Raw genomic sequence first — 144,179 nt, forward strand, 5'->3', positions numbered from 1 at the left:
ACTGCAATTTAATTTCTCTCGGGGACGTTTCTGCTCTTTCCTTGCTAAATTTCCCCCCTTCCTCCTTTCCCACCTCTCACCTGGCCCCAACTTCCCCTCTATTGTCCAGCCCCAGCCTTCTGCTGACACAGCCCTGACCAAAAGCGGGGTGTGAGGGGGTGCCCACAGCGGCCCCCAAGCGTCCCCAGGGAGCGTGAATCCTGACAAGGGCTACAACTTGCCAGGTTCCCAATGTGCACAAAGCACGTTTGTACATTGCAGACTCTGCATCCCTGTGGCAGGGACTGTCACCACCCCTTGGACCCAGGAGCCCCCAGGAGGAAGCGCTGGTGCGGGGTGTCAATGTGGCTACCCAGCACCCGCTGCTTCTGAAGTTGACCTCAAATGAGTCGCCCACATCCATGGCTTCTGGGCTCTTCACAGCAACCGTGGAGGAAGGTGGGCTAGGTGACTGCTACCCATTTTCCCTGGAATCCCATTTCTCAGGTGAGAGAGAGAAGCTCAGAGAGGCCAAGGGCTCGGGGCAGCCATGGTGTCGCCTCTGGCCATTTGGTCTGAACTGCCCCGTGGGCTGCACACAGGTCCCATGTCCTGTGTCCTGTCCCCTGCCGACCGACTGCCTCCTGAATCCCTTGCTGTTTGTGATGACGCAGAGCCCTTCTGTGTCCTAAGTCACAGGCAGCCTGTCATCACGGCTAACTGGAATGATGCTTGCTCGCCAGGGGTTCACACTTCTGAGTGTGTGCTGCTGTCCGATTTTGTTGTTTTCTCCTGGCTTTGGAGAGGGCTTGGCTCTCAGCAAAGGAGACGCGGAGTGAACCACTCCCATCTTTGTCCCAGCGTTTTGATGCCTGGGGATGCCCAGGGTGTCCCTGGGAGTGTCTGTGCTGTTCAGGATACCTGCTGAGGCCTGCATCAGCTTTCCTGAGGCAGAATCTTACAACTTTTGGGGGTTGCTGGCTCCTTCGACAACCTGAGAAAAATTGTGGTCCCTTTCCCAGAAATCTGCAAAGACACACAAGAATAATACATGCCCTTGAGGGATTTAAATACCCTCTGACATCTATTTCAGGATTTTCCAGGCGTTCCTAGAGCCTGGATTGAGACCTATATTATGGGGTGCTGTCTACCTGTTCTGCAATTTCCAGAGCTCCAAAATCTGGATGCTTACATTATGGTTGGATAGCTGGGTGTAGCCATGCCTGAAGGAGGCTTCTTTTTTGAGACTGATTCCATAAAAGGATTAGGTTGAGATTGTCTGAGCCCCACTGAGTGAAAATAATGTCCTGTTTATCCACCAATCAACTTCTGCACAAATATATGCGGCAAGCAATGAGTACATACAGTGTGGGTCTGCATATTACGCTACAATAACCTTCACTGAGAGCCAGGCACTCCGTTATGGGCTGAGCAGGCATTATCCTGTTAGTCCTCATAATCCCCCAGTTGACCCTGTGGGGGATTAGAGTGGTGGGAAAAACTATAGGGAAAGGATGCAAACCTTCTGAAAGGTCAGAAGGTTTTGTAGAGCCCCGGGGAAGAGTAGCTGAAGGCAGCTGTTCTATAACCCTGAGGCAAAGGGCAAGGAGTAGGTACAAGGAAGTGTGGGGAAATTTATCTTAAAAGGCTTGTTTACTTATGTTGACCAGGAACTGACCTTTGATCATGCACATGTGAGGTTCTCTGAAAGGGGAACAATAATTTTTTTTTTTTGAGATAGAGTCTCACTCTATCACCCAGGCTAAAGTGCAGTGTCACTATCTCAGCTCACTGCAACCTCTGCCACCCTGGGATTCAAGCAATTCTCCTGCCTCATCCTCACGAGTAGCTGGGATTACAGGGGCCTGCCACCACTCCTGGCTAATTTTTGTATTTTTGGTAGAGACAGGGTTTCACCATCTTGGCCAGGCTGGTCTTGAACTCCTGACCTCGTGATCCACCTGCCTCGGCCTCCCAAAGTGCTGGGATTACAGGCGTGAGCCACCACACCTGGCCACAATAATTGTTAATTACCTGCAGGTCGTGTTGGCTCCAGGTTTTCGGTATTGTGCCTTCACTGAATAAAAGCAAGCAGCTCCAGCTTCTTGGGGCTGCTCTCTGGCCACTAGAGCCAGGCAGTCACCTAGCTGCTCTTACACTGCATACCTGTGTCTGAGTACTCATTTCATCCATTTCCCAGGGTCTATGGGACAGATCTGGCACGACCTCACAGTATAGTTCTGTTATGAGCTCCCTGAGGCACAGAGAAGTTAAATAACTTGCTCAAGGGCTCAAGGTCACACAGCAGGTGGTGAAAGTGGCCTTTGACCCCAAGCAATCTGACTCTGGGGCCATTCGATAGTCTAAGAAATTGGAGGCCCAGCATGGTGGCTCATGCTTGTAATCCCAGCACTTTGGGATGCTGAGGCAGGCAGATCACCTGAGGTGAGGAGTTCAAGACCAGCCTGGCCAACATGGTGAAACTCTGTTGCTGCTAAAAATACAAAAATTATTTTGTATTTTTGGTATTTGGGCATGGTGGCTGGCACCTGTGGTCCCGGCTACTTGGGAGGCTGAGGTACGAGAATCGCTTGAACCCAGGAGGCAGAGGTTACAGTGAGCCAAGATCGTGCCATTGCACTCCAGCCTGGGTGACAGAGCGAGACCCTGTCTCAAAAAAAAAAAAAAGAATAGAAAAGAATAGAAAAAATAGAATAGGCCGGGCGCGGTGGCTCAAGCCTGTAATCCCAGCACTTTGGGAGGCCGAGACGGGCGGATCACGAGGTCAGGAGATCGAGACCATCCTGGCTAACACGGTGAAACCCCGTCTCTACTAAAAAATACAAAAAACTAGCCGGGCGAGGTGGCGGGCGCCTGTAGTCCCAGCTACTCCAGAGGCTGAGGCAGGAGAATGGCGTAAACCCGGGAGGCGGAGCTTGCAGTGAGCTGAGATCTGGCCACTGCACTCCAGCCCGGGCTAGAGCGAGACTCCGTCTCAAAAAACAAACAAACAAACAAACAAACAAAAAAATAGAATAGAATAGAACAGAATAGAATAAAAAAAAGAATAGAAAAGAAATTGGTTTACTGTCCCCCATCCTGTTCTGGGACTTGAGTCTATTTCCCGCTCAGGCCGTTGGATCCTGCTGGGGCCCAGGCAAGAAGAGCGGGCTCTGAGCAAACCCTGCAATTGAATTTTTCTAGAAAGCCTTCGTCACATGTTGGAGCCTAAGGTCCCTATCTAGGACTTCTCAACAGACCGTATCTTGAAGTGGCATTTGCTTGGCCCAGCAGGGAGACAGGACTCTGTTCTTGGACAGATTTGGGTGGTAACGTGACCTCATTTGACTCCCAGGCTGGCAGGGCCTGGGAAATATCAGTTTACGCTTGTTTCCAGAGTTTTAAAGGAGGTTTCCTTTGCCTCTCGTATACTGCAAAATGCCTGCTGGGAGTGGTGCTTTTGCTTCTTGCTTCCTGGTTGCTGAGTCTCCCTTTAAGTTCCGAGTCTCTCTCTAAGAGGCCCTTCGGTGTTGGAAGGGGCTTAGAACCCTGGCTTTGTCATGAGTCCCTTTCCTGAACATGGCTCCCGTGCAAGGCTGTTCCACTTCCACATTCTCAAACGCCCTCCCGCCCATGGATCCCCAGCCCACCCCAACAGGCCTGTCCAACTTGAGGATGGAGGTGACAGTCATCACGGAGTCTAATGCCCTTACTTTTTTTTTTTTTTTTGAGACAGGGTCTCACTCTGTTGCCCAGGCTGACGTGTAGTGGTATGGTCATGGCTCACGGCTCACAGCAGTCTCAACTTCCCGGGCTCAAGAGATCCTCCTGCCTCAGCTTCCTGAATAGCTGTGACTACAGGAGCACACCACCAGCCGGGCTAATTTTTTAATTTTTTTGTAGAGACGGGGGTCTTGCTATGTTGCCCAGGCTGGTGTCGGACTCCTAGGCTCAGGTGATCCTCCCACCTTGGCCTCCCAAAGTGCTGGGATTACAGGTGTAAGCCACTGCGCCCTACTCCGTCACTCTTGCAGATGGGAAACCAAGGATGAAGGAGAGGAGAATGCCTTGCCCAAGACCTCAGAGCTAAAATTCCCAGCAGCTGTGGTTTGTACTCACCTGGGGCTGGCAGCGTCGGGACCACCAGGAGGCCAGGTGGAAATGCTCACCCTTGGGGTGCACCCCAGACTTGCTGCATTGGAAGCCGTGCCACAACCAGCCCTCCAGGTGACCGAGGCTAACACAAGTTTGAGAACTACTGCCCTGGCCCTTGCTTTCTCAGCTGGGACTGGAGTTCTGCACAGGTAGGACCCACTGACAAATTTTTACCTCCCAACTGCTCCATGCACCTTGGTCCCCATAAAAGCCTTCCTCACACACAGGTAAACTCTGGAAGCACAGGATAGGAAAGAGAGCTAGAAGCAGACACTGTGGTTACGAAAATCTTCACATGATAAACAATGCAGCCCAAAGTGAGGAAACTGGCTTGCTCTTTCAGCACAAATAAGACGCCAACCGGCCAAAAACATTAGTACACAAGCAAAAGAAAACCTAGGCCAGGCACCATGGCTCATGCCTGTAATCCCAGCACTTTGGGAGGCTGAGGTGGGTGGATCACCTGAGGTCAGGAGTTCAAGACCAGCCTGTCCAACATGGTGAAAACCCATCTCTACTAAAAATACAAAAAATTAGCTGGGCATGGTGGCGGGCACCTGTAATCCCAGCTACTTGGGAGGCGGAGACAGGAGAATTGCTTGAACCCAGGAGGCGGAGGTTGCAGTGAGCCGAGATCGCGCCATCGCACTCCAGCCTGGGTAACAGAGCAAGACTCTGTCTCAAACAATAACAACAACAACAATAAAAATAAAAAACAGAAGAGAAAAGAAAACGTAGGCCGGGCACAGTGACTCATGTCTGCAATCCCAGCACTTTGGGAGGCCGAGGCAGGCAGATCACCTGAGGTCAGGAGATTGAGACCATCCTGGCTAACACAGTGAAACCCCGTCTCTACTAAAAAAAAAAAAAAAAATACAAAAAACAAAATTAGCCAGGCGTGGTAGCGGGCGTCTGTAGTCCCGGCTACTCTGGAGACTGAGGCAGAAGAATGGCGTGAACAGAAGGCAGAGCTTGAAGTGAGCCGAGATCGCGCCACTGCGCTCCAGCCTGGGCGACAGAACGAGACTCCACCTCAAAAAAAAAAAAAAAAAGAAGAAGAAAATCTAAGTGAAAACTGAAGCCAGCTGGAAAGCAGCTTCTACTTATCCAGATGAAGCCAGCAGAAGTAACAAGGGAGCCTTCGGTGACCTGGGACACTGTTCCCACTGGCCTGGTGCTGGCCAGGGGGCTGTAGGATTTTAAGGCCCTGCAGCCTGAGGCCCCGTCTCCTCCTTGTATCTTATCCTCCCATGAGAAGGCAGTGAGACAGATGTCTTCACAGCGCCCCTGCACCCACTCACCCACCCATCCGCTCATCTATCCATCCAACAAGCTGTTTTTAGGCACCTGCTGTGTGCCAAGTCCCTGGGACTAGAACCCAGATGTGGGGCAAAGGTACAGACCCTAAGCTGAGGCCTGTGGAGAGAGTGGCAGGCCCTACGGGGGAGGGGTCCTGGCATGTGTGCTGGGGTCACACATGCTGGGGTCACCCCCATTATGCCCACTTGCTGGGCTGGAGCTCATACACCCAGCCCGGGGTGCGCATGTCCTCACAGTGAGGTGGTGGCCAGGCTGGCACAGGGCGCTTTCTGCTCAGGAAGGGTGTCCCGTGGGTGGGCGCTGTGTCCTTTCTGCTCTTCCTAGGTGAGGAGGGGACCACAAAGGAGAGCACAGGGTGGCTTCAGCGGGAGTGGCTGGACACTGGGATGGTCAGCCTGGAGGTCACTTGGCTGCTTCAGCCCCCTGGGCACCGTCCCCCAATCCCAGGGGCCAAGGTGCCCTGGGGTCTTCACCCCCACCCCCACATACTCCAACACTGCTCTCTCCTCTCCCCGGGCGTTTCCCTCCCTGTCTGTGCCCTGGTTGAGGCTGAACCATGCCTGGAGCACTGCTCTGGCCAAGAAATGTTTGTGGAATATCTGACCAAAAGGATGCTGCGGCAGCCCTGGAGGTCAGGACCAAGTGGCATGTTTATGGTGCAAATGAGACACTGGGACTCAGAGAGGCCACAGAACTTGCCAAGGGCACTCGGTGGCTGAGGAAGGGGCCGGGTGCCCACTCCAGACTGGCTTTCATTTGGGTGCAAGGGACCTGTGGCGACGATGGCCGCACGGGTCTCTGTCCTCATATTAACATCCAGCCTTGCAGGTGGGTGTCTGTGGTGGGGCTGGCATGGGCAGACCTCCGATCTCCCTGGTGCTAACTGCTGAGTTCATCTCTGGGGTTAGCAGGGTTAACTGCGTCCCCGTCACAACGTCTCAGTGCTTCCACAGCTGTGAGGGCCACAGCGGAGGGGGCCATCCCTTTCTGAGCCCAAGCAGGGCTCTGGGCAGAAGTCCCAGTGTCTCTCAGTGTCTCTGATGTCCTTCCTTCCAGGCGGGGGTTTCAGGTCTGGTAGTGGTGGCTCTTCAGACCCTTCCTCCGCGTCAGCAGTTCCCGGGACACCATTGCCACCTCCTACCCTAAGGGTCCCTGCTCCAGGTTCTATCCCACTGAGGAGAGTCTTCTCTGCAGGAAGCAGGGACCTGAGCTCTCCGCTCCACTCCTGGCCCAGGCATAGTGCCAGGGCCTGACCTTCTTGGGGCCTTGTGGCTCCTGGCAGGGACTGAGTAGATGGGGCTGGGACAGGCAGACGCCTGTGGCCTGTGTGTGTGGCAAGCCCTGTGTGTGGGACCCATGGGGACAGACAGGCTCTCTGGGGTGAACTCCCACATCCTGAATAGACCCGAGCCTAGACACCATCAGAGTGCCATCCCGGCACCTTGCCAGGGTTCCCCGAACCCTCTGGGGGCCGTGGAACCACACAGTTGAGCTGTGATGATGCCAGAACCCCAACCTTCACCTTGATGAGCTACAGGGACCAGCCTCAGGCCTGTTCCGGGATGCCTCGCCGTGACTGGGGCTTTCTGGACTCTACTTCTGGCTTCTGACTTGTCCTGTCCTTCTTCCCAGTGGTGACCCCGTGGGGGAGGGTCCACAGCCCACCCCAACCAGGGAGGGTTTTCTCCCTTCCTCCTTCCTCTCCTGCCAACAGGGAGCGTGGGCCAGCTGAGGAGCCTTTCCGGGGTGGGAGGAACAGCAGCGTGAGTGCATTTTGGAAAGCAGGAGCCTTCTGCAGGCCGAGGGGCTTGTCCCCGAAGTCCTGGGTCTGCCCTGCACAGCTGCAGAGTTGAGCCCCTGCCTACTAGTGGTTGCTGCACTCATGAACTGGAGCACCTAGCAGGCTCTGGGCCAGGCTCGGGTCCCCTGGGTGTGCCCCACCAGCTGGCTTCTCTGAGCCCTGGCTTTGAGGCCACACGGGGCTGTGGCAGCTGCACTGAGGGAGAAGTGGCTGCTGGAGCCACTGGGGATTTCACTCCAGCTGCCACAGAAGACCCATCAGCCATTGTCTCTGCCCAGAGGCCTCTGCAGCAGGGGGTCCCAGGCTGGGGGAGGTTGACAGCTGCTGCCTGCTGCTCCCCACCCAGGCAGCAGCTCTGAGCCAGAGAAAGAGCCGGGCTGGGACTCTGGGAGCCTCCAAAGGACAGGGTGGGCCTCGGGGCCTCAGAGCAGTTCCAGGCAGCTGCAGGAGTGGGAGAAACAGCAGTTTCTCAAGAAGAACGAGAGGGCCTGGACCACAGCCTCCGCTTCCTCTTCTGGAGAAAAGCCGCAGCTCAGCGATGCTGGCTGATAATTCTGCAGCCTCTGTCCCTGGAGCCTGCAGCAGAGGCCAGGAGTTTCGAACAGGTGACAGCAGGTGGCCCCTGAGGCTCTGGCTGGAAAGTGGGGTTGGGAGAGGAGGTTGGATAGTTCAGGGAAAGAGCTTAGATTCTTGATGCCACTGAACTTGTCTGAACTGGAGCACTTCTGAGAATGAAAGTGAGCTGTGTTAATTATCACACCAGGACAACGGATGTAAACTGGGACTCTTCAGGGCAAATCGAGATGTGTATTACCCTACTTACTACCACTTACTAGCTGCGTGGATTTGGGCAAGTTACATAACCTCTCTGAATTCTGGTTTCTGCATAAAAAAGGCCAACATCATGTGCCTGCCTCCCAGGGCTGCGGGAGGGATGGAAGAAGTGAATTACCTGAGTTCCCGAAACAGCCCTTGGCACAGTGCCGGTGGGGTGGGGGCTCTCCGTGCGTGTTCTTTTCCTCTGAGAGTGGTTGGTTCTGTGTCCCTGGAGGTGAGCAAGGGCCTGCCTGCCAGCGTTCTGCAGTGTGAGGGCCTCAGCAGAGCGTATGTGCAGCTGCAGAGCCAGATTCCAATCCTGCCTGTGCCCTCCAGAAGGGTGACAAGTGAGTGTGGGAGAGTCAGGCCTTCCCGTACCTAGGGGAGGATGGGCCCGTGATGGGTCCCAGGCTGGCACTCCCTGGTGGACTTGTGCCCTCTCCTATCCCAGGTGGTGGCAATTTGTGCCCATGGAGGGGCACCAGCAGGGCCCAGCCCAGAGAAGCTTTGCTGTCACCGTGGACCTGTCTTTGGCTTCAAGGCCTTGGCATCGGTTCAGAGAAAGTTTGCCTGCTTCTGCCCTCCTGGGGTTGTGCTGGGCAAATGCAGAGCCTTCCCTGGGGGTCTGGGAGGGCTGGAAGATGAGCTGGAGGAAGGAGGCTGCTTACATTTTCTGTGCCTGTTCCCAGGTCCTGAGAAACTGAGAAGACCCTGTTCCAACCCAGAATGTTTTCTTTTTTTCTTTTTTTTTGAGACGGAGTCTCGCTCTGTCACCCAGGCTGGAGTGCAGTGGCCGGATCTCAGCTCACTGCAAGCTCTGCCTCCCAGGTTTATGCCATTCTCCTGCCTCAGCCTCCTGAGTAGCTGGGACTACAGGCGCCCGCCACCTCGCCCAGCTAGTTTTTTGTATTTTTTAGTAGAGACGGGGTTTCACCATGTTAGCCAGGATGGTCTCGATCTCCGGACCTCGTGATCCGCCTGTCTCGGCCTCCCAAAGTGCTGGGATTACAGGCTTGAGCACTGCACCCGGCCCCCAGAATGTTTTCAAGAGTTGGGTGTGGGGTCTGGCTCTGCCACTTGTGGTCATTTGAGCTTACGCAAATCCGAGGTCTGTAAGCCTCAGGTTCCTTGCTGGGAGGCAGGGGCGAGCCACCCTGTCATCTTCCCAGGGCCTGGGGAAGGGCTATAGGTAGTGTGGGCCCCACATGGCCTCTGCTCTCCAGCTTCAGGCCCCGCACATGTTATTTTCATCTGTTCCCCCACAGCCCTGGGAGCCCCTGGAGGCACAGCCTGCGACCCTGAGGGATAAGCTCCATCTCCAGAAGGAACGAGTGGATGAGATCAGAGCCCAGCAGTGACCTGTCTGTGCTGGGGTCCATCCCCACCAACAAGGCCAGAGCTGCTGCAGCAGGTGGAACGGACATGCCTCCTGCCAGATGCGCTGGCTGGATCAGCAGCTCTCCAAGGTGGCCTCATGCTGTGGACATTAACCCAGATGCCTCAACTTCTGGCTACTTTGTCTCCTTTCCATTCCTCATCCCCAGAGAAGGTTCTTCTGGCCAGAAGGACGGCCTCTGAAAATGTCAGATCCGGAAGGCATCCGTGCTAATGGTGCTCAGCCCTCAGTAAAGTCGCCTGGCCAGTCAACCCCATTAAATGCGGAGCCAAAAGCCCACAGGCGGCAGTTGGGGCTCACAGACAGCCCAGGAGGCAGTAAGTCAGTGTGCTACCACAAGGATGGGTCCTCAGGGTGGGTGCAGGGTCCCTCTCAGGATTGAGTCACCAGGCGGAGGCCACATGGCTTCTAATCAACCCCTTCTTCACACCTTTGGCTTTGGCACAGGCAGGGTCTTCCCAGCTATACCCTCCTGAGTGAGGTCACAGGTAATACCACACAAGGGGCAGGCTGAGGTGTGTGTTTCACGACTTACGCCACTTCCTCGCTGTGTGGGACCCAGACAAAGGTAACCTATAGCTGAGAAACGCATGTCTGCAAAAACGGGGCCACTGGAGTTCAGGCAAGAGAGGCCAAAATCCTACCTAGGATGCTGGGGCCAATCAGCCCATTATGGAGCATCCTGAAAAGCGAGGCCACCACAATACCAAAGGACTAGAGGAACTGCCACACACACCACCCAAACAACCTGCCAACCTTTCTCACTGACCCCAAATACTGGGATATTATCCAGTGTAAATTTGTAGGCAAAAGAATGAACTCACGTGGTTTTATCATATTTTTATTCATGGAGATCGACCATTTTCACGTATTTGCAGAGCATGTGTATTTCTTTCCTTCTTTTTTTTTTTTTGAGACGGAGTCTCACTCTGTCGCTCAGGCTGGAGTGCAACGGCATGATCTTGGCTCACTGCAATCTCCGCCTCCCGGGTTCGAGCGATTCTCCTGCCTCAGCCTCCCGAGTAGCTGGGACTACAGTCATGCCTGTACACCACGCCTGGCTAATTTTTGTATTTTTAATAGAGACGGGGTTTCACCATGTTGGTCAGGCTAGTATCGAACTCCTGACCTCATGATCCATCTGCCTTGGCCTCCCAAAGTGCTGGGATCACAGGCGTGAGCCACAGTGCCCAGCCATGAGCATGTGAATTTCTTCTTCTGAGACTAGCCTGTTCACATCCTTGGTTCACTTGCCCACTGGGATGTTTCTGACTGGTTCACAGGTATTTGGTATATGATGGATACTAATCCTTTGTAATATATTTTCTCCTCTTTTCCCCATCATTTGTCTTTTCATTTTGTTTGTGTTGTCTCATACAAAAAGCTTTAGTTTCACAAGGGCCCACATGTGGCTCTTCCTTTGGCTTCTGGGTTTCGTGTTATGCTCAGAATCTCTTGCAAGGAGATGATTCAGCTGCTGCCTCAGACGTTCTGAGAAATAACGGCCACAACACTTGCAGCAGCAGCAAAACATGCTTATTCAAAATAAAATGTTTATTTTAAAAAGAAGAACTATCACCCCCAGCATTTATTTAAATATTAAGAGAGACGAGTAAAAATTTCAAACGGTATAAGAAGAATAACAGCTTTATAGTCACAGATGGTCAGATGCTGACAAACAAGAAGGAGGGTCTATGTACACTGAGATTCGGTTGTTATGAGAATGCATACGAAGGCTTAAGAAATGGCCTATTTATAGGCTTCGGTGGAGCCATAATCCCCAATTTTCTATTGGCTCCTGATGTCACTTGAGAAGTATGTGAGGCTGAACTGGATCCAATGATGCTGGAGGATTTCGTTTTGGAAGGTATCTTTCTACATGTGGCAGAGCCCCTGAAATGTGACAAAGAAAAAATCAAAATGTTAAATGAAACCAAAAGTGAATGACCTTCTTCCTCTCAACCTGAACAGAGCTACAATATGACTTTCCTGGGCCTAATGTGTCCTTGTGCATTTTCTGCCTACGAACCCCCTAGGTAAGGTAAGTTTCCTTTACGACTTAAGGAATAAAGGACCGCTGCCCTTCATATACATTTGTCCTGGATTTGTCCTTCTGAAATGTGAAGGACTGTTTCTTAATTTTCTGACTTGTGAGCAACCCACCGCCCCTCTCTCCACCCACACCTTCGGCAGCCTACAACCAGAGCCCTACAACAAGAGGAGTTGAGGTTCACATGCCCTCATCCATTCCGACCAAATAAAGGAAGTGAAACACCTTGCTGTAAGGCCTCAGCTCCCAGCTGACAGGCACCCCGGAATGATTGGATTTGTACAGTCCAGAGCAAGGCAGCTGTGGGGTGAGCACGTGTGGCGTGGAGCTGGGCGTCTTCCTGGCCAGCCCCAGGAAGCCCCAGGAAGGCTGCAGATGCAGCTTCCTGGGGAGGGCTGAGCTGCCTTATCCAAGGGTGTGGCCTGTCTCTGTCAGGGCCGCGTCCTGCAGCTCCCTGGCTCACCTGCCTACACCCGGAGATCTGCCCGCTCTCCCTCCCAGTCGCTGCCTTCTAAAGCCAAGGAAGAAGCCACCACAGCCGATTACAAAGTCCTTCCAGCATCTCACTTTCCTTGCAGACCTTAAGATAACAGCTTCCTTCCCACCCCTAAATGAAATAAAAAACAAAACCATGAGGCCGGCATGTTTACAGCGATGACTGGTGGGCAGCATTACCCACAGAAGCCTTTCCTGCTGCTTTTAACCAGGCTGATGTCAGGCCCAACATTAATCCCATGGCACCAGGGCATGCAAGTAGCCTCCCATCTGAATTGAGGGTATAGGGCCACAGCCTGTGGGTAATGACATTCTGGGGGAGCTCCATGACTTCAACTCTGGCTCCAGGGCAATTTTCCTGCAGAACTGGCAGAGATCTGCTAAACCGGCAGAGATGCAGCCTGAAGTTTCCCTATGCTGATTTCCTGCTGAGAAATTAAGCCCGAGCGAAAACCTGCTGTTTATGTTGATTTACAGAATGAATCTGCCAACAGCAGCCTCCATTTCACCTGGGCCATCTATTTACTCCCACTCAGAGAGTCCAGAACACAACTGGTTCATTGTATGTTGTTCTGAAGATGTAAAACTCTGAGGGTAGGGTGGGGAGGTGAGGTTGCTGGCAGAGAGCCACATTTATTCTTTCACTGCACAGGGACTCTCAATCCAGGGAGCAGACTGGGTTGGTGGAAAGGAGAGTGGAGCACAAAGAGGCTGCTCCAAGGGTAACACAAAGTCATACAGCGCACTGGCTTTAGCTGGTAGGGCTTAAAAAAGAATCCCATCTTGGCCGGACACAGTGGCTCATGCCTGTCATCCCAGCACTTTGGGAGGCTGAGGTGGGTGGATCACCTGAGGTCAGGAGTTTGAGACCAGCCTGGCCAACATGGTGCAACCCCATCTAAAAATACAAAAATTAGGCCAGGCGCGGTGGCTCAAGCCTGTAATCCCAGCACTTTGGGAGACCGAGACGGGCAGATCACGAGGTCAGGAGATCGAGACCATCCTGGCTAACACAGTGAAACCCCGTCTCTACTAAAAAATACAAAAAAAAAAGCTAGCCGGGCAAGGTGGCGGGCGCCTGTAGTCCCAGCTACTTAGGAGGCTGAGGCAGGAGAAAGGCATAAACCCGGGAGGCGGAGCTTGCAGTGAGCTGAGATCCGGCCACTGCACTCTAGCCTGGGCAACAGAGTGAGACTCTGTCTCAAAAAAAATAATAATAAAAATAAAAATTAGCCCAGCATGCACCTGTAATCCCAGCTACTTGGGAGACTGAGGCAGGAGAATAGCTTGAACCCGGGAGGCAGAGGTTGCAGTGAGCTGAGATAGTGTCACTGCACTCCAGCCTGGGTGACAAGAGCGAAACTCCGTAACAACAACAATAACAACAACAACAAATAATCCCATCTTAAACACCCAGGCTCACTGAAAACAAGCATGGAAATTGCTACTGGCTTTTGCACGAGTGTGAGCTTTACTGCTTCTTATCAGTTTAGGTTCCAGGTGATGCTGCAAAGTGTTTCACTCTTACAAGCAAAAGTTGTGAAAATTAAATAAGGGAGCCAATAGCAGTGAACACTGGAATATGGTTTGCTTTGTTCTAATACATAAAAATGAGATGGGAGACCATGTGTGTTTTTTAGGAGTCTCCACAGGCAACATGCAGAAGTGGACATGCTCCAGGCAGGTGTGGGCAGGCCAGTGTCCGCTTCTATCTTTGAAATTGATACTAGGCAGGGTTGGCCTCCGATAAGCCCTCCCCAGGCCAGGCCTCAGCTTCCTCTTCAAAAACCCAGGGTGTTGAGCCAGATGCCTTTTAAGGTCTCTGGCTCTGTGTGAGTTACGGAGGAAATGAGTATTTCCCAAAGTGGAGGAATAAATGATGGAAATAAGAAAACGTCTTCACTTAAGAACATTTACTGATCACTTGCACACTCAAAGCCACAAAATTAAACTAACGTTTTCTAATGCCTTTAATTTCAGTACTCTGGCAGGAGAATTAGCACATACAAGATGTTTGTTTATGGACTTAACAAGAAAATGACAATTTGGTAATGTCTGCCTTCCTTTCTCTTCCCCCACTCAATTTTTGTTTTTTATTACCCAGAAGGACAAGAGGTAGAAAAACTGCAAAAGAAAACACAACAGCTTGCAAAGTTGACTGGACTTTTTTTTGGTTTCTTTTTTCTGCAAGCAATTCTGTTACAATATGCAGTTACTTTGGGGTCACATTCTCAAGACTGATGGAATGGTCTCCCTCCTGCCAGGCCTTACCTACTAGCCAGAAGGCAGTGGGTGCCCTGGCAGAAAACCAAAAAAGGGCTGTCGGAAACAATGCAATTATTTAGAAAGAAGGACACTGCCAAGATCATCACACAGATCAGACCGTGCTATCTTTGTTGTTCCCCTGGTGTGCAGAAAGCACCCAGAACAGACATGTCCCAGACGAGCGGCCCAGGTAAACGTGGGAAGGGGAAGACAGAAGCCATTTATGCAACCCTAAAGAGGCCTGGCTTGACTGAACTTTTGGTTTCTCTGTTGTGGCTTCTTCTTGCTGCCCCTGCAAAGGCTGGGAGGTTGATTCTCCCAGGTGTTAATGAAAGGCAGGGAGTGTGCACACGCCTCAAGGTGGAGATCCATGGGATTCTGCAGCAATAAAAGCAGCAGAGCAAGTACTGACAGAATCGTAAAAGTTACGAGGACATAAAACCCTTTGTTATTTATTCAGCTAGTATATGATTTATAGTATTTTAGGTGGAAAAGTCTCTTAAGAAGAGCCATCATTCCAAACAAGCAAACAAATATCTAAGGGAAGATCAACATGGAAGACATCTTTGCAAACAAGAAACATTAGTCAGGCTGAGTGCGGGGGCTCACGTCTGTAATGCAGCACTTTGGCAAGACCAAAGTGGGCTGATCACTTGAGCTCAGGAGTTTGAGACCCACCTGGGCCACATGGGGAAACCCCACCTGTACAAAAAATACAAAAATTAGCCAGGAGTGATGGCATACACCTGGAGTCCCAGCTACTCAGGAGGCTGAGGCGGGAGGATCACTTGAGTACAGAAGGCAGAGGTTGCAGCCAGCCGAGATTGCGCCACTGCACTCTAGCCTGGGCAACAGAGCCGGACTTTGCCCCCGAATAAAAAAACAAAAAGAAAGAAAGAAAACTTTAGTCATAACTATTAGTCAGTAGATGTTTTAAACATCTGAAGCAAATATTTTTTGTTGTTTCTTGAAGCAAATATTTTTGCTTTGGATCAAACCTTAATTGTCACTGTATTAACTGGGGAGGCAATATTTATTAATGGCTTATTTTAATAAATACTTCAAAGCAAGGCAGAGCTGTTACATTTTTGTTCCTTTTTTCTCTTGTTCCCTATATTGCAAAAGATGTCACAAAACCTACCCCTTTGCCTTGGAACCACTGGAAGCAGTTTTTCTCCTCTTAGACCTTTGGGAGGCTGGCATCTTTTTCCTCTTCCTTTCATTTCTGGTTTTACTTGTAAAGTAGTGGGAAGATACAGGTATTTCCTCGTTGAGCTCCTCAGCGGTACTTCTTCCGGGGCCTCTGCTGCCGGACAGGCTCATCCCTGGGGAACTGTCTTCAGCTACAAATGGAAAATGCAGATGTTTACAGGTGATGTCGCACTGGTCCACGCGTTTTTAGTCTATATGAAGAGACACACTGCAGGAGCCTGTTTTAGCAGATAACCTGGCTTCCTCCCTGCCATACGGATTCAACAGTTCAGCAAGATCCAAACCTTTTTTTACTTCACAAAGCCCCAAAGTATTCAATGGCAATTCATTTTTAACAAAAGAGAATCAGAATTCATTTAAAAAATTTGTGATAGTCTTGAAGTTAACTAGAGACATGAGGTTTAGCTCATACTGTCGCATATGGCCTGTATTCCTGTTGTTGATCGGGCAGTTAGTTCTCGAGGCAATTCAAAAAATATCAAGTGCTATAAAGATGGCAGGCAATTTTACTTATTTTAAGTGTGCTGAAAAAATTAGCTCAATATAAGGGAAACAAATGGTTCTGTATCTCATCTTTGAACAATAGTTTCTTAGTAAATGAGCATAAGAAAATTCTAGACCCTATTTTACTCTTTACAGACAAAAAACTTGTCTTTGCACAATGGTTGAACATGTCACACATTATGCGGGAGGTGGGACTGCATGAAAGCACACATTTGCAAAGAAGATGGTAATTTCCATAAGTATTTGCATCCCAAGGCACCCAAAAAGCATGAAACCTCCCTATAGATAGGTCACACGGAGACCCAGTCTCCATTTCCTGGCTGGTCTGGTTTGTCCTACAGGCCACCCTACAGGAGCAACATGGAGGGCACAGGACTCCACCATGGCTGCTCCAAACCTGGCTCACTGTCAAAATGTATTCAGAACAAGGCTTTTAATGGACGAATTACCATATAGAAGAATTTATAAGAACCTGACCAAGTGTGGTGGCTCATGCCTGTAACCCCAGCACTTTAGGAGGCTGAGGTGGGTGGATCACTTGATGTCACAAGTTTCAGACCAGTCTGGCCAACATAGTGAAACCCCATCTCTACCAAAATATACAAAAATTAGTCAGGTATGGTGGTGCGTGCCTGCAGTCTCAGTTACTGGGGAGGCTGAGGTGGGATAATTGCTTGAACCTGGGAGGTAGAGTGAGCCAAGACTGTACCACTGAACTCCAGCCTGGAGTGAGACTCCAGACAGACTCTGTGAAAAAAAAAAAAAAAAAAGGTGACTGGGGAAAGAAAGAACTTGAACCATCTCATCCTGCTCATCATTTCCATCACCCTTGGGAAGACCCCCACACTGCCTGTCTGGAAGCAGGAAGAACACTGAATTGGGCTTGTCTGTTGTGTCCTATTACATGGTGATGTTATCAGAGGGCAGAAGACTTCTGTGCTCTCAATATCGCCTGCAACAAAATACTTCGTTGTTCTCATTCCCCCCTGGTCAATGATTTCTAAAGCTATAATGATGATGAAGCTCATGATTAGAGGTGCCACAGGACAGGCCTAACGTGACTCTGGGAACGTCTGATAATGATGCACTCAGGCAGGTTCTGTCAATGACTAACAATAGTAACATTCTAGTTTCATGCTCATTTCTCCAAAACATTTAAACACTAGTCTTAAATTTTATCTTTAGACATGTTTGTCAGATAACATGTTCCTTCCTTGGTGGAGGAACCTGATTCACAAAGAGGCTATTGGTGGCCTGCCAAAGATCACACTGCATGACACGGTGGCAGATCTGGCACTGGCACCCAGGGCTCTGATTCCTCGAGCACTTGCATTACAGGAACTAGCAACCCCTGGGCCCAAAGGTCCCCTTTTGGATCCTATGAGTAAGTTCAGAAGTGGCACCCGCAGGGGGCAAAAGCACTAGTGTCCTCTCAGAGGTGACTGGCACACCACTGGGGGCTGACTTGGATGTCAGTGTGACAAGGTGTAGGAAGCATTCACACAACCCGGAAACTGCATCATTCTAATTCAGTGAGATGCGTCGCTTCACATTAAACAGGCTTTTAGAGAACACACATGGCTGTATACTAACCTGGCGATGTCCACTCAGAGTATTTCTGTAATACTGAAATCACTTCCGCACCATATTTTTCCAGTTTGTCTTCAGTAACACCATCAATTTGAAGCAAAACCTCAGGATCAGAAGATAAAGATTCTGTGCAGAGGCATAAAATTAGGAATTTAAATTATCACCCATAGAAAACCCACTGAATTCATGCTCATTCACGCATTCAGCACATGTCTGCTAAGTGCCAACTAACTGCAGGGTACTGGGAACACAGGCCAATTTTGTAAAAGGCAAAGTTAGCACCTCAGAGGCAGCAGACGGGCGCAGAGGGCAGGAACCCACCATCCAATTCCAGCGGCACAGGCCAGGGCAGAGCAAGGGCAAGAGCCAGGGCAGGAGGAGGCTGAGGGTGGGACCTGTGCCATGTGTGCAGAGTGGAGCAGACTTGCTCTTGCCCACTATTCCCATGGCCAATACTCATCTAACTGAGACTGGCATGCCCTGTCTTTACTGAGAAGGCTCCATTTCTATTTCTAGCTCCAGCCTCTTCTCTGCACTCCAGACTTGTACACCCCACCCTAGATGGCATAACCAAATTGTTACTTCCTCCAGCACAAACTTTTCTTCCTCCACTCTTCCCCACGTGGGGTGAGGCAATAAGCAGCCAGCTGAGTCCTCTGCATAGAGATTGCATATCAGTCTTGCAGCTAGACAAGCCTGTCATTTAAAGGTCACCCTGGCTGCTGTATAAGAAATTGACTGTAAAGGAAACAGTAGAATCCAGGAAACAGTAGAATCCAGGTGGAAGCCATTGCAGGAGCGAGTGAGGATGGAGTGAACTGGAGTGCAGTAGTGGAGACACAGTGAAGCAAGGTTTGGGTGAGTTTTGGAGGCTGGCTCTGGAGGACTGACTGATGCACTGGCTCTGGGTAGCGAGGGAGTAATCATTCCTATGGATCTGAGCTGAGCAAAGGGGAGATTTCGAATCCTTTCCCATCTGTGATTTTCACATCATTCCCATGTTTAGAGGAAAAGCAACAGACTGTGGACAGAACAGAAGGTTTATGAAGGGTGTTTAATGGAAGATAAAGTGGGAGAGGCAGGAAGAAATGTAGACCCTTGATAAAATGTATACTTTATCTGGGCAGCTGCTGTAGTTTTACTAGTTTTTGAAAGATTAAAATGTACATCACATTCACAGCTGGAGGTAACGAGGACAGTTAAGAAACTACACTAATAGCCTAGAAATAACATACCAGAAAATACCATATTTCATCAATGCCAAGATACACACCTTTTCACAATTTAGCATTCCTGAGGTCAAGTTGTGTCTTAGAACTGCTGATGGCTAAATGGCAGCTGCCTTACGGTTGTTACTGCTCACGCTTGTGAGAACTTAGTCACAGCTATTAGTAATACTGTCAGCATGTCAACAAAGTCACTGCACTGTTTGTACCTCACATATTGAGTCTAACTGCCATGACATGTCTTCAAAAAGACTATACTGTGATGGCGGGCGCGGTGACTCAAGCCTGTAATCCCAGCACTTTGGGAGGCCGAGATGGGTGGATCACGAGGTCAGGAGTTCGAGACCATCCTGGCTAACATGGTGAAACCCCATCTCTACTAAAAAATACAAAAAAGCTAGCCGGGCGAGGTGGCGGGCGCCTGTAGTCCCAGCTACTCGGGAGGCTGAGGCAGGAGAATGGCGTAAACCTGGGAGGCGGAACTTGCAATGAGCTGAGATCCGGCCACTGCACTCCAGCCCAGGCGACAGAGCGAGACTCTGTCTCAAAAGAAAAAAAAAAAAAAAAAAAAAAGACTGTACTGTGATTAGCATTAAAAAAGTGATTGTGAATGCAGAAAAATTCTGAAACAGAGTAGCAAGGAACACATTTGGCATTAAGAAAAGCACTATCTGGCTGAGCGCGGTAGCTCACACCTGTAATCCCAATACTTTGGGAGGCTGAGACAGGGCGGATTGCTTCAGCCCAAGAGCATGAGACCAGCCTGGGTAACAGTGAGGCCGTGTCTTTTCAAAAAAATGAAAAAGCTAGCCACGCATGGTGGTACATGCCTGTAGTTCCAGCTACTCAGAAAGCTGGGGTAAGGGGGATCACTTGAGCCCAGGAGGTCTAGGCTGCAGTGAGCCGTGTTCAACCACTGCACCCAGAATAAGATCTTATCTCCAAAAAAAAAAAAAAAAAAACCAAGCAGTATTTGTCTCTGAGGACACATGCCCACAATTCCACAGTTTCTTGCAAGTACAACCAAGTGCTTTACATGACCTAAGAAAGAAGACACCTAAAGTAGATGAGGCAGCATTACATCTTTGTTACTGAGAGATGTACAACCTTCTGTTGACACCTTCTGGTATCATCAAGAAACCACCACCTTCAAAACAGAACTGATAACAGAGGTTTCAATTAAATCCTGGGGAAAATAGTGGAACACTCTGGAAATGCCTTATGGCTAATGAGAATGTTAGTGATGACACAGGGAAAAACAAAGACATGGACAACTCAGTTAAAAAGTGACTCAGAAGAGTCAGGCTTTGAATGTGAACTTTTATAGGTACCTAGAGTAATTTGATTATATGTATTTTTCATATAGGCACAGAGCTGTGGATAATAAAAATCAATGTCTAAATCAGTAAAAAACAGTTCTTTCAATAAAAGCACTGTGTCATAGTTTAATTAGCAGAATTTTTTCTTCCTTAACAGTCCATAAAGTAACAGTATCTTAATATAGCTGGCATCTTAGAGTCAGTGAAATATTGTAATGATCGATTATGGTAGAATAGGGAATGAAGAAGAGAGAAGGTGATGATTATGAGATTTTATGAAGAAGAACATGGAAAGTAATATAGCCCAGTTGGTCAACTATATGAAGACGTTGTTTTCCAGGAACTCTACTACTGAAATTCTGGGTTGGGCTATCTGCCCATGGAAATAACTCAGACCAGTAAGTATTTATTAACTAAAGACATAGCAGTGTGCTAGATCCAGATGCAAAGAAGCATAAAACACAATCTCTTCACTGCAGATTTTTTTTTTTTTTTTGAGATGGAGTCTCGCTCTGTCGCCCAGGCTGGAGTGCAGTGGCGTGATCTTGGCTCACTGCAACCTCCACCTCCTGGGTTCAAGCAATTTTCCTGCCTCAGGTTCCCAAGTAGCTGGGAGTACAAGTGTCTGCCACCACACCCAGCTAATTTTTGTATTCTTAGTAGAGAAGGGGTTTTACCATGTTGGCCAGGATAGTCTCTAACTCCTGACCTCAGGCAATCTGCGCACCTCAGCCTCCCAAAGTGTAGGTATTACAGGTGTGAGCTACGGCACCCAACCTATTACAATATTACAGTTGGTCATTACAATATTTCACTGACTCTAAGATGCCAACTATATTAAGATACCGTTATTTTATGGACTATTAAGGAAGAAAAAATTCTGCTAATTAAACTATGACACAGTGCTTTTTTGAAAGAATTGTTTTTTACTGATTTGGACATTGACTTTTATTATCCACAGCTCTGTGCCTATATGAAAAATACATATAATCAAAGTAAACGGTGGGCGCATGCCTGTTATGCCAGCTAATTGGGAGGTTGAGGCAGGAGAATCGCTTGAACCCAGGAGGTGGAGGATGAAGATATTTGTATATAATACAGCTAAACACTATAAGGCAGGCAAATAATCAGCACAAATAATGAAGTGATGTCTCGTTTTAGAAATTACAATAATCCGGCCGGACGCAGTGGCTCACGCCTGTAATCCCAGCACTTTGGGAGGCTGAGGTGGGTGGATCACCTGAGGTCGGGAGTTTGAGACTAGCCTGGCCAACATGGTGAAATCCTGCCTCTCGGGTTCAAGTGATTCTCCTGCGTCAGCCTCCCAAGTAGCTGGGATTACAGGCACCTGCCACTACGCCTGGCTGATTTTTTTGTATTTTTAGTAGAGACGGGTTTTGCCACGTTGGGCAGGCTGGTCTTGAACTCCTGACCTTGTGATCCACCTGCCTTGGCCTCCCAAAGTGCTGGGATTACAGGCATGAGCCACTGCATCTGGCCGGATCATTGTAATTTCCAAAACCAGACATCACTTCATTATTTGTGCTGATTATTTGCTTGCCTGATAGTGTTCAGCTGTGTTATGTACGAATATCTGCAACCTCCGCCTCCTGGGTTCAAGCTATTCTCCTGCCTCAACATCCCGAGTAGCTGGGATTACAGGCATGCGCCCACAATTTACTTTGATTATATGTATTTTTCATACAGGCACAGAGCAATAATTACAATTATACCATATATAACATATATAGGGTACCATTATACCATATATAACAAAGTACTGTATATATGTTAAAGAACATATTTTATCTTAAGAATGAGTTTAATATTCAACAGTCTTAGATGTCCTTAAAAAAAAAAAAAAGAATAAGTTTCAGCCGGGCGTGGTGGCTCACGCCTGTAATCCCAGCACTTTGGGAGGCTGAGGTGGGTGGATCACCTGAGGTTGGGAGTTCAAGACCAGCCTGACCAACATGGAGAAACCCCGTCTCCACTAAAAATACAAAATTAGCTGGGCATGGTGGCGTATGCCTGTAATCCCAGCTACTTGGGAGGCTGAGGCAGGAGAATCGCTTGAACCCGGGAGGCAGAGGTTGTGATGAGCTGAGATCGCGTCGAAACACCGTCTCAAAAACAAACAGAAAAAGAATAAATTTCAATTGTTTCTCTGAGATTTTAATCCAGAGATTAAATAAAAACAACTGAGGCCAGGCTCAGTGGCTCATGCCTATCTGTAATCCCAGCACTCTGGCAGGCTGAGGCGGAAGGATCGCTTGAAGCCAAGAGTTTGAGACCAGACTGGGCAACATGGTGAAACTCTGTCTCTACGAAAAAATACAAAAACTAACTGTGCATGCTGGTATGTACCTGTAGTCCCATCTACTTGGGAAGTTGAGGTGGGAGGATCACTTGAGCCCAGGAGGCTGAGGCTGCAGTGAGCCATGATCACACCACAGCACTCCAGCCCGGGTGACACAGCTAGATCCTGTCTCAAAACAAACAACCCCAAAAAGAAACAAACCACTGAGATATATTTATCACTTAAGGAGTTCCCTAGCAAGATTAACTTTCGGCCTATTAATCTGTGCCACGTAACAAAGGATACATGCGTACTCACCCGCAAGCTTCTTGAGAGTGACGGTATTAAAAATATTGAAGTAATGGACACCAAAAACTTTCCCCAGAGATTTGCAGACTTCTGTAAGTTCTCCAAGACATTTTTTAACCATCTCTTCCCTCTGAGATACTTTTGCTACTAATGCTTTTTGTTTTTTCACACTGCTGGAATTTTCTGTTTCCATAAAGTCTACCTTTTATGAGAGAGAAACAAATGACAGGAGTGGGTATATGTGCACTTGTACGCATACAGGGGCTTTATTTAATGCATAATTGCATTTTTGGGGGTAATTCTATTCTGTCATGCAGACAGTGAGCCCCCTGGGAACAGGGGCTGTGTATTCTCCATCTTCGTATCTCTACTGTCAAGCAAAGAATAGCCTCTTGATAAATGTTTCTTTAATGAATATATAAAAATGTAGTGACCTGATAACCCATTAAATTACTTTTGACATTACTTGGGTTGAATTTTAAGATCTCTTTCCAATTTAAGAAGAACAGAATATGTTCATATAGAACAGTACATATAAATTCAGTATCTATAAGCTTGGACAAAGACACTATACTTCACAGTAATATATTTTGGTTCAACTCATTGTGAGATAATAAAATAAACATGAAAAATACCATACCTTTAAATTGCCATTTAGTACAGTTTGGGCTTTATTTCCGAGCATCACATAAGCGATTGCCTGGTCATTGGCATTGATATATAAATCTTCATCCAAAATCTTGTCAAGTATCAGCTTTTTAAAAAGTCTTTCGGCATTGTGTCGTGAATAAGCAGATCCTTTTCCAAATATACCTGACTGGATTTTTGCACTCTTACTCCCTGAAAAGAAGGTACAGGAAGTAAGATGAATAAATGTAGGTATATCATCACCCTCAAATAGAAGAGGCTAAAAAGTCATTTATGGACAGGTTTGGATAGATGTAATAGATCACAAACCCCTGGCACAGACACTCATTTCTGTAAAATGAGAATATTTGAGTAGAACGCTAAAATTTCTATGGTTGTATGTATTTTTCCTTATCTTTTTACAATACACATGGACAAAAAACAGCAGCAAAATTATATTGGAGCAAATAAATCAAAGAAAGAGTTTACATAAACCGTAGTAGCTTTCTATCACTGTGCTATGTATTAGGGTAACTGTCCATTACTTATCTAGTCACAGTATTTTTTTTTTTTTTTTTTAGAGAGAGGTTCTCACTCTATTGTGGAGGCTGGAGTGCAGTGGTGCAATCATGGTTCACTGCAGTCTCAAACTCCTGGGCTCAAGTGGTCCTCCTGTCTCAGCCTCCTGACTAGCTGAGATAACGGGTGCAGTCCATCACACCCATTTATTTAAAAATTTTAAATATTTAAGTGCATCTAGTATTTATCAATTTTTTTAATTTTTGTAGGTACATAGTAGGTGTATATATTTGTGTAGTACATGAGATATTTTGATACAGGCATACAGCGTGAAAAAAGCACACCATGGAGAATGGGCCATCCATTCCCTCAAGTATTTATCCATTGAGTTGCAAACAATCCAATGACACTCTTTATGTTCTTTTATAATATTTAATTTTTTTGGCAGAGACGAGGGTCTCACTATGTTGTTCAGGCTGCTCTCTGTAACTCCTGGCCTCAAGCAATCCTCCCACCCTGGTTTCTCAAACTATTGGGATTACAGGCATGAGCCACCGCACCTGGCTACAAAAAATTTTTTACAGTTTTATAAGTACTATCCCTGGTCCTGTTATCAAAACTGCTACTAGTTGATAATCCAAGTATTTAAGTCTATTCTTTTTGTCACCCTCACTAATGAAGCCTATTCAAATTCTCAAAGAAAAGCACAACACCCTGTAAGGTGCTCAAGGGGAGAGATGAAGACAGGAATATGAACACACACCTCCCTCTTTTACCAGCCGAGAGCCACAGTTGGCTGGATCCTTTGTTTCATTCACAAGCTGCTGTAACTGCTAATGTCTTCATTATAAACACAATTTTATTGTAACAATCTACTTAAGAGACCTTGTGACATTTATAATAATCAGAATTAATGGTTATTATGTAAAACTTTAGCTCTGTTTTTAAAGAGTTCCAAATAATTATATTATTGTCAATTTCAAATGGCTTCTGGCCATATATCCTGAATTATTCAAATTTTTCTTTAAGTAATGTATGTCCCTGAAAGGTCACATTACAGAAACAGGACTACTGTTCTGCTAATGAAAGGCTGAGTGGCATGGACCAACCTTACTGCTAAGGACAACTAAGAAAGCTGGCTGAAATACAATTTTTTTTTTTTTTGAGTCAGGGTCTTGCTCTGTTGCCCAGGCTGGGGTACAGTGGTGGGATCACAGCTCACTGCCACCTCAATCTCATGGGCGCAGGTGATCCTCCCACCTCAGCCTCTGGAGTAGCTGGCACTACAGGTGCGTGCCACCATGCCTGACTAATTTTTGTATTTTTGACAGAGACAGGGTTTCGCCAGGTTGCTCAGGCTGATCTTGAACTCCTGGGCTCAAGCAATACACTTGTCTTGGCCTCCCAAAGTGCTGGAATTACAGACATGGGCCACTGTACCCAGCCAGAAAGGTTTATAATTAAAAGCAATATTCCCCTGACTCATCCTTCCCTTCCCCAAGGGAATCACTTTTTAAACAGTTTTTTTTTTCAGCTCTTCAGGTGGTTACTAACACACAGAAGGACCTGAAATCTTGCCTTCTGTCCAATAGCCTGACATTTATCTATTGCTCTTGCCCCTTTACTATGAAAGATGAGGATTTATCTCATTCATACCACCCCCACTTTGTTTCATTCTTCTCTGAATTTTGCTAGTTATATGACACTATTGGGTCATGTACTAATTATGTTTCTAACTTGAGACAGAACTTCTGACCACTACCCCTCCCCACAATGTGAGATGTTATTAGTACCCAAGCCTTCCCTGTATATGCCGTCTTTTATTTTTAGTGATTGTACTTTTACTTTTACATCATCAATATTAACATTTACATCTGTTCTGTCCTGCAACCACGTTTAGGTCTATATGTAGATTTCAATCGTTGTTTACATGATGACAAGTTTCCTTCCCTAATTGGAACAATGTCATGACTCTTATGGAACCAAAAGGAGAATGTTTATCACATCCATGTCAAATGGATTTTTTTTGTACATTTTACTAATTCTTCAAAGTCATGTTACAATTTTTTTTTTTGAAATGGAGTCTCGCTCTGTCGCCCAGGCTGGAGTGCAGCGGTGCGATCTCAGCTCACTGCAACCTCCGCCTCCCAGATTCAAGCGATTCTCCTGCCTCGGCCTCCTGCGTAGCTGGGATTACAGGTGCACACCATCAGTCCCGGCTAATTTTTGTATTTTTTTGTAGAGATGAGGTTTTGCCATGTTGGCCAGGCTGGTCTGGAAATCCTGACCTCAAGTGAAACACCCACCTTGGCCTCCCAAAGTGCTGGGATTACAGGCACGAGCCACTGCACCTGGCCACAACGTCCTTTGTTTTATATTTGATCTTGCTCTCTTGTATAATGTTTTCCCTAGAGTTTCTAAGGGCCTCTCTCGTTTTTTGTTTTTTTGTTGTTGTTGTTGAGAAGTAACATTTGCATTCTTCACTGTTACCAATAAAACCATTCCTTTCTTACTCTCTCTGTATGTTGGGTGGGTCCTGTTCCTCCTGATTTTTTTTTTTTTTTTGAGATGGAGTTTCACTCTTGTTGCCCAGGCTGGAGTACAATGGCGCAATCTTGGCTTACCACAACCTCCACCTTCTGGGTTCAAGCAATTCTCCTGCCTCAGCCTCACGACTAGCTGGATTTCTGGCACGTGCCACCACACCCAACTTATTTTGTATTTTTAGTAGAGACGGAGTTTTTCCATGTTGGTCAGGCTGGTCTTGAACTCCTGACCTCATGATTTGCCCGCCTCAGCCTCCCAAAGTGCTGGGATTACAGGCGTGAGCCACCATGCGCAGCCTCCTCCTGACTTTTGTTAGTCTGCATGGATTGCTTACTGGCCCTGCTGCCTGACTGTGACGATGGACCCGTGGGTGGGTTCTTCACTGGACCCGTGGGTGGGTTCCACTGCTTATCAAATCATGATGTGCGCTTACTTTCTTTGCCTGCTGGTCTCCAGGATTGCTGATATTAAGCTGATGTCAGTCTGGTTTGGGTTCCTGTTTTCTTTCCAGAGCTTTCAGGATTGTCTCTGAAGGGGTCCAGAATATGCCACTGTGGCATAAAAATTATTTTGAGCAGAAGGCATCTGAAATCTCTTATCTGCCAAAAAGCAGGGCCTCCCAAAAGAACTTAGTTGTCATAAATTCCCTCCCTTCGAAAAATCAGGGAAGGCTGACCCTTTTAAACAGAGATAAGACTTCACACCACACTTAAACAGACATTGTCATAAAAACCTTGTATCTCCCATCTGGTCTCCTAACAGTCCATCTGTCTTTCTTTCCTAACAGTCATTTGTTTTTCTGTTAAGTGCCCCCCTCCTCCTCCCCTTCCTCTATTAAGATGGTATATAAGCCCCACATTCTAACTGCCCCTTTGAACCACATTTTTCTGTGAACTCCTATCCACACATGACTAAATCTGACTTTTCCCTTGCTAATCTGTCTTTTGTTGGTTTAATTTGCAGGCCCCATCAGTGAATCTAAGAAGGGTTGAGGAAAAGGTTTTCCTCTTTGACATGTCTTTAACTCTTAGTATTCTCAAATCTCACGGCCATACGTCTTATTTTTTTTTTTTAACAGGCATCCTATTTGGCATTCAGTGAACATTTTAATCCAAAACTTTTATCTCTTCCACTCTAGGAATTTTTCCTATATCATTGGTTTGATAATTCCCTTTATTTTCTATTTCCAAAATTTTTGTCAGATTTTACATCTGCTGAGGATTAATCCTTTCCATGCTTTCTCTATTTTCCATACATCATTTTGATCAGTTTCTAAATTTTCTTGACTTTATTTTCCAACCTCTCCACTAAATTTACTTTGTCAATCATTTAAAATTGACAGCTCTTTCTCATTTTTGTTTCTTTTCCATTATTCAATTATTATCTCTTTATTTTAAAAAATCTTTAAGACGATACTAAGGAGTCTTCTCTCCCCTCTCTCCCAAACTACTATATTCAATGATCTCTATTACCCAGGGTCAAATATTCTATTTATTTGGTCTTCCTCTTTACTGTCCATTTCTTTCTTTCTTTTTTTTTTTTTTGAGATGGAGTCTTGCTCTGTGCCCAGGCTGGAGTGCAGTGGCTGGATCTCAGCTCACTGCAAGCTCCGCCTCCCGGGTTTCTTTCTTTTTTTTTTGAGACGGAGTCTCACTCAGTCGCCCAGGTTGGAGTGCAGTGGCGCGATCCCGGCTCACTGCAAGCTCCGCCTCCCGGGTTCACGCCATTCTCCTGCCTCAGCCTCCCAAGTAGCTGGACTACAAGCGCTCGCTGCCACGCCCGGCTAATTTTTTTGCATTTTTAGTAGAGACAGGGTTTCACCGTGTTAGCCAGGATGGTCTCGATCTCCTGACCTTGTGATCCGCCCGTCTCGGCCTCCCAAAGTGCTGGGATTACAGGCTTGAGCCACCGCGCCCGGCCTCGGGTTTCTTTCTTTTTTTGAGATGGAGTCTCACTGTCACCAGGCTGGAGTGCAGTGGCACTACCTTGGCTCACTGCAATCTCCATCTCCTAGGTTCAAGGAATTCTCTTGCCTCAGTCTCCCGAGTAGCTGGGACTACAGGTGTGCGCCACCATGCCCAGCTAATTTTTGTGTTTTTAGTAGAGACGAGGCTTCACCATGTTAGCGAGGATGGTCTCAATCTCTTGACCTCGTGATCCGCTCGCCTTGGCCTCCCAAAGTGCTGGGATTACAGGCATGATCCACTGAGCTCGGCCTTTACTGTTCATTTCTAAGTAAATTTCAGGGACTAGGTGAAACTTTTTAGGTGGGTTTCTTCTGTTATTTTCTATCTAGATTTATTTCCTCCCAAATTCCTTCCCTGAATGGGGATATTTAATTGTCAGGTTTGCTTTAGGGTAAGTAGGTGGGACCAGACTTTAGGTAGGCCAGGAAGTTCCCAAAGGCCACTTAGGGGCTCTGACCCCTAATTCAGCTGCCCTTCTACTCTTTAGGCAATCACTTCATTTACTGTTGTTCTTGAGTCAATTCCAGGCATTCTATGCAGTTCTTTTGTGGGCACATTTTCTAATTTTCTTTTTTTTTTTGAGACGGAGTCTTGCTCTGTCGCCCAAGCTGGAGTGCAGTGGTGTGATCTCGGCTCACTGCAACTTCCTCCTCCTGGGTTCAAGCGACCTACCTGCCTCAGCCACCTGAGTAGCTGAGACTACAGGCATGTGCCACCATGCCTGGCTAATTCTTGTAATTTTTTTTGTAGAGACGGTATTTTGCCATGTTGCCCAGGCTAGTCTCGAACTCCTGGGCTTAGGCAATCCTCCTATGTTGGTTTCCCAAAGTGCTGGGATTACAGGTGTGAGCCACCATGTCTAGCCCTGCTTCGTAATTTTGGCTCCCTTGGTTTCACTCCTATCCTCTTGTACCTCTAGACTTCAAGACTGATGCTTAGTGTTGGGGTTTTGCCTGGCTGATAGTCCCTTTTCTGTTATAAATCTTCCCTACATTCATTTTGGGTTGTGGCTTTATTGCATTTTGTTCTATTTGTCAACATGCTTCCATCCATTTCCTACGTCTTTTTTTTTTTTTTCGAGACAGAGTTTCGCTCTTGTTGCCCAGGCTGGAGTGCAATGGTGTGATCTCGGCTCACTGCAACCTCTGCCCCCTGGGTTCAAGTGATTCTCCTGCTTCAGCCTCCCTGGTAGCTGGGATTACAGGCGCCCACCACCATACCCGGCTAATTTTTGTGTTTGTTTGTTTGTTTATTTTTGAGACAGAGTTTCACTCTTGTTGCCCAGGCTAGAGTACAATGGTGCGATCTCAGCTCACTGCAACCTTCACTTCCTGGGTTCAAGTGATTCTCCTGCTTCAGTCTCCCGAGTAGCTGGGATTACAGGCGCCTGCCACCATGCCTGGCTAATTTTTTGTATTTTTTAGTAGAGACAGGGTTTCACCATGTTGGCCAGGCTGATCTCGAACTCCTGACCTCAGATGATCCACCTGCCTCGGCCTCCCAAAGTGCTGGGATTACAGGTGTGAGCTAATATGCTCAGCCCCTAAGAGATTTTTAAAGGCTCTAATCTGATAATAATTTCTCTCCTATTCTCTATGCTATTATGGGTCTAATCCTCATTTTATTTCTTTACTAACATTTTAATAGTTACATTCCACTCAGATGAACTTACATAAGCTTTATTATTTTCTTTTTTTGTATGTGAAACCATCTCAACTTAGTGACATATACATTATATAAAATATTATAATTAATAAAATTGACTTCCTTTTGTTACTCAAAAGTTTTATTCAGAAACTCAAGTTTTATAAGAAAATAGACAAAAGTGATTTTTTTCTACGTACTTGTAATAAATTCTTTAGATGCTCAATTTCAATTAACGTGACTCAAACATTCAAAACAGATGACTTACCCAAGAAAATGTCAACCAGCATATTCATAGTAAATCTTCCAGAAGGACCTACATGTTTTATATTTCTTGTTCCTTGTGATGAACTATGTTCTTGAACAAATCTTATAATACTTTTCACATCATCAGTCACATCTCTTGTTTTATAATCCTGTGAATAAAAAGAGAATACTTTCTGCTATAATTAAGGTAACAATGCCTAGATAGGGTTTAATATTAACTATGGTAGATTCATCATAACCCATTTCCAGAGCAATACCAAGACTAAAAACTACGGAAATTTCAAATGTTCATTCTTATCTAAGTTCTAGAACAATTACCACTCTATGTTGTTACTGTTTCACAGAGATATAGCTTGTCTTTCAACTACCTGATAGCACTCTGTGGGTAGATGTTTAGCTAATGATAGGCTGAGTGGCATGGACCAACCAACATATATAACATACAGACATACACACACAATTTAAATCCTTCATACCTCCTAGAATAGTGCTCTGTTATATACTGGGTGGCAACCTGTGGGATGAAAAATACTGTCCAGCCACGTATATCCACGAATTCTAACCCCTCTGGGGTCTTTGGTGCCACAGTTAATGCTCCTTCATCATCTCCTATGAGTTTCCTTTCTCATTTCCTTCAGCTATCCCCAAACTTTGCCCACTTTTTAGAGCCCCCATTACTAGATGACTTTGCCTTTCTCTCTCCTAGTTCTCTCTACCAGCAATACTGACCACTCACGGGTGTAAAAAGTTGCATCATGCTTGGTGCGTCTGTGCATGCAGTTCTCCCTACCTTCTAATCCTTGTCATTTGCACACACCAATAACCCGGAGATGAACAGGTTTCTGGTCTTAAACTAACAACTGGAAGCGATTCTGAGGCCCTATCTAGAATCATTTTAAAAAGTACCCTGTCATTCCATTCCTACCTTAATTTTTTTTTTTTTTTTTGAGATGGAGTTTTGCTCTTGTTGCCTAGGCTGGAGTGCAATGGTGCAATCTTGGCTCCCTGCAACCTCCACCTCCCAGGTTCAAGCGATTCTTCTGCCTCAGCCTCCCAAGTAGCTGGGGTTACAGGCACCTGCCACCATGCCAGGCTAATTTTTTTGTATTTTTAGTAGAGATGGGGTTTCACCACACTGGCCAGGCTAGTCTCTAACTCCTGACCTCAGGTGATCCGCCGGCCTCAGCCTCCTAAAGTGCTGGGATTACAGGTGTGTGAGCCGCTGCACCTGGCCACCTACCTTAATTCTTGGTGATTGGGTATAGAGAGCTGATCCTCCTACTTTCACCTTTTGGTTCTTGATCTCCTCTGCTCCAGTGATCCTATCCTCCACATACATCAGCCACTCACACTTCCTACCTTAAGCTTGCTAATAATGGCAACTCCTTCCTTCTCAGAACACCACATCATATCTTTCCAACTCATGCCATCTGGTATTCAGACTCCAACAATCCCCTGGGAATGCCCATCTGCTGACCCTCACCCTCAGATGTCCTCCTAACTCAGCTGAAATTCCACAGTCAATCATTATAATCACTATCTCTCATAGAGCGTCAGCTCTCTTGCCCTTAGGTCACTTCACCCTATTACCTGGCAAAACATAGTGGACCCAATTCTCCATCTACACTATCCCTGTACCTATGTGGCTGAACTTGGCATTTACACGGTCAATACGTGGTCAAAATGGACTGTTAACTCGAATGGACTGTTAATGCTATAGGCAATCATTATCTTTATACTTCCCTAGCCTATCATTCCTCCATTCTCTCACAACAGAAGTCAGCAAACTATGGCCCAGGAGCTGGATGCCTGCTTTTGTGCGTAAAGTTTTATTGGAACACAGCTATGGAAGATGACTGGAAAATCGGTGTATTTATTGTTTATGTCTGCATTTAGCCTACAATGGCAAAGGTGTGAGTCGTTGTGACAGAGACTATGGCTGCAAAGTGTACATTTACTCTGTGACCCTTTAAAAGCAAGTTTACTGACCCCTGTCCTAGACAACTATTTCATACTTTCTCCCTTCTTTTCTGTCCCTTCTCTTATCCCAACTGTCAGCTAATGGCCATGCTTTAAATATCACCCATGTGCCATCAGTATCTTTTCAGAATTTTTGAATCTAATATATAACTCAATATTAGATTCCCAATTTAGGTAACCCAAACCAAACTCCTGATCTTCTCTGCCAACCAGCCTTCTGCATCGTAGCCAAGGAAAACTCCACCCTTCCAGTTACTCAGGCCTCCAGTTACTCTGGGACTCTAGCCCTCAAGTGACTGCTCTGGCTCTCCATCACCTCTTCCTCTCGCTGGCTCTTAATCCTGCTCAGCCACATGGGGCTCCCCTGCTATCTCTCGAACACACCAGGCACACCACCACCTTAGGGCCTTTGCTCTAGCCAATGTTTCTTCCAGGAAAGCTCACATCCAGAGAGCTGCCAGCTAACTCCCTTCTTCAAGATTTTGCTCAGCTCCCATCTTCTCAGTTAGACTTCCAACGACCACCCCGTCTAATACTGCATACTACACTCTACCCATTCCTCCCGTCTTTTTACTCTGCTGTGTCATTCACCACAGTTCTTATCCTTTCACATATATTTATTGTGTATATTGTTTGTAACTGGCCTCCCTCTGCTAGAGTGTAAGCTCCGCAAGGGCAGGGATTTTAATTTTGTTTAGTGATGTATCCCAAATTCCTACAACAGTGCCTGTTACACAGCCCAACAAATATCTGTTGAATGAGGGAAGTGATTAGCAATGTTTACGGGATTGCGTGGGGTGGGAGGAGATGGCATGAATTTGCCAATTCCACACTGAGAGAGATGACCCTCTGCTCTGCCTTGTGCTCCGTCTTTTTTAACTATACTTACTGAGAGTATTAAACATTTTTTTTTTTTTTGAGATGAAGTTTTGCTCTTGTTGCCCAGGCTGGAGTGCAATGGCATGATCTCGGCCCACTGTAGCCTCCTCCACCTACCAACTTCAAGCGATTCTCCTGCCTCAGCTTCCCAAGTAGCTGGGATTACAGGCATGGGCCACCATGCCTGGCCAATTTTGTATTTTTTCAGTAGAGACAGGGTTTTACCATGTTGGTCAGGCTGGTCTTAAATTCCTGACCTCAGGTGATCCGCCCGCCTCGGCCACCCAAATGGCTGGGACTACAGGCATGAGCCACCGTGCCCAGCCAGAGTGTTAAACTTCTATGAACACATGTATGTCAGTCTCCACTCCAGTCTATGAATTGGTGTACACCATGTTCACTTGTGGCTCTCCAGCATCTTGCACATATAAGTTTAATACTCCCAGATAGGTAAATAATATACCAAATGTGAAAATGCTCAGTAAGCAGTAAGTTACAGTAGACATTAAAATGTAGAATTACCATGATAGGCAAAATAAGTACCTAATGATTGAATTTAACAATTCCCAAGGGTATTTTAGGACAGATAATAGTGAATTTACCCACAAGCAGTTACTGTCATAGTTAAAAAAAAAAAGAGTAATGTAGGCCGGGCACAGTGGCTCACGCCTGTAATCCCAGCACTTTGGGAGGCCGAGGCGGGCGGATCATGAGGTCAGGAGATCGAGACCATCCTGGCTAACACGGTGAAACCCTGTCTCTACTAAAAATACAAAAAATTAGACAGGTGTGGTGGTGGGCGCCTGTAGTCCCAGTTACTTGGAGGCTGAGGCAGGAGAATGGCGTGAACCTGGGAGGTGGAGCTTGCAGTGAGCCGAGATCATGGCACTGCACTCCAGCCTGGGCGACAAAGCAAGACTCTGTCTCAAAAAAAAAAAAAAAGAGTAATGTCATTGATTTGAATTCAAACATAAAGTATGCTAGTTATTATTCTTTTGAGAATGAGCTCTTTTAGTATATTAATTAAATATTAAAAAATTAAATACTAATACATCAATCTAAATATATTAGTTTAATCAATTAAAATTTTAATATAATGTAATATATTAATAACATCAATATATATTAAATTTAAAATATTCTATCTGCTCATGTTGAATCTTTTTGGGTGTTTGCATATTAATATTTCTAAAATATTTTGTAATCATCAGTGCACATATATAAACTCAGTATTTTGGATATGTAGATGTCCAGTATATTTTTTAACACGGTTCTAATTATAAAGAAAAGATACTGCATGAAATTACTTTTTAAATGTTTGCATTCCAAATTACTACTGGAAGGAAGCTGTCTTTCCCCTGTTAATCTGTCAGAGACCACCTTTTGCAATCTAATTTGTAGCTACATTTTTAAAATTAAAAAACATTTTAATTATAAATAATTTTAAAACTTTTTTTTTACCTTTGTTTTACAGCAGTTATCACAAGAAACATCTGGGTGTTTCTTACAAAAATCAGGATTAAATCCATTTTCACCAAAATAGGCCAAAAGCTGTATTCTCCTGCATTCCGTTATATTTTCACAGTAATGTACCATGCTATACAAATTATTGAAGTGAGTTTCTCTTGTATGATGGTTTCCATCTTTTTCCACTAAAAGAGATGAAGAGTATAGTAAGATATACTTATAGGGGAAAAATAGAGAACATCACAGAAATATTTAGAATAGATTCATATAACTTTAAATATTAAATAAGAAAATTACTGTTAACAGCATTATGTCAACATGGCATTCTATATTATAATTAACTGAGTATTAATGTTCATCCTCAAGATTTTAGTATTATAGGAATAAATGTTAGATTTTTTTTTTTTCAAATCTTCATTATCCCCAATAATGATGGTTTGACTTATATTTGCTGTATTTATCAGGTGAGCATGTACTGAACTGAACATCCCGAGGAAGCAGAGCCTGAGATTATGGCAGCGGCCATGCACTTCTCTGAGTATCTGAGGTCAAAGTAGTTACACCAATGGTTCCAAAATTGTGCGCTAACAAGCCCTGGGGTGCTGTGGTGAACTCACAGAGGCAGAATATTTTAAATTTAAGGGAAACACAGCAATGCCTAACATCTGTTGAACATCACCCAAATTATTAGCTTGAGGTAGTTAATGGTATTAACATTAGATTGTGCTATATTCCTATTAGCAATATCTTATCTTTGCAAAGCTGGGTTTTTGGTAGTTGTTATGATAAAAAGAAGTATCTCAAGAAAATCAATGTGAAACAGGAAATGAGGGTGGCAGTGTCTGATTTGATTCGAATGTGTGAGAACAGCAGTGGCATACTTTCCATCAGTAAGCAACTGTCGTTCGTTACTTAAGAATTTTAACACCAGGTATGGTGGCTCATGCCTGTAATCCTAGCACAGAGGCCAAGGTGGGCAGATCACCTGAGGTCAGGAGCTCGAGACCAATCTGGCCAACATGGCAAAACCCTGTCTCTACTAAGAATACAAAAATTAGCTGAGTGTGGTGGCACAAGCCTGTAGTCCTGCTACTCAGGAGGCTGAGGCTGGAGAATCACTTAAACCCAGGAGGTGGAGGTTGCAGTGAGCTGAGATCACGCCACTGTACTCCAGCCTGGGCGACAAGAGTGCAACTCTGTCTCAAAAAAAAAAAAAAAGAAAAGAATTTTTTAAAAATATTATTTTTTCTTCCAGTTTATGAGTATTTTCCCCCCAAATAGTTGCTGTCATCAGGACTTAAATATCTATTAAATTGTCTGGGCCTAAATTTTTTTTTTTTTTTTTGGCCTTGGCCTCCCAAAGTGCTGGGGTTACAGGTGTGAGCCACCATGCCTGGCCATGTTTGGGCCTAGCTTTAATATAGATTTAAAAAAAACACAAAAATGGGCAAATCAAGTGTAAATATTTCATTTTCTTCACTGAGAATCACTTTGGTATAGTGCAAGGAAATGGACTTTGGAATCAGATGAACTTGGGTTCTGTCAGGGCTCTACCATTTACTAGTTTTGCATTTCATTTTCCTCCTCTGTAAAATGAGGAAAGCAAAGGTCTTATCTCTGAGGGTTATTGTGGAGATGAAATTAGTTGATGATGTATGTAAGGCATTTAGAACGGCACACAGGAAGTGCTAAATAAATACTATCTATAATAATCACCATTGTTATACTACTACTACAACTACTCCTATTGCTCCTGCTACATCAGTCATCTTGAGGAAAAGTTACAAAACCTTTCTGAAGCTCACTTTTTATGGGAGTACCTCTACATCACAAGTTAGTTGTTTTGAACAAATAAGGTAATGAGGTGATATATGCAGTGTTGGGCACAATGCTTGGTAAGTGCCATTTCCCATGCTCAGTACTTCTGCCAGAGTTAATTTAAAAGTGGTCTTGGCTGGGCATGGTGGCTCATGCCTGTAATCCCAGCACTTTGGGAGGCTGAGGCAGGCAGATCACTGGAGGTCAGGAGTTTAAGACCAGCCTGGCCAACGTGGTGAAACCCTGTCTCTACTAAAAATACAAAAATTAGCTGGGCGTGGTGGCGGGCACCTGTAATTCCAGCTACTCGGGAGGCTGAGGTAGGAGAATTGCTTGAATCTGGGAGGCAGAGGTTGCAGTGAGCCGAGATCACGCCACTACACTTCAGCCTGGGCAACAAGAGCAAGACTCCGTCTCAAAAAAAAAAAGAGAGAGAAAAAAAACAGTGGTCTCAAAAGAAATACATATATTTATGAAATATATTTAACTCTCACAACCCAGGAGAAAAATGAGCAAAGAATGTAATAAAATTTTAAAATATGTATTCACTTTCACCCAGCAAGTTTAAGTTTAGAAATTTATCCTATAAGGCCGGGGGTGGTGGCTCACGCCTGTAATACCAACACTTTGGGAGGCTAAGGTAGGCAGATCACCTGAGGTCAGGAGTTCGAGACCAGCTGGGACAACATGGTGAAATCCCTGTTTCTACTAAAAATACAAAAATTAGCTGGGCGTGGTAGCACATGCCTGTAGTCCCAGCTACTCTGGAGGCTGAGGTGAGAGAATTGCTTGAACCCGGGAGGCGGAGGTTGCAGTGAGCCAAGATTGTGCCACTGCACTCCAGCCTGGGTGACCAAGTGAGACTTGGTCTTAAAAAAAAAAAAAAATTATCTTGTATAAATAATTGCAAAAATGCCCAAAGATATTTGTATAGGGATGTTCAATACTGCATTGTTGATAACAGTGAAAAACAATAAACAAGATCTAGTAAGAGGGGACTAGTTTAATAACCATGGAATAACCACACTATGGAATTCTAGGTAGTCAGGCTATATGTATTCATTGGAATAATTACATCCTATTGTTGACTGACAAAAATCGGATCATTATATAATTCCATTTATATTTTAAAAGATGTGCATTTGGAAAAGGTACATACCAAATACAAGATATTGCCTGCCTTTAATGGGAGAGGATGGATGAGACAAGACAGACTATGGGGTGGTGGGGAGGGGTTTAGCTCGATTGATTGTGTTTTATTTCTTAACCCAGATGGTGGTATATGACAGCTCATTATTTTCTCCTTTTTATCTTCCTGCATGTTTGAAATATGCATGTTTGTTACATGCAAGAACGGATGCAGAAATTGGGTCTGAAAGGATACAAAGGAAACCAATAACTAGAGTTATTTTTGGGGCAAAACTATAAGGCATAGTTTGTAAATTTTCTGCCTTGTACACATCTGTATCATTTGAGTTTTACATAATAAGTACTTACCACTTTTACAATAAAAATGAACTAAAATAAAATTGCCAATCTGTATAAACACCTCTATTTTTCTACGATTATTTAAGGAAAACTGGACCAGAAGTACCACAATAGCAGGAGTAGATTACTATCATGAGACCAAAGATGATAGAATGTCTCTGCAATGGAGCCCAGCTTACTCATTATAAGTCTTTTCAGTCTGGTCACATCATGATAGGTATAGAAAAGCAGGCAGTGAGATATTTCCCCATCTCTTCCAGCTCTGCCAGATTCTTGGTAGTAACCCTCCATAGATTTAGGGAGAGATGCATGAATCACAAATCGCACGTCCGGTTTGTCAATCCCCATTCCAAATGCAATTGTCGCACAGATAACCTGATATAAAAGCAAAAGCTTATTAGATTCATAAGGCACAGACTTGAAGGAACATTTTTAATAACAGATGCTTCTAAAAGCTCTATCATTTGTTTACTTTAAAATGCACACTACATAACAACCTAATATCTTAACTTGGTCCCACTATTTAGTATAACTAATATGAGTTTTTATGTTGATAACCTGCAATTCCATTAAAACCCAAGAAGGTAAAGAGAAGCTTAGCATGGCAGGCACTTTCTTGTATGACTCGGCATTCTCGTGTAAGAGAGCCAGAATCAACTGCAGTCAGCCCACGATGTGCTGCCACTGTTCTCTGTTTTTGCTACTGAGGTGTGGGGGGTGTTGCTCACACAGTCATGATATCCAGGTCACTGATCATAAGCAACATGTTGCTCAGGAGCTCCAGGGTGTTCCCAGGGCTCCTCAGAGGTCATTGCTGCTAGTTCCTCCAACGGCTCAGGAACAATGTGTTCTTACCTGCTCCACTGCTTATCATCAGTTTTCCCAATGGCACCAGCTGATCACACACCAACTCCTTCGATTCATCAGCTGATTTAAAGTCAAAGCTTGTGCAATTTTAATGGAAACTCATGTGGGTAAAAGTCTGAGAGCTACTTATACCAAAAAAAGGAAAAACACCAGGAACTGTGGATCTTAGCCCATACAAATTACTTAGTGGAAGCAAGGTGATAGTTCACTCTCAGGAGCTTGATAAATCAGTTTTCAAGGATATCCATTTCAGTTGCAATAGGAGCTATTTAACCCAGACCAAAATGTTATATCTCCAGGCAAAATTACATTTCACAAATAAAACTGCAAGTTTTTTTTTAGCACTTAAAAAAATGAATTGCTACTGCAAGAACAGTATTTCAAAGGCATCTGAAATATCTGGCAGGCAGACTGAGGCTAATGACATGATTTCAGTAACTGTGAGTACCAGCGGAAGGAACTGCAAGCTCTGGAGTATGTGGACAGTAAAGGGGTACATTTATCAACACCAGGAATGGCGGTGAGTGGCCTGTGCTCTCAGTTAGTCATCCACCTACATTTATGGCACTCTGATCAAAGGCAAATCTCCTTGGAAACAGAAAGACTATTGTAGCTTCTAGTGAAGGAGAGCAGGTGGAGAGGCTGCACAGCAAGATGTCAGCCAACAGGTCCGGAAGCATGACCCACAGGGTTCCATGAAGTCCAGGTACATCTCCCACTATCAGGGCGGGCACAGGGCTGTGAGGCACTGCCTGCAGCCTCCAGGTGAGGATGCAATGCTGGCAGCTCTTTCTGAAAGCTCTTATTTCTTGAAATTGGGAAAAGTGGCTTTGTTTAACTGTGATTTCCTTTTTTATTTCTGTGCTTTTAAAACTTCAAACCACATCATTCTTTGTGAAGAATAATGGCCAAGTTTTATTCTATCTCATGAATCTAACAAGATCAAGTCTGTCGAGCTGGTGTAGGCTAATACTATATTCTGACTGTAAGGATTAATTAGTCTGAGAGCAGAAATAATTAGATTTTTATAAACCCCTATTTTTAAACCATATTTTTGATCAAAGTTATATGTATATCTCCACTGTAGATTATTTATACTATACATAACCATTTAAAGGACTTGAAAAATATCTTTTTTTTTTTTTTTTTTTTTTTGAGACAGTCTCGGTCTGTTGCCCAGGCTGGAATGCAGTGGTGCGATTTTGGCTCACTGCAACCTCCACCTCCAGGGTTCAAGCGATTCTCCTGCCTCAGCCTCCCGAGTAGCTGGGACTACAGGTGTGCACCAGTATGCCAGGCTAATTTTTGTGTTTTTTTGTAGAAACAGGATTTCACCACATTGCTTGGGCTGGTAGCGAACTCCTAGGCTCAAGTGATCTTCCCACCTTGGCCTCCCAAAGTGCTGGGATTACAGGTGTGAACTACCATGCCTGGCCTTTTCCTGAAAACTTTTTCCTTGTCATACATTGTTTTTATATGTTTTCTGGTCAGTTCTGTTCCACTGATCTGCCTATAATGTATTGCAAACTAGTGTTCCTGCGTTATTAGTTGTTTTGTTTTTTTTTCCAAACTCTTATTTTCACTTGAATATTCTTCCAAGCAAACTTTAGAAAAAGTTATCAAAGGTGGGGGGGGGCGGAAACACTGGCATTTGGGTTAAAATATAAACTAAAATATAAAAATTTGTCAGTGAAGACAAATGAGTGATATATTTCTGAACTTTTTGCATATCTGAAAATGACCTTTTTAGTTGGGCGAGGTGGCGGGCGCCTGTAGTCCCAGCTACTCGGGAGGCTGAGGCAGGAGAATGGCGTGAACCCGGGAGGCGGAGCTTGCAGTGAGCTGAGATCTGGCCACTGCACTCCAGCCTGGGCGACAGAGCAAGACTCCGTCTCAAAAAAAAAAAAAAAAAAAGAAAAAAAAGAAAATGACCTTTCATAATGAGCTGGGTATGAAATTCTTCAGTCCCAGTCTTCCTTCTTCCAATTCTGAAGACAGTCTTCTATTATTTTTGTTATATATTTGTTATGTATTTATTTATAACGCACTTATCTGTTTCAATTATCCTGCTTTCTTGCTTGGGTACACTCACTGTTCTTAGGCTGAATCCTTACCTCCTTTTGTCAACAAAGATAATTTCTACCCCCACCCCATTTTAATCTTTTTTCCCTTGCATTCTCAAGTAATTCACTACATCACTGATTCTATTGTCTCCACTGAGTCATTCCATTTGTGTCTTAATATATAATTCTGCTCTTAGTTTTGTTTTTCTTATATTTGGATAAACCGAATTTTTCTTTCTTTTTTTTTTTGAGATGAAGTCTCGTTCTGTTCCCTAGGCTGGAGTACAGTGGCATGATCTCAGCTCACTGCAACCTCTGGCTGCTAGGTTCAAGTGATTCTCCTGCCTCGGCCTCCCGAGTAGCTGGGACTACAGATGCCCGCCACCACATCCGGCTAATTTTTGTATTTTTAGTAGAGAAAGGGTTTTACCATAGTGGCCAGGCTGGTCTCAAACTCCTGATCTCAGGTGATCCGTCCACATTGGCCTCTCAAAGTGCTGGGATTACAGACGTGGGCCACTGCACCTGGCCATAAACTGGATTTTTATTTCTCCCTTCATCTCACCCTGTGATCTTCTTATGGAAGTTGTTGCTAGTTCATGTATTTCAAGTCTTCTTATATCTTTCTCAGGATGCTAAACTGATATCCTCTAAAATTTTGTTTTCCCAGAGAAAACAATTTTGAGAGATATTTTTCCTCTGAATCTTCAAAGTAAATACTTTTAGCCACACCAAAACTTTTCATTGGCTTCAAGTAATTATTAGTTGTTTTGCTCAAATTCATCCTTACATTTAGAGGGATCTATCCAAGGCTGGCATTTATCACAATAAGAGATGCCTAAAGTATTCTCAGGATTTCCTCCCCACCCACCTGGGTGATGGAAAATTTCTCATCTCAGAAACAGATGCCCAATATTGTTAGTTACTAGGGAAATGCAAATCAAAACCACAAAGAGGGCCAGGCACAGTGGCTCACACCTGTAATCCCAGCACTTCGGGAGGCTGAGGTGGGCGGATCATGAGGTCAGGAGTTTGCGACCAGCCTGGCCAATATGGTGAAATCCCATCTCTACTAAAAATACAAAAATTAGCTGGGTGTGGTGGCACATGCCTGTAGTCCTGGCTACTTGGGAGGCTGAAGTAGGAGAATTGCTTGAACTGGGAGGTGGAAGTCGCAGTGAGCCAAGATCGCGCCACTGCACTCCAGCCTGGGTGACAGAGCAAGACTCTGTCTCAAAAAAGAAAAAAAACCCACAAAGAGATGCCATTTCCCACCCACAAGGATGAACACATTAAAAAAGCTGGATAGTAAAAAATATTGGCAAAGATGTGGAGACACTGGCACCTCATACATTGCTGGTGAGAATGCAGAACTGCAGAGCCACTTGGAAAAGCAGTTTGACAGTTCCTCTAAAAGTTAAAGAGTTGCCATTTGACCCAGCAAGTCCACTCCCAGGTGTCTACCCAAGAGAACTGAAAGCATATGTCCATGGAAAAACTTGTACATGATGCTCACAAAGCCATTATTCATAGTAGTCAAGAAGCAGAAACACACCGGGGATGGTGGCTCACACCTATAATTGCAGCAATTTGGTAGGTTGAGGCAGGAGCATCACTTGAGTCTAGGAGTTCAAGACCAGGCTGGACAACACAGGGAGACCTCGTTTATACAAAAAATAAAATTAGCTGGGCATAGTGGTGCGCCTGTGGTCCTAGCTCCTTGGGAAATGGGAGGATTGTTTGAGATATGGTCTGCAGTGAGCAGAGATCATGCCACTGCACTCCAGCCTGAATGAAAGAGTAAGACCCTGTCTCAAAAAAAAAGAAAGAAAGAAAGAAAGAAAGAAACAAGCCAAATGTCTAACCAGCTGATGAGTAGATAAATAAACTGTGTTATATCCATATAAGAGAATATTATCTGACCATAAAAAGGTATGAAGTACTTATATATGCTTAAATACGGATAAATCTTGAAAAACTTATGCTAAATAAAAGCAAACAGACTAGGCAAGGTGGCTCGTGCCTATAATCCCAGCAATTTGGGAGGCTGAGGCAGGTGGATCACTTGAGGCCACGAGTTCAAGACCAGCCTGGCCAACATGGCAAAATCCTGTCTCCACTAAAAATATTAAATACAAAAATTAGCCGGGCATGGTGGTGCGTGTCTGTAATCCCATCTACTCAGGAGGCTGAGGCAGGAGAATCATTTGAACCTGGGAGGTGGAGGTAGAAGTAAGTCGAGATCCCTCCACTGCACTGCAGTCTGGGAGACAGAGTGAGACTCTGTCTCCGGAAAAAAAAAAAAAAAGAAAGAAAAGTTACAAAGACCACATATTGTATGATTCTATTTACATGCAATGTACAGAGTAATAAACTCTAGAAACAGGTTAGTAGTAGTTAGTAGATTCGTGGTTTCCAGGCATTGGGGGTGCGGGAAGTGACTGGGTATGAGGTTTCTTTTTATGGTGATCAAAAATTCTGGAATTAGATAGTGATGATGATTGTACAACTTTGCAAATATAGTAAAAAGTACTAACTTATTTGCTTTGAAAGGATAAATTTTATATGTGAATTATATCTCAAGCAATATTTTTTTATGAAAGAAAAGGAACTTTAGAAGTATCAAAAGAAAATCCATTTTTAAATTTCAGTCTTATTTTGATGTTTACTACCTTCAAGGTAAAAGTTTGCATTCTACATATGCATGTTTGGTTATATGCTATAAAATATTATTTCTATTATTTGTTTATCTTTAAAAATGTTACCTGACAGCCATCCTGATTAATCCACTTCTGCTGCACTTCATCTCTGGCAGAATCACTGAGGCCAGCATGGTAAGCAAGAGCAGCGAGCCCATCTCTCTGTAATGTGTCAGCCATGGTGTCACATTCTCGCCTGGAGAGGCAGTAAATTATCCCTGAGTCATCTGCCAAGAAACCAAGAGTACTGAGAAACAAGAATTTGTAACATAAACAACAACACAATTTACACTATGTTTTTAGAAATATATGAACCATAAATAGATCTCCCATAGTGTTCTTATACTGCTGGAAGACCACACACGTGAATAATTCAAGCAAGGAATTCATGTGCACTAGAAATGAGATGTGGCTTTTCATCCTGTTGCTGCTAATGACTTGTGAGTTGGACCTGGACGAACTCTGGGTTCTACTTCACACTAGATACACGTGGGCATCAAAAAGCCACCCTTGGTCGGGCGAGGTGGCTCATGCCTGTAATCCTAGCACTTTGGGAGGCGAAGGAAGGCAGATCATTTGAGGTCAGGAGTTCAAGACCAGCCTGGCCAACATGGTGAAACCCTATCTCTATTAAAAATACAAAAAAAATTAGCCAGGTGTGGTGGTGGGCGCCTGTAATCCCAGTTAGTCAGGAGGCTGAGGCAGGAGAATCACTTGAACCTAGAAGGCAGAGGTTGCAGTGAGCCAAGATCGTACCACTGCACTCCAGCTTGGAGATAGAGCGAGACTCAGCCTCAAAAAAAAAAAAAAAAAGCCATCCTTGCACAAACTTTGTCAAAAGCATATGGCAGTATGTATCAAGAGCCTTAGAAACACCTTTGACTCAGTTTCCTTCTAGGAAATTAATCTAGGAAATAAAGTGATACAAGGACATAAACAAAAGTTTTACTTCAAACTTTAAAAATTACAAAGATTTTAATGAGCAACATTAGGGAAATAAATAAAGGGAACTGTGAAATAAAATATACTATAACTATCAAAAGTGTTTTCTAAATTTTTAAAAGACATGGGAAAATGCTCATGATACAAAGTAGATTAAGGATAGAAACGTATATAGTATGCTAGTGGAAAAAAACGCATAGAAAAATACTGGAAATTAATAATAACATGATAACAGTGATTTTGCTCATTGAATGATGTTTGTCTTTTGTTTCTTCTTTTTGTTGCTTTCTAAATTTTCTTTTTTGTTTTTTGAGACAGTCTTGCTCTGTCGCCCAGGCTGGAGTGCAGTGGCACGATCTCAGCTCACTGCAACATCTGCCTCCCGGGTTCAAGAAGTTCTTCTGCCTCAGCCTCCAGAATAGCTGGAATTACAGGTGTGTGCCACCATGCCTGGCTAATTTTTGTAGAGGTGGGGTTTCACCATTTTGGCCAGACTGGTCTTGAAATCCTGACCTCAAGTGATCCACCCACCTTGGCCTCCCAAAATGCTGAGATTACAGGTGTAAGCCACAGTGTCTGGCCATCTAAATTTTCTTTAATGAGCATGTATTATATTTATTTATTTATTTATTTTTTGGTGTTTTTTTTTTTGAGACGGAGTCTCGCTCTGTCACCCAGGCTGGAGTGCAGTGGCACGATCTCGGCTCACTGCAACCTCTGCCTCCCAGGTTCACGCCATTCTCCCGCCTCAGCCGAGTAGCTGGGACTACAGGGGCCCGCCACTACACCCGGCTAATTTTTTTGTATTTTTAGTACAGACGGGGTTTCACCGTATTAATCAGGATGGTCTCGATCTCCTGACCTCGTGATCCTTCCATCTTGGCCTCCCAAAGTGCTGAGATTACAGGTGTGAGCCACCACACCTGGCCATGTGTGTTGTTTTTAGAAATGGAAATTAAAAGATATTAAAGGAAAAGTCATCTCTCTGTGACTGAGCCAAAGATCTAGATATACATGTGAAGCTATTGACATTAGCTGCCTGGGAGAGGTGGGCCTGAGCAGGGAAATCACTGACTTTTTCTTGGTGGATCTCTACTGACTGATTTGTCCACACAAACATGTACATTAATTTCTAAAAAATAAAATAGAAATAGCAAAAATATTCTCCATGGAAAAGTGGAAAGGGGGTTACATGGAAAACTACTATGAATTCAGAATCTCATTTTAGTTAATAAAACTCAAAGGCAGACAGGCTTGGGACAAGGAACTAAAACAAAAAGCTGTATAATTCAAACATTGATTGAAGCCTGAGGAAAGACATTGAAACCAAAAGTTATAATACACGTGTGCAGGAGGGAGTATTTAATATATTTTTGTTAGAATTTCTTGTTATCAAACCAAATGAGATTTTACAATTTCCAGAATTGAGAGAGTTGCAATAGTCTGCTCTATAAATAGCAAGTGAGTGCTGTCATAATGCAAAAAGGAATGTTTAATATGCAATTTTATATATCTTATTGTGGTACTAAAAAGACATTTATTTGTTACTTCTAGACAGTTAATCACATGGCTGTACTCACATGGGTAGTGTTTTCTGATCCATTCTAGGCAGTCAAATGCCACCTTTTTAGGCTTTTTCGGTAATACATAGTATTTCAGATTATGTCTGTTAAAGCTCATGCTAAACCTAAAAAAATCCCAAACATAAAATTTAGTTATTATGAGAAAGTATAACTTTCAGTATTGTTATAGACTACATGTGTCCCCCTAAAATCCTAACCCCCAATGTGATAGTTTTAGGAGTTGGAGCCTTTGGGAGATAAGGTCATGAGGAGTGGAGTTATGAATGAGGTAAGTGCTCAAAAATAAGTAGAGACCTCGCTGGCTCTCCCCACCCTCATATGTGAGTATACAAAGAGAATACTGCCATTTACAAACCAGGAAGAGGGACTTCATCTGATACGGGATCTGCCAGCATCTTGATCTTGGACTTCCTGGCTTTCAGAACTATGAGAAATACATTTTTATTTGAGCCACCCAATCTACAGTATTCTGTCTTAGCAGCCCAAGCTAATATCAAGTGATTTTTTTTTTTTTTTTTGAGACAGAGTCTCGCTCTGTCACCCAGGCTGGAGTACAGTGGCGCAATCTTGGCTCACTACAACCTCTGCCTCCTGGGTTCAAGCCATTCTCCTGCCTCAGCCTCCCAAGTAGCTGGGATTACGGATGCCCACCATCGCGTCCGGTTAATTTTTGTATTTTTAGTAGAGATAGAGTTTCACTATGTTGGCCAGGCTGGTCTCGAACTCCTGACCTCAAGCAATCCACCCGCCTCAGCCTCCCAAAGTGCTGGGATTACAGGCATGAGCCACCGGGCCCAGCCTATCAAGTAGTTTTCAGCTGAATACTGTCATTAGCAGCTTACATAATAGAACACTGAAATGGAAGTTAGGCTAAGGGTTAAAGAAAAGAATGGTGATAAAGAGGGAATGTTTATGGGACTAGATGACAAAAAATTAGGATTGTAGAAGAGAAAACACATAAAAAAGACAAAGTAAGTCAGGAGCCCAGTCTCTTGACTCCAAGATGAGGCTGACTAAAAGCAGAGATGGTTAGAATATTATTTAAAATATTAAGGAACTCATACAGGAAATACACATTTTTTTTTTTTGAAACAGAGTCTCGCTCTTTGGCCCAGGCTGGAGTGCAGTGGCACGATCTCGGCTCACTGTAAGCTCTACCTCCCGGGTTCACACCATTCTCCTGCCTCAGCCTCCCAAGTAGCTGGGACTACAGGCACCCGCCACCACACCTGGCTAATTTTTTATTTTTAGTAGAGACGGGGTTTCACCGTGTTAGCCAGGATGGTCTTGATCTCCTGATCTCGTGATCCACCCGCCTTGGCCTCCCAAAGTGCTGGGATTACAGGCGTGAGGCAACACACCCGGCTGGAAATATGCATATTTTTAGGCCATCAATATTCCCAAATTTTGCCCAGGTACTCAAGCTCATCCAACCCACAGCCCACGGGCCACATGCAGCCCAGGATAGTTTTGAATGTGGCCCAACACAAATTCATAAGCTCCCTTAAAACAGTGATTTTTTGCAATTTTTTTATAAAGCTCATCAGCTATTGTTACTGTTAGTGTATTGTTATTATTTTTTTGAGAGGGAGTCTCGCGCTTGTCACCCAGGCTGGAGTGCAAGGGTGCAATCCTGGCTCACTACGACCTCCATCTCCCGGATTCAAGCACTTCTCCTGCCTCAGCCTCCTGAGTAGCTGGGATTACAGGTGCCCGCCACCACGCCCAGCTAATTTTTGTTATTTTTAGTAGAGACAGGGTTTCACCATGTTGGCCAGACTGGTCTCAAACTCCTGACCTCAGGTGATCTGCCCACCTCGGCCTCTCAAAGTGCTGGAATTACAGGTGTGAGCCACTGCACCCAGCCAGTTAGTGTATTTTATGTGTGGTCCAAGACAATCCTTCTTCTTCCAATATGGCCCAGGGAAGCCAAAAGATTGGACACCCCTGGGGTAAATAAAGAGCTAACTGCAGGACAGCAGAAGTTGCTAAAGCCCTACTGATCATGGTCACTTTATTTTTGTTCTTGACCCCAAATAAAATGTGGCTAACTCTGAGACAGATGGGCTCCTCCTCTTCCTCTGATCTACTATTCTTGTCCCATTTCCTCCCTCCCACTTCCTCAGTGAGCTTGTTCTCTCCATTATCTCCTTTTTTGTATTTTCAGTCTGTTCTGTGAATTTTTCTTCTGTCTCTGAATATGTTCTAGGACCACCCTTTCCAACAAAAGGCTCTGTTGATCTATCTTCTAATCAACCTCTCTCTTTTCCTCCAGTGGCAAGTTTCTCAGAAGATACTTATGTTCCCAACCAACTAACTACACATTTAATTTCAATTATCATTATTTTCTATTCTCAATTTTGCCTCTACCATTCTACCAATTTTTTCCCCAAGGTTTTTAAAACTAAAGAAAGGTGACAGAATTGTTATAGGGTCCTGCCCTCCAGGTACCTCCACTGCTCCACATTTCTTTTTTTTTTTTTTTTTTTTTTTTTGAGACGGAGTCTCGCTCTGTCACCCAGGCTGGAGTGCAGTGGCGTGATCTCGGCTCACTGCAAGCTCCGCCTCCCGGGTTTACGCCATTCTCCTGCCTCAGCCTCCCGAGTAGCTGGGACTACAGGCGCCCGCCATCTCGCCCGGCTAATTTTTTGTATTTTTTTAGTAGAGACGGGGTTTCACCGTGTTAGCCAGGATGGTCTCGATCTCCTGACCTCGTGATCCACCCGTCTCGGCCTCCCAAAGTGCTGGGATTACAGGCTTGAGCCACCGCGCCCGGCCTCCACATTTCAACTATATCCAATCCACAGGAGGAGAGAGAACACTGTGGAACATGGTAAGGATAGAGCACAAAGACATCTCCATGCCTGGGTAGACAGAAGAAAGGATCATAAACTGCAGTAATCTGTGTCACGAGGGCTGCCTATATACAGGATCGGAGGAAGAAAAGATGAGGAATAAAACCACTGGCTTTCTGTTTTTGCGTCTAAATCCAACTAGATGGGCCCACACAATAGGCAGCAGTGATCTTGCTGCATTTGGTATATGCAAAGATGGGTCTTCTTTCAGACTTCACTCTCTCTGGCCTCTCTGTATTCTACTTTTTTTTTTTTTTTTTTTTTTTGAGACAGTCTCACTCTGTCCCTCGGGCTGGGTGCAGTGGCATGATACCGGCTCACTGCAACCTCTGCCTCCCAGGTTCAAGCAATTCTCTTGCCTCAGCCTCCCGAGTAGCTGGGACGACAGGCACTCACCACCACGCCCGTCTAATTTTTCATATTTTTTAGTAGAGATGGGGTTTCACCATGTTGGTCAGGCTGGTCTTGAACTTGCGACCTCAGGTGATCCTCCCGCCTCAGCCTCCCAAAGTGCTGGGATTACAGTTGTGAGCGACCGCGCCTGGTCTGTATTCTACATTGTTGGCTACCCTTACTGAAAATTCTCTATTATGTCTTACAACTTTATATTCCCATGGGATTTTCTCCCTTGCATCTCTGGTTTCTCCACTTCCACCTCTTCTTCCTTTGCTCACTCTTTAAGTGAGAATCACCCCACAGACATCTGGCTCTCTTCTCTTCTCTTCCATTATCTCCTTCAGCACTCTCACTGCCTTAAACAGCACCCAAATTTCAGTCCCATGTGTTCCAGCTTTTGCCCTTAGACCAGTGGTCTAAAATTGGGAAGCATACGTTCCTAGGGGTTCACAAAGACTCTCTGTGTATACATGAGCAAAGATCGTCTTCAACAAATTCAGACCCTCAATTTCCGCATCCCTTGGTTTCCCATGGGGCACTGGTTCTAGGGCCTCCTCGGATACATAAATCCAAGGATGCTCAAGTCCCTGATATAAAATGGTGTAGTATATGTATATAACCTATGCACATCCTCCTGTATACTTTAAACCATCTCTAGATTACTTATAATACTCAATACAATATATTAAATACATGCCATCTAAATAGTTGCTACACTGTACTGTCAGTAATTACGTAACATTTTTCTTCTGTCATGGCGGCAGGATACAGCAGAGTATGCCTACACATCACTCCATTCATGTGGACACAGCATAGCACTTGGTGCTCAGCAAATTCAAATCTTGCATTTTGAAACTTTCAGAAACTATTTTCCTTTCAAATGTGTTTGATATACAGTTGGGTCAATCTGCAGATGCAGAAACTGTGGATACGAAGGGCTGGCTGTCCTTTTCCCTAAGACTGATCTGAGAATGCTCCCACAGACAAGACATCCTGGTCAGGGGCGGTGGCTCACATCAATAGTCTCAACATTTTGGAAGGCCAAAGCAGGAGGATCACTTGTGCGCAGGAGTTAAAGACCAGTTGGGCAACAAAGTGAGACTCCTGTCTCTGTTAAAAAAAAGACATCCTGGCTGGGCGCGGTGGCTCACGCCTGTAATCCCAGCACTTTGGGAGGCCAAGGCGGGCAGATGACAAGATCAGGAGTTCGAAACCAGCCTAACCAACGTGGTGAAACCCTGTCTCTGCTAAAAATACAAAAACTAGCCAGGCATGGTGGTACATGCCTGTAATCCCAGCTACTCAGGAGGCTGAGGCAGGAGAATCCCTTGAACCCGAGAGGCGGAGGTTGCAGTGAGCCGACATCACGCCACTGCATTCCAGCCTGGGCAACAGAGTGAGACTCTGTCTAAAAAGAAAGAAAGAAAGAAAAAAGACACCCTGCTTGTCTCACCTTTCCCATTTTTCCCTTTTACAATTGTCTCACTTTCTGAAAACAAACAAACCAATCCTACTTTTCATCCATTCTGAATTTTACCACTGTGCACTCTTCCAGGATGTAAAAACCTCCAGGACACCCAACAAAGCAAAATGAAATATAGTATAGGTGTAGGTGAAATTTTCTTTAATTAAAGCACTAGAAATCCTTGGTAGGAGGGCCTCATATCTTTAGGTGTTTTACTTATTTCTGTTAAGGGTGAAGAGTAACTAGGAACAAAGTATTTTGACCCTTACTAGGATGTTGTGAATTCAGATATACTGAGAATAAGGTGGTGGGAATGAAGATGGCCTTCACTTTATGATGTTGTTTCTTTCATCTCTATAATCACAGAATGCATTACCCTGAAAGTCTTTTAGACTACTGTTAAAAAATACTTTGATACCACCTCTCTTATGACAGCATTTCTTTGCAAAAAACACCTAGAGTCCTTTTAGTGCTTGAAACGGAAGAATGTAGGCCGGGCGCGGTGGCTCAAGCCTGTAATCCCAGCACTTTGGGAGCCGAGACGGCGGATCACGAGGTCAGGAGATCGAGACCATCCTGGCCAACACGGTGAAACCCCGTCTCTACTAAAAATACAAAAACTAGCCGGGCGAGTGGCGGGCGCCTGTAGTCCCAGCTACTCGGGAGGCTGAGGCAGGAGAATGGCGTAAACCCGGGAGGCGGAGCTTGCCGTGAGCTGAGATCTGGCCACTGCACTCCAGTCCGGGCGACAGAGCAAGACTCCGCCTCAAAAAAAAAAAAAAAAAAAAAAGAAACGGAAGAATGTGTAGCAGACTGTGGCAAAAAAGGTAGTAGATTTAAGAACTGTCTAGGAATACAAATGATAAAGAAAATCTTAAAATTTATTTGAGTCGATTTGGGCTTAAGTTAGAAATGGTGCATGAGTCTCCCCACCAATAGGAATGCTATTGTGACTAGGCACAACAATGGCCTTATTGCTTTTTCCCACATTAAAAAAATATACTGTATTTTCAGAAAAGTGTTTTATTAATTTAAAAAAATCTTTGGGTCAAAAAGAGAGACAAAAACAAGTATTGGGGAGGATATGAAAAAAGTGGAACCCTCGTACATCACTAGTGGAAATGTAAAATGGCACAGCCACTTTGGAAAACAGTGTGACAGTTCTTTAAAAGGTTAAACATAGGCCAGGCATGGTGGCTTATGCCTGTAATTCCAGCACTTTGGGAGGCCAAGGCGGGCGGATCACAAGGTCAGGAGTTTGAGACCAGCCTGGCCAATATGGGGAAACCCCCATCTCCACTAAAAACACAAAAATTAGCCGGGTGTGATGGTGCACACCTGTAGTAGCAGCTACTCAGGAGGCTGAGGCAGAAGAATCACCTGAACCGGGGAGGCGGAGGTTGTGGTAAGCCAAGATTGCACCACTGCACTCCAGCCTGGGTTAGAGTGAGACTCCGTCTCAAGAAAAGGTTAAACATCGAGTTACTATATGACCCAATAATTTCACTCCTGGTGTATATACCTAAGAGAAATGAAAACATAAGTCCACACAAAAATTTATGCATGTATGATTATACCAGCATTATTCATAATAGTAAAAAATAAAAATGGAAATAACCCAATATCAACTGATGAATAAATAAAATGTCGCATACGTATACAATGGAATATTATTCACCAATAAACCGTGAAAACATTATGCTAAGTAGACAGTCACAAAAGATCACATATTGGATGATTCTGATTCTGTTTACACAAGATACCCAGAGTAGGCAAATCTATACATAGAAAGTAGATTAGTGGTTGCCTAGGGCTGGCAGGGTGGAGATGTGAGGGGAAAAGGAGATTGAACTGTAATGGGTTTGGGTGTTTTTGGAGGGTGACGAAATGTTCTAAAACTCTGGCAATGGCTGTACAATTCTGAATATGCTAAAAGCTTTGAATTGTACTTTTTAAATATGGGAATTGTATGGTATGTGGGTTATACCACAACAAAGCTGTTACTAAAAACATCTGGCATATGATCTGAATTTCTTAAAATTTGTAGACACAATTGAAAAAGCTCAGAACTGTTTACCAGTTAATTTAGTCAAACAAATTACTTTTACTAAAAATAATAAAAATGACATGAGATTAGAACATAAAGTTGTAGATCACAAATCCAATTAAAACCAAGACAACTATCTCTACTGCAAAAGGACTGTGGGTAACTAACTAAAAGCAATATTTACACAATTTGTTATAATGAAAAAGTTAATAGACCCTTGGAGTTTATTACATGTAACAAATCTTACTCTGCCTGTTGGAAAATAAGATGTTTGGAATTACCAAATATCTAGTTACAGACAGTTCCCATCAACTGATGAATGGATAAATAAAATGCGAAACACTCATACACTGGAATATTATTCAGCTATAAAAATGAAGTACTGACCAATGCACCAACATGGATGACCCTTGAAAACTATGCTCAGTGAAAGAAGCTAGGCACAAACAAGAGGGAGAGGATGGGGAGCAGCTGCTAAAGGATACCAGGTTTCTTGCTGGGGTGATAAAAATGCTCTAAACTTAGATATTGGGGATGGTTGTACAATTCTGTGAAAATACAGAAAAAAACCAACCTACTAAATTGTACTCTTTAAATGGATGAGTTTTATAGTGTGTGAATTACATTTTAATAAAGTTTTCTTAAAAGTTAGATTCTATTGTTTCTTGTCTAATGTTCTGCTGGATATTACCATTAAAATCATAAATATTATGTTTGAGGTGTCAAACTCATGTCTTTTCAAAGTGTTGTGTGAGGAAACAAAGTCAACTAGAGTTCAGCTTGCTGCTTTTGGAATTGACAATAGTTGTCATGTGATGTATACTAAATAGTTTTTTTTTTTTTTTTTTGAGACGGAGTCTCGCTCTGCCGCCCAGGCTGGAGTACAGTGGCCGGATCTCAGCTCACTGCAAGCTCCGCCTCCTGGGTTCACGCCATTCTCCTGCCTCAGCCTCCTGAGTAGCTGGGACTATAGGCGCCCGCCACCGCGCCCGGCTAATTTTTTGTATTTTTAGTAGAGACGGGGTTTCACTGTGGTCTCGATCTCCTGACCTTGTGATCCACCCGCCTCGGCCTCCCAAAGTGCTGGGATTACAGGCGTGAGCCACCGCGCCCGGCCATACTAAATAGTTTATGTGAATTGAAAAATGAGGTCAGGTGCAGTGGCTCACGCCTGTCCCAGCACTTCGGCAGGCTGAGGTGGGCAGATCACCTGAGGTCAGGAGTTCAAGACCAGCCTGCCCAATATGGCGAAACTCCGTCTCTACCAGAAATACAAAAAATTAGCTGGGCATGGTGGTGGGAGCCTGTAATCCCAGCTACTCGGGAGGCTGAGGCAGGAGAATCACTCGAACCCAGGAGGTGGAGGTTGCAGTGAGCCACTGCACTCCAGACTTGGCGATAAGAGCAAAACTCCATCCTCCCCCCAGCGCCTCTCCCCAAAAGAAAAGAAAAATGAAGTCATCCAGGCATGGTGGTATGTGCCTGTAGTCCCAGCTACTCAGGAGGCTAGGGCAGGAAGATCACTTAAGCCCAGGAGTTCAAGACCAGCCTGGGCAACATAGTGAGAATAAGACCTCATCTCCAAAACAAAAACAAAAACAAAACAAAACAAAACAAAACCCACAAAGAAAAGAAGTCTAATTTAGCAATAAAGACTGGCTTTACCAATTAGGTTATATGGTAGTCATTTCCCATTTTTGGAAAGAGCTAATCTATAGCTACAAAGTTTTGACAAAACTGTATTTAAAAGTATATCACACAATATGGTTGGGAATGGTGGTCCACGCCTGTAATCCCAGCACTGTGGGAGGCTGGGGCAGGCAGATCCCTTGAGCTCAGGAGTTTGAGACCAGTCTGGGCAAGATGGTGAAACTCTGTCTCTATGAAAAAACAACACAAACAAACAAACAAAAACCATAAAAATTAGCCAGGTATGGTGGTGCACGCCTGTAGTCCCAGCTACTCAGGTGGTTGAGGCAGGAGGACAAATTGAGGCTGGGAGGCGGAGGTTGCAGTGAGCCGAGATCGCACCACTGTACTCACTCCATCCTGGGTGACAAATTGGGACCCTGTCTCAAAAACCAACAACAAAAAAGTTATTAGAGAAGCGCATCACACAATAAAAGTATTTTGTCAAAAATATCATATTGGAAAGGTATACTGAAACTAACAGTATTCTGATTTCCCCAACTCTTCCAAACATATTGGATACAGGGAACAGGATTCTTGTTGAAAGAATAATACTACTACTAAATAGTCATTAGGTAAGTATTGGTAAAGCTTTTTTTAGGGTATTTTTCCTAGAAAAAATAAAGTGAATAACCATTGATCTTGCTTATTTTCTCAGTCAGAGAGTTTCCAATTCTTTGCTTACCACAAATTTGAAGGACCTAACTGAATTAGGTTGACAGATAATTAAAAATAATTTTTGATGACGGATCATTATGTAATCTTGGTATATACGTCAGAAGGAATTCAAATAATTGTTACAGCTACAAAAAATGCCTTCCATTCTCATCTACATGTTTATGTGAGCAATGTTTCTTAGTGCTTACATCCATAAAAATAAGAAACATGAACCGACCCAATTCGTCCAGACATGTGAACTAACTGAACAATAAAAAGTCCTAGCTGGGTGTGGTGGTACTCACCTGTAGTCCCCACTATTTAGAAGATTAAGGTGGGAGGATCACTTGAGGCCAGGAATTCCAGACTAACCTGAACAATATAACGAGACCTCATCTCTTAAACAAACTAAAGGCCTATCTCATTAAGAGATACCTTCTCAATCAAAATGTTTGCTTATGGCCAGGTGTGGTGGCTCACGTAATCCCAGCATTTTGGGAGGCTGGGGCGGGCGGACCACCCGAGGTTAGGAGTTTGAGGCCAGCTTGGTCAACACGGTGAAACCCTGTCTCTACTAAAAATACAAAAATTAACCAGGCATGGTGGCAAGTGCCTGTAGTCCCAGCTACTCGGGAGGCTGAGGCAGGAGAATCACTTGAACTTGGGAGGCGGGGCTTGCAGAGATTGTGTCATTGTACTCCAGCCTGGGCAACAAGAACCAAACTCAGTCTAAAACATATATATATCTATATGTATGTATGTATACAGGAGGTATATAGTTTTCCAGGATTCTTTCAGGAGGTACATGTGACCAAAGAAGGTTGGAGATAGCTATCTTGGTCATTCACTCATCCCTTAAACATCCCAGGCACCATGCATCTAAAATCAAATTTATTACCCATCTTACTTCCTCCATTTCCATTTATGGTCAATGGTACTAGTCACCTGCCCCAGGAACTACTATAAACTTCAACTGTATCCACTTTTCTCATTCCATTTAGTTGCCATTCCTGCCCTCTCTCTTGACTCTGTTTCTTCCTTCCACTTCTGCTGTTACCACCAGCATCAGCTCTCCTCAATTACTGCAACAGGTTCCTGAAGGGCTGCTCTACCTCTAACTTTCTGTTCTCCCACTCATCCTCTCCTCTATTCTCTTGCCAGGGTTATCATTCATCCACACAGTTCAGATCAAGCCACTTCCCAGGTTAAAGTGCCAAAAGAATAAAGTCCAAACATTTTACCATCGTTATATGCAAGGCCCTCCATGATCTGGCCTCAAGCCACCTTGTCAGGGTCATCCCTTCTCTATGTTTCTCCACTTATCCAATGGATTATTCACCATTCCTTGGGCATGACCTGTACTTTTTTTTTTTTTTTGGCTGGAGTGTACTGGTGTGATCTTGGCTCACTGCAACCTCCGCCTCCCGGTTTCAAGCAATTCTCCTGTCTCAGCCTCCCGAGTAGCTGCAACTATAGGTGCATGCCATCACGCCCGGCTAATTTTTGTAGTTTTAGTAGAGATGGGGTTTCACCATGTTGGCGAGGCTAGTCTCCAGCTCCTGACCTCAGGCGATCTACTCGCCTGGGCCACCCAAAGTGCTGGGATTACAGGCGTGAGCCACCGAGCCTGGCCTGGCCTGTATTTTTATGAGCCTGGCCTGACCTGTATTTTTATAACAGAAACGTCAGCCCTGAATTTTCACTCTTTGCCTGCTAAAATGCCATTCACCTACCACTTCACATAGCTGTAATAAAAAAAAGACAGTAACAAGTGTTGATGAGCATGTGGAAAAATTGCAACCCCCATACACTGCTGAAGGTAATATAAAATGATAGAGGCGGCCAGGCGCGGTGACTCACACCTGTAATCCCAGCATTTTGGGAGGTCGAGACGGGTGGATCACCTGAGGTCAGGAGTTTGAGAACAGCCTGGCCAACATGGTAGAACCCCGTCTCTACTAAAAATACAAAATTAGCCAGGTGTGGTGGCACCTGCCTGTACTCCCAGCTACTTGGGAGGCTGAGGCAGGAGAATCGCTTGAACCCAGGAGGTGGAGGTTGCAGTGAGCCGAGATTGTGTCACTGCACTCCAGCCTGGGTGACAGAGTGAGACTCCGTTTCAAAAAAAAAAAAAAAAAAGATGGAGGCACTTTGAAAAACAGTTTAGCAGTCCTTGAAAAGGTTAATCATACAGTTACCACAGACCCAGCAACCCAAGAGAAATAAAACTTATGACCACAGAACAACTTCTACACAAATGTTCACAAAAGCATTATTCAAAAAAACCAAAAAATTGAAACAGCTTGAACACCCATCAAATGATGAATGAGTAAATAAAACAGAGAGTAGGATCCATAAAATGGAGTATTATTTGAAAATAGAAAGGAATGAAATACTGGAACAGGCTACAACATGGAGGAACCTCAGTGAAAGGTCAGTCACAAAAGGCCACATGTTATGTGATTCCATTTAACTCCATTTATATGAAATGTCCAGAATAGGCGCAAATCTACGGAGACAGAAAGTAGATGAGGGGTTGCCTAGGAATGGGGGAGTGAGAAAGTAGGAACTGACTGCTACTGGGTGTGCTCTCCCTTTCAATGGAGACGAACATGTTCTAAAATTAGATAATGGTGATGGCTGCACAACCCTATAAACAAACTAAAAAAAAGGCCACTGAAGTGTCAACTTTAGGTGAATTTTATGGTATGTAAATTGTATCTCAATACAGTCGTTTAAGCTTTTGTTGTTGTTGTCTGTTTTTGAGATGGAGTCTTGCTCTATCACCCAGGCTGGAGTGCAGTGGTATGATCTCGGATCACTGCAACCTCCACCTCCCAGGTACAACCAATTTTCCTGCCTCAGCCTCCCAGGTAGCTGGCATTATAGATGCCCACCACCACGCCTGGTTAATTTTTATATTTTTAGTAGAGATGGGGTTTCAACATGTTGGCCAGGCTGGTCTTGAACTCCTGACCTCAGGTGATCTGTCTGCCTTGGACTCCCAAAGTGCTGGGATTACAGGTGTACAGGTGTGAGCCACTGCGCTAGGCTGCTGTTTACGCTTTTATTTATTTATTTGTTTATTTATTTATTTATTTATTTTTTTAGACAGTCTTGCTCTTGTTGCCCAGGATGGGGTGCAGTAGTACGATCTCGGCTCACTGCAACCTCTGACTCCCAGGTTCAAGCAATTCTCCTGCCTCAGCCTCCCCAGTAGCTGGGATTACAGGCATGCACCACCAGGCCCGGCTAGTTTTGTATTTTTAGTAGAGACGGGGTTTCTCCTTGTTGGTCAGGCTGGTCTTGAACTCCTGACCTCAGGTGATCCACCTACCTCGGCCTCCCAAAGTGCTGGGATTACAGGTGTGAGCCACCATGCCCAGCCTACACTTTTAAATAAATTACTCCTCCTACAATGCCCAGTTCCTTTACGAAACTTGATGTGACCCCTCCTCATAACAGGTGTTACTTGGGGTTCTAGCTTATCTTGTCTTCTTCAGTTCCTGCAGTTGTAATTTACATCTCAAATCACTGCTTTCTTCTTTCTGCAATTTGACCTAGTATTTAAAGGATTCTGAAACCAGCTTTCTGGGGTTTTAAGTTCTCATTCCAACTCTTGGTAGGCATATGAAGTTATGTAATCTCTTTGTGCCTCAATTTCCTCACCTGTAGAATGAGGAAAATAGGAGTACCTACCTTGCTTCTGTGTGGACAAGGGGGTTAATACACATAAAATGACAACAGTGCCTGGCACACTGAGTAGGCTGGATATGTAAGTGTTAGCTATTATTATTGTTCTACTATAGTTAACTCTATATGCCTGTCTCTTTGCTCTCTTCCAGTTCATATTTGAAGGCCCTAAGGAAATGGAATAAAGCCTTTCTTATGTGCCTTGTATTTCCCAAAGAGGAAGAATATTATTATAGACTGGCAGGAGGAGAGCAGCACAGGGGCTGTGGCTTCAGCCTTAGGAATACCTGACTTCACCAGGGTCACGACATAGCAGCAATTGAGCGAATTTAATCCAAACCAGGGGCCTACCGGCAGAAAAGATCAGGAAACAGAGTCCCAGAAAGTGTTCCTTAAAATTTCCTACTTCCAAATGCAGAGAAGTGCCAAACACATTAAGGAGTCAACAGACATGCCTAAATTCTTACATTTACCCAAATTCCTCCATGTTTTTCATTTATTGATTACTACTGAGTACCAATTATGTACCAAGTGCTGGAGACTAGAAATCCACAACCTTGCTTTCCCAGGCAGATCTCTTCTCCACAGTACTAAGAAAAGAGATTCAAGGTGTCTGCCTCTAAATAAATAAATAAATATGTGCACTCTTTACTCAAACATAAATCACAAATCCTATACTTACAAAAAGTCATTCAAAAGGAAAATAAATTTTTTTATCATTTAACTATGGGCATTTGCCATTAATGTAATTGATCCAAAAGAACAGTAGATTGCATCTGGCATAAGCAGACAGAAAAATCCCAGCACTTAGGAAGGCTGAGACGGGAGGATTGTTTAAGCCCAGGAGTTCGAGACCAGCCTGGGTAACATGGCAACATGGCAAGATCTGTCTCAAAAAAAAAACAAAAAAAAATTATGGATCAATGTATTACTTATAGAAAAAAGTTCTTGCAAATAGGCTATTAGAGTCTAAAATATAATATAAATTTTTTGTTTTCTGTGTTTTTTTTTTTTTTGAGACAGAGCCTCACACTGTTGCCCAGGCTGGAGTATAGTGGCATGATCTTGGCTCACTGCAACCTCCACCTCCCAGGTTTAAGCGATTCTCCTGCCTCAGCCTCCTGAGTAGCAAGTATTACAGGGGCACGCCACCAGGCCTGGCAAATTTTTGTATTTTTAGTAAAGATGGGGTATTGCCATGCTGGCCAGGCTGGTCTCGAACTCCTGATCTCAGGTGATCCGTCTGCCTTGGCTTCCCAAAGTGCTGGGATTACAGGTGTGAGCCACTATGCCCAGCCTAATATGACACATTAAATATAGCATTATAATGCTTATCAATTATAGAAGCAAAATATTTTCCCCCAAATTTTATACAAATACTCCTCTGCAAGTGAGATTAAATTAAAATATTCCATTCCAAACTTTGTGATCACACACGCAAAATTCTGAGGACTCTAAAATCCTTGCACTTGAGTATGGTCATTAGTGCTATATAACAGTGCTACTAGCAATAAAATATTCTAGGCCAGAACCAAACAACTTAAAGGCTGGAAGAAACCCAAAATGTTGGAATTCCTTGATTTAGATCAGGTAATTTAGAAGCTGCCAATTTAACCTGCAAAAGCCTTTGTAGCTATCTTAATCTAATGACCCATTCATATCCTTCATAAGGAACCTTCAGTTCTTGTCATAATTCTCTAAGAGATACTGTTGCTGTTCTTACTGCTTATAATATTTATAGAACCAGCTTGTCTTTCTTTTCTTTTTTTTTTTTTTTTTTTTTTTTGAGATGGAGTCTGGCTCTGTCACCCAGGCTGGAGTGCTGTGGCCGGATCTCAGGTCACTGCAAGCTCCGCCTCCCGGATTCACGCCATTCTCCTGCCTCAGCCTCCCGGGTAGCTGGGACTACAGGCGCCCGCCACCTCGCCCGGCTAGTTTTTTGTAGTTTTTAGTAGAGACGGGGTTTCACCGTGTTAGCCAGGATGGTCTCGATCTCCTGACCTCATGATCCGCCCGTCTCGGCCTCCCAAAGTGCTGGGATTACAGGCTTGAGCCACCGCGCCCGGCCGTCTTTATTTTCAAATGAACAAAAGCTGTGCTTCAAAAATTCACCCCAGTATCCAGGTCAGTCATTACTCCTTCAGGCATACCATGTTAATGTTTACATCTCAAACTAAAGTGCACACTAACAAATTAGAAGAAAAAAATACTTTAACCTTGGCACACAACGGTTTTTTTTTTTTTTTTTTTTTGAGACGGAGTCTCGCTCTGTTGCCCAGGCTGGAGTGCAGTGGCCGGATCTCAGCTCACTGCAAGCTCCGCCTCCCGGGTTTTACACCATTCTCCTGCCTCAGCCTCCCGAGTAGCTGGGACTACAGGCGCCTGCCACCTCGCCCGGCTAGTTTTTTGCATTTTTTAGTAGAGACGGGGTTTCACCGGGTTAGCCAGGATGGTCTCGATCTCCTGACCTCGTGATCCACCCGTCTCGGCCTCCCAAAGTGCTGGGATTACAGGCTTGAGCCACTGCGCCCGGCCTCACAATGGTTGTTAAATAAGTATTTGCTGAGTGAATAAACTTACCAAAAATCCGTATCTCTACAAACTCAGGTAGAAGTATAAAATAATCCAGTACAGCCTAGATACATATGTGGGGATTTCTTTTATAGGTTTTGTTACTGAAGAGTTATGGATTTGGTGGCAACAAGAAGCATTTTGTTGTTGAGAAGAAAACAAAGTAAAAAAGCTATTCGACATAGTATCTGGACCATTTTCAACATCCTGGATTCAATTGGGACCTTAGGGGGAAATGACAAAGCAGGGTCATCTTTCACTTCACGGAATATACTCTAGGATATATGGACGCCAAAATTAGATAAGTAAAAATTAATTTATTGCTGGGACTATACCAGGGATGATAGGTATGGTATGCAATTTATCCCTATTTCCAAAGTAGGTACTGAAATGGAGTTTTAATTTCAGTAAGTGAAGAAAAGTCCTAGGACTCTGGTTCCCAAACTCCGCTGCACATTGTAATCACTTGGGGATTTTGAAAAAACTACTGGCTCTCAGCCCCAAACATTCTGATTTAGCTGCCATCAGGTACAACTTGGGCATGGGGGTGGGGTGGGGTGGTGGTGTTAAAGCGCCACAGGTAATTCTAACGTGTAGCAGCTCCGGCAATCACTGCTCCAGGGTTCTCAAATACATGACATGCAACAACTTACACCTGAGGTCTGAGAATCTTCAGCTGAGTGAGGATGTCCTTCTGTACCCTGGGATTAGCTGTGGCCGTAAGAGCCATCACCGGAACAGAAGGAAATTTCTGGCGAAGCATATTCATTCTTTTGTAATCTTGACGAAAATCATGTCCCCACTAGTTGAAAAAAAAAAAAAAATACTGCTTTTCAGACTATTTGGAACTTCCCTCTATAAAAAGCCAACACTGCTCAATATATTAAGAACCACCTTACTTTTCAGTAAAATAGCAGACTAGTTCACTCAACGTGGGTTTTTCTTCAGTACTGAAAATACATATATTGTTCGTAGTATGTATTTATTGGTATTTCCGGATATAAAAAACAGCACTTACCTGACTGACACAATGTGCTTCATCAATAACAAAACGTGCCAACAGCTTCCTCTCATAGAGATTCTCCAGCATAGAAATGAGTCTGTTACTTGCACAGATCTAGGCCAGAAATATATTAGACATTTAAAAACACTGAAACACATCACCTTATGATTCTGTTGTCTTCGAATTCCATTACAACTTAAGCTGTATTAAAACCTCCATATAAGGCCGGGTGCGGTGGCTCACGCCTGTAATCCCAGCACTTTGGGAGGCTGAGGCAGGCAGGTCATCTGAGGTCGTGAGTTTGTGACCAGCCTGATCAACATGGGGAAACCCCGTCTCTACTAAAAATACAAAATTAGCCGAGCGTGGTGGTGCATGCCTGTAATCTCAGCTACTCAGGAAGGCTGAGGCAGGAGAATTGCTTGAACCCGGGAGGTAGAGGTTGCGGTGAGCCGAGATCATGCCACTGCACTCCAGCCTGGGCAACAACAGCGAAATTCAGTCTCACGAAAAAACAAAACAAACAAACAAAAAACCTCCATATAAAATTGGTTCTTATTTCAATCTATGAAGAGAACAGCAGAAGTAACAGAAAATAGCAGATCACATTTTAGAATGTTCACCAACATTAAGCAAACAGCTTATTTAGCAGGTTAGTGGTTCTAAAACTTTTGTCTGCTTCAAGACATCTGAGGGCCACCACACATTTACACTGGCAACAGGGTTCCATATCTGGGCTATATGGATGCATGTCGGCTGGGAAACAAATTATATATTTTATAGCTCTCTTCATAACAGGGCCTACAAGCAATGACATCTCAGTAGCAACGAGCACATGTAGCACTCACATCTTGACGGACATGTCAAAAGGACAGAGAAGCCAGCTTCATAGAGATGTCTCACTGGTCACATCTAGGATAATTAGAACATCAAAATACTTGATAATTGATTGTAACTCATTGAATAAATTAAGAAGTCATGAGTTCATGCTGGTATCAATAAATATGTGGGCTGGGCACAGTGGCTCATGCTTGTAATCCTAGTACTTTGGGAGGCCGAGGTGGGTGGATTACTTAAGGTCAGGAGTTCCAGACCAGCCTGGCCAACATGGCAAAACCCCATCTCTACTAAAACTACAAAAATTAGCCAGGTGTCGTGGCACGCACCTGTAGTCCTAGCTACTTGGGAGGCAGAGGCAGGAGAATCGCTTGAACCCAGGTTGCAGTAAGCTGAGATTGCGCCACTGCACTCCAGTCTGGGTGACAGAGTAAGACTCCACCTCAAAAAAAAAAAAAAAGTGTAATCAACGGGAAAATTCTTTTTACGGCAAAATGCCAACTACATTTTAAAAATAATTTTATATATATTATAGTAATAATTGATTTGGGGAAGAATCATCAATGGATGCTAAAAGATGTGGGTAAAATTCTGATCACTGACAGGGTATTTACATAGTCTCAAAGCATCCCACAACAGGATATCTACTAATTACAAAGGCCGAAAAGAAAGGATAACTTTGTAGCAGAGAAGTCTATCAGACACTCCCATAACCAAGCGATCAGTTAACTGACATTGTCAGTAATGGGACGAATCAACGCCAAGTGCCTCCTGACAGTGGGCATGAGAACGTATCACCGTTTCTGTGATATTCAAGGAGTAACAGGAATCTAAGCAGGAGGAAGCAAGATAAACTCAAATTGAGGGATAGTTCTCAAAATGGCCTTCAAAAATGTCAAAATCATTAAAGACATTAAGAGAGAGAAACTGTTTACAAGATTACAGAGAAGGACAACTGAATGCATGCATGATCTGGGATTTTCTTTTGCTATAAAGGACATTATTGGGACAACTAGTGAAACCGGAATAAGGTTTACAGATTAAGTAATAGTACTGCATCAATATACATCTCCTAATTTTGATCATTATACTGAGGTTATATAAGAGAATACTTTGTTTTTAGGAAATGCACAGTGAAGTACTTAGGGTTTAAAAGGATACCATGTCTGCAATTTTCAATCAAATGTTTCAGGAAAACATATGCAGAGAGAATAACAAAGCAATTATAGTAAAATGCTACCATTTGGGGTTTCTGGATGAAAGTTATACAAAAATTCTTTGCACTACATATAAAAAATGTTGTTAAAATTTTAAAAATATATGTATTCTAGTGGTCTTTAATATATTTTAAAATAATGATATAAATACAAACCTTTTCTGGAGTGACATATAGAAGTTTTATGATTGGGACTTTTTTTGATAACTGGAGGTAAATATTTGTAGCTTCTGAGTCAGTCTTATCACCTGTCAGATATGTAGCTGGAATCTAAGTATGAAAGTAGTAAACAATTTCAATTTTATACATTAACCCGACAAAATTACATTTGTCTTTAGGTTTTATAAATATTTTATTAGTCACATATCAAACCTATCAAAGGAAACACATATCTCAATATAACAAGTATGTAAGTACATACATTTTTTAAAAACCCTTATTAAGTGTAACTCAGGCAGGGCGTGGTGGCTGACACCTGTAATTTCTGCACTTTGGGAGGCTGAGGCAGGTGGATCACTTGGGGTCAGGAGTTCGAGACTAGCATGGCCAACACGGAGAAACCCCATCTCTACTGAAAATACAAAAATTAGCCTGGCGTGGTGCTGGGTGCCTGTAATCCCAGCTACTCAGGAGGCTGAGGCAGGAAAACTGCTTGAGCTTGGGAGGCAGAGGTTGCAGTGAGCCAAGGTTGCACCACTGCACTCCAGCCTGGGCGACAAAACAAGACTCTGTCTTTAAAAAAAAAAAAAAGAAAGAAAGAAAGAAAAAAAAAAAGCATAACACAAAATGGTCTTCTCACTGTTTATTTCCTTTTCTTGCTTTATTTTTCATCTTTGTAAATAAGATAAATATGAATTAGGTATACAAGATATTCCAGTCCTACTGTATGGTGTCATTTTTTTTTTTAGATAAATGATTTCAGGGTTTTAAAGATTAATGACAAGGAAGGGGCCATAATATCACAAATGGTTGAACAATGGCTACCATCACCGCACTAAGACATTCTTTGGAAGCAAACCAAACTAGTGGTCTTATTGAGGAGTGGTGACTTTAATTCCTAAAACAGTTCTTCTTAATCACAATGTGAAGACTGAGTCGGGGTCTTGCTTTCACCAAGGCTAGACTGTAGTGGCATGATCATGACTCACTGCAGCCTCAAACTCCTGGGCTCAAGCGACCCTCAGCTTCCTAAGTAGCTGGGACCACAGGTGTTCACCACCATGTCCAGCTTATTTTATTTTTCTGTAGAAAAAGTCTTGCTGTGTTGCCCAGGCTGGTCTTGAATTCTTGGCCTCAAGCAATCCTCCCACCTTAGCCTTCCAAGTCACTGGGATTACAGGCGTGAGCCACCACCCCCACCGACATTGAGAAGAGTTAGGTAGAATGCATTCATTTACTTCGTTAAACTCAGCCATGAGGAAAAAAGACGCATGTGTGCAGGCATACATGTGTGTATGCATTTTAAGATATAAGGGAAAGAGAACTACGCTGACCTGGCAGTAATGAAAAAAGAAATGATTTTCTATTAGTTAAAAAAAAAAATTACATCAGCAAAAAATAGCATTGGTTAAAAGTTCTTACTAAAATATATTCTTGTAGAATACAATGAGATTGAACTACAGGTTATCTGTATCAAATTTTCAGACTTCTGTTTAATTGCACAACTTAATTTAATTGCTGTGCTTTATTTTTACAAATTATGAACTATTTAATAAAAAGGTTATCCAGAGGACTGAAATTTAATTGTTTCTAAGGCATGTTTTTATTAGTATTTTTATAACTTACATCCAAGGAAGTCAGCTTTTGGACTTGATCTACTATTAGTGATCTCAAGGGAGAAATGACAATAGTGACCCCAGGAGAAACACAGGCGGGGAGCTGGTAACACAAACTCTTACCACCTCCTGAAAGAGAAACAATGAAAAAATATCTGTCAGGTTCTGTCTTGAGAGCATGAATATAAAAGTTACAAAAGAAATCATATCTTTAATAGGACACCAAGGCATATTGTCCCTGGTGTCAACAATTTGCCATACTCAAATGACTCCAACTATTACATTTAGGCAATTTAAAAATGATTTTTTTTTAAAAAAAGGTTTTTCGTTTTGTTTTTTTTTTTTTGACAGAGTCTTGTTCTGTTGCCCAGGCTGGAGTGCAGTGGTGCCATCTGAGCTCACTACAACCTCCACCTCCCGGGTTCAAGCAATTGTCATGCCTCACCCTCCCCAGTAGCTAGGACTATAAGCGCCCACCACCACACCCTTCTAGTTTTTGTATTTTCAGTAGAGATGGGTTTCACCATGTTGGCCAGGCTGGTCTTGAACTCCTGACCTCAGGTAATCCACCTTCCTTGGACTCCCAAAGTGCTGGGATTACAGGCAAGAGCCACTGTGCTTAGGACATCTTACACAGACATATATAATAGCAAAGGCAAGAATTAGCAGGAAACTTAAAATGTAATGGAATACAGTAAACTTTTTATTTCTAGTAGTAGAAGAGTCTCTAAAAAGGATGCTAGGATTAAAATAATTACTTTCCATATAATGTTTATTTATTTTTATTATTTATAAATCCCATCACTTTGGGAGCCTGAGGCAGGCAGACTGCTTGAGCCCAGGGAATTTGAGATCAGCTTGGGCAACACAGTGAGATCTCGTCTCTACAAAAAATTTAAAAATTAGCCAGGTGTGGTGGCACATGCCTGTAGTCCCAGCTTCTTGGGAGGCTTAGGTCGGGGGGATTGTTTGAACCCAGTTGAAGCTGCTGTGAGCTGTGACAGCACCACTGTATTCTAGCATGGGTGACAGACCAAGAGACCCTATCTCAAAAATAATAAATAAAAATAAAATAAACCTTATTTGGAATATTTATACACACACTATATCTATATTATAATTACATATACTAGACATATTATCTATAATACAATATACATATTATACATAATTATATTTTTTATATGTATATATCTCAAGTGGTTGAAATGGGGGTAGGACCTTAAAAATGCCCTCTTGAAACCCTAAAGGACAATGGAAAGCCCTGAAAAAAAATCAACGGATTAGATCATTGCCAAGGTTTCTTCCAGCTTTAGAGTTCTGCAACACCAAAATAGGGTTGAAAGGAAGGCACAGAGTGATTAATAAATTAATAAAAATTGAAATGCTGATTATTAAGCCAAGGCTATCTAAATCTAAAAACCAGGTTGAAAAAGTTCAGATGCCCAGTCAACATTATACAATAATGACAGCACTAGCTAGCTTGCTAAAGGTCACAAGTCAAGTGATAGACAGAGGGAGGACTAGACACGTAGGTACTGAAACTGCAAATTCTCCATGCGCTCTGCCCTGTTTATTTAATATTCTCATGTGAATGACTATAAATCATTGAACAGCTATCATAAGCTTTAATAGCACAATGAATGTCCTAGACTCTTTAAAGTGGGGCCAACACAATATTGTGGTAAATGATTTTCATTTAATTCTCATGCCATTCTGTGAACCAGGTACTTTACTGCTATCACCATTGCACACATGAGAAAATGGGTCCAGGGAGTAAAGCGCCTTGCACGTGGCCACACTGCTGTGAGCAGCAGAGCTGTTCTTTAAGTTCAGGCCTTTGGTCCACAGCTGATGGACCACTATGCACGTACGCATACATGATTTAACCATTATGCAACACTAGATTGTTGCAAATAGACTGCCAGAAATGGTCATGGTCTCTGACAGTGATTTTTCTGTTTGATTTCCAAAATTGCTTAGACTAGAAAAAAGAAAAATTCCCAAAGAAAAATTCTAGATCAGTTCAACACAGTGAGCTTCAAGTTGAAAATCTTACAGGAGGCCGGGCGCAGTGGGTCACGCCTATAATCCCAGCACTTTGGGAGGCCGAGACGGGCGGATCACGAGGTCAGGAGATCGAGACCACCCTGGTTAACACGGTGAAACCCTGTCTCTACTAAAAATACAAAAAATTAGCCGGGCGTGGTGGAGGGCGCCTGTAGTCCCAGCTATTCCGGAGGCTGAGGCAGGAGAATGGCGGGAACCCAGGAGGTGGAGCTTGCAGTGAGCAGAGATCTCGCCACTGCACTCCAGTCCGGGCGACAGAGCAAGACTCCGTCCCCCCGACCACCCAAAAAAAAAAAAAACAAGAAAATCTTACAGGGCTATAAACTTCATCATGTCAACAACCAGAACAGAGGATATAAAGTAATACACTTTCTTACTATGGTATGGGAGGTTTAAGAGGTCCCTAAATGATAGAAATACTGTGTAGGTGGTCTTTTTATTTCTATTAAAGAGCTTTCATTTAACATCTGCCAATGGATTCCTGCCCATTCACTTCTAAAAATACATACCAGTCGGCATCAGGATAAAACAGTCTTCACCAAGCAGTGCAGCATTGATCGCCTCTAGCTGATTAGTTCTAAAATTATGCAGGCCAAATTTTTTATGAAAAATCTTCATCATTTCCTTTGTATGAGGAAAACTAAGACTTTGGAAACGCTCATGTTTCAGATTTCTGGATGTTAAATTTTGTGCTGACTTGTCTAGGAAAATAATCAACATTAAGAAAAATCAGTGCATGAATACAGTGAAAGTACAGCTTTAGCATTTCCCTTGGCCTGCAGAATCACTGGCACACGTTTCCCTGCAGCACAGTTCCTAAACTGTTTACTGGCTTTCCTTCCCTACAAGTCTCAAAGCCACCAAAGACTTGCCAAAGGCCCAAATCAAGTATTTCCTTGACTTTTTCTACAGCACCTACCACTACTTTTATTCCTTCCTTCCTCTTCTCCCTTCCTCCAACCACGACCATCAAGACAATCACGGTTTTCTACTCACTTTAAATTCCCTTTCCTGGCTCTACTTCCTCCATCGGCCCCATAAATACGGGAGTCTTTCAGATATTTGAGACTGGGCTCTGTAGACATTCTTTTTTGGAGCTTTCCTAGTCCTATGATCTTAAACATGACCTGTGTGCAGCAAATGTGTACACCTCTCTTCAGATCCAACTGATACCCTCCAAAAAGTTCCAGTCCTGCGCACAGCTCCCGTTGTCTTCAAGGCATTGGTACCTGAATGACTTACCAGCACTTTAACCTCTAGTCTTAAAATAGCCCTTCTCAGCTTTTCTCCAAATCTGACTCTGCCTCCTGACTCCCCTGTTTGTGTTACTGGTGTCACAGTTTTCCCAGTCATCAGTGTCTGAAACCTTGGAGTCATCTGAGCTTCCTCAGACTCTTCTTTCATAACATCTCTCACACGCGCCCCTGCTCTGCAGCCTGGCTGTCGCAACTCCGGTTCAGCACAGAGAACAAGAGGTACTCACTCAGCTCTGGCAGTTACGCTAACCCCAACACTCAACTGTCTCAAGATAATTGCAAATATCAAGTATGACACATTCTAACATGATACAAAAATAAATCCATTAATGGTTGTTTTAAAGGTCAGTAGCGTAACTGTAAGAACAACCTCCGTGGTATTAAGTCATCAATGACAAAAATAGGGAGGGCTGTACTTTACAAACTTTTTTCAGCTAAAAAATACTTTTGATAACTTTATATGGTTGACGTAAGGTTTTAAAATTATTCTTGGCTTTTCTCCGGAGCCTTAACAGTGGCTAATTTCATTCCTCTCAAAACGTCTCTCTCACTAAGCTGTGAGCTCCAGGAGGGCAGGAACTACTGAGTATTTGTTATTCATCTTTAAATGACCAGTGCCCAGCATAGCACATGGCATGTAGTACGCACATAGGCCCAAAGAAGTAGTTTGACTGATTTAAGACACTTCTGACTTCATATCCTTTTTAGACCGCCCTATATTTTAACCTTTTAAGACATAAAACATGCTTCCCTACTTTGTATTAATTGATTCTCATCAGTACAGAATTCTAAAGTACATTTTTAGCAAGTGAATTCATTTTTGCTTTTGCTCACCCCAAAATCATTAAAAACTTGGCCCTCATGAGTTTATTGTTTTAGGAACTAAAAAATGTTAATTCAAAGGCAAAGCACATTTGTAATGACTTTAGAGCCTTACTACAATAGGTTATAATTACACATTTTATAAAACTACAGCTGCTATAGAGACAAAAGAGCAACTTGCTTTTGAAATTGTGATTTGTAATTCATATCATCAGTAGAAATTTGCATAGCAACAATGTGGTTTTCAGGCAATCATGATTTGCTATGGTTTTTCTTATATAATTCCTATTTGGGGACAGTTTTGTTTTCATATAAGCATTCAATTTATTTTAAACTTACCAGTGTAATTCTGAATTGACTCCGAGAAGTTTATATTTTGAGCAGTAGATGCCACTGGAAGACAGTTTGTCTTGGCTGAAGAAAGTCCTTCCGATACTGATTTAATTGGCCGACCTTCCTTGATGGGTTGATAGGCAGCTGTGGAAGATTTGTTGGCTGCTAAATTATGCATTATGTTTTCCCAGTCATCATCATCATCAAAGTCATCTATGTCAAAATTATCAATATCATACGAAGGCTGGGTTTCTCTTTCTAAGTCATTTATTGAAGCAGTATGTTTATTCTGATCTTTCACAGCAGTGCTTGTGAGAACATTTCCTGGGAAATAAGAGCTTTCATTTTTTTTTCCTAGTCTTGGTGTTTCAGCCCAGTTGCTACTTACAAAGGACTTCTGTAAAGGGGTATTGAATGAAGGCCTTTCAAAAAGATTCTCCCTGGTGGCTGAGAATCCTGTCTTTCCTAGGGTGGTAGTCAGGAAACAGTCCTCAGGGGAAACAGAATTTGAGGGAAGGTGTGAAAAATTTAACTCCTTCATAGAATTCCCTGCAGAGCAGGAATCACCCTCCACAGGGCCATCAAGTGAATCAGGCCTGCATCTCCACGCGGAGCCAAGAAGACTGGCATCACTTTTATTAAAATCTACTTCTGTTAGAAGTTTCCTTCTGAAGAGAGAAAAGAGAACAACGTATTAAATATAAGTAGTTTACTCTGGTAGGCCACAAAAGCAAATCTTTAGTTTTCATACCAAATAGAAATTGTAGCAAAATATATTCGTTTTTTTCTAACTTAAAAATATGAATATGAATGGTAAAGGAGTGGTTTGAAAAGTAAATGAATTTAAAAAATAGTTGCATGATGAGCATCTTTATGCTATTTCCAGGCCAGAAAGCCTGAACATTTTGCCCTGTCCATTTTTTTACTTAAGAGTGGTAAAAATATAATCAGATATATTCCAGAAGGAGGAAAATCAAGATACCTTATGTTCCGCTGCTGAAGCAGTTCGTTCCCACAATCCAAAAGTTTCAGTTTATCAGCAGGAATAGTATCAATTAATTTACAGATGTGGTCCATCACATGAATAAGCTGCTGCTGTAAATTTATCTGTCTAGCTATAAAATAATTATGTTGTTAATATTTTTCTTTGAAAAAAAAACAAAAAACAAAAAACAAAATGTCTTGGCTAGGCATGGTGGCTCATGACTGTTTTCCCAGCACTTTGGGGAGGCCAAGGCAGGAGGATTGCTTAAGTCCAGGAGTTCAAGACCAGCTTGGGCAACACAGTGAGACCCTGTCACTAAAATGAAAAAGAAAAAAAAAAAAAAAGTCTTAAGATCTTGATTTTTTTTTTTTTTTATAGCGTGGGCCGGGCACGGTGGCTCACGCCTGTAATCCCAGCACTTTAGGAGGCTGAAGCAGGTGTATCACCTGAGGTCAGGAGTTTGAGACCAGCCTGGCCAACGTGGTGAAACCCCGTCTTTACTAGTAATACGAAAATTAGTTGGGCGTTGTGGTGCGTGCCTGTAATCCCAGCTACTTGGAAGGCTGAGGCAAGAGAATCGCTTGAACCTGGGAGGTGGAGGTTGCAGTGAGCTGAGATCATGCCATTGCACTCCAGCCTGGGGGACAAGAGTGAGATTTTGTCTCAAAAAAAAAAAAAAGAAAGAAAGAAAGAAAGTAAGTAAGTGGGTCTGGCTCTGTTGACCAGGTTAAACTGCAGTGGTGCAATCACTGCTCACTGAACCCTCAAACTCTTGGGCTCAAGAAATCCTCCTGCCTCAGCCTCCCAAGTAGCTGAGACTACAGGCCTATGCCACTGTGCCCAGCAACACAACACATCTTTTTTTTTTTTTAGTTAATTATTTTTTGTAGAGACAGTGTCTTGCCATGTTGCCCAGGCTGGGCTCAAACTCCTGGGCTCAAGTGATCCTCCCACCTTGGCCTCCTAAAGTGCTGGGATTATAGGTGTGAGCCACTGTGCCCAGTCAAGTCTTAAGATTTTGAAAGTCACATATGTAAAATGTGAAGCAGTGTAAAAACAAGATCATAAACAACTATATATTGTCCTATTATCTTCCTGTAAATTAACTTGAAATTAGGTTGTCTCTATGCTTTATCATAAGAGCTCATAACTGTTTTCATTTAATTTAATAGTCTTTAATAAACATTTCTTGGGATAAGCAAGGTCATTGGCTGGAACAAAGGTTTATCAGTTAACTATGATTTTTTTTTAAAACTAACTTCATGTGCAAAGCTCACTGTGCCAACACAAAGTGCACTGTTAAGCGTTGGACAGGCAAGAGCCCTACCCATTATTTTGATCGGCCTGGAATCCAGGCTTCCCTTTAATGGTAACAGTATAGCATCGAGATTTCCTATTAGACCTACCCTTCCCACTCCCTCAGTAGGCATCTGACATAAGGCAGCCCAGTGAAAATTAACTCTGGAAATACTTAGGACTGACTGGGAAAAAGTACCTCTCTTTTTCCAAGTTTAATATGATTCTGGTGGCCATTTCTGTCACCTTATAAAGAAAGACAGATTTCAAATAAGACTGATATAAAGGAAAAGTAGAAAGCAGATAGAAAGAAATGGAGGCTTGACCCGCAGAGATGGGACAGAAGAGAGGAGAGAGAAGGCAAGTGAGAGAGAGAGCAACTCCTGATACGATGTTTGAACAACTGAATCCTGCCAGCCCACTCCCATTTTAAAAATTAAGCCATAACTGATAAATAGAATTTCAAAGTAGTTGAGGTTTTATTTTATTTTATTTTTTGAGACAGATTCTCGCTCTGTCTTCCAGGCTGGAGTGCAGTGGTGCAATGTTGGCTCACTGCAACCTCCATCTCCCAGGTTCAAGCGATTCTCCTGCCTCAGCCTCCTGAGTGCCTGGGACTACAAGCACACACTACCACGCTCGGCTTTTTTGTATTTTTATTAGACATGGAGTTTTGCCACGTTGGCCAGGATGGTCTTGAACTCCTGACCTCAAATGATCCACCCAGCTCGCCTCCCAAAGTGCCGGGATTATAGGTGTGAGCCACCGTGGCGGCCCTTTCCTTCATCTAAAATCTCAACCGTGGCTGGGCATGGTGGCTCACGCCTATAATCCCAGCACTTTGGGAGGCTAAGGCTGGAGGATCACCTGAGGTCAGGAGTTCGACACCAGCCTGGCCAACGTGGCAAAATCCTGTCTCTAATAAAAATACAAAAAAGTTGGGCATGATGGCACACGCCTGTAGTCCCAGCTATTCAGGAGGCTAAGGCAGGAGAACCACTTGAATCTGGGAGGCGGAGGTCGCAGTGAGCAGAGATTGCACCAGTGCACTCCAGCCTGGGTGACAGAGCGAGGAAAAAAAAAAAAATGAAGAAAAGAAAAAACAAATGGCAACAGGAAGCAAGGACAAAAGATGCCTGTGTCACCTCTCAGGCCTAAAGTCTGCGGGAGCAAAAAACAGTTTGGGTGGGCTGCAGGGGAAACAGTGCATATTCTCAGAAAATGATTAGAGAAAGAAGGGGAAGAAAATGATCAGAGAAGATGATGACGCTACCGGGAAGTTGTCGATAGAGCAGTCAGTTAAATGGTTTACAAGCCAGGAAGGACAGGAAGTGAGGACAGAGCAGGAAGTGAAGATGGCAGGGTGGTGAAGGGCATCTGCACAAGAATGGCCTGGGAAATTTGGACTTCTGCTGGTGACTGAGAGAAATGTGAGGTATGAGATGTAAAACTGGAATTGCTGAATTCCTGTTACTTCTGTTTTTTCTGCAAGGAAAACAAGCATCTGATTGGAAAGAGAATACACAATGGTCTGATGGAACTGAAAGCCAAGGCTCAGAGGGAGATAAAAGAGAGTACCTAGCTATCAGAAACTAGCTCAAGACTCCTTGTCTAGACAGATTATACCTCAGAGTACAAAGGAAACCTGCAAACAGGATCTCAGAGCCCCTGTCACTGACACGTGTGTGAGGCATCTAGTGAATAAGAGAAATGATGGAAAGTGAGGACAGACAAACATTGTTCGAATTTTCAAAAAATTTGAAAGTGATTGACAAAAACTACAGGCTGGTGATTTGATGTAAATTCAAAGCAAAATTCTAGAGTCTGTTATCAAATAGCTGCTTTGTGAGCTCTAACGGGGAGGAAACAATTACAGAGTCAGAAAGAGTTCATAAAAACAAACCATCCATCTTAATGTACTTCCTTCTTTAACAGGATTACTAGACTGGCAGATAACAACAGCTACCATTTATGAAAGGCCTGCAGTGTACTCGGCACTTTACCTTGAATCCTGACAACTACCCAGCAAGGTAGATATCATTCTCCTCATTTTACAGAAGAAAAAACTGAGGTCCAGAGAAGTTTAACTATTTGCCATAGTCACACAGCCAAGAGTAGGAGGAGACAGGTTTCTATCACAGGTCTGTAGCACTCTAGAGTCAATGTCCCACCCATTCCTTCCTGCTGCCTCACACCTCAAACTTTTTGGAGTCACATGGCCAAGTCTTTTGTGTCTCCATGGATAAAGAACAGAAATGTGGTCTGAAGACAGATATGTAACTAGCTGAACAAGAAGTGGTAATGAATGGACTGATGTAAGCCAAGAGGGAAGCCTCTACTGACATGCTGGAGAACTCTGTCCCTGCCCCTGTTCTGGCTAACCATTTTATTAGTGAAACTTAATGATACAGAGACAGTATAATGCAGTTGTTATCAATGAAAACTCAAAAGCCTCAAGACTGCTGTGTTCAGATCCTAGCTCTGCGGCTAATTCTATGACGGTGTGTAATTATTTAATGCTCCTGTACCTTAGTTTCATTATCTGTTAAATGGGGATAACAGAAACTACCTTAAAGTGGGCCGGGTGCCATGGCTCACGCCTGTAATCCCAGCACTTTGGGAGGCCAAGGTGGGTGGATCATCAGGTCAGGAGATCGAGACCATCCTGGCTAACATGGTGAAACCCTGTCTCTATTAAAAATACAAAACATTAGCCAGGTGTGATGGTACACATCTATAATCCCAGCTAATCGGGAGGCTGAGGCAGGAGAATTGCTTGATCCTGGAAGGCGGAGGTTGCAGTAAGCCAAGATCCTGCCACTGCACTCCAGCCTGGGTGATAGAGCAAGACTCTGTCTCAGAAAAAAAAAAAGAAATTACCTTAAAGTTTGACGTAGTTTATTGTGATGAGTAAATTAGTTAATATTGTAAGGCACTTTATAAGACTGCCCAGCACATCAGTTATTTCATGAATATCTCTAAAATAAATTGAATCCAAAATAAACAACAAAAAAACTGGAGGAAACAAAAACAACAGAGAACACTACACACATGACCTGCACATGCATGCAGACATCGCTAAAAAAGCCCAGCAGCCCTCAGACTCGAACGCATGACAGAAATATTCAGAGAACAAAAAAGAGCTCTCGGAAATTGCCTTGATAGAAATTTAAAAATTCCATAGAAGAGTTAAAGATAAAATCAAGGAAATAAGTATAATAATAATAAAAAAAAAACGAAGACACTAAAAAAAAAAAAAAAAAAAAATCAAGGAAATATCCTAAAAAGCAGAAAATCAAGAGATGAAAAATAGAAAAGATAATTAATGTAAGTCTAACATGCAAATCACAGAAGTTCCAGGAAGAGTGAAAAAAAGAAAAAGAAAGTAAAAAGAAATAATGCCAGAAAAATGTCTACAAGAGGATGTAAATTTTCAGACTAAAGGTGCCTCTGAGAAGTAGACACCAAGGGTGGGAAGGGGGAGTGTCGTCTGTCAAAGACTTGCACTGCTATCCGATTATTTACACTAGATATTTAATAAAAAATAAAAAATGAATTAGAAACAAAGCAAACAAGTATTTAGCTTTAAATGAACATCAAGACCCAGACCCAGACTCAGACTCAGAGTATATATAAAGGAGAACCGGAGGATAAAAGGTCAAGAAAGCAATTTCTAGCAAGGAGAGTTAAAAGACCTAATAATATTTGGTCAAGGTGGGAAAAAACTCTTATTATGATGAGATTATGCTCTGTGGTCCATGTTTCTGAAACACATGATTTTGTGGAAGTTCTCATTTGTGGAAGATTAAATAAATAAATAAATAAATAAATAAATATGTAAAAACCTCCTAGAATTTAAAGTTGAGTATGAGAGATGATTTCTAACAAGTAGCGTTTTCAAAATATGGAATGAACGCCCTTGTGAGAGCATGAGTTCATGAGTTCTTCAGGCAAATGCTGGCTACCCAGTGAACAGGGTTATAACATTAGAAAAGACTACAAATCTGCCATTTTGTAACATACAGCCACAGGTTGAAAACACAATCTTTGTGTTACGTTGTTTTCAAAAGTAAGTAGTTGAAATACATGATATGTCTAAAATATTGTTTGTACCGTCACAGTCTGTGCTGGTTTCTGGATTCGGCTCCTGTGTACTCATTTTCTCAGGTTTTGACAAAAGATCTTTTGATGTGCTAAGAACATCCTCTTTTCTGTCAGAGGTGTCAAGGTCCTTTAACATACTGCAAATAAAAAAATGTTAAGCCAATCATACTACAGGCTAGACCCAATAAATGTATAATTTCAAAACCCTTAATATTTTTCTACAACTGATCAGACAATATATAACAGAAAAGAGAAGTAGTTTTTTTTTAATTTTCTCAATTATAAAACTTCCTTAGCTGGTCCTCAAAGTTGTCCCTCTTCTGGTCCCAAGAGCTCTTTTCAACTTTATCTCCAATTATGTCCTTTCAGTAACCCAAGGCTTCAATCATACTTTACCACTTACATTCTTCATATAAGCCCTGCATTGCCTATTTTGGGGATTTTGCCACTGATCCCCTCAATTTGGAAAACCTGCCATTCCAATCTCTTTTTACCCAAATCACACCTGTTCTAGCCCCAGCCCAAGCGTTACTTCTCCAGCAAATGATCATTAACGTCTCTTTTTTCTGAGATTTCAAAGCACTTTTTCTGGACTTCTCTTATTATGCAAATATATGTATATGTGTTTGTGTGTGTCTGTATATATAATTACCTCACCACACAGATTATACAAAAACATATTGACATACAAACCTGGTCAGTCTGATTAGACAGAAAAAATACTTTACAAATAACAAAATAAATTAGTACTGAATGAGTGTTAAAGAGAGGATACTGTGGAAATCCAAAGAAAGGTAACATTTTTTGGAACTTAAGAAGGCTTTGCCAAGGAGATAAGATTTAAGCAAACTTTGAATGACAAGTATGGGGAAAGTGCCAGACTATGAAAGAAAGATTTTAAAAAGAACAATTCTATTTGTTTGGCATCTGGGAATCAACCGTATTTTCCTAAAGCAGAATTTTGGAATGCAACTTTCTAACTAAATCAAAACAGTGTAAATTTTTTATATTGGTTTTTAAACAATAACACTATAATTAAAGAAAATGATAATGCTTTCTAGATTGTTGGTTTGACTCATTAAGACCATTGGATTATTGCAAGAGCATAAGTGGAGATAAAGCTGAAAAAGGTAAATTGTGGCCAGAACATGCAGAATCTTGAGGGCCAGCTACAGAGGTTTTAGAAAAGAGGAGACTGAAAAACAGGTCTCTCTTCTCTGTTATATACTGTCTGACCACTTGATTTCTGAAATTCAGAGGATACAAGCAGTATTTTTTAAAACTGAAATAAAATGTAGCACAGAATTTAAGCTGTGCACTGCACAAAAAATATTGTGAAAATTCTATTTCAGTTTTATAATATATACACATATGTATACTAAGTTACAATGGGAAATGTACAAAGAGAGTCTACCTTGGAAATACTTTGCAAAATAAGCTTTTTTAATTGTTAAGACTCTAGGTAAATTTATTTATGGTATGAGAATTTGATAAATTATGTAGCCACTAAAAGGAATTAAATATAAGCAATTGGAAAATAATTTAGGAATAATGCTAAGAGAAATAAAGCAGAATATAAAATTATAATTACATGTTGATTACAACAATGCAGAAATCAAACACACATGTACAAAACGATCAAAACTGGCTGGGCGTGGTGGCTCACGCCTGTAATCCCAGCACTTCAGGAGGCCGAGGTGGGCGGATCATGAGGTCAGGAGATCGAGACCATCCTAGCTAACACGGTGAAACCCCGTCTCTACTAAAAATACATAAAAATTAGCTGGGCGTGGTGGCGGGCGCCTGTAGTCCCAGCCACTCGGGAGGCTGAGGCAGGAGAATGGCATGAACCTGGGAGGCAAGTTTGCAGTGAGTGGAGATCACACCACTGCACTCCAGCCTGGGTGACAGAGAGAGACTCCATCTCAAAAAAAAAAAAAAAAAAGAAAAGGATCAAAACTGAAGATGGATAAAGAAAATAGTCAGAATTGTGAGACTACTAGTATTCCTTCTCTCTCTCTCAATTTTTTTAGAGATGAGGGTCTTGCTATGTTGCCCAGGCTGGGGTGCAATGGTTACTCATAGGCGTAACCACAGCATGCTACAGCCTTGAACTGCTCGGCTTAAGGGATCCTCCTGCCTCAGCCTCCTGAGTAGCTGGGACTACAGGCCACTACCACACCACCACACCCAGCAGTGCTCCTTCTTTCTTATTTAGAATCCTTGTTAAAATGATTATATTATTTGTGTAATACATATTTTTAATAAGTAAAGAAAAAAGCTAGGCATTCAGCAAGGAATCAGTATGACACCAGGAAAGCACTACACTGGATCTGAGTTCATCTCTCATTCATTTTATCATCCTGGGCAATTCCTTGCTCCTCCCTGGGCCTCAGCTCTTCCACCTGGTAAATGAGAATGCTGGTTTAGAATTGAGACCCCATACAAACTTTTGCTCAGTTTAGTATATATTATACTCTAGCACTCAACTGGTCTGAGAGTGAGACTGGGATGAGGATGAAGGTAACATTGACACTTAGCAATTTAAGCTATTGATGAGTCATATGGAGTATCTATTTTTCTCGTAATACTACCAATTATAATCATGTCACCAATTTGCTAAAATTGAGTGAATAACAAATACAATGGACAATTCTATCCTGTAGGATTTTTTAAAAAAGTACTAATGTCCCAGTTCACTTCCCATATAATGGGTTAGCTTTGTGTCATTTCAGGTCAGGTTTGGAAATATAATATTTTCAGAAATATATTCCTTATGTCAAAATCAACTATATAAGGCCAGGCAAGGTGGCTTATGCCTGTAATCCTAGCACTTTGGGAGGTCAACGTGGGAGGATTGCCTGAGCTCAGGAGATCAAGACCAGCCTGGGCAACATGGCAAAACCTCGTCTTCACTGAAAATACAAAAAATTAGCCAGGCATGGTGGCGTGTGTCTGTAGCTCCAGCTACTTGGGAGGCTGAGGCACAAGTATCACCTGAACCCGGGAGGTTGAGGCTGCAGTGAGACGAGATCACACCACCTCACTCCAGCCTGGGCGACAGAGTGAGATTGTCTCAAAAAAATTAAAAAAAAAAATCAACTACATAAAATTGTTTGGAAGGTTCATGTAATTAATCATAATGGAACTTCATCTTTAGAATGCAACCAATTAAATGTATAAATAGGGTTTTATTTATTTATTTATTTATTTATTTATTTTTGAGGCGGAGTCTCGCTCTGTCGCCCGGACTGGAGTGCAGTGGCCGGATCTCAGCTCACTGCAAGCTCCGCCTCCCGGGTTTACGCCATTCTCCTGCCTGAGCCTCCCGAGTAGCTGGGACTACAGGCACCCGCCACCTCGCCCGGCTAGTTTTTGTATTTTTAGTAGAGACGGGGTTTCACCGTGTTAGCCAGGATGGTCTCGACCTCCTGACCTTGTGATCCGCCCGTCTCGGCCTCCCAAAGTGCTGGGATTACAGGCTTGAGCCACCACACCCGGCCAAGGGTTTTATTTTTTTGAGACTTTCACTTGAATGTAAAATAATTATACAAAGCATAAAATACTTTTATATAGAAATGATATTATATAACTAAATTAAACTATTTAAAGTATCTCAGAAACAAATAATAATGCTAATTATTTAGCTAGTTTACCTAAGGCATTTTGAAGAGGAATAAGAAGCAGAAATTTCTTCTGGAGAAGGTGGAACAAAATCTATATCATAATCATCATCATCAAATTCAATACATGGAACTTTCTCAGTTGAATGTAATTCAGCTTCTTCCAAATTCTTCTTCTTTTTGCTATTATCTATAGTAAAACAGTTGATAAACGTAGATTTGTTAACCACTAATGAGACAGAAAGAACAGGGCATGAGCGCGTAAGAATGTGTGCTTCCAGCAAAAGTGAACAGGCAACCTACAGAATGGGAGAAAATTTTTGCAATCTACTCATCTGACAAAGGGCTAATATCCAGAACCTACAAAGAACTCAACCAAATTTACAAGAAAAAAACAAACAACCCCATCAAAAAGTGGACAAAGGATATGAACAGACACTTCTCAAAAGAAGACATTCATACAGCCAACAGACACATGAAAAAATGCTCATCATCACTCGCCATCAGAGAAATGCAAATCAAAACCACAATGAGGTACCATCTCACACCCAGTTAGAATGGCAATCATTAAAAAATCAGGAAACAACAGGTGCTGGAGAGGATGTGGAGAAATAGGAACACTTTAACACTGTTGGTGGGACTGTAAACTAGTTCAACCATTGTGGAAAACAGTGTGGTGGTTCCTCAAGGATCTAGAACTAGAAATATCATTTGACCCAACCATCCCATTACTGGGGATATACCCAAAGGATTATAAGTCATGCTGCTATAAAGACACATGCACACGTATGTTTATTGCGGCACTATTCACAATAGCAAAGACTTGGAATCAACCCAAATGTCCATCAGTGACAGACTGGATTAAGAAAATGTGCCACATACACACCATGGAATACTATGCAGCCATAAAAAAGGATGAGTTCGTGTCCTTTGTAGGGACATGGATGCAGCTGGAAACCATCATTCTCAGCAAACTATTGCAAGAACAGAAAACCAAACACCGCATGTTCTCACTCATAGGTGGGAACTGAACAATGAGATCACTTGGACACAGGAAGGGGAGCATCACACACCAGGTCCTATTGTAGGGAGGGAGTAGGAGGGAGGGATAGCACTAGGAGATATACCTAATGTAAATGACGAGTTAAGGGGTGCAGCACACCAACATGGCACATGTATACATATGTAACAAACCTGCACGTTGTGCACATGTACCCTAGAACTTAAAGTATAATTAAAAAAAAAAAAAAGAATGAGTGCTTCTGGCAAGTCACAAACAATCATACCACTTTGTATGGATCCTCTCCCTTCACACGCTAATGCTGGCTTATTTATTCATAAATGATTATTATTGAGTCAACTGGATTAAGTCTAGTGAATGCTCGACCGAGGCCAAAGACTTGCTTAGGGATTTTCATGTCTGTCTCTGGTTAATTACGAGATACATATTTGGTATCAACGTTTCTAGTTTTCAGCTTTTCACTCATATTTAAATAAGGGTAAAGTGTAACAGTTAAGTCTGATAATAACATAAACATGACTGCTTGTACAAACCACCTTTACCACAAAGTTTCCTAGTTATTTAAGTCTCTCTTTTGGACTATGGGGGAAAACACAACCCAAATCGTTGCTCTCTATCTTTTAACAAATTTTCCCTTCAGAAACAGAAGCATCATTGATGAGACTATAGTTTTGCTTATCATCAATCACTTTTCAGTGCTCTCTCACCCTAGAGTAACCTTAACGGGATTCAGGTGTTTAAAAATTTTACTCTCATATTTGCAACTGCTTCATAAGGTGGTTACTTCCACATGTGGGTAATCTCAGTCATTCAATTTTGGACATTTAATAATTACAAGATCTGGCCAGGAAAAACTTTGAATGTAATTTATAATACTTTAATAGTGCAATTAGTGTACATTATTCATCAATATTAGGTGGCAACAAGCCATAAAGGAATTACAGTAGAAAGGCTTAGTTTCATTTTCCAATTTACCACTGACCACCATTTAACCTCTATGGATCTTACAACAGCACCCCCCTTTTCCTCGGGAAATATGTGACAAGACCCCTGGTGGATGCCTGAAATCTCGGACAGTATCAAATCCTATAAGTATTGTGTGTTTTCCTATACATACATACCTATGATAGAGTTTAATTTATGAATTAAGCACAGCAAAAAGATGAACAATGAAATAGCACAATTATAACAATATTCTGCAATAAAAATTACGTGACTATGGTCTCTCGCTCAAAATATCTTACTGTACTGTACTCACCCTTCCTCTTGTAAAGATATAAGATGATAAAAAATGCCTACATGATGAGATGAAGAGAGGTGAATAATGTAGGCATTGTGATGTAAATGGAAAATCCCAGAAATAAATTAATTCATAAAGTTTCAGTTTCAAGCTGTTTTGAGTAGTGTGATAAAATCTTGCCCCGACCTGATCTGTCCACCTGAGTTGCTGTTAATCACTTAGTAGTGGTCTCAGTTATCACACTGACTGTCGTGGTATTGCAGGCTTGTGTTTTCTTAATAATGGTTCCAAAGCGCAAGAGAAGATATGCAGTATTTTCAGACCTCGGCTGGCTGCGGGTAACTGAAACCTCAGAATGCAAAGCTGTGGACAAGGTGAAACTACTGTATTTTCTTCATGTATAAAATCACAGAGCTATCCTGGAAATTATATTAGCAGACTAAAACCTTCCATTTCATCAGTATGTCCTGCCTTACATATGTGGCCAACAGATTATTCAAAAAGCACCACTAAAGACCCTAACAACCTTAAGGGCAAAAACTCTGTATATTCATGACTATTCCTAATGGCTAGCTTTGAATAAAAAAGTACAATGAACATACTAAAATGAAGATAAAATAATTGTTACCTCTTTCATCTTCCAAATGAGTTTTCAAAGAATCACTTTCCTGAGCATCTTCATTTATATGCACTTCACCAATGGGGCCATCATCGATGCAAATCACATCGCTGCTTAACCATTCTGAGTCATCCTTCTGTTCCTTAGTCAAATCTATTTGCTCGCTTTCAGAGAAGGATGGAGGCAAATAAGCCTTTACTGTGTTTGTTGTATAAAGCTGTGCTTTAAAAAAGTTTCTCTTAGCCTTTTTTGATTTCTGAGCAGTGCTTACCCTTACAAAGTGACTTTGGGGTGGTGTAACAAATGCTTTTGAAGTCCCAGAAGTATCAAAGTCATCCATATCATCCCAATCATTGATGGTACTGAAAGAATCTGGTGAAGAACTAAATTCTAATTTCTTGAGAGCAGTATCCCGGGATTTCTTTACAGCTAGTGTGTTTTGGGTAGTGCATAAAACTTCCTTCGGAGTCTGCAAGAAATCTGGCAATAATGGTTTTGAGCCAACTCTCTGTGTTTGCTTTCCTGCTGGAGCATTTTTAAAGAAGTCCTTGACCCTTTGCTGATTTGTGGTGTCAGGTGGAGGTTCACTGAAGGAAAAGTCTTCGGTAACATTAACATCTTTATTTCTTAATACAGGTGTTTTTGCTACTGACACATTAGTTACAGACACATTGTTATCTGAAGATGTTTTCTTTTTAAAAGTGAAACCTCTGAAAAATAATGGAAAAACTTGATTAGATAGATCCATATTAACAAACCCCTCAACTGTACAAAACAAAACTGTAATTTTCTAAACTAATTCACACAGGTTACATTAATTGTATCCCAACTCCAACTGAGCAAAGAATCTCTCTCTCTTGATTTTAAATTTATCAAGTAACTTAAATTCTATTTGTTCTCTGGTCCTTCCCATTCAGAGGCTAATTATTTGGCTTTGAGAGTCCATTCCCACTACTTTATTTCTTAGGCTAGTAGTCCTTAGTCAATAGCATCTCCAGAGCGGGGTGAGAGCATAAATGAAAAAGGGAAGAGGTCGGGCACAGTGGCTCATGCCTGTAATCCCAGCACTTTGGGAGGCCAAGGCAGGTGGATTGCTTGAGGTCAGGAGTTCGAGACCAGCCTGGCCAACATGGTGAAACCCCATCTCTAATAAAAATACAAAAAATTAGCCAGGCATAGTGATGTATGCCTGAAGCCCTAGCTACTCAGGAGGCTGAGGCAGGAGAATCGCTTGAACCCAGTAGGTGGAAGTTGCAGTGAGTCAAGACTGTGCCACTGCACTCCAGCCTGGGTGACAGAGCAAGACTGTCTCAAAAAAAAAAGAGAGAGAGAGAAAGAAAACGGGAAGAGAGTCAAATGTGGCTACTTTTTGCTACTCTGATAAGAATTTCAAGGGGAAAAAGAGTTAAAAACTGCTAACTCTGTTAAAATCTGCAGGATAAGTAAAAGAGGCGGGAATCGTGGCTGTCTGCTGGATTTAATGATCTGAAAATCAGTGGTGACTTCAAAGCCAAGCACCCCAGAGTCTACAACCTAGTAAAAGCATCACTTATAATATAAATTATTATCAGGTATCATTAGGAGTCTGGAGGATAGCTTAGAGGAGAGGCAGAACTGGAGAGCTGTAGTTTCCTTATAAACTGTTGTATGAAAGGATGTAAAATTATATTAAAATACTTGGCCGGGCGTGGTGGCTCATGTCTGTAATCCCAGCACTTTAGGAGGCCAAGGAGGGCGGATCACTTGAGGTCAGGAGTTCGAGACCAGCCTGCCCAACATGGAGAAACCTCATCTTTACTAAAAATACGAAATTAGCCAGGTGTGGTGGCGCACACCTGTAATCCCAGTTACTGGGGAGGCTGAGGCAGAAGAATCGCTTGAACCTGGAAGGCAGAGGTCGTGGTGAGCCAAGATTGCACCACTGCACTCCAGCCTGGGCAACAAGAGTGAAACTCTGTCTCAAAAAAGAAAAAAAAAGGCCGGGCATGGTGGCTCATGCATGTAATCCCAGCACTTTGGGAGGCCGAGGCGGGCGGATCACGAGGTCAGATTGAGATCATCCTGGCTAACACGGTGAAACCATCTCTACTAAAAAGTACAAAAAAAATTAGCTGGGTGTGGTGGTGGGCACCTATAGTCCCAGCTACTTGGGAGGCTGAGGCAGGAGAATGGCATGCACCTGGGAGGCGGAGCTTGCAGTGAGTTGAGATAGCGCCACTGCACTCCAGCCTGGGCACAGAGCGAGACTCTGTCTCAAAAAACAAAAACAAAAACAAAAGCAAAACAAAAACACCTACAAAACTTAAAAAATACTTGTCTGCCCAAATTTACTAGATTATTCATTTACTCAACAAATCTTTATTGAGCAAACATTATGTGCCAGGAACCATGCAAAGGTGAGACACAATCTCACCTGGTGCTGCTAAAACATACTCTACCATTAATTGACAAACTGGGAAAATCAATGAATCTCTCAGCTTCATTTCCTCATCTGTACAATGACAGAGTTTAAAGAGAAGATATCTCATGTGTACAATGTGGTAAGTTAGTGCTTATGTGACAGCAAACCAATCAAAACACTTACGAAAATTTTGGTTTTGAAAGACTTAATTTATTATCAAGCGTTCTGGCTGAATGACGTTCTAGTTGCTCCTGTAGATTATTCTGAGGAACAGCAGCCATAATCCTAAAAAGTGAGGGGAAAAAAAATTCAGTGGAGTTAGGTATTTTGCATTAATCACAATGTTTATTAAGGGGAGGAAGGACTTGATTCAAACAGGCATTGTTCCAAGTGTGCCCAGAGCAATAGGACTTTTTTTTTTTTGGGGGGGGGTCAATAGACTGTTTTGACACTTACAACTAGTGACACTTGAAATATATAATCTTCAACTAACTGAAGGCTCACTTGAATAACGCAATAACCAGGTTCCCCCTCTCTTCCTCCACAATACTAAAATAAGTACAAAGGACATTAGGGAGAGGATTATTAGGAAAGGGCTTTTAGAAAAATGGGACCTGGCCTAGAAGGATAAATGGAAGCTGGAAGGGAGCGAGATGGGAGGAAATAATCAAAGTACACGGAAAGCCCAAAGAACAAATGAATAACTGAATTCTGTGCAAGGGCAAAATTGGGGAAAGGAGGAACGCCACCACCAATGAGAGCAAAGGTTTACCAGCAAGATACTATGCTTCATAATCATCTAGTTTCAACCTGAAAGAATACGTTTACCAAGCACATTTATATCTCTGTGTAACAAGGTGTGGTAATGCTGAGCTATAGCCCTCCTGGGCTTAACCACTTTAAAATTACTGGGGCTAAAGGAAGATCCTAACTGTAATCCATGCATTGAAAAATCCTCACTTTAGCTGATAGCTGTAACCCCATAAACTCTTTTCCCTACCTTTACCAGACATCTACTTTTATTATTTTATAGCATATATCTTAGGAGGCAGGGTTAACGCTAGATGATATTTCTAGAAATATGAAGTTTCACATAAGCCATGTTCCACTCATTAACCTATGTCTATCAACCATCTTGACTTTAGATAACAGTGAAAAGCAGAATTTAGAAGAAACTAAGTTACACTCAATTGAGAAATCTTCATGTTTATAAGCATGATCATAATACAACTTTTGTCCCACCTTCTCCAGAAGGAATTATTTCTGCTGCTTTTTCCTCTTTAACCTGCTTTAGGTAATGTAGCTAGTTATTTAATAAACATTGAATAACTCACATTGGCATGTGAATTATATCTTAATTGTTACCCCAAAAAAAGTAGATGGAAGGAATAAATCCCTACATACCTATCACCCAGATTCAACAATTATCAACTCATCCAATATTGTTTCAGCTATACATACACCCTGAGTTCCTTACTCCACAATTTTGGAAGGCCACCTCCCAAAATAGTGACATTTAGATTCTGTTATTACTTCTTTCATTCATTAGCAGGAATACTTTTTGTTTGTTTGTTTTCTTTCTGAGACAGGGTATTGATCTGTTGTTGCCCAGGATAGTGCACACTGGCTCAATCACAGCTCACCGCAGCCTCAACCTCTTGGGCTCAAGTGATCCTCCCACCTCAGCTTCCTGAGTATCTGGGACTACAGGTGTACACTACCACAACCCAGCTAATTTTTAAATTTTTAGTAAAGACAGGGTCTCACCATGTCGCTCAGGCCGGTCTTGAACTCCTGCGCTCAAGTCATTATCCCACCTCAGCCTGCCAAAGTGCTGGGATTACAGGTGTGAGCCATGCCTAGCCAGCTGTAAGACTTTTATCATAAGTTTCAAAATAATGATGCAGTACACTAAAAGCCCATACCTCACTACTATATAGTATATGCACGTGGCTGGCAGCAGCGGCTCATGCCTGTAGTCCCAGCACTTTGGGAGGCTGAGGTGGACGGATTGCTTGAGCCCAGGAGTTTGAGACCAGGCTGGGCAACATGGCAAAACCCTGTCTCTACAAAAACTACAAAAAAATTAGCCTGGCATAATGGTGCAGGCCTGTGGTCCCTAATACTCAGCAGGTTGAGGTGGGAGGATTGTTTGAGCCTGGGAGGCAGAGGTTGCAGTGAGCCGAGATTGTGCCACCGCACTCCAGCCTGTGCAACAGAGCAAGACTCTGTGTCAAAAAAAAAAACAACAACAACAACAAAAAAGAAGTCTACACTTGTATCCCTTAAATATATTATTAATGATAAATAAAAAATGATATTCATTCTTTCACCACCTTCAAACAGTGAATTTTTTTTCAGTATCATTATGAACTCATGGATTAAACATATTAGGTGTGTTTCAATCCAATACAGTGATCATCCTTATTGATTCTCAAAATTGACTCATGTTTTGTCAGTGGGAGTTTTCAGGTGGGCTCTTCAGTCCTTATGACTTAACCTTATGAGTCATTGAGAGCTTCCTTCCTATATGGCATGAAAAGATGTTCCAGGCTTACCTTGTGCATTTTTTTTGCACGATTTGGAATCGGCCATTTCTTCAAGCATCCCTAATTCTTGTTTTCTTTTTCTTTTTTTGAGACAGGGTCTCACTTTGTTGCCCAGGCTGGAGTGTAGTGGTGGCTCACTGCAGCCTCTGCCTCCCCAGCTCAAGTGTTTCTCCCACACAGCTGAACCACAGGTGCACACCACTATGCCCTGCTAATTTTTTTGTATTTTTGGTAGAGATGGGGTTTCACCATGTTGCCCAGGCTAGCCTCGAACTCCTGTGCTCAAGGGATCCTCCTGCCTTGACCTCCCACAGTGCTGGGATTGCAGGTGTGAGCCACCGCACCTGGCTTCCCTGATTCTTTTTAATGGAGAATATTTTAAGACCTTGATCTCTGCAGTTCCTAGGGCACCTCACCATTTGGAATCCAGTTTAAAAGTACTGATCTTGGCTGGGCAAATGTAATCCCAGCACTTCGGGAGGACGAGGTGGGCGGATCACAAGGTCAGGAGATTGAGACCATCCTGGCCAATATGGTGAAACTCCATCTCTACTAAAAATACCAAAATTAGCTGGGCATGGCGGCATGTGCCTGTAATCCCAGTTACTTGGGAAGCTGAGGCAGGAGAACTGCTTGAACCAGAGGCGGAGGATGCAGTGAACCAAGATTGCGCCACTGCAATCCAGCCTGGCAACAGAGCTAGACTCCATCTCAATAAATAAATAAATAAATAAATAAATAATAAAATTACTGATCTTTTGTTAAGGTGTCCTCTCTCCAAGGTGCCGTACAATGTGGAGGTCTTTCCCACATTAATAAATGATGTGAAGTGATAAAGAGTGAAGTCAGACTACTGCCCTCTCAGAATTTCAACATCAACAAAGTAGACTACTGACAAGGAGGCAGAGGTACACAGATCTTCAGTCTTATGACACTAAGCAGAACAAAGTGGTCCATGGCATCATCACTTACCCTTTTCTCACATTCCTTCCATAACTTATTTATTTTTGGATCAAAACTGTCATGGTATTCTAATAACAAGAGATTTCCTACATTACTGCACAGCATGGTTTTATGTTTATTTAGCCATCCCAGGAGAACAATTGTTTGATTAACTATTTTACAACTGTAGTGATTACACTATGGATTCACAGCTAGCATGCAGTCAACCTTAACTCTGAGTGGACCTCTTCCTGCTTTTGATATGCACTGCTCTTTGGTTATTCCTCAAGAGGTAGCACCCTCCAGCCAGAATCACATTCTGAAGTATGGTAATGAGTACATAATTTTCTTACTCAAAATCCTCAGTGGGAATGCTTTTAAGAAGTTGGTGAGTACTAAGAACTATAAGGGTGTCTCTTCTGTACATATTCCATTAAACTATCAATACAATTGTTTGACACAAAAAGAACATGCCTGTACGCTACTCAGGAGAAGAGAGAAAGAACTCAGGAGAAGAGAAAGAACGCTACTCAGGAGACACACCAACATGCCTGTAGTCTCCGCTACTCAGGAGACTGAGGCAGTCTCCGCTACTCAGGAGGACTGTATGAGCCCAGGAGTTCAGGGCTGTAGTGCACTATGATCGCACCTGTAAACAGCCACTGCACTATAGCCTGGGCGACACTGTGAGACCCCATCTCTTTAAAAAAGTGTTCATCCACAATAACAAAGATCAGTGATAAAGGAGAAAAAATAACTGAAAACAAATAAATTGAGTCTAGTGAAGTTTCACAATATTAAAAAAAGGAACAATTTCTGGGTACAATGAGCACTCAGAAACCAAAAAAATAAACCTATGAATTAGAGTGACCACAAGAATCACAAATTCAATCTAGAAAACGATTAAAATTTTCTCCTACATATATGAAAGAAGCTATCATGCCATTACAAAAGCATATAAATAAGCAGGCCAGGAGCGGTGGCTCACGCCCATAATCCCAGCACTTTGGGAGGCTAAGGCGGGAAAATGGCTTGAGCCCAGGAGTTTGAGAATAGCCTGGGCAACATAGGGAGATCCTGTCTTTAGCCAGGCACGGTGGCACACACCTACAGTCCCAGCTACTCAGGGAGGCTGAGGCGGGAGGATCCCTTCAGCCCAGGAGTTTAAGGCTGCAGTGAGTAATTCTGTGCCGCTGCTCCAGCCTGGGTGACAGTGAGACCCTGTGTTTAAAAAAAGTCACAGGAAATGTAAGCTTCAAGCATTACCTTCAAAACTGGCTATTAAGAATTTTTCGGCCAGGTACGGTGGCTCAAGCCTGTAATCCCTCGCTGAGACGGGCGGATCACGAGGTCAGGAGATCGAGACCATCCTGGCTAACACAGTGAAACTCCGTCTCTACTAAAAAATACAAAAAACTGGCCGGGCGCGGTGGCTCAAGCCTGTAATCCCAGCACTTTGGGAGGCCGAGACGGGCGGATCACGAGGTCAGGAGATGGAGACCATTGTGGCAAACACGGTGAAACCCCGTCTCTACTAAAAAATGCAAAAAAAAAAAAAAAAAAACTAGCGGGGCGAGGTGGCGGCGCCTGTAGTCCCAGCTACTCGGGAGGCTGAGGCAGGAGAATGGCGTAAACCCGAGAGGCGGAGCTTGCAGTGAGCCGAGATCCGGCCACTGCACTCCAGCCTGGGCGACAGAGCAAGACTCCTTCTCAAAAAAAAAAAAAAAAGAATTTTTCAAGTAGGCTGAGCACAGTGGATCACACTTGGAATACTAGCACTTCGGGAAGCCAAAGCAGGAGGATCACTTGAGCCCAGGAGTTGGAGGAGCAGCCTGGGCAACAAAGTAAGACCTGTCTCTACAAAAACTACAAAAATTAGCTGGGTGAGGTGGCACGTGTCTGTAGTCCCAGTTACTCAGGAGGCTGAGGTGGGAAGGATCATTTGAGCCCGGGAGGTAGAGGTTTCAGTGACCCATGATCACCCCACTGCACTCCAGCCTGGGCAACAGAGACCCTGTCTCAAAAATAAAAAAAGAATAAAAGTAAACACAATAACCCTTTAAAGAGAGAGAGAGAGAGAGAGAGAGAGAGAGAGAGAGAGATGGGATGGAGAAAAACATAGTGAAAAAAAGTGCCTTTTCTTTGAAATAAGTGACACTAAAGTTACTGGTTGGGGATCTATCAAAATTAAGACTAGGTCAAACCTGACTTTTTATTCATTTTGTTGTCAAAGATGGCTATTTCAGTCTATCAAGGGATAGACTGCCAAAAAGACTACTCTAAGACATTCAGTGCCAAGTAACATTTAGATGTTTCTGTTTCCAGTCTTCTGCTAAAAGTGGAGATTTTAGGGGGTGGTTCCTGAAAAACAGAGCCTCGGCTCTGTAAGCCTCACTCAGTGACTGTTCAAAGGGGAGGAGTTACTTTCCCTGGGGCAAAGGTGGTGAGCCTAACTAAGAACAATCAAAAAATCTAATTTTTGTATTTTTTTAAGTTGAGGTATTTATGAACCTCAACTTCATCTTAACTGGGGAACTAGGGCAAGCAACTTTCTGTTCTCTGATAAAATTAAACATCAAACATAATTTCTTTTTTTTTTTTTTTTTGAGGCGGTGTCTCGCTCTGTCGTCCGGACTGGAGTGCAGTGGCCGGATCTCAGCTCACTGCAAGCTCCGCCTCCCGGGTTCACGCCATTCTCCTGCCTCAGCCTCCCGAGCAGCTGGGACTACAGGCGCCCGCCACCTCGCCCAGCTAGTTTTTTGTATTTTTAGTAGAGACGGGGTTTCACCGTGTTAGCCAGGATGGTCTCGATCTCCTGACCTCGTGATCCGCCCGTCTCGGCCTCCCAAAGTGCTGGGATTACAGGCTTGAGCCACCGCGCCCAGCCAAACATAATTTCTAAACAAAGATTTTTGACAGAATTTTATGTCATATGTGCTCTTCGTTCATTGTTTCTCAAACTTCTTGATTCATATAAATAGAATCATACAGTATGTAATATCAATGCATTTTTGAAAAGGCATCTAATAAAACTCAAACCATGTCTAACAAACACATTAAAACACAAAATTACAAGTATTTAAAATCTGGAACCAACAAATACCACATATTTTACACTAGGGGTGAATCCATTAAAAACAACAGCAAAAACAATATTGTTCTCTCATTTTCACTCCTATATTGGATGCTCTTGCCAATGCAAAAATATTCGAAAAACAAAATACTAGAAGAGATGAGATTATCATTACATGTAGACAACCTGATTATATACCAACACAATCCAAAGAAAATCAGGCATAACAATAGATAATTAGAACTTCAGAAAAGTGGTTAAAGATAAATATAGCTATAAATGTAGGATAAATGTAGGGTAAAATTTCAGACCCTTCATAGTTTTTGACTTAATAGATGCACACAGAGAGAGAGAGAGAGAAAACAGATGGAAAATATGAGAAGTTAACAGATATAGAAGACAGAGTAAGAAAGTCTAACATAAATCTAGCCAGGGTTCCAGAAAGAAGAGAAAATTGGTAAGAATTAATATTTGAAAAGATAACAGCTGGAACTTTTCCAGGACTAATTAAAGACACTAACCTTCAGATTTGAGAAAGTCAAAAAATTCCAAGCAGAGATAAAAAGAAATCCACATCAAAATATATCACTGTGTACCATATGGACAAAAAATTGATTTCTCTTTAGCAAAAATGAAAATCTAAAGACAGTGGAATGATAACTTCAATGTGCTGATAGAAAATAACCCAGAATTATTTTCCCAGAAAAAATATCCTTCACAAATCAAGGGCAATGAATTGTACACTAGGTTTTTAAAGGTGAATTTCATGGTATATGAATTATATCTCAATAAAGCTGTTATTTTTTAAAAGTAGCTATAATAACAGCAACAGGTAAGTGTTGGCAATGATGTGGCGAAATCAGAACCCTCATATACTGCTGGTAGGATTCTAAAATGGCACAGCCACTTTGGAAAACAGTCAGGCAATACCTCAAAAAGCAAAACGTAGTCACCATGTGTACTAGTCCATTTTCATACTGCTATGAAGCAATACTGAGAGTGGGTAATTTATAAAGAAAAAGAAGTTTAATGGACTCAGTTCCACATGGCGGGGGAGGCCTCACAATCATGGCAGAAGGTAAAGGAGGGGCAAAGGCACATCTTATATGGTGGCAGGCAAGAAAGTGTGTGCAGGGGAACTGCCCTTTATAAAACCATCAGCTGTCGTGAGACTTACTCTCACAAGAACAGCATGGGAAAAACCCATGTTCAATTACCTCCCACAAGGTCCTTCCCATGACACATGGGGATTATGGGAGTCACAATTCAAGATGAGATTTGAGTGGGGACACAGGCAAACCATATCACCACGTAACCCAGCACTTTCACTCCTAGCTATATATGCAAAAGAGTGAAAAATGGGTATTCAAAATAAATACTTGTACACAAATGTTCACAGGAGTATTATTCACAATAGCCAAATTCAGAAACCACTCAAATGTCCATCAAGTGATGAACGGATAAATAAAATGTGTATATCAACAAAATATTATTTGGCCATATAAAAAATATAGTACTGATAAATGCTACAATAATGATGAGCCTTGAAACCCTTATGTTAAGTGAAAGAAACCAGTCACAAAAGATGAAATAGTGTATGATTCCGTTTATATGAAATGTATAAGAATAGGCATATCCATGGATACAGTGTAGATTAATGATTGCCTAAGGTTGGGAAAGATGAGAGGATTTGGGGATGATGGCAAGGGGTATGCAAGTTTCTCTGTGGGCTGACGAAAATGTTCTAATATTGATTGTGGTGATGGCTGCATAACTGAATATACTCACAGCCACTGGATTGTACAGTTTATGGGTGAATTTTACATGTGTAATGTATTTCAATAGACCTGTCATTCAGGCCGGCCACAGTAGCTCATGCCTGTAATCTCAGCCCTTTGGGAGGCTGAGGTGGGGGGATCGCTTGAGCCCAGGAGTTGGAGAGCAGCCTGGGCAACATGGTGAAACCCCTCATCTACCCAAAATACAAAAGATTAGCCAGGAATGATGGTGCATGCTTATTGTCCCAGCTACTTAGGAAGCTGAGGTAGGAGAACAGCTCAACCAGGAGGTCGAGGCTGCAGTGAGCTGTGATTGCACCACTACACTCTAGCCTGGGCAACAGAGCAAGACCCTGTCTCAAAAAAAAACACAAATGCTAATTTAAAAACAATACAGCTGTTATTTAAAAAGCAACAAGAAATAAAGACACTTCCAGATTATCAAAAAAACAAGTTTGTCATCAGCTGACTCATACAGTATGGGAATCATACTATATTCACACTGTAAGTGGAATCACACAGTATATGCCTTTTTGGGACTGGCTTATTTCACTCAGCACAATGTCCTCAAGCTTCATCTATGTTATGAGACATGTGTCAGAATTTCCTTCCTTTTTTGTGCAGTGGCAAGATCAGAGCTTGCTGCAGCCTTAAACTCCTGAGCTCTAATGATCCTCCTACCTCTGCCTCGAGTAGCTGGGATTACAGGTGTGAGTCACCATGAGAGGCTCCTTCCTTTTTTATTATTATTACTAATATTTTTTGAGGTGGAGTCTTGCTCTATTGCCCAGGCTGGAGTGCAGTGGCGCAAATCTCGGCTCACTGCCACCTCCGCCTCCCAGTGATTCTCCTGCCTGAGCCTCCTGAATAGCTGGGATTACAGGTGCCCACCATCAAGCCCAGATAATTTTTGTTTTGTATTTTTAGTAGAGACCGGGTTTCACCATGTTGGCCAGGCTGGTGTCGAACTTGTGACCTTGTGATCTGCCTGTCTCGGCCTCCCAAAGTGCTGGGATTACAAGTGTGAGCCACTGCGCCTGGCCACTCCTTCCTTTTTAAGGCTGAATAATCTCTAACTGTAGATACATACCACATTTGCTTATCCATTCAAGGACATTAGAGTTGCTTCCACCTTTTAGCTATTGTGAATAATGCTGTTATGAACATGGGTGTACAAATATATTTTCGAGAATTGCTGAATCATATGGTAATTTATTTTTAATTTCTAAGGAACCACCATACTGTTTTCCACAGTGGTTGCACCACTTCACATTGCTATAAATAATGCACAGGGCTTCCCATTTTTTCACATCCTAATTTCTCCACATCCTCAGCAACACTTGTTATTTTCTGGTTGCTTTGTTGTTTTGTTTTGTAACAGGCATTCTAACAGGTGTGAGGTCTTATCTCCTGGATTTGATTTGCCTTTCTCTAATGATTAGTGATAATGGGCATCTTTTCATTTGCTTATTGGTCATTTGTATATCTTCTTTGGGGAAGCGTCTATTCAAATCCTTTCTCCATTTTCTAAATGGGTTATTTGTCAAGCTGTATGAGGTTTTTTTTTTTTTTTTTTGGAGACAGGGTCTCACTCTGTCACCCAGGCTGGAGTGCACCAGCTCATAGCTGCCTCGACCTCCCAGGCTCAAGTGATCCTCCCACCTCAGCCTCCTGAGTAGCTGGGACCACAGCAGTGTACCACCACACCTGGCAAATTTTTAAATTTTTTGTACAGACAGGGTTTCACCATGTTGCTTAGGCTGGTCTCCAACTCCTAGGCTCAAGAAATTCTCCTGTCTCAGCAGCCTCCCAAAGTGCTGAGGAGGAATTCTTTATATATTCTGGGTATTAACCCTTTATCAAATATATCATTAATTGGAAGAGTTTGAGGAAAATTGGGGTTAATTCTTCTTTAAATATTGGTTAGAAACGACCAGTGAGGCCATCTGGCCCTGAGCTTTTCTTTGTTGGGTGATTCCTGATTACTAACTGAATCTCCTTACTAGTTAGTTATAGGTCTGTTCAGATTTTCTGTTTCTTCATGATTTTGTCTTGGTGGTTATGTGTTTTGAGGAATTTATCCATTTCTTTTATGTTATCAAATTTGTTGGCATACATTTGCTCACAGTATTCTCCTATAAATCTTTTTACTGGCCAGGCACGGTGGCTCAAGCCTGTAATCCCAGCACTTTGGGAGGCCGAGACGGGCGGATCACGAGGTCAGGAGATCAAGACCATCCTGGCTAACACCGTGAAACCCTGTCTCTACTAAAAAAAATACAAAAAACTAGCCGGGCGAGGTGGCGGGCGCCTGTAGTCCCAGCTACTCGGGAGGCTGAGGCAGGAGAATGGCGTGAATCCAGGAGGCGGAGCTTGCAGTGAGCTGAGATCCGGCCACTGCACTCCAGCCTGGGCGACAGAGCGAGACTCCGTCTCAAAAAAATAAAATAAAATAAATAAATCTTTTTACTTCTGTAAATCAGTTATAATGTCCCCTTGTTCACTTTTGATTTCAGTAACTTTTCTTATTTTTTCTTCATCTGGCTAAAGTTTTATCAATTTTTTTTATCACTTCAAAGAATCAGTTCTGTTTTGTCAGTTTCTCTGCTGCTTTTCTATTCTGTTTTGTTTATCTCTGCCCTAATATTTATTATTTCCTTGTTTCTGCTAGCTTTGGGTTTGGTTTGTTCTTTTTATAGTTCCTTTAAGTGTAAAGTTGTTGATTTCGGGTCTTTCTTTTTTAATGTAAGCATTTGTAGCTATAAATTTCCTTCCTAGTACTGCTTTCACTGTATTCCATGAGTTTTGGCATGCTGTGTTTTCGTTTTCATTTGTCTCAAGATATACTCTAATGTCCCTTGTTTTCTTCTTTAACCCATTGGTTCCTCTGCCCTTCCCATCAGGCACTTTCTTACTACCTGGCACAACATTCATGGTCTTCCTGTACTTTCCCTGCTTCAGCCATAATCACCATTTCCCCAAATAGCCTTCATTTACTTTAATGAGGAAAAATATTTAAAATCTAAGACCTGGCCATTAGATATGATCTGCTACTTGCATATCATCGCTCCTAGGCCCTTTTAGTAGACAGATCTAGGAAATATAAACACTTCTATCTATTTCTGTATCTACATCTATACATCCATTGATGTATCCATCTATCTTAAAACTCATAGAAAAAAACCGATCATATATTTATTCATTTATTTAATCTGAAACTACAGGAAGTAATTTCAAATTGCTACACTCCTGTCACTAAAAAAAAAACCTACTAAAAAGAGTTCAAAATTCAGTTGCATTTCTTTCTTTAGATTAAGGGTATATAATTAAAGTACTATATTCAAAAGTTACTTGATTGGTCATCCCCACCTCACCTTCAGGGTGATTACATTCATCATTTGAAATAGATTAGCTTGTGTTTGTACTGTTCTTGTGGATTTGATTTTTGAATATATAAAACATTTACATAGTTCTAAAAGTTAAAACTACATAAAAGACTTTTTCCCCACAGAGAAGCGTTCTTCCAACTCCATCCTTTTGCCATCTACCTCCTGTGGGTTATTAATTTCAATAATTTCTGATTTATCTTTCCTGTTTTTCTTTTTGCAAAATAAGCAGACATAAGTCTCTTTCCCTTCTTTCTTACATAAAAAATAGCACACTGTATGTACGCTTTCCATTCATATATTAGAAATCACTCCATACCCGTTTGTAAAGATTTTCCTCATTCTTCTTTACAGCTGTACAGGACTCCATTGTGTAGATATTTATCAACAAATTTCCTGTATGGACATTTGAAGTATTCGCTGATATTTTACAATTACAAATAATGCTGTAACAAATAACTTTGTGCATTCATATTTCCCTACTGTTGAAAACGTAAGGCCGGGCATGGTGGCTCACACCTGTCATCCCAGCAATTTGGGAGGCAGCAATGGGATTGCTTGAGTCCAGGAGTTCAAGACCAGCCTGGGCAACATGGTGAGACTCTGTCTCTATAAAAAAAAATTTTTAAATTAGTAAGGTGTGATGGCATGCACTTGTAGTCCCAGTTACTCCAGAGGCCAAGGTGGAATCAATTGAGCCTGGGAGTCTGAGGCTGCAGTGAGCCAAGATCACACTACTGCACTTCAGTTTGGGTAACAGAGCAAGACCCTGTCTCAAAAAAAAAGAAAGAAAGAAAGAAAAGAAAATGTATCTTTAGGGAATATTCCTACAAGTGGAATGGTTGGGTCAAAGGGCTAATGCATGTGTAGTCTGCTGGATTGCCAAATTCTCCCTCAAAGGGGGTTTTACAAGTTTGTCTTCCTCACAGCCTCACCAATGGGGCTTCTTGTGAAGCTTTCTAATTAGTGCAGAGCTGATAGGTGAGAAGTGGTATTTCAGTGCAGCTTTAAATTTATACCACCTATTTTAGGTGAAATTGAATATTTTCTTCATATATTTAACAGACAGAGACACTTTATTCAGTTTTTAAATATTTTTTTAAAATTGTATCTGCTCATGTATTCTGCCTTTTTAATCGAATTGTGGTATTTTTTTCTCTCAATTTAGACTAGGGATAGTAGGTCTTTAAAATGTATTTTGCAAATATTTTTTCCTGGTTTCTCATCTATCTTTTAATTTTGCTTATGGTGTTTTTAATTTTTGTAATCAAGAATTTGCTTTTCAATGTAGCCAATTTTTCCCCCCTCTTTTATTGCCTTTCCCCACATTCAGGTTATAGAAAACTCATCTATGTATGCTTCTAGTAGGTAATTTTAAAAAAATTAGATTTCTGGTTCATTTGAAATTTATTCCTGTATCTGATATAAAGTACAGATATAATTTTGTTTTTTCAAGTGGCTAACAAGTTGTCCCAGCACTATTTATTAAAAAGTCCATCTCTGCCCTAATAATTTCAGTACCACCTTTATCATACACTAAATTTATGTGTTTAGGAGACTACTTCTTGACTTTCTATTCTATACCATTGGTCTATACCACAATATTTTCATGATAGAAGCTTTGCAATATGTTACAATATCTGGAAGCCTACTTTCTCTTTGTAGTTCTTCTGTTTTCCTAGCTATTCTTGTATGTTTGTTTTTCTATATGAACTTTAGAATCAACTTGTCTAGTGCCAGAAAAAAATCCTGTTGATATTTATATTGAGATTGCATTAAATTTATATATTAACTTAGGTATAACTGGCACTTTTATGATGTTGTTGTCCTATCCTAGAATAAATGATTCTTTTCATTTGTTTAAGGCTACTTTTTTTATTCAGAGGTGTTTTAAAGATTTCTTCACTTAGATTTTACATGTTTTTAATCTTCTAAATATTTTCTCTTTTTCTTGTTGCTGTAAATGGGATTTTACCCTCCATTATATATTCAAACTTGTTATCTGTGTATATGAAGACCACTGATTTTTGCATATTCTTATAAAATTCCTTTTTTGTTTTAGTTTCATTATTGATTTTCTGCAGTATTCCAGATACACTACCATATCACCTGCAAGTAGGGACAATATAACTTTTTATTTTCCAAATCTTGTGCCTCTAATTGATTTATCTAACTGCACTGCCTAAGCCCCCAGTACAAGGTTAAATACAAGTGGAGTTGGTGAGTATCTCTGCCTTTCTCTCAATCTTAGTAAAAATGCCTCCAGTATTTTCCTATTAGATAAAATACAGGATTTAGGAATAAAGTGTCTCTGTCTGTCTCTCTCTCTTCACTCTCTCTCTCTCTTCCTCCCTCCCTCTCCCTCTCCCTTTCCGTCTCTGTGTGTGTGTGTGTGTGTGTGTGTGTGTGTGTGTGTGTGTGTGAGAGAGAGAGAGAGAGAGAGACAGAGAATACCATCATTAAGAAGTATTGATTGGCCGGGTATGGTGGCTCACATCTGTAATCCCAGCACTTTGGGAGGCCAAGGTGGGCAGATCACTTGAGGTTGGGAGTTTGAGACCAGCCTGGCCAAGATGGTGAAACCCCATTTCTACTAAAAATACAAAAATTAGCCAGGTGGGCGCCTGTAATCCCAGCTACTTGGGAGGCTAAGGCAGGAGAATGGCTTGAACCTGGGAGGTGGAGGTTGCAGTGAGCTGAGGTCATGCTACTGCACTTCAGCCTGGGGGACAGGGTGAGACTCTGTCTCAAAAAAAAAAAAAAAAAAAAAGTATTGCTTATAATATAATTTCTTAAGAGTTTTTACTATATATTGGTGTTGAATCTTGTCAAAGGTTTTTCAGCATATATAAAAGTAAATATATGAGTGTTCTCCTTAGGCTAAATATGGTGAATTACATTGATGATTCTAATGTTACACCATCTTTGCATTCCTGGTATACATCTTGGTGATGAGCTAATATTTTTATAATAGAGTGCTGGATTCTGTTCTGTTTGGTGGTAGTTTATTTAGAACTTTTACATAATTTTTATATATAATATTCATCTGTAATTTTCTTTGTGCTACCTTTAATCTGTATGTTAAATATTTGTTTTATACTTGCTTCATAAAAACCAATATAAAATAATTACGCTGTGTAAAAGAAGTGAGATACAAAAGAATATATACTGTATTATTACATTTATTAAAAGTCCAAGAACATGCTTATTATTCTACAGTAACAGAAACCAGATAAGCGGTTGACTGGCAAGAAGAGAGCAAGAAGGCAGAATTAAATGGGCATCAGAAAGCTTTTGAGAGTGATGGATATGTTCATTAACTGGATTATGGTGATGATATATGTATGTCAAAACTGCACAAATTATATACTTTAAATGTGTGCAGTCTATATCAATAAAACTACTTTAAAAAAGAGGGTCTAAGAACTAAAAAGTGTTTTAAGATGTTTTACTTTATTTCACTTTAGCCCTTCAACAACTGGAGACAGACAACTAAATCAGCATTTACAATACCAAGCCATTTAGAAAAGAAAGAATTTGGAAGTTTTCCTTCTTTTCTATGTTCTTTTTTTTTTTTTGAGACGGAGTCTTGCTCTGTCGCCCGGGCTGGAGTGCAGTGGCCGATCTCAGCTCACTGCAAGCTCCGCCTCCTGGGTTTACGCCATTCTCCTGCCTCAGCCTCCGGAGTAGCTGGGACTACAGGCACCGCCACCTCGCCCGGCTAGTTTTTTTTTTTTTGTATTTTTTAGTAGAGACGAGGTTTCACCATGTTAGCCAGGATGGTCTCGATCTTCTGACCTCGTGATCCGCCCATCTTGGCCTCCCAAAGTGCTGGGATTACAGGCTTGAGCCACCGCGCCCAGCCCTTTTCTATGTTCTAAAACAATTTATTTAGCATTAGGATTATTTGAACTCCATAAATGTAGCAGAATTTTCCTGTTAAACCATTTGGACTTCAAGGTTTTTATTTTTCAGTGAGATAGTTATTTCATAACTTCAAAAACTTATTCAATGGAAATTGTGCTGTTTAACTTCCAATATCTACTTGAGTCAATTTTGGTAAACTATATTGTCACACATAATTATCCATTTCATTTTAGTTTTCAAATTTGTTTACGTAAAGGTATGTAAATTAATCTTGTTATAAAAACTACCCTATGTCAATGGTTACTTACCACTTATGATTTGTTATTCTGTATATTTGTAATTTCTATTAGGTTAATTTATTTGCTTCATTAAACAATTCAAGATACACATCTTTTTTTTTTTTTTTTTTGAGACAGAGTCTCGCTCTGTGGCCCAGGCTAGAGTGCGGTGGCACGATCTCGGCTCACTGCAAACTCTGCCTTCCAGATTCAAGCAATTCTCCTGCCTCAGCCTCCCGAGTAGCTGGGATTACAGGCACATGCCACCATGCCCAGCTAACTTTTTGTATTTAGTAGAGATGGGGTTTCACCATGTTAGACAGGATGGTCTTGATCTCCTGACCTCGTGATCTGCCTGCTTCGGCCTCCCAAAGTGCTGGGATTACTGGCGTAAGCCACAGCGCTGAGCCAAGATAAAAATCTTAATTTTTGAATGAGATGTTTTTCTGTTCTCTTACTAATTTCTCTTTTTATCTTTATTATTTATTCTCTTGTGCTTTCCTTTAATTTACTTGTTTTTCTTTTTCTAACTTTCTAAGTTTGGAATTCACTTATTTCCTTTCTTCACTTATAATATGTACTGAAGATTATAAATTTTCCCCCGATTAGTGCCTTACCTTTTTTTTTTAAGAATCTGATATGCTGTGTTTTCATTTCGTTAAGTTTCAGAAATCCTTTATTTCAGTTTCTATTTTCCTTACATCCAATAGTTGTTTTCAGTTTTCCAGATGGAAGGATCTTTCTGCTTTTTTATAAATTCATTTTTAATTTCTAGTTTTGTTGCATGGTGATCATAATTATAATATTTCTACTTTATGAAATTACTAATTTTTCCTTGTGACCTAATATATGAACTATTTTTATGAATGTAAATTGTTTACTTGGGAAGATGATATACTACACTAATTCTTCAACTTTTCTGTAGGGTTTTTTTTTTCTGTAGATTTTTAAAACTTCAAAACAAAGAAATGAGATCTAGAGAATCCCTTTGCACTGAAAATAAAGAAATATACTTGTGAATAAGCCATCGGTCAAGTAAGATATCATAGTATTCAAATATATTTTAAACTGAATAATGGAAGTCTACACATAAAAATATGTAACATGCAACTAAAGAAGTAGTTACAAGAAAATGGATGATCCAGGCTGGGCCCGGTGGCTCACACCTGTAATCCCAGCACTTTGGGAGGCCGAGACGGGCGGATCACGAGGTCAAGAGATCGAGACCATCCTGGCTAACACGGTGAAACCCCGTCTCTACTAAAAATACAAAAAAATTAGCCAGGGGTGGTGGCGGGCGCCTGTAGTCCCAGCTACTCGGGAGGCCGAGGCAGGAGAATGGCGTAAACCCGGGAGGCAGAGCTTGCAGTGAGCCGAGATAGGGCTACTGCACTCCAGCCTGGGCGACAGAGTGAGGCTCCGTCTCAAAAAAAAAAAAAAAAGAAAAGAAAAGAAAAAAAAGAAAATGGATGATACTAATTACTAGAAAAGAAAGAAACTGAAAAAATAAGCCTGATGAAAATAGAAAGGAGGAAATTGTAAAGATAAGAGGCTCAGGCGCAGTGGCTCATGCCTGTAATCCCAGCACTTTGGGAGGCCAAGGCAGATGGATCGCTTGAGCCCAGGAATTCAAGACCAGCCTTGGCAACATGGTGAAACCCCATCTCTACCAAAAATACAAATATTAGCCAGTTTCATAAACCAGTCTCAAAATAAATAAATAAATAGATTTTTAAAACATTTAAGAGTTGGCCGGGCGCGGTGGCACAAGCCTGTAATCCCAGCACTTTGGGAGGCTGAGACGGGCGGATCACGAGGTCAGGAGTTCGAGACCATCCTGGTTAACACGGTGAAACCCCGTCTCTACTAAAAATACAAAAAACTAGCCGGGCGAGGTGGCGGGCGCCTGTAGTCCCAGCTACTCCGGAGGCTGAGGCAGGAGAATGGTGTAAACCCGGGAGGCGGAGCTTGCAGTGAGCTGAGATCCGGCCACTGTACTCCAGCCAGGGAGACAGAGCCAGACTCCGTCTCAAAAAAAAAAATAAGAGTTGCCGGCCGGGCGCGGTGGCTCAAGCCTGTAATCCCAGCACTTTGGGAGGCCGAGACGGGCGGATCACGAGGTCAGGAGATCGAGGTCATCCTGGCGAACACAGTGAAACCCCGTCTCTACTAAAAAAATACAAAAAACTAGCCGGGCGAGGTGGCGGGCGCCTGTAGTCCCAGCTACTTGGGAGGCTGAGGCAGGAGAATGGCGTAAACCCGGGAGGTGGAGCTTGCAATGAGCTGAGATCTGGCCACTGCACTCCAGCCTGGGCGACAAAGCGAGACTCCGTCTCAACAAAAACAAAAACAAAACAAAAAAAAAATTTACGAGTAAAAAATAATAGATATAGAATAGAGAGGATCAATAAACCAAGTTTGTTCTGTGAAAAGACATAAAAAGAAGAGATTGAGCTCGAGCCCGGAGTTGCTCGGGGAGGGCACCAGGTCACTGCAGCCAGAGCGGTCCAGAAGAGAGGGGAGGCACTACCTCCACTATAGCAACTGCACCCACGATGCGGAGCATCAAGTGCGTGGTGGTGGGTGATGGGGTTGTGGGCAAGACGTGCCTGCTCATCTGCTACACAACTAACGCTTTCCCCAAAGAGTACATCCCCACTGTGTTCGACAATTACAGCGCGCAGAGTGCAGTTGACGGGCGCACAGTGAACCTGAACATGTGGGACACTGTGGGCCAGGAGGAGTATGACCGCCGCCGCACTCTCCTACCCTCAGACCAACGTCCGTCATCTGTTTTCTCCATTGCCAGTCCGCCTTCCCATGAGAAGGTGCGGCACAAGTGGCTTCCAGAGGTGTGCCACCACTGCCCTGATGTACCCATCCTGCTGGTGGGCACCAAGAAGGACCTGAGAGCCCAGCCTTACACCCTACGGCGCCTCAAGGATCAGGGCCAGGCACCCATCACACCGCAGCAGGGCCAGGCACTGGTCAAGCAGATCCACGCTGTGCGCTACCTTGAATGCTCAGCCCTGCAACACGATGGTGTCAAGGAAGTGTTCGCCGAGGCTGTCTGGGCTGTGCTCAACCCCACGCCGATCAAGTGTGGGCGGTCCTGCGTCCTCTTGTGACCCTGGCACTTGGCTTGGAAGCTGCCCCTGCCCTCCCCCACCAGTTGCACCTTGGTGCCTTGTCCACCCCAGCTGTGCCTTAAGGACTAATTCTGGCACCTCTTTCCAGGGGGCTCCCTGAATGCTTTTTTCTCTGGCGCCTTTTTCCCTTAAGGAGGCCTGCAGAGAAACGAGCCTTGGGGTCTGCCCCTCTCTGGTTGGGAACACTGGGTATTCTCATGAGCTCATCCAAGCCAAGGTTGGACCCCTCCCCAAGAGGCCAACCCAGTCCCGCCTCCCATTTTCCGCTGCTGACCAGTTCATCCAGCTTTCCACACAGCTGTTGCTTGCCTATTGTGTTGCCTCCTCAGGTTAGGGGCTCTCAGCCATCTCTAACCTCTGTCCTGGCTGCTCTTGGAATTGCGCCCCCAAGATGCTCTCTCCCTTCTCCAATGAGGGAGCCACAGAAGCCTGAGAGGGTGAATGTGCCCTAACCTGCTCCTCTGTGCCCAGGCCTTATGCATTTGCTGACTGACTCAGCCCCCATACTTCTGGGGGCCTTTCCTACCCCCATCAGCATCAATAAAACCTCCTGTCTCCAGTGGAAAAAAAAAAAAAAGAAGAAGAGATTGAAAGATGAGATTTAACTACCCATGCCATAGACATTAAAAGATAACATTAGGCTGTTATGAACAACTTTGCATCAATAAATTTTAAAATTTAGATGAGATGGACACATTCTTTAAAAATTAACTTATCAAAGCTCACTCAAAAATAAACAGAAAACCTAATAGCCTTATAGCCATTAAAGAAGTCCTATTGATGGTCAAAAATCCACCTACAAAGCATCAAGACCAGAGAGTGTCGCAGGTGAGTTCTTCTGAGCACTTATGGCAGTAAAATACTCCAATTTTACATAAACGATTCCAAAATAGAGAAAGAAACAACTCCCCAACTCATTCTGTGAGGCCAGCATAACTCTGATACTGAGTCCTGCAAGGACAGCTCATCAGTGAAAAATTCCAGGCTAATTCTTATTCATAAATGTAGATGCAAAAGTCCCAAACAATATGTTAGCAAACTAAATCTAGCCATGTATAAAATAAACCAAGAGCCACGGGCATGGTGACTCACACCTGTAATCCCAGCACTTTTGGAGGCCGAGGCAGGAGGATTGCTTGGGCTCAGGGTTTTGAGACCAAACTGGGCAGTGTGATTAAATCTCATCTCTACAAAAATTTATAAAAATTAACTGGGCATGGTGACACTTGCCTATAGTCCCAGCTACTTGGGAGGCTGAGATGGGAGAATGACTTGGGAGATCGAAGCTGCAGTGAGCTGAAGTCATGCCACTGCATTCCAGCCTGGGTAACAGTGAGACCCTGTCTAAAAAGATAAATAAACAAATAAAATAAAAAATACCAAGACCAAGTTGTGTTGTCTCAAAAATGACTCAGAAGTGGTTCAACATTTAAAAATCAATTAATATAACTCACCACAACATTAAAGCTGAACAATCATATCATTGTCTCAAGAAGTCCAGAATAAGCATATGATAAGATCAAACATCCATTCACAGTCAAATCTATTCACACTGAAAACTCTTACCATGCCGGGTGTGGTGGCTCACACCTGTAATCCCAGCACTTTGGGAGGCTGAGACGGGCAAATCACAAGATCAGGAGTTCGAGACCAGTCTGGCCAATATGGTGAAACCCCGTCTCTACCTAAAATACAAAAATTAGCTGGGCGCGGTGGCGCAGCCTCTAGTTTTAGCTACTTGGGAGGCTGAGACAGGAGAATCACCTGAACCCAGGAGGCGGAGGTTGCAGTGGGCTGAGATTGCGCCACTGCACTGAGCCTGGGTGACAGAGCAAGACTTCATCTCAAAAAAAAAACACAAAAAACAAAAAAACCACAACTCTTATCAAACAGGAATAGAAAGGAACTTACACAACCTCACAGAGAGAATACAGTAAGGTGAAATTTAGGAAGCTTTTCTTTTTAGATCAAGAACAATTCCAGCGGCCGGGCGCGGTGGCTCAAGCCTGTAATCCCAGCACTTTGGGAGGCCGAGACGGGCGGATCACGAGGTCAGGAGATCGAGACCATCCTGGCTAACACGGTGAAACCCCGTCTCTACTAAAAAATACAAAAAAAGAACTAGCCGGGCGAGGTGGCGGGCGCCTGTAGTCTCAGCTACTCCGGAGGCTGAGGCAGGAGAATGGCGTAAACCCGGGAGACAGAGCTTGTAGTGAGCTGAGATCCGGCCACTGCACTCCAGCCTGGGCGACAGAGCGAGACTCCGTCTCAAAAAAAAAAAAAAAAAGAACAATTCCAGAATGCCACTATTACCACTTTTACCTGATATACACTGGAAGTACAAGCCGGAGCAGTAGAGCATGAACAATAAATAAAAGGCGTGTTAACTGGAAAGATGTAAAATCACTAATATTCACAAAGGCTATAATTTTGTGTGTGGAACATCTAAAAGACTCTTCAGATTAAATTATTAAAATTCTTGGCCAGAAGCGGTGGCTCAAGCCTGTAATCCCAGCACTTTGGGAGGCCAAGGTGGGTGGATCATGAGGTCAGTAGTTCGAGATAAGCCTGGTCACATAGTGAAACCCCATCTCTACTAAAAACACATACACACAAAAAAAATTAGGTAGGCATGATGGTGCGTGCCTGTAGTCCCAGCTACTTGGGAGGTTGAGGCAGGAGAATCGCTTGAACCCAGGAGGCGGAAGTTGCAGTGAGCCAAGATAATGCCACTGCACTCCAGCCTGGGCGATACAGCAAGATTCTGTCTCAAAAAAAAAAAAAAAAAAAAACTTAAGTGAGTGCAGGAGGTAGAATAATGTGACCACCACCACTATCCCCGTCTCCCACACCCATCCAAAGATGTCTATATCCTGATCCTTGGATGTTGTGAATATGCTTGGTTACATGACAAAGGTGAATTACTGTCATATGGAATTAAGACTGCTAATAAGCTGACCTTAAAATAGGAAGATTAGGGCCGGGCGCGGTGGCTCACGCCTGTAATCCCAGCACTTTCGGAGGCCGAGACGGGCAGATCACGAGGTCAGGAGATCGAGACCATCCTGGCTAATATGGTGAAACCCCGTCTCTACTAAAAAAATACAAAAAACTAGTCAGGCGTGGTGGCGGCGCCTGTAGTCCCAGCTAATTGGGAGGCTGAGGCAGAAGAATGGCGTGAACCCGGGAGGCGGAGCTTATAGTGAGCTGAGATCCGGCCACTGCACTCCAGCCTGGGTGACAGAGCGTGACTCCGTCTCAAAAAAAAAAAAGGAAGATTATCCTGGACTAACCAGATGGACCCAATGTAATCACAAGTGTCTTTTTAAGTGGAAGACGAAATAAGATGACAGACCAGAAAGATGGCAACTTGAGGAGGACTCAAAGTTGCTGGCTTTGATAATGGAGGAGGAAAGCCAGGAGTCAAGGAATATGAATAGTCTCTAAAAGCTGAAAAGGGGAAGGAAATGGATTCTGCCCTTGAGCCTCCAGAAAGGAACTCAGCCTGCCAACACCTTGACTTTAGCCCAATGAAACCCATTCAGACTTCTGAACTACACAACTGTAAGATAATAAATCTATGTTGTTGTTTTTTATTTATTTTATTTATTTATTTATTTTGAAACTGAGTTTCATTCTTGTTGCCCAGGCTGGATACAGTGGCACGATCTCGGCAAACTGCAACCTCCGTCTCCTGTGCTCAAGTGATTCTCCTGCATCAGCCTCCTGAATAGCTGGGATTACAAGCACGCACCACCATGCCTGGGTAATTTTTGTATTTTTAGTAGGGATGGAGTTTCGCCATGTTGGCCAGGCTGGTCTCAAACTCCTGACCTCAGGGGATCTGCCTGCCTCAGCCTCTCAAAGTGCTGGGATTACAGGCATGAGCCACCTTGTGTTGTTATTTTTAAACAGAGATGGGGACTCACTGTGTTGCCCAGGCCAGTCTCGAATTTCTGGGCTCCAGTGATACTCCCACCTTGGCCTCCCAAAGTGCTGGGATTACAGGCATGAGCCAATGTTCCCAGCCTCTGTGTTGTTTTAAGCCACTAAGTTTATGGTAATTTATCACAGCAGCTATAGAAAATACAGTGAGTTTAGGAAGACTGCTGGAGACAAGGTCAACATACAAAAATAAATTGTTTTTCTATAACACCAATAAACAAAAAATAAAATGTCAGAAAAGTTATTTATGATGACATCAAAAATTTAAATACCCAGCCGGGTGTGGTGGCTCATGCCTGTAATCTCAGCACTTTGGGAGGCCAAGGTGGGTGGATCATTTGAGGTCAGGAGTTTGAGATCAGCCTGGCCAACATGGTAAACCCCGTCTCTACTAAAAACACAAAAATTAGCTGAGCGTGGTGGCAGTAGTGGCACGTGCCTGTAAGCCCAGCTGCTCGGGAGGCTGAGGCAGGAGAATCACCTGAGCCTGGAAGGCAGGGGTTGTGGTGAGCTGAGATCACACCACTGCACTTCAGTCGGGGCGACAAAGTGAGATGCTGTCTCAAAAAAAAAATTTTTTTTTTAAATATTATATAGCCAAAAATACATCTAACAAATTATGTCCATGATATCTATTCAGAAAATTGGGCTGGGCACAGTGGCTCATGCCTATAATCCCAGCACTTTGGGAGGCCAAGGTGGGAGGATCACTTGAGTCCAGGAGTTTGAGAGCAGCCTGGGCAACACAGCAAAACCCCGTCTCTACAAAAATACAAAAATGTGTTGGTCATGGTGGCACGTGCCTATGGCCCTAGCTACTTAGGAGGCTGAGGTGGAAGGATCACCTGAGCTCAGGAGGTCGAGGCTCCAGTAAGCTATGATTGCACCACTTACCCTAGCCTAGGAGAGAGAGCAAGACCCCGTCTCAAAAAAAGAAAAGAAAATTGTAAGTTGTTAAGAGAAGTCAAGGAGGGAGGAAACAATCATATGAACCATATTCACATTGGAAGACAATATTGAGATGCTAATTCTCCCCAAATTCATCTATAACTTAATGCATTTCTAATCCAAATTCCAGCTTTTTTTTTTCTAGAGGAAGTTAATAGCTAAGTTCAATACTTTGCTAGAAGAACTCATGGGACTCAGCGTACAGTTGTACTCACAGCTAACATTTATTATATCATAAACACTTTAAGGATACACAGCCAGATCAGCAAGGGAAAAAAAACACCTCAGGTAGTGTCTGTAGGAATTCATGTGCAGGCTTCCCATGCTCTCCAACTCCTGAGAAAGTGCACGCTCTCTCAGTGAAAATGCAGCTATGCATGTGCACTGTTTCTGCCCCAAAGAAGCTGGATAGAGACTCCGAATCTAGGGGTTTTATTGAGGGCTGGTCACTTAGGCACCTTCCTCCCTTCCTCCCACCAAAATTTCAGACTCCCATAAGGAAAACAGGTATTAGCGGCTACAGTGGGCAAAACAACCTGATCAGTGTAGGAAAGGTTTCCAAAGCCAAGTTCCCAGACACAGCCAGGGACCAATTGTGCAAGCAGGCTTTTCTGAAGGTACCAGTTTCAGGCCTACTATATTAGCTCATTCATGTACAAGTTATGTCTATGAAATATAACATACAACAATTCACAATAAAAGATGTTAAAAAAAAATAGTGCAAATCAAAAACACAATTAGGGCCAGGCACAGTGGCTCATGCGTTGAATCCTAGCACTTTAGGAGGCTGAGGCAGGAGGACTGCTTGAGACCAGGAGTTCAGGACCAGCCTGGGCAACACAGCAAGATTCCATCTCTACAAAAAATTTTAGAAATTAAGAAAACAAAAAACAAACAAACAAAAAAAACCACAATGAAGTCTCATCCTACCCCAGTTAAGATAGCTATTATCAAAAAGACAGAAAATAACAAATGCTGGTGAGGATGCAGAGAAAAGAGAACTCTTACACTTCCACTGCTGGTGGGAATATAAACTACTACAGCCACTATGGAGAATAGTATGGAAGTTCTTCAAATAACTACAAATAGATCTACCATATGACCCAGCGATCCCACTACTGAGCACTTATCCAAAGGAAAAGATATCAGCATATCAAAGAGACATTTGCACCCCCATGCTTACTGCAGCACTATTCACAATAGCCAAGATATGGAATCAACCAAGGTGTTCAACAAGCGATGAATGAATTAAAAAAAAAAATAGTACATATGCACAACAGAATACTATTCAGCCATAAAAAAGAATAAAATCCTGTTATTCACAGCAACATGGAACCTGAAGACATTATGTTAGGTGGAATAAAGAACAGAAAGTTAAACACCACATGTTCTCACTCATATGTGGAACCTAAAAATTGTTGCTCTCATAGAAATAAAACGTAGAACAGAAGGCACTAGAGGTTGGGAAGGGTAGAGGGAAAGGCGTAGGGGGAGACTTGTTAAAGAATACAAAATTGGTTGGGTGTGGTGGCTCATGTCTGTAATTTCAGCACTTTGGGAGGCCGAGGTGGGTGGATGATCTGAAGTCAGGAGTTCGAGATCAGCCTGACCAACATGGAGAAACCCTGTCTCTACTAAAAACGCAAAATTAGCCAGGGGTGGTGGCACACGCCTATAATCCCAGCTACTTGGGAGGCTGAGGCAGGAGAATTGCTTGAACCCAGGAGGCAGAGGTTGCAGTGAGCCGAGAACACACCATTGCACTCCAGTCTGGGCAACAAGAGCGAAACTCCGTCTCAAAAAAAAAAAAAAAACAAACAAAATTACAGCTAGATGGGAAGAGTAAGTTCTGGTGTTCTGTAGCACTACAGGATGACAGTTAACAATAATGTACTATACAGTTTCAAATAGCTAGGAGGAGGATATTGAATGCTCCTAACACAAAGAAATGATAAATGTTTTAAGATGACAGATATGCTAATTACCCTGATCTGATCATTATACAGTATATGTATCAAAATATCACTATGAACTTCATAAATTGTTGGGGTACAATTATGTCAATTTAAAGAAATGTAAAAATGAAAAAAATCATTGACCAAAATTATGTTAAATCCATTTAAAAAGCCAAAGTAGAAGATATTTGCTATACATGTGTATGTATGTACATAAAAAAATGTAGATAACTATATATAAATGTTTATACATACATAAAACAAAGACAACTCAATAGAGAAGACAGAAAACTTAAAAAGGGACTGTAAAAAAGAGGAAATAGCCCATAAACACATCAAGGTACTCATCTTCACTAACAATCAGAGAAATTAAAGTTACCAGAAAAATACTACTATACGTGAATATACCAGATTGGAAAATAAAAATATATATAATATAAAGCATTAGCCAGCATGAAGAGCAACGGAAAATCTAATACACTGGTGGGAGTGCAAGCACTTTTGAAAACAATTTAGTATTACATAGTAAGGTAAAACATATATACTTTTTGACCTATCAGTTTGTAATTAATTCAATAAAAACTTCCTCTGGGGGCCGGGCATGGTGGCCTTCGCCTGTAATCCCAGCACTTAGGGAGGCCGAGGCAGGGAGATCACCTGAGGTCAGGAGTTCGAGACCATCCTGGCCAATATGGCAAAACCCTATCTCTACTAAAAATACAAAAATTAGCCAGGCATGATGGTACACGCCTATAATCCCAGCTACTCAGGAAGCTGAGACATGAGAATCTCTTGAACCCAGCAGGTAGAGGTTGCAATGAGCCAGTATCACACCACTGCACTCCAGCCTGGGTGACAGAGTGAGACTCCTCCTCAAAAAACAAAACAAAACTTCCTCTGGGGAGGACAGAGGGGCTGGGGAGTGACTTAATCACCAATGGCCAATTATTTAATCAGTCATGTCTAGGTAAGGAGGCCTACATAAAAATCCAGAAGGATAGGGCTTAGGGAGCTTCTGGGGTGGTGAGAACATGTAGAGATGGTGGGAGGCTGGCGTGCCTGGAGAGGGCATGGAAGTGCCACACCCCTTCCCACATACCTTGTCCTATGTATTTCTTGCAGCTGGCTGCTTCCGAGTTGTTTATAATAAGCTGATAATCTAGTAAGGAAACTGTTCTGTGAGCTGAATGTGGAGGACTTACCACTTGTGATTGTAGTGTGAAGTAGGGGGTCTGGAATGGGGGTGGACAGGGAGGAGTTAACATATGGGGTCTGCACTAACTCCTGGCAGTTAGGGTCAGAACTGAGCTAAATGTAGGACACCCAGTGTCTGCTAAAGAACTGAACTATTGTGGGGAAAAAAACACCACACATTTGGTGACAGAAGTGAAGAATTATTATATGGGTACAGAGTACAGAGGAAATGGAGTTTTCTTTACAGTGGTATACACATAAAACGAAATATTCAGCCTTTAAAAAGAAACAAATCGACTAGATGCAGTGGCTCATGCTTGAATCCCAGCACTTTGGGAGGCCAAGGCAGGAGTATTGCTTGAGCCCAGGAGTTCAAGACCAGCCTAGGCAATATAGCGAGACCCAGAATCTACAAAAAACAAAAAAGTTAGCCAGGCATGGTGGTGCACTCCTGTAGTCTCACCTTCTTGGGAGGCTGAGGCAGAAGGATCACCTGAGCCCAGGAGTTCAAGGCTGCAGTGAGCTATGATCATTCTACTGCACTCCAGCCAGTACAGCTGAGCAAGACCCTGTCTGAAAAAGTAATAAAATACAATTAAATAAAATAATAAATTTTTTTAAAAAATCCTGCAACATGAGATGACACAGATGGACCTTGAAGCCATCATGCAAAGTGAAATAAGCCAGTCACAGGACAAATACTGCAAGATTCCACTGCAATGAGGTATCTAAAATAGGCAAACTCATAGAAGCAAGGAGGGCCACAGTGGTCACCAGGGTAGGGGCTTTCAGGAAATGGGAAGTTGTTAATCAAAAAGTATAAAGTTTCAGTAATGCATTCTAGAGATCTGCCATACAACATTGTGGCTATGTGGTACTGTACATGTAAAACTCTGTTAAGAGGTTAAGGAAAACAATTAAAAAAAAATTTTTAGAGACAAGGTATCGCTCTGTCACCCAGGCTAGAGTGCAGTGACAAAACTATAGTTCACTGCAGCCTCAAACTCCTAGGCTCAAGTGATCCTCCTGCCTCAGCCTCTGGAGAATCTGGAACTACAGGTGCATGCCATCATGCTCGACAAATTTTTTAAAATTTTTTGTAGAGATAAGTCTCCCATCGTTGCCAGGCTGGTCTTGAACTCCCGGCCTCAAGAGATCTTTCTTCCTCAGCCTCCTAAAGTGCTGGGATTACAGAAGTGAGCTACCATTCCAGCCAAAATTACTATTAAAAAAAAAGAAAGAAAAACTTTATCTACAACATGGAAGAATCTCACAAACATAACGATGCAAACTAGAAAGGCTCAGTAGAATACATATAGTATCATCCCATTTATAGAGCTCAAAATCATGCAAAACTGAACTGTATTATTTACAGATGCATAGATCAGGGCAAACTACGAAGACAAGAAAAGCACTATCATAAAAATTGGGACAACAGGGCCCAGCGCGGTGGCTCATGCCTATAATCCCACTACTTTGGGAGGCTGAGGCGGGCGGATTACCAGAGGTCAGGAGTTTGAGACCAGCCTGGCCAATATGGTGTAACCCCGTCTCTACTAAAAATAGAAAAAATTAGCTGGGTATGGTGGTAGGCGCCTGTAATCCAAGCTACTCAGAAGGCTGAGGCAGAAGAATCGCTGGAACCCAGGAGGCGAAGGTTGCAGTGAGCCAAGATCATGCCACTGCACTCCAGCCTGGGCAACAAGAGCAAAACTCCATCTCAAAATAAATAAATAAATAATTGGGACAATAGTTATCCCTAACATAGAGAGGAGGTATGAAGAGAAAGATACACTTCTGGGGTCCTGGGATCCTGGTAATACTCTATTTCTTTCTTGATCTGGATGATGATTATGTGTAAGTATAATTTTATACTGAGTCTTCACGTTTACTATGGATACAATATAATTTTTATGCATAACTAAACTTCATAATTTCTTTGTAACTATTCTTTAAATTATGTAAGTTTTTTTTTTTTGTTTTTTTTTTTTTTTTGAGACGGAGTCTGGCTCTGTCACCCAGGCTGGAGTGCAGTGGCCGGGTCTCAGCTCACTGCAAGCTCCACCTCCCGGGTTCCCGCCATTCTCTTGCCTCAGCCTCCCGAGTAGCTGGGACTACAGGCGCCCGCCATCTCGCCCGGCTAGTTTTTTGTATTTTTTTTAGTAGAGACGGGGTTTCACCGTGTTAGCCAGGATGGTTTCCATCTCCTGACCTCGTGATCCACCCGTCTCGGCCTCCCAAAGTGCTGGGATTACAGGCTTGAGCCACCACGCCTGGCCAGTTTTTTTTTTTTTTAATTTAATTTTTTTGAGACAGAGTCTCACTCTGTTGCCCAGGCTGGAGTGCAATGGCATGATTGTGATCTAGGCTCACTGCAACCTCCGCTGCCCAGGTTCAAACGATTCTTGTGCCTCTGCCTCCCGAGTAGCTGGGATTACAAACATGGGCCACCATGGCCCGCAAATTTTTGTATTTTAGTAGAGATGGGGTTTCACCATGTTGGCCAGGCTGGTCTCGAACTCCTGCCCTTAAGTGATCCACCTGCCTCAGCCTCCTGAAGTGCTGGGATTACAGGTGTGAGCCACTTTAACTCTTGGTTTCCGGCCAAATTATGTATATTTTTACAAATGTATCTTGGTCTCATAATAAATTTTTTTTTTTTTTTTTTTGAAATGGAGTCTCGCTCTGTCGCCAGGCTGGAGTACAGTGGTGCAATCTCGGCTCACTGCAATCTCTTCCTCCTGGGTTCAAGTGATTATCCTGTCTCAGCCTCCCAAGTAGCTGGGATCACAGGTGTGTGCCCCATGCTCAGCTGACTTTTACATTTTTAGAAGAGATGGGGTTTCACCATGTTGGCCACACTGGGCTTGAACTCCTGACCTCATGATCCGCCTGCCTAGGCCTCCCAAAGTGCTGGGATTACAGGCGTGAGCCACCGCCCGGCCAATAAAAATATATATATATTAAAAAATTAGGCTGGGTGCAGTGGCTCATGCCTGTAATCCCAGCACTTTGGGAGGCCGAGACGGGTGGATCACGAGGTCAAGAGATCGAGACCATCCTGACTAATACGGTGAAACCCTGTCTCTACTAAAAAATACAAAAAAAACTAGCTGGGGGAGGTGGCCGGCACCTGTAGTCCCAGCTACTCAGGAGGCTGAGGCGGGAGAATGGCGTAAACCCGGGAGGCGGAGCTTGCAGTGAGCTGAGATCCGGCCACTGCACTCCAGCCTGGGTGACAGAGCAAGACTCCGTCTCAAAAAAAAAAAAAAAGAATATCCAGTTCCACTGAACAAATGTTCAGGGAATATAAACACAACAGCTCACCGGAATATATATACACTAAGTAAACTTATGAAAAAATTGTCAAATTTTTCTAATAATTAATAACATGGAGCATCATTTCATACCTATTAAGCCAAAGAGAGAGGAATATTGCGAAAATTTATAAGATAAATGACAAGCATGAAGACTGATTCGTTAAAAGAAATAATTTGTTCAGATTTTTATTTTATTTTTTGGTAGACATGGAGTTTTGCCATGTTGCCCAGGCTGGTCTTGAACTCCCGGGCTCAAGCAATCCCCTACCTTGGCTTCCCAAAGTGCTGGGATCATAGGCATGAGCTACCGCACCCAGCCAAGAGATGATTTAATATTGAAAAAAGCGGCCGGGCGCGGTGGCTCAAGCCTGTAATCCCAGCACTTTGGGAGGCCGAGACGGGTGGATCACGAGGTCAGGAGATCGAGACCATCCTGGCTAACACGGTGAAACCCCGTCTCTACTAAAAAAATACAAAAATACTAGCCGGGCGAGGTGGCGGGCGCCTGTAGTCCCAGTTACTCGGGAGGCTGAGGCAGGAGAATGGCGTAAACCCGGGAGGCGGAGCTTGCAGTGAGCTGAGATCCGGCCACTGCACTCCAGCCCGGGTTACAGAGCGAGACTCCGTCTCAAAAAAAAAAAAGAAAAAAGCAGGCCAGGCGTGGTGGCTCACACCTGTAATCCCAGCACTTTGAGAGGCCAACGTGGGCAAACTGCTTGCGCCTATGAGTTCGAGATCAGCCTGGACAACATGGCGAAACCCTATCTCTACAAAAAATCAAAAGCCCATCTCTACAACAAATACAAAAATTAGCCAGGCGTGGTGGTACACCCCTGTACTCCCAGCTGGGGTGAGAGGATCACTTGAGCCCGGGAGGTTAGAGCTGCAGTGAGCCTGAAAGAGATCAAATGAAAGACTAAGAGGCAGAAATGAAGTCCACAGGCAAACAGCCCGGGCGGTGCCTTAAGCCTAGTTAAAAGTTGACGCCGGACCTAACCGATAATGTTATCTATAGATTCAGATGTTGTATAGACAAGCAATGTGAAAGTCCCTGTCTTGTTCTTTTTCTGTTCTAATTACTAGTGCTTGCCATATATCTCTCACTTCCTGAGCCCAGTATAAACATATCCCACCATAGTCTCCCCTCCATATATCCCTCAACTTCCTGGGCTCATCCACCATATGTCTCCCCACCATATATCTTTCAATTCAAAGACTACCATATATCTCAACTTTAGAAGGACACCACCTGAAAAATCCCCGATAAGAACACAGCCGTTTGTGAGAGCACGGGAACCAATAAAAAACTGCTAAATGTATAAACTTAAAATGTTAACCAATGTAATGCTGTAACCTAGAGAATTCCCTCGTTCCTCTGCAACTTTACAAGTCCTGTTTACATTAGGCTATAAAAGGCAAGCGCACGCATTGTTCAGGGCCCTCCTGTATGTTGTGGAACGGAGGGACCAAGTTCGAACTTGCATTAAAGATCCTTGCCGCTTGCTTTGACTCTGGACTCTGGTGGTCTTTTTCGGGGAACAAACGGTCTGGGCATAACAAGCCCTGTCTTAAAAAAAAAAGAAAAGAAAAAAAAATTCCTCAAGTGTCAGGTTAAAAAAGAAAGAAAAAAGAAAAACACTAAGTTATGAATACATTAAGGCTATAGCTACCTAAGAAATCTGTATAACTAATTTTATAGCTGAAATTTGGAAAGGACTCATGGAAAATAAAAGTAGTTCAAGTGTTTGAAAGATAGTATTATGACTGGAATATTTTTCTTGACATTGAGAATATGTTTCAATAAAATACAGGAATTTTTAAACAAAGTAAACTCAATAGTTCCCTGTCATTCCACAGAACAAAGTCCGTATGTCATAACTCCAAGAACTTTCATTCTCAGTCTTCGACTTGTCTTTTTCATTCATTTAACATCTACAGTGACTACTCTGTGCCAGCCATCATGGTAGGCACCGAGGTACAGAGATGGGCAAGTCATTATTACTGCCTTCAAGGAGCTTATAGACCAGCAGAAAATAGACATGTCAACAAATAATTACAAAGCAATGAGATAAGTCCGACAATCAAGTCTTTTCTTAAAAGACTATGGCTTCCCGGATTAAGGAAAAACAGACAAAAGATAGAGAAGCTTTTCAAAGAACACTGAATTGGATCTTGAAGGACAAGTGGAACTTTACAGATAGGACTGAGGTTGTGAAGAAGAGTAGTCTATGAGTGGTAAAAGGCTGAGGTAGAATAGTATGTGTTAGAGAAACAGAATGCTCAAAAGCCTCAGGTATCATACTAAGGAGTTTAGATTTTTATCCTACAGGTAATGGAGACCCTCACGGCCTTTCAGCACTGAAGTCCTAGGATTATTCCACGATTATCTTGGACCTCTTTTATTCTATCCATTTTTTTATCTTAGAAAAAAATATGTAAATTAAAAGATATATATATCTTTTAATTTTTAATATTTCTTACATGAAGATACAGAAAATAGAATTACACCCATGTACCCACTAACCAAATTTAAAAAGTTAAATTGGGCCCTATTCCCTCTCTTTTAAAGGCATAAAACATTTCAGAATGATTGACGAAGTCTCACTCTGTCACCCAGGCTGGAGTGCATTGGTGCAATTTTGGCTAACTGCAGCCTCCTGGGTTCAAGCGATTCTCGTGCCTCAGCCTCCGCAGTAGCTAGAACCACAGGCGCACACCACCACTCCCAGATAATTTTTATATTTACTGCAGAGAGGGGGCTTCATCATGTTGGTCAGGCAAGTCACTAATTCCTGGCCTCAGGTGATCCGCCTGCCTGTCTCCCAAAGTGCTGGGATTATGGAGAAAGCCTGATGTTGTGGGATATGCTTTAAAATCAGGCGCTCTTAGTTCAAATTCTGTATCTCTAGCACTCAATCGCCAAATGCTCTTTCTGTACAGAGACAAGCTCTTTATGCTTCAGATTTTCCATGTCTAAAATGAGGACAATTTCATCCGCTTCTCTGGGTAATAATAACAGAACCCTTACTGTGTACTATGTAACAGGTAGTCTTCCAAGCATTTATTATTGCATACATTAAGTCGTTTAATCCTAACAAAAACGCCAGGAAGTGGAAGAGACCATTTCCCCCATATGATAGACGAAAACCAAGACACTTAGTGTTTCAGTAACGTGCAGTAGACACAGCTAAACGTGAAGGGGCTAGAATTCGAACCCAAGCAATCTGATGCAGTATTCCTATTCACTTCGTTTTGCTGGGATATCCTGAAGCTACAGTTGTAAGATCATGGGTGCCAGGAACACGGCACACAGTAGACACTCAAAAACAAGAGTAGCCCAGCTCGTGATTATGGAAGGCCATAGAAAAAGTACAAAGTGTTTTCGTTGTTCCTCAGGAAGGACACGGAGGTAATAGTGCCAGAGGTCTGGGCTGGGATTACCCCGTGCGGGGCATCATGTTAGGCACTGGAGTACATGGGCAAGAACATGCCGGGTCCTAGCCCATGCTCGGCCTCTGACGCCCCGGGAGACCTTGGCAGAGTTCGCCCCTGCCCCGGGCCTCTATTTTCCCATCTGGAACGTATTATGTATCTGCTGTCCTCCCAGGATGTTCGCAAGACTAGTTGACTCAGCGGGGCGAGGCGAACCAGCGCAGGAAACGGAAGAACTGGTGCGGCCTCCAGCTCCGGGCTGGACCGCCAGAGCAGGGTTAGGTCAGCGCTGACCGACCCGTAGTTATGCGCGCGGCACTCACCTCGCACGCAGACTCCTAGCGGGCGGAACCAGGATCCAAACTCCCCGCGGCACGACCACGGCTGCCGCGCAGATATCTCGCTCACTTCGCGCCGGAAGCCTGCCTATTCCGATTGGCTGCTTTCTGGGGAAACCGACTAATACTGTCGTACTCCCACATCTGTTCCCGCCCCTCAGGCTGCTGGGGCGGGGTCGCCGTGCGGCGCTGGGAGGGGCACGTATCTCCAAACCCCAATCAGAGTCCGAACGGGAGGGTCAGGTGACTACGGTTACATCCCGGCCTTCCGGCGCTAGTTGGGTCTTTGTTTTTGGTGTTTTAGAGTCAGTGAAGGCTTTAAAGGAAGTAGGAAGCTAGAACCCGGCTGTGGCGGGGTTAAAAAGCTCGGGCGTCTGAGAGCTGAGACTTGCCAGTTCCCACAGGCCAGGCCAGGCGTCTTCACCCCAGTCTCTTGGTTCCGACTGTGTGTCTCTGCGAGGTTTTGGCGGTCTTGCCTCTCCATCCCCTTAATAATGCTGGTCTCTTCACCCGTACCCCTCTACACGAGCAGGTGCAAATTGTCATTGAACTGGGAAAGGGGGCGCACACTCAGATGCCTCCAGGGACACTTGAGAAGCCATGCTTCTGTTTCAGCCTATTGCTGACACGCGGGAATGTGGGCCCTGTGGTGCCAGATCTTTCTTTCCTTTCTTCCTTTCGTCTCCCCTCTTTACTTCCTTTTCTCCTTTCCTCCCGCCCTCCCTCCTCTTTGTGTGTGTGGTAAAATGTATCTAACATAAAATTCACCATTTTTAAGTGTACAGTTCAGTGGCATTAAGTACATTCACATTGTTGTGAAACCATCACCACTATCCATCTCCAGAACTTTTTCATTATCCCAAATAGAAAATCTGCCTATTACACAGTATCTCCCCATTATCCGCTTCTCACAGCCCCTGATAGCCAATATTGCACTTTCTATCTGTAAATGCTAGGTAAGGCATATAAATAGAATCATACAATAATGGCTTTTTTTTGATTGGGTTATTTCACTTAGCATAATGTCTTCAAAGAGCATCTATGTCGTAGCGTGTATCAGAATTTCTTCCTTCTTGAGACTGAATAATATTCCATTATACATGTATACTACATTTTGTTTATCCATTCATCCATATAAATGGATGCTTGGTTATTCCCACCTTTTGGCTATTGTGAATAATGCTACTGTGAAATTTGGTATACAAATAATCATTCTCCACGTAATACGCAGAAAGACTTTTCTAAAATGTAAAAATCTGTTCAAGTTACTGCCCTCCTGAAAATCTTCTATTGTAAATTGAAACCAAAATATGATGCTATTAAACACTCCATAGAATAGCTGAAATGAAAAGACTGACAATTCCCTTAGTTGCAAAGATGCAGAAATGGGACTCTCATACAGTGTTGATGGGAGTGTAAAATGGTACAACCACTTTGGAAACATCAGTCTCTACCGAAATTAAATTTACTCCTACCCTATACCCCAGAAATCCCGTTTCTAGATATTTACCCCAAAAAATGAATGCCTTTGTTCACCAAAAGACTTATAGCAGCTTTATTCATAATGGCCAAAGGGAAAGAACTCAGATGTCCACCAATAGATGAATAGATAAATTGCGGCTTATTCATATAACTGTATACTACTGTTGAGTAATTTTAATATCAAATATAATCATACAGATATAAAATAAATGTTAGACATTTTATTTAACTCATTAATGAATGAGAGATCCAGAAAGATTATAACTGCTTCAACGGAAAATTCAAAGTACCTCACACACAGTCAAATGAGGAATAATGAAATAGCTACAAATATGTACAAAAACTGGCAGAACTGATCAAATCCACAGCTCAGTAATCAATTGCATTCTACTGAAAACAATTTGCATTTCTATAGACAAGAAGTGTCTATAGTTTGTAAAACCTCTCAGTTGTTCTGTAGCTCAAAGACAGTGAAAGGTTTAGAGTCCTCATAGAATCAGACATCCTAGAAAGGTAAGCTGGACAGCTGGGCACCTTGTTTTTCAATGACACCCAGTAATCATTTTTTTGTTGTTTGTTTTTAGATGGAGTCTTGCTCTGTCACCCAGGCTGGAGTACAGTGTCGTGATTTCAGCTCACAGCAACCTCCACTTCCCGTGTTCAAGCGATTCTCCTGCTCCAGCTTCCCGAGCAGCTGGGCCTACAGGTACGTGCCACCACGCCTGGCTAATTTCTTGTATTTTTAGTAGAGATGGGGTTTCACCATGTTGGCCAGGCTGGTCATGAACTTCCGACCTCAGGTGATCTGCCCGCCTTGGCCTCCCAAAGTGCTGGGATTATAGGCTTGAGCCACCATTCCTGGCCCCAGTAATCTTTTTTAGACCATTTCAAAGCTTTTCTCAGTTTTTTTCTGTATTACAAAGTAATAGGAGAACAAACTACTGGTACATACAATATAGGTGAAGCTCAGATACTATGCTGAGCACAAAAAGAGGCAGATAAAAGAGTGTATAGTGCATACCAGGTTACCTCTGGAGGCAGAGGTACACTAGGAAGCTCTACAAGGAAATCTTATGCAGTGCTGGAAATTACATATCTATCTTATATAGACATTTAGTATATTTAAAGTAATATATAAATCATTTATATATAAAATCATTATGTACATATAATCATTGAGATATGTATTTTTTCAATTTTTTAAAATTTGTTTTTATTTTTTGAGACAGGGTCTGGCTCTGTTGCCCAGACCAGAGTGCAGTGGTGCCATCTTTGCTCAGTTCAACCTCCACCTCCCGGGCTCAAGCAATTCACCCACCTCAGCCTCCTGAGTAGCTGGGACCTCAGACACATGCCACCACGCCTGGCTAATTTTTGTATTTTTAGTAGAAATGGAATTTTGCCATGTTGCCCAGGCTGGTCTTGAACTCCTGGCCTTAAGCGATCTGCCAGTCTCAGCCTCTAAAAGTGCTGGAATTATAGCTGTGAGCCACCTTGCCTGGCCAAGGTATGTATTTAAGATTAATATGAGTGCACAAGCCTTTCATCACCCTACGCTAACATCCACAGAATCCTTCCAGATGGGAGGTAAAGGTTGCAGTGAGCTGAGATCACACCACTGCACTCCACCCTGGGCGACAGTAAGAATCTATCTCAACACACACACACACACACACACACAGAATCCTTCCAGCAGCTCCCATTTGCCTTCAAGGTGAAGACCAAACTCCAATTGAGTCCCTGCTTCCTCTCATATGTCATCTGTCCCTAATACCCATTTTCCTGACATTTCCTCAAGGTGTTTTATAGTCTTTCCAGTTTCCTGGCCTTTGCCTCCAAATCATACCTCTCATTCATCTCAGGTCTCAGGACAACTTTTCTGCAAGTTGTTGGAGAAGTTGAGAAGTTGGAAAGCCTTACCTAATCCTTCAAAACTGCCTGTGTATCCCTCCTGGGTTTTCCCATAACATCAGTCAGCATTTGTATTGGTTGTATTGACGCTATTAGTGTGCCTGTCTTCCTCTACAGAGTATGCTGTCCATGAGGGTGTTCTTCAGGGCCTACCACAATGGCTGGCACTAGAGAAGGGCACAAAATTGAAGAACAGTGAAGACAAAAACAGTAAGATAATTAAGGCCATGTGCGACAGCAACAATATTAGCTGAGTGTCACCCTTTATTGAGTTGTGAGTATCCAACCTCTCACTTTGGGGGATACTGTTTGAGCCTAAATAACATTAGTGACTTTATTCATTTGGTAGATTGTTTGTATCTTTGCGTTGTCTCTATCCTGCTTTTTCCTTGGCCGTTTTGCTATTAAAAATCTGCTTGATTTACTCTTCGTTTTCCCATAGAGAAGGGTAGCCTGAGGAGTTATTTAACAATGATGTGTTTTGGCCAGGCACGGTGGCTCACGCCGGTAATCCTAGCACTTTGGGAGGCCGAGGCGGGCGGATCACAAGGTCAGGAGATCAAGACCATCCTGGCTAACACGGTGAAACCCCATCTCTGCTAAAAATACAAAAAATTAGCCGGGCGTGGCGGCATGCATCTGTAGTCCCAGCTACTTGGGAGGCTGAGGCTGGAGAATGGTGTGAACCTGGGAGGCGGAGTTTGCAGTGAGCCAAGATCACACCACTGCACTCCAGCCTGGGTGACAGAGTGAGACTCCGTCTCAAAAAAAAAAAAAAACAAAAACAAAAACTGATGTGTTTTGTTTTTGCAACAAGTAAAAATTGACATATTTCACCCACATGTTCATTAACAGATGAATGAACAAACAAAATGTGGTATATCTAATATGCTGGGCATGGTGGCTCACAGCTGTAATCCCAGCATTTGGGGAGGCTGAGGTGGGTGGATCACTTGAAATCAGGAGTTCAAGACCAGCCTGGCCAACATAGTGAAACCTTGTCTCTACTAAAAATACAAAAAAATTAGCCAGGCTTGGTGGCATGCCCCTGTAACCCCAGCTACTTGGGAGGTTGAGGCAGGAGAATTGCTTGAACCTGGCAGGTGGAGGTTGTAGTGAGCTGAGATTGTGCCACTGCACTCCAGCCTGGGCGACAGAGAAGGGCTCCATCTCAAAAAAAAAAAAAAAAAGGTAGTATATCCATACAGTGGAATATCATTCGGCCATGAAAAGGAGTGAAGCTCTGACACATGCTACAACATTCTGAGTCAAATATGCCAGACACAAAAGAAAAAATACTATCTGACTCCATTTATATAAAATATTTTGAATAGGCAAATTCATAGAGGCAAAGTAGATTAGAGGTTTCAGGAACTGACAGTAGGAGGGAGGGAAGAATGAGAAGTTATTGCTTACTGGGTTCATAGATTCCACTTGGGGGGATGAAAAAGTTTAGAAATAGTGGCAATGGCTGTACAGCATTTTGAATGTAATTGCTACCATTGAGTTCTACACATAAAAATGTTAAAATGGCAGTTTATTTCATACATATTTTACCACACACACAAGCAGTTGCTGTGAAAAAAAAAACACAACATATTTTACGCACACATGAAAGCCCCAGTCAAAACAGAAATAGATTTTCAGTTTTTCTTAAAAAAGATGAAAGAATAAAGGGTGGGAGGGTGGGAGGGAAGGAGAGAAGGAAGGAAGGAGAGAGGGAAGGAAGAAGAGAGGGAAGAAGAGAGGAAGGAAGGAAAGAAAAGAAAGTAAGATCTAGCATCATCACAGGGCCCACATTCCCTTGAACCAACAATAGGCTGAAACAAGCGTGGCTTCTGACGTGTCCCTGGAGGCATCTGAGTTTGTGTCATGTTTCCCCCATCAATGACAATTTGCACCTGCTCAGGTAGAGAGGTACATGTGGAACAGAGGCCAACATTAATAAGGGGGTGGAGAGGAGAGACTGCCAAAGCCTTGCAGAGACAGACAAAAGAAAGTGTGGTTTTCCAGGACTGAAAACTCAGTCACAGCAGCCCCTGTCTCAGTTGTACCTGTGGGATTTTAATTTATAGAGGCGACTGAATGATGACAGACTAGTGGCATTGAAGGAATGATTTACCACATTTCCTGAGAGGAGGGGCACACCACGCCATGCAGGGCCACATGGAGAAGAAGCACCAGGTTTGGTCAGGAAGCAGAAAGGAATGAAGGGAAAGCTTAAACCAGAACCTTTATTAGCATTTCAGCAGGAAAGGCAAGGCAGTGCAGGGAAAGTTGGGGACTGGCTGGTTTGAATAATTCTGGGAGGTTTTGGAGATTAGCAGTATCTCTAGGGGTTCTCTAGTACCTAGCCTTGGGTTAATTTAGGGCAGGGGAAGTATTGGCTTTGTGTTCGATAAAGGGGGTAGTTAGAGGTATGGACTTGGGACCAGTTAGAGGATTTGTAATGTAATTTTTTGGGCGCCCACAAAAGCAAGATCATAAGAAAGATGTAAACAACTTTCGCTGTTCATTTGGTCCTGTATGGCCTGAGCCACAAATGCGTTTGGCATAATAGCAGCTTCTGGGCATGAAAGAGCCAAAAAAAAAAAAAGACATCAAAAACACTACCTTTTGCAGTAGACATCTGTAATCTTTGCCTGGGGAAAATCATCTACTTACAGCACCCTGACACGGCTTTGGAGAGCCACCTTTCTCAATTCAGCCAGGAAATTCATGCCAATGTGGGACTGACTTCTCAAGCCTGGAATGCTAGGGGTGGCCATGCGACTTCAGCCTGGCCAATCAGTATATCCTACTGGCTTGGCCTAATGACTCCAGCTGGGCCGATGAGAGCCCTCCGCAGGACTTTGGCTAGAATTTACCAGGAATGTGGTAATAGGTGTGCCCTTTCTGTTGGAGTTCCCAAATTGTTAAGATGTCATCCTGGATGTGGGACTGGGAGGGGAGCCTGCCTGAGGATGAAGCCACCGGAGAGGAGAGTGCAGGCAAGAGAAGGAGATAAATTGGGTTTTGGTAGAATTAATTGTCTGAGGCCCTGGATCCTGCTGTGCTGGCAGCCACGTCCTAGACTTTGCAGTCATATAAGCCAATTAATTCCCGTTTATACTTAAAAAAAAAAAGGCAAACTGCAAAACAGTAACCATAGGATGATATGTTTATGTAGAAAACGAGGGAAAATGATTCAGATATGTGTCAGCTAGCATATTCATTTGAACTTTTCTAATAAATAAGAAGCTAATAATCATGAATACCTGTTGAGAGTGGGAACTGGGTAGATGGAGGAATGAGTCAGAAATACTTTACTGTGGCCAGGCATGATGGCTTACGCCTGTAATCCCAACATTTTGGGAGGCCGAGGCAGGCAGATCACTTGAGGCCAGTGGTTCGAGACCAGGCTGGCCAACATGACAAAACCCCGTCTCTACTAAAAATACAAAACTTAGCTGGGCATGGTTTGCATGCACCTCTAGTCCCAGCTAGTCAGGAGGCTGAGGTGGGAGAGTTGCTTGAACCAGGAGGCAGAGGTTGCAGTGAGCCAAGATGGCGCCATTGCACTCCAGCCTGGGCGACAGCAAGACTCTGTCTCAAAAAAAAAAAACAAAGAAAGAAAAGAAATACTTCACTGTATACCCTTTCATATTTTTTGATGTTTGAACATGTGAGAATGTTACCTATTCATAATATGAAATACAGATATTTTGTTTTTATTTTTTGTAGAGACAGAGTCTTGCTGTTGTCCAGGTTAGTCTTGAACTCCTGGCCTCAAGCAGTCCTCCTGCCTCAGGCTCCCAAAGTGCTGGGATTACAAGCGTGAGCCACTGTGCCCAGCCCAGACTTTTAAAAATACAAAAAACTTGAGGTTTATTTTATAAAGCGCTTATGAAGAACAAATCCTATTATAGCAAATACATTGAATTTTCAATGTGCTGTGCTAGTAAGATATTTACACTCCTAACCACTCAGGAGCAAAGTAAACAAAGAACACTGTTAAGAGACCAGGTAGGTGGAGAAATATCTTAATTAAACTTAAAGTTATACATAGTCTGCCTTTTGTTATGTTTTCTAAGAATATGTTAGAAGCAGTCTGAGATATTCGGTGGTAAGAACGATGCTCTTCCGAGAATATACGTTGTTATTCACAAGGAACTTCTGCTTCCAAGTAGGATGTAGTAGGTATCAGTATGTTGTCACTCCTGCTACAACAACCAGAAAAACAAAAATGCACACATACAAAAAAAGGATAAATTATACAAATCACACACATATATATGTATATATTTATAGACAGTCTCACTCTGTCACCTAGGCTGGAGTGCAGTGGTGCCATCTCAGCTCACTGCAACCTCTGCCTCCTGAGTTCAAGTAACTCTCCCACCTCAGCCTCCCGACTAGCTGGGACTATAGATGTGTGCCAATGCCCAGCTAAATTTTATATTTTTAGTAGAGACGGGGTTTCACCATGTTGGCCAGGCTGGTCTCAAACTGCCTTGGCCTCCCAAAGTGCTGGGATTACAGGTGTGAGCCACTGCACACGGCCCAAATCCTATTTTTAAAGACATAAGAACATCAGAGAGCAGTGGGATCAGAGAAAGAAGGGCCCACTGCTAAGTGAACTGGGATTGCTGGTCATTTTTCTCCCTGGGTGCATTTGTCAAAGCCAAAGATTGAGTGTGGTTTGCACTGAACTTTTGATGGCCTCTCAGGCTATTGTTACAGACTAGAGTCTAAAGGTGCCCAGATAAGAGGCTTTTTTTCCCATGGGATATTTGCGGAGTGTTGGGGTAGACTGGGGGCCAAGGGCTGCTAAGCTCGGGACCTAGGCTGGAAAGGCAGAGTAAGGTCTCCTGCAGTCTCTTCATTCTTTTGAGCTACATTGGCTAACAGAAAATAGAGTCAACCATTCAGAGGAAAATATTATTAACTTCGACCTTTAAGGTTCTTTTATACACAATATTTGGCATACAATAAAAAAGTATTAGTCGGCAGGGTGCAATGGCTCACACCTGTAATCCCAGCACTTTGGGAGGCTGAGGCGGGTGGATCACTTGAGGTCAGGAGTTCGAGACCAGCCTAGCCAACATAGTGAAACCCCATCTCTAATAAAAATACAAAAATTAGGTGTGGCGGCGCACACCTGTATTCCCAGCTACTCAGGAGGCTGAGGCAGAAGAATCGCTTGAACCCAGGAGGTGGAGTTTGCAGTGAACAGAGATCGTGCCACTGCACTCCAGCCTAGGTAACAGAGTGAGACTCCATCTCAAAAAAGAAAGAAAATGTCTATAAGGACAGAAAGATAAAATAGAAAGAACAATGTTAACTACGAAGTTCTTATTTAATGTCTCCCTAGAATACAATATTTAGCCAAGATTATTCACATAATCTTAGCATGTTTGTTGTAGAAAATAAAAGGGAATTTGTTTATTTAAATTATAAATAAACTCATTTTGTAATCATATTATATAAATTCCTGTTAGAATCCTGGATCTAGTTTTTTCTTCACAGATTGCAAGTAACATAAAATAAAGCATCTACCAGATTTGAATCTAAATACCACACTTACTTTACAATTCTGAATTTTGGTTTCTACATTTGTAAAATAGAAATAGTACTACATGTCTCATAAGTTTAGTATGAAGATTAAGTGACGTAAGGCCCTTGGTATAATGCCTGGTATAGAGTAAATATACATTATTATTGCTATTATTACTTTTGGAGACAGGGTCTCATTCTGTCACCCAGGCTGGAGTGCAGTGGTACAATCATGGCTCACAGTAGTCTTGAACTCCTAGGCTCAAGTGATCCTCCTGCCTCAGCCTCTTGTTTAGCTGGGAATACAAGCACATGCCACCATGTCCAGCTAATTAAAAAAAAAATGTTGGCCGGGTGTGGTGGCTCACGCCTGTAATCCCAGCACTTTGGGAGGCCAAGGTGGGTGGATCACGAGGTCAGGAGATCGAGACCATCCTGGCTAACACGGTGAAACCCTGTCTCTACTAAAAACTTCAAAAAATTAGCCGGGCGCGGTGGTGGGCACCTGTAGTCCCAGCTACTCGGGAAGCTGAGGCAAGAGAATGGCGTGAACCCGGGAGGCAGAGCTTGCAGTGAGCTGAGATCACACCACTGCACTCCAGCCTGGGAGACAGTGAGACTCTGTCTCAAAAAAAAAAAAAAAAAAATTGTTTTTGCAGAGACAAGTTCTCTCTATGTTGCCAGGGCTGGTCTTGAACTCCTGGCCTCAAGCAATCCTCCTGCCTTGGCCTCCCAAAGTGCTGGGTTTATAGATGTGAGCCACTGCACCCAGCTGTGAAAAATTATTAATTTTTCTTCAGGCATGCATATCTACCATGTCACAGGAATCATCACAGGGAGTGTGAGGGAATAGACTCCCATTAAATGAGATGAGATTAATTGAGACAATGGATGTAACTGTCTCAGTAAAGTCCTTGTAAATGGTGACCTTTATTATTATAATGACGTAATCTCAGTCTGCCAAATCAGGTGTGCAACAAACTATTTTAACGTAACAACTTCACTTGTGTTTTGAGTTCCCAGTCTATTAGATAACAGCAAAGTAATCTTAGATATGTGAGATTTGTTTGTTTGTTTGTTTTGTAGAGACGGAGGTCTCACTGTGTTGCCCAGGCAGGTCTCAAATTCTTGGCCTGAAACTGTCCTCTCGCCTCAGCCTCCCAAAGGGTTGGGATGACCGGTGTAAGCCACCGTGCCCAGCCCAAAATTTGGAGTTTTCTTTCCTTCCTGCTGGATGGTGCGTGGGTTCTAGGGTCTTACCTTGTGCCAAGGTGTGAGTTGGAAGGCAGTTGTTCCTTATAATCATCTTTCCTCGTGCGTCACACAGAAGTGACCCGTTCTTGTGCCTATGCCTTCTTCAAGTCTGGGGCATCCTCTCTCCACTTCTATTTACAGCCTGGGGTCCATGGGAATCTTTCTGTTGCTTCAGTGTCAAACAAGGGCATGGACATCCTAGAGTGCCTGCGGCTCTGCCAACCAAAACACCCTATATGCAGTGCCATCTCTGGGGTCATGCTGTTCCCTGGCATGCAGCCCAGGAATCAGGGCCTCAGGCTTTTCTTTCTTGGAGCCACCTTGTCACTGCTGTCATATCAGTGCCTCACTTCTCTCTCCCCCTCCTTAAGGGGTTTTTAATCTGGTCTCCCTAAAGAACTTTACCTATTATTACCTATCATTAAGAATAGGTTTAGTTTCTTTCAGAAACTATTGTTGTGGAGTGTTTTCCACTTTTGTTACCATTTCATCTCTCATCTGAGCCAATAGACACATAGATTGCTTAAATGGCTAAAGAAGCAGGGAAGGGAGGATACTAGAAGAAAATAAAAACAAGGCCGGCGCTGTGGCTCATGGCTGTAATCTCGGCACTTTGGGAGTCCGAGGCAGGCAGATCACTTGAGCCCAGGAGTTCAAGACCAGCCAGGGAAACATAGGGAGACCCTGTCTCTACAAAAAATCAAAAATTAGCCAGGCATGGTAGTGTGTACCTGTTAGTCCCAGCTACTCAGGAGGCTGAGGTGGGAGGATTGCTTGAGCCTAGGAGGCAAAGGCTGTGGTGAGCTGAGATCATGCCACTGCACTCTAGCCTGGGCCACAGAGCAAGACCTTGTCCCAAAAAGGAAAAAAAAAAAAGAAAAGAAAAACATATCAGGTAATCAGGTAAGGGTTCCAACTATAATATAATTTTTTTTCCTTTTTTTTTTCTTTTTAAGACAGCATCTCACTCTGTTGCCCAGGCTGGAGTGCAGTGGTGCAGTCTTAGCTCACTGCAGCCTTGACCTCCTGGGCTCAAGTGATCCTTCCACTTCAACCTCCCAAGTAGCTGGGACCACAGACATGTGCCACCACTCCCAGCTACTTTTTGTATTTTTTGTAGAGACAGGCTTTCACCGTGTTGTGCAGGCTGGTCCTGAGCTCCTGGTCTCAAGCAGTGCTCCTACCTCAGCCTCCCAAAGTGTTGGGATTACAGACGGGAGCCATTAGGCCCAGCCTATAATGGGATTTTTATTATCAGATTAGCTTTTGTGCCTTAAACAACCATGAAACTGCCCAAAAGCTATAAGCAACCATTTTCAAACAATAGACAAAGGCAGTGCATGACAGTAATCCCTGAGATCACTGATGAGATGTTTCCCACAATTTCTCTGTCTCTCTGCTGGGGACAGCTTTCCAATTGCAGCATAGCAAGCTGGAATTCTGGCAGAGTAGGGATGCCCTGCTGTGTTGAAAAGAGATCAGAGTGAAGGGCTGCTGAAACCTCTGCAGTCCGTAAGTCATGGAGAGAATGGAGCTGCTTATGTCGGAGGCAGAGATCCACGCCACGGCTTTCTCATGAGTTCTTGGCTGAAAACTGGGATGTATGTGTGTAGGGGAAGACTACCTGAGGGTTACCAGAGAGAGGTTGCTACCCAGTTGAGAGCAAAATGGTCAGTCTGATAACAGAATCCAGAGCCTCTACAATGTATCATCCGGTGTTCTTTACACAATCTAAAATTCTTACACGTGCAGGGAAACAGAAAAATATGACCCATAGTAAAAACAACAATCAATAGAAGCTGACCTCAAGATGGTCCAGATGTTGGACTTAGCAAAGACTTTAAGGAAATTATTATATGTTCAAAATTCTAAAGGAAAATATGTTTAAAGAATTAAAGAAAAAACTATGTTAAAATAATTAGGCCAGGTGCAGTGGCTCAAGCTTCTAATCCCAGCACTTTGGGAGGCCGAGGTGGGTGGATCACCTGAGGTCAGGAGTTTGAGACCAGCCTGACCAACATGGTGAAACCCTGTCTCTACTAAAAAAACAAAAAATTAGCCAGGCGTGGTGGTGTGTGCCTGTAATCCCAGCTTCTCTGGAGGTTGAGGCAGGAGTATCACTTGAACCCAGGAGGCGGAGGTTACAGTGAGCCGAAATCATGCTGTTGTACTCCAACTTGGGCAACAAGAGTGAAATTCCGTCTCTTAAAAAAAAAAAAGGAAAATATGTTTAAATAATTAAAGGAAAATATGGTCTTTTTTTCTTTATTTAAGAGACAGGTTCTTACTACATTGCCTAGGCTGAACTTGAACTCGTGGGCTCAAGAGATTCTCTTGCTTCAGCCTTCCAAGTAGCTGAGACTACAGGCATGCGCCCCCACACCTGGCAGGAAAGGTCTTTTCTTTTGAGGCAGGTTCTAACTCTGACACCCAGGCTAGAGTGCAGGTGGCATGATCTTGGCTCACTGCAGCCTCAACCTCCAGGGCTCAAGTGATCCTTCCACCTCAGCCTCCCAAGTAGCTGGGACTACAGGTGCACACCACTATGCCTAGCTAATTTTTGGATTTTTTTTTTTGTTTGCAGAGACAGGTTTCACCCTGTTGCTCAGGCTAGTCTCAAACTCCTGGACTCCAGCAGTCCACCCACATCGGCCTCCCAAAGTATTGGAATTACGGACATGAGCTAACACACTCAGCCAGGAAAGATCTTAATGAGTGAATGAATAGAAAACCAGGCAGACAAGTTGGTGGCTCACGCCTGTAATCCCAACACTTGGGAGGCCAAGGCGGGCAGATCACTTGAGGTCAGGAGTTTGAGACCAGCCTGGCCAACATGGAAACCCCATCTCTACTAAAAATGCAAAAATTAGCCAGGCATGGTGGCACATGCCTATAATCCCAGCTACTGAGGCTGAGGCAGGAGTATCTCTTGAACCTTGGAGGTGGAGGTTGCAGTGAGCAAATATTGAGCCACTGCACTCCAGCACAGGTGACAGAGCAAGACTCTTTCTCAAAAAAAAAAAAAAAAAAAAAGCGGGAGATTCCATCTCAAAAAAGAAAAAAAGAAAAGAAAAAAACTACCAAGCAGATAAATGTCAATTATAGCAAAGTACCGTCTAGAAATTCTAGAACTGAAAAGTATAATAACTCAAACAAAAAGTATTTAAGAAGGACTTGACTTTCTATAGAGAAGGCAGAAGACAAAGATAGGCAACTTAAAGACAGATCAAGGCCGGGCGCGGTGGCTCAAGCCTGTAATCACAGCACTTTGGGAGGCCGAGACGGGCGGATCACGAGGTCAGGAGATCGAGACCATCCTGGCTAACACGGTGAAACCCCGTCTCTACTAAAAAATACAAAAAAAAGCTAGCCGGGCGAGGTGGCGGCGCCTGTAGTCCCAGCTACTCGGGAGGCTGAGGCAGGAGAATGGCGTAAACCCGGGAGGCGGAGCTTGCAGTGAGCTGAGATCCGGCCACTGCACTCCAGCCCGGGCGACAGAGCGAGACTCCGTCTCAAAAAAAAAAGATCAAGAAAAATGATCCAGTCTGAAAAACAGAGAGAAAAAGAACTGAAGAAAAATACACCAAGCCTCAGAGATCCATGGAACAATATCAAATATCTGGATATATTTGCTTGTCTTATCATTATAGGAGAGGGACTAAAGGCCAATGGGAAGTTAGGTAGGGCTTACGAATTTTGCTTGTCACTATCATGTGCTCTGGGGAGGCCCTATGTTGATACCTCCAGGATCACTTTATTTAGGTGTTTCAGGCCGCTTGGATTCCCCAGAGAAGCCTCTTTTAATGTTCCGATCTCTTGGTAATGCTGTGGCTGCCACCTCAGGGAGCCCAGTGGGATAATAGAGCTGGACTCAGCATCTAACATTCAATAGCAGTAGTCACTTAAGCCCTTATTTTTGGTGCAGTACTCTCATCCTCAACTATGACTGGTTTCCTCAGTCCACAGACCTTCTATTTTACCATCTGTAGGTACTAATGCCTCTTCTTGGAGACAAGGGAAGGGTAGTTGCTAATAAGTATGGAGTGGGTGAGGGGATCTCAAGATCTAGCTGCATCTCAAACTGCTTTCACCCAGTTCTCATTATTTTGGACCTCCTTTCACTCCCAATTCCAGAGATGCCTGGTTCTGTCAGTTTCTGTGCCTTTTTAGGATACTGTGATGGTTAATATGTGTCAGATTGACTGGGCAAAGTGCCCAGATATTTGGACAAACATTATTCTGGGTGTTTCTGTGAGGGTGTTTTTGGATGAAATTAGCATTTGGGTGGGGTCTGGTGGTTCATGCCTGTAATCCCAGCATTTTGGGAGGCCAAGGTGGGAGGATTACTTGAGCCCAGGGTTTGAGACCAACCTGGGCAACACTGCAAGACCCTGTCTCTACAAAAACAAAGTAAAAAAGAAATTTGCATTGAAATCAGTAGACTTGAGTGAAGTCAGTTGCTCTCTGTCTTGCTCAGCCTACTATAATAAAATACCATACACAGGCTGGTTAAACAACAGAAACATTTCTCACAGTTCTGGGGGCTGGAAGGTCCAAGGTCAAGGTGCTAGGCAGTTTGCCTTCTGGTGAGGACCGTATTGCTGCAAACCAGAGGCTGTAAAATACCTCTTCATCCACACAATAGATTTTGGATTTACCAGCCTATAATCATGCAAGCTGATTCCTTTTCTCTCTCACTCTCTATGTCTCTTTCTTTCTGTCTCTCCTACATATGCGCGTGCGCACACACGCGCACACACACCCCTTATTGCCTCCTGTTGTTTCTCTGGAGAACCCTGCCAACTACTGGCCCAAGAATGGTTCCTTCTTAGGTCAGCTAAGACAGTCACCACTCTTCTGCTTTCTGGGTTCCAAAAACTTGCTGCTGTTGTCTCTCTCTCTCCTCTCTCTCTTTTTTTTTTTTTTCTTTTTTGAGACAGGGTTTTGTTCTGCCAGCCAGGCTGGCATGCAGTGGCGCCATCTTGACTCACGGCAACCTGTGTCTCCCAGGCTCAAGTGATCCTCCCATCTCAGCCTCCCGAGTAGCTGGGACCACAGGCATGTGCCACCAAGCTTGGCTAATCTTTTTTTGTTTTTTTTGTTGTTGTTGTTTTGTTTTTGTTGAGACAGTCTCCCTCTGTGGCCCAGGCTGGAGTGCAGTGGTGCAATCTCGGATCATTGCAGCCTCTGCCTCACAGGTTCAAGCAGTTTTTCTGTCTCAGCCTCCCAAGTAGCTGGGATTACAAGTGTGTGCCACCACGCCTGGTTACTTTTTTTTGGTATTTTTAGTAGAGACAAGGTTTCACCATGTTGGCCAGGCTGGTCTTGAACTCCTGGGCTCAAGTGATCCACCCGTTTCGGCCTTCCAAAGTGCAGGGATTATAGGTGTGAGCCACCTGGCCTGACCTGCTGTCATCTCTTCTGTTCTCATTCTTGTAGACTTTCTGTAGTTTTTACTATATATACAGTCGCTTTACTATAGTAGGTTTTTGGGGAAATGGATCTAAATGAGCATGTTTAATCTGCAATTTCAGCCCAGAGCTCCTGTACTTCCTAATTCTTAAGAGTGATTTAAATAACAGAACGTTTCCTGGAAATTGTGTTCTTATCCAATATGTTAGCAGCCTTCTGTTGGCCTCCCCCTCACTAAAGGGCCTCAAAGAGATTTCTTCTTCTTCTTCTTTTTTTTTTTTTTATTTGGCAGGGCCTCGCTCTGTTACCTATACTGGATACAGTGATGCCATCATAGCTCACTACAGCCTCGACCTGCGGGGCTCAAGCCATCCTCCCACCTCAGCCTCCTGAGTAGCTAGGACTACAGACATGCATCACCATGCCCAGCTAATTTTTAATTATTTTTTAATAGAGACATAGTCTCATTTTGTTGCCCAGGCTGGTCCTGAACTCCTGGGCTCAAGCAATCTTCACACCTCCCAAAATGCTGGGATCACAGGCATGAGCCACCATACCCTACCCTCAAAAGAAATTTTTTTTTTTTTTTTTTTTTGAGACGGAGTCTCGCTCTGTCGCCCGGACTGGAGTGCAGTGGCCAGATCTCAGCTCACTGCAAGCTCCGCCTCCCGGGTTCCCGCCATTCTCCTGCCTCAGCCTCCCGAGTAGCTGGGACTACAGGCGCCCGCCACCTCGCCCGCTAGTTTTTGTATTTTTAGTAGAGACGGGGTTTCACCGTGTTAGCCAGGATGGTCTCGATCTCCTGACCTCATGATCCGCCCGTCTCGGCCTCCCAAAGTGCTGTGATTACAGGCTTGAGCCACCGCGCCCGGCCTCAAAAGAAATTAATTAATTTCTTTATTATTTTTGAGACAGAGTCTGTCACCCAGGCTAGAGTACAGTGATGTGATTTTGGCTCACTGCAACCTCTGCCTCCTGGGTTCAAGCAATTCTGCTGCCTCAGCCTCCCGAGTAGCTGGGATTACAAGTGCATGCCACCACACCCAGCTAATTTTTGCATTTTTAGTAGAGACAGGGTTTCTCCATGTTGGCCAGGCTAGTCTTGAGCTCCTGACCTCAGATGATCCACACACCTCCAAAAGAGCTGGGATTACAGGTGTGAGCCATCATGCCTGCTTGTATTTTTTTTTTTTTTTTTTGAGACAGAGTTTCACTCTGTCACCCAGGCTGGAGTGCAGTGGCGTGATTGCGGCTCACTGCAAGCTCCGCCTCCCGGGTTCATGCCATTTTCCTGACTCAGGCTCCCAAGTAGCTGGAACTACAGGCGCCCGCCACCACGCCCAGCTAATTTTTTGTATTTTTAGTAGAGATGGGGTTTCACCATGTTAGCCAGGATGGTCTCGATCTCCTGACCTCGTGATCCGCCCGCCTCGGCCTCCCAAAGCACTGGGATTACAGGCGTGAGCCACTGCGCCCGGCCGCCTGCTTGTATTTTTTTGTAGAGATTGAGTCTATGTTGCCCAGGCTGGTCTCTGAACTCCTGGCCTTAATCAGTCCTGCCACCTGAGCCTCCCAAAGTATTGGGACTACAGACATGGGCCTCTGTGCCCAGCCTCCAACATCTTTATTCTACCTCCAGTCTACTAAAAACCTCACAATTGTCTTGCAGTCTTTTTCATACACCCTTGCATTCACAAAGCCTTTCTTCCCTCTTTTCTGTTAGCAGAATCTTGTTTGTTTTTAATTTTTATTTATTTATTTATTTTTTGAGATGGAGTCTCACTCTGTCACCCAAGCTGGAGTGCAATGGTATGATCTCAGCTCACTGCAACCTCTACCTCCTGGGTTCAAGTGATTCTCCTGCCTCAGCCTCTCAAGTAGCTGGAATTACAGGTGCCTGCCACCACACCTAGCTAATTTATTTTATTTTATGTATTTATTTATTTTGTATTTTTAGTAGAGACAGAGGTTCACCATGTTGGCCAGGCTGGTCTCGAACTCCTGACCTCAGGTGATCTGCCCGCCTCGGCCTCCCAGAGTGCTGGGATTACAGGCATGAGCCACTGCGCCCAACCGAATCTTGTTTTTTGTAGGCACATCTATGCTCCCCTCCGCCAACCAACACCATCCCCAGCTCAAGGGCAAATCTTGATTAGTTGGGCACCTTTTCCCTGGATGAGGATTGGCCCAGCGTGGACATGTGATATAGTTCTGGCCCATGAGACAGAGCCATCTCATGGGGAGGCTTCCAAGAAGTTTCCTCATTCTTTAAAAGAGACCCCCGGGAAGACTCATTCTCTTTTGCTAATCCTTGCTGAGGCTGAATGTGGCATCTGGAGCTGCAGCAGCCTTCTTGTGATCAGGGCGGAATGAAGAGAAAGACAGAAAGACTGTAGGCCCTCCACAACATCAATAAATCCACCAACCATGCGGCTGAGCTGCCCTACTTCTTAATGAAATAATAAAATGACCTAAGTTTTTTTGTTTTTTTTTTTTTTCAGAGACAGTGTCTCACCCTGTTGCCCAAGCTGGAGTGCAGTGGCCACATCATGGCTTGCTCCAGCCTCAACTCCTGGGCTCAAGGGGGAGCCCGACTTTGTTTGTTTGTTTGTTTTGTTTTGTTTTGAGACATTGTCTCACTCTGTTGCCCTGGCTGGAGTGCAGTGGTGCAGTCTGTGCTCACTGCAGCCTCAACCTCCCCAGGCTCACGTGATCCTCGCCCGTCAGCTTCTAGAGTAGCTGGAACCACAGGTATGTGTTGCCTGGCTAGTTTTTGATTTTTTTTTTTTCTTTTTAAGTTTTGTAATTTTTGTAGAGATGGAGTTTCACCATGTTGCCTAGGCAGGTCTCAAAATGCTAGACTCAAGTGATCCTCCTTCCTTGGCCTCTTTAAAGTGTTGGGATTACAGACTTGAGAGCCACCATGCTAGGCTTTTTTTCTTCTTTTGAGATGGAGTTGCGCTCTGTCACCCAGCCTGGAGTGCAGTAGTGCCATCATAGCTTACTGCAGCTTCAAACTCTGGGTCTCAAACTGTCCTCCCACTTCAGCCTCCCAAGGCTCTGGGATGACAGTCATGAGCCACCATGCCCAGCCAAAATGCCCTAACTTTTTAAAGCCATATTGAAGTTGGATGTACTAGACCTTTTTCTGATTGACCCTTCAGACCTATTTCCCTCTGTCAATCAGGAGGCTAGGTTTGGCCTGTGACATGTATCAGCAGATCAAAGGGTGGGAGTACAGAGCCAGGCCCTGGTTCACTGATGGCTGCATCCTTTGCCCAAGGCCATAACCCCTGTCAGGTGGCTTTTGTGCTATAGCTATATATCAGATTTCAAGACCCTCTCCTTCCTTTTGCCCTCTCAATTAAAAAGTGTGGTGGTGGTTTCCTTCTGTTGCTAGTTTCATTCTTTGTGGTTCCCTGAACCCTACCTATACTTTACTAAGTAATCTCTTCATTAGCATCTCTTAAATATCCTCTTTTGGCTGGGCGCAGTGGTTCACACCTGTAATCCCAGCACTTTGGGAGTTCGAGGCAGGCGGATCATGAGGTCAGGAGATCAAGACCATCCTGGCTAACATGGTGAAACCCTGTCTCTACTAAAAATACAAAAAATTAGCCAGGCATGGTGGTGGGCACCTGTAGTCCCAGCTACTTGGGAGGCTGAGGCAGGAGAATTGCGTGAATCCAAGAGGCAGAGGTTGCAGTGAGCTGAGATCGCACAACTGCACTCCAGCCTGGGCGGCAGAGTGAGACTCCGTCCCAGAAAAAGAAAAAAAAAATCCTCTTATGAGTTTGCCAACTCTTTTCCACCAGGACCCTGACTGATACTTGGGTTTGCAACTGATGCAATTACTGCCCACCTGAATGAACCCTTACTGTCTTTAAAGACATTTTACTATCATCTTTCATGTAGGTGAGTTTGTTCATTGGTTTCAGAGCATGAAATGGTATAATGTGCCCATTTTTATTTTTGTCTGACATTCTGATAGGTGATTGTTTTTATCAAAACATCTACTCTTCTAATAAATCTGTCAATATTTTTTGATTTTACCTATAACTTTTGTTTTTTATTTTTATTTTTTTGAGACGGAGTCTCGCTCTGTCACCCAGGCTGGAGTGCAGTGGTACGATCTTGGCTCCCTGCAACCTCTGTCTCCCAAGTTCAAGCAATTCTCCTGCCTCAGCCTCCTGAATAGCTGGGATTACAGGCTTGCGCCATGACACCTGGCTAATTTTTGTATTTTTAGTAGCGACGGGGTTTCACGGTGTTGGCCAGGCTGGTCTCGAACTCCTGACTTCAAGTAATCTGCCTGCCTTGGCCTCCCAAAGTGCTGGGATTACAGGCGTGAATCATTGCTCCTGGCCCATCTATAACTTTTGGGTTGTTCACATTTATGGGAAAACAATGAGGAGAAATAAATTACCAAATGTTTTTAGATTAATAACTTTTACATGCCGTGCAAGTATCTTCTGAAGAAGTGTTATGAGATGATCTAGCCGGGCATAGTGGCTTACGCCTGTAATCCCAGTACTTTTGGAGGTGGGCAGATCACCTGAGGTCAGGAGTTAGAGACCAGTCTGGGCAACATGGTGAAACCCCGTCTCTACTGAAAATACAAAAAATAGCCAGGCATGGTAGTGCATGCCTGTAATCCCAGCTACTCAGGCAGCTGAAGCAGGAGAATTGCTTGAACCTGGGAGGTGGAGGTTGCAGTTAGCTGATGATGACTACTGAGATGTAACACCAGAGGCATGATCCATGACAGAATTAATAAACTGGACTTTATTAAAATTAAAATTTTGGCCAGGCGCGGTGGCTCAAGCGTGTAATCCCAGCACTTTGGGAGGCCGAGACGGGCGGATCACGAGGTCAGGAGATCGAGACCATCCTGGCTAACACGGTGAAACCCCGTCTCTACTAAAAAATACAAAAAAAAAAACTAGCTAGGCGAGATGGCAGGCGCCTGTAGTCCCAGCTACTTGGGAGGCTGAGGCAGGAGAATGGCATAAACCCAGGAGGTGGAGCTTGCAGTGAGCTGAGATCCGGCCACTGCACTCCAGCCTGGGTGACAGAGTGAGACTCCGTCTCAAAATAAATAAATAAAATAAAATAAAATAAAATAAAATAAAATAAAATACATATTTCCTTCTCTACAAAAGACACTCTTAAGAGAACAAAAAGACAAGACATAGACTAGAAGAAAATGTTCGCAAAAGATATATCTGATAATGGATCATTATCCAAAATATACAAAGAATTCTCAAAATTTGACAATAAGAAAACAAACAACCTGATTAAAAAATGAGCCAAAGGCCTGGCGTGGTGGCTCACACCTGTAATCCTAACACTTTGGGAGGCTGAGGCAGTAGGATTGCCTCAACCCAGAAATTCAATACCAGCCTGGGCAATATAGTGAGACCTTGTCTCTGCAAAAAATATAAATTAGCTGGGTGTGGTGGTGCATGCCTGTCATCCCAGCTACTTGCTAGGCTGAAATGGGAGGATGGCTTGAGCCCAGGAGGCAGAGGTTGCAGTGAGCCATGATTGTGCCACTGCACTCCAGTCTGGGCAATAGAGCAAGACCCTGTCTCAAAAAACAAAAGCAAACCCAAAAATATGCCAAAGACCTTAACAGACACCTTACCAAAGCAGATAAACAGATGGCAAATAAGCATATGAAAAGATGTTCCACATTTCCCTTTCATCAGGGAAATGCAAAATAAAACAACAATAAGATGTCATTGCATACCTATTAGAATGGCCAAAATCCAGAACACTTACAACATCCAATGCTGGCAAGCATGTGGAGCAACAGGAACTCTCATTGCTGATGGGAATGGAGAATGGCACAGCCACTTTGGAAGACAGTATGGTAGTTTATTACAAAACTAAACCTACTCTTGCCATATGATCCAATGTCAGCACTCTTTGGTGTTTACCCAAAGGAGTTGAAAACTTACGTTCACGTAAAACCCTGCACAGGTGTTTATAGCAGCTTTATTCATAACTGCCAAAACTTGGAAGTAACAAAAATGTCCTTCAGTAAGTGAATGGATAAATTGTGATACATTCAGACAATGGAATATTACCCAGCACTAAAAAGAAATGAGCTACCAAGCCATAAAGAGACATAGAGAAAACTTAATTCCATAATATTAAGTGAAAGAAGCCAGTCTGAAAAGGCTATACACTGTGTATTATTCCAACTCTATGGCATTCTGGAAAAAACAAAACTGTGGAGATGGTAAAAAGATCAGTGGTTGCCAGGGGCTGAGGGCAGGAAGGGATGAATAGGCAGAGAACAGAGGAGTTTTAGGGCAGTGAAAATACTCTGTATGATACTATAATGGGGGACACATGTCCTATATATTTCTCCATTGTCCATAGATTGTACAACACCAAGAATGAACCTTAATATAAACTATACACTTTGAGTGATGATGTGTCAATGTAGGTTCATCAGTTGTAATAAATGTAGCACTCTGGTTGATAATGGGGGAGACTGTGCATGTGTGGGGGGGGTGGCGCACATATGAGGTATCTCAGTGCCTTCCTCTTAATTTTGCTATGAACCTAAAACTGCTCTCAAAAAAATAAAGTCTGGCTGGGCGCAGTGGCTCACGCCTGTAATCTCAGTACTTTGGGAAGCCTAAGCAGGTGGATCACCTGAGGTCAGGATTTCGAGATCAGCCTGGCCAACATGATGAAACCCTGTCTCTACTAAAAATACAAAAATTAGCTGGGTGCGGTGGCATACGCCTGTAATCCCAGGTACTCGGGAGGCTGAGGCAGGAGAATCGCTTGAACCCAGGAGGCGGAACTTGCAGTAAGCTGAGATCACACTGCTGCAACAGAGTGAGACTCTTGTCTCAAAAAAACTAATAAAATAAAATATAATAAAGTCTTTAAAAAAATAATCTTTGGCTACTTCAGCCATTTTCTCCCTTCTCAGGCCATGGCTTTGGTTTCATCCTCAACCTCCAACTAGGTTCCTCTGACAACTTTTTTTTTTTTTTAACATTTCTCTGCTCCAAAACCAGGCCCCAGATTCAGGGAGGAAATTATGTAGAGGCTGATGGTCTTACACCCAGATCACCTTTGGTTTTCCCCAAATGGCCACTTGATGGCACCCAAGAATCTTCTTGTTCACATGATTCCTGGAATGGCTCATGTGAAATAAAGGGGGTATGATGAATGAAGGACTTTTGATAAAAGTCATTAGATGCTATGGATGTGTTCCAGTGTGTTCCATTGTTGCCCACAGTGCTATCATGTCTGCCTTTTTTTTTTTTTTTTTTTTTTTTTGTATAGAGATGGGGGTCTCTCACTATGTTGCCCTGGCTGGTCTTGAACTATTGAGCTCAAGCAATCCTTCTGCCTCAGCCTCCCAAAGTGTTGGGATTACAGGTATGAGCCACTGCACCTGGCCTGTGTCTGCCATTTTTTGACAGATAATGGAAGGGCATGATTCACAACAGTATTATTCTGTTAATTTCATCCAGATGAAAAAATACTGATCACATAAATAGAAATATATGTTTAGAGAAGTGTAGAAATATCACCATATACAAAATATACTATACTATCATCATCAAAGAGTTGTTAAAAGTTTTCCTACTCAAATTTGAAATATCTGCCAGGCGTGGTGGCTCACACCTGTAATTCTAGCACTTTGGGAGGCTGAGGCAGGCAGATAACGAGCTCAGCAGTTCGAGACCAGCCTTGGCAACATAGTGAGACTGCGCCTCTATTAAAAAATTAAAAAATTAGGCCGGGCGCGGTGGCTCAAGCCTGTAATCCCAGTACTTTGGGAGGCTGAGACGGGTGGATCACGAGGTCAGGGAATCAAGACCATCCTGGCTAACACGGTGAAACCCTGTCTCTACTAAAAAATATAAAAAACTAGCCTGGCGAGGTGGCGGGCATCTGTAGTCCCAGCTACTCGGGAGGCTCAGGCAGGAGAATGGCGTAAACCTGGGAGGCGGAGCTTGCAGTGAGCCGAGATCCGGCCACTGCCCTCCAGCCTGGGCGACAGAGCGAGACTCCGTCTCAAAAAAAAAAAAAAAATTAAAAAATTAGCTGGGCATGGTGGCGTGCACCTGTAATACCAGCTACTCAGGAGACTGAGATGGGAGGATGACTTGAACCCGGGAAGTTGAGGTTACAATGAGTCAGGATCACGCCACTCACTCCAGCCTGGGCAACAAGGCAAGAGTCTATCTCTTAAAAAGAAAGAAAAAAAAAGAGTCTGGGCACAATGGCTCACGCCTGTAATCCCAGCACTTTGGGTAGGCCAAGGCGTGTGGATCACCTGTGGTCAGGAGTTCTAGCCCAGCCTGGCCAACAAGGTAAAACCCCGTC

General features: G+C 43.1%; 2 protein-coding genes and 1 non-coding gene across 4 annotated transcripts; 2 read left to right on the forward strand and 1 right to left on the reverse strand.

The window, feature by feature from the left end:
• Nucleotides 1-11,003: 11,003 nt before the first annotated feature.
• Nucleotides 11,004-120,367, reverse strand: BLM (BLM RecQ like helicase). 2 transcript variants are annotated; one of them, XM_033188981.1, is made up of 22 exons: nt 120,207-120,367; nt 86,251-86,352; nt 83,676-84,376; nt 80,820-80,976; nt 77,173-77,300; nt 71,761-71,893; nt 70,785-71,446; nt 68,877-69,068; nt 66,308-66,426; nt 64,679-64,792; nt 62,485-62,583; nt 62,120-62,268; nt 46,091-46,197; nt 43,635-43,795; nt 38,119-38,314; nt 34,628-34,818; nt 30,309-30,456; nt 23,377-23,576; nt 22,746-22,938; nt 17,587-17,709; nt 15,419-15,620; nt 11,004-11,360 (listed from the first exon to the last, which is right to left on the reverse strand). In XM_033188981.1, exons 2-22 carry the CDS (start codon nt 86,346-86,348, stop codon nt 11,183-11,185), a joined length of 4,251 nt encoding a protein of 1,416 aa, XP_033044872.1. In that variant the 5' UTR covers nt 86,349-86,352; nt 120,207-120,367; the 3' UTR covers nt 11,004-11,182. The 2 variants fall into 2 exon arrangements, with proteins under 2 accessions (XP_033044872.1, XP_033044873.1); XM_033188982.1 differs by lacking the exons at nt 80,820-80,976; nt 83,676-84,376; nt 86,251-86,352; nt 120,207-120,367 and having other exon boundaries at nt 71,761-71,889; nt 77,173-77,283.
• On the forward strand, nt 76,788-76,857 carry LOC117071723. Its single transcript, XR_004432471.1, has one exon. It is a non-coding gene; the product is annotated as a small nucleolar RNA SNORD18 (small nucleolar RNA).
• Nucleotides 104,373-105,068, forward strand: LOC117070200 (rho-related GTP-binding protein RhoG-like). Its single transcript, XM_033188983.1, has one exon. It carries the CDS (start codon nt 104,496-104,498, stop codon nt 105,066-105,068), a length of 573 nt encoding a protein of 190 aa, XP_033044874.1. The 5' UTR covers nt 104,373-104,495.
• Nucleotides 120,368-144,179: the final 23,812 nt, after the last annotated feature.

This window comes from Trachypithecus francoisi, unplaced genomic scaffold, assembly GCF_009764315.1.
Source record: "Trachypithecus francoisi isolate TF-2019V2 unplaced genomic scaffold, Tfra_2.0 Lachesis_group3, whole genome shotgun sequence".
NCBI classification, from domain to species: domain Eukaryota; kingdom Metazoa; phylum Chordata; class Mammalia; order Primates; family Cercopithecidae; genus Trachypithecus; species Trachypithecus francoisi.

Bases quoted from the DNA above. Each gene is read 5' to 3' on its own strand.
- BLM (XM_033188981.1), bottom strand. From the start codon at position 86,348: ATGGCTGCTGTTCCTCAGAATAATCTACAGGAGCAACTAGAACGTCAT. The intron at 62,269-62,484 runs GTAAGTGCTGTT...TTTTTCAACTAG, and splicing joins AAGCACATTGTGTCAGTCAG to TGGGGACATGATTTTCGTCA. The intron at 43,796-46,090 runs GTGAGTACAGCC...GTTTCTTGGCAG, and splicing joins GATCAGAAAACACTACCCAT to ATGACTCAGGGATAATTTAC.
- LOC117070200 (XM_033188983.1), top strand. From the start codon at position 104,496: ATGCGGAGCATCAAGTGCGTGGTGGTGGGTGATGGGGTTGTGGGCAAG.